The 144,179-nt window shown below is 40.8% G+C and overlaps 2 protein-coding genes, 1 long non-coding RNA gene and 1 pseudogene across 10 annotated transcripts; 3 read left to right on the forward strand and 1 right to left on the reverse strand.

The window, feature by feature from the left end:
• The first annotated feature begins 31,367 nt into the window (after positions 1-31,367).
• LOC127162207 (uncharacterized) lies at positions 31,368-33,495 on the forward strand (annotated as a pseudogene).
• Positions 33,496-54,643: 21,148 nt separating this feature from the next.
• zmp:0000000926 (uncharacterized) lies at positions 54,644-107,434 on the forward strand. 5 transcript variants are annotated; one of them, XM_051104991.1, is made up of 4 exons: positions 54,644-55,042; positions 99,641-99,727; positions 101,844-103,322; positions 106,057-107,434. In XM_051104991.1, exons 3-4 carry the CDS (start codon positions 101,988-101,990, stop codon positions 106,465-106,467), a joined length of 1,746 nt encoding a protein of 581 aa, XP_050960948.1. In that variant the 5' UTR covers positions 54,644-55,042; positions 99,641-99,727; positions 101,844-101,987; the 3' UTR covers positions 106,468-107,434. The 5 variants fall into 5 exon arrangements, with proteins under 5 accessions (XP_050960948.1, XP_050960947.1, XP_050960946.1 ...); XM_051104990.1 differs by having other exon boundaries at positions 99,641-99,713; XM_051104989.1 differs by lacking the exon at positions 99,641-99,727.
• Positions 107,435-108,157: 723 nt separating this feature from the next.
• irf10 (interferon regulatory factor 10) lies at positions 108,158-114,257 on the reverse strand. 4 transcript variants are annotated; one of them, XM_051104997.1, is made up of 9 exons: positions 114,114-114,257; positions 113,821-113,998; positions 113,321-113,510; positions 113,086-113,162; positions 112,908-112,950; positions 112,722-112,823; positions 111,769-112,155; positions 111,563-111,681; positions 108,160-108,596 (listed from the first exon to the last, which is right to left on the reverse strand). In XM_051104997.1, the coding sequence occupies exons 2-9, from the start codon at positions 113,992-113,994 to the stop codon at positions 108,498-108,500; spliced, it is 1,191 nt and encodes a 396-aa protein (XP_050960954.1). In that variant the 5' UTR covers positions 113,995-113,998; positions 114,114-114,257; the 3' UTR covers positions 108,160-108,497. The 4 variants fall into 4 exon arrangements, with proteins under 4 accessions (XP_050960952.1, XP_050960951.1, XP_050960954.1 ...); XM_051104996.1 differs by having other exon boundaries at positions 108,161-108,596; positions 112,908-112,953; XM_051104994.1 differs by having other exon boundaries at positions 108,159-108,596; positions 112,908-113,162.
• An 8-nt stretch (positions 114,258-114,265) lies between these two features.
• On the forward strand, positions 114,266-115,146 carry LOC127162219 (uncharacterized). The gene is made up of 2 exons (XR_007827277.1): positions 114,266-114,618; positions 114,706-115,146. It is a non-coding gene; the product is annotated as an uncharacterized LOC127162219 (long non-coding RNA).
• Positions 115,147-144,179: the final 29,033 nt, after the last annotated feature.

A 144,179-nucleotide genomic window follows, 5' to 3' on the forward strand; every position in this document is an offset into this window, starting at 1 on the left:
TATTCATAATAATTGTAATAACAGCGACAATGTAAAACTCTTTCCCTTAAAACACGTACTGTAGTACTGTTACTACTTAAGATTCATTTACAGTTGCCTAATGTTGCTGACCTTTGTGTTTTTGGGTACATTTAATAGGAGGGTTGCTCAGACCATTTTTCCTGGACATTGGACTGAGTTATCCTATAAAGATCTTCCAGTAAGTTTTTGATTCATCACATATTATTTGGCATATCATTCAATTACATTGTATTTATTTATTTATTGCTTGCCTGCGAACATTACCCAGGGCATTTCAGTGCAGGGGTTCTCCATTAACTGTTGTCTTTGTGCTCATTGTGAGTTTATATGAAATTTACACTGACAATCACATCAGTTCTATTAAATTATATAAACTTAAAGTGATGACATTTAGCACTTTGTAAATCTCTCTCCATCTCTCTCTCTCTCTCTCTCTTTTTTTTTTTTCAGGTCTCCTTCAAATCACAAAAAAAGTTGAAGGTTTGGGCAATCATGGCCTAATTGTTCCAGAATCAGACTTATAACCCAAAGATCACCGGTTTGAGTCTCGGTACCGGCAGGGATAGTAGGTGGAGGGAGTGAATGTACAGTGCTCTCTTCCACCTTCAATACCACGACTGAGGTGAGACCTTTGAGTACTGAACCCCCAACTGCTTCCAGGGCACTGCGGCAAAAAAAAAACAAAAAAAAAAAACATCCAGGATACTGGATACTGTGGCATCAGAAAAAAGGGGGTTTTCACAGCATTTTATTCTGACAGAGTGTTTGATGGCTTCTGTTCTATGGACTGCTACTACAGCATGGATGAATAAATTGATGTATTAATGAATTTGGGTGTGATTATTTATTTATTTATTTAGTGTAGACCAAAAAAAAAAGAAAAAAAATTGTGTAGACAAGATAAAACTGAATAAATATTTTATTAGCTAAAATTGTGTCTGTTTGCCAAATTGGTTAATGCAAATGCGGTTATTAAACAGTACTTATTCTACTGGCTCTTCTTCTTATTATTATTATTGTGTTATATCAACCATATGTTTGTCCTTATCAGGCAAAACATTTTTAGTTTCCATACACTTTTAACAAAAGTACAGAAAAACTGTAAAGCATGGTTTATAACAGTAGAAATTACTGATTCTATAACATTTTTTCTATCCTGTGTAATCAATACAATGGTAATATATCACTAAAAGATATTTCGAACTTATGAACAGTTCCCATATACATAAAATAATAGTTATAATTTGTTTTTGATTAATTATTTTGATTATGGATGCACTATAAGACCTTTGCAAAGACACGGTGGTGAAGACGTCAGTAACCCGCGGCCATTCAGAATGAAATTCCGAAGGTACATTCGAAAGTAATATTTTTTAATATCACGATCACTATTTTTACAGTGAAAAAATGGGATTTGGGTCTCTAGAATTGTATTGGATTTGTTACTTAAACAGATTAACGGAGTTAATAGTGTTTAAGATAACAGCCTGCCTTCATATTAAACGGGAAACTCGCAACCAATTGTAAAGACCTTTCGGCACGCCCATTACCTTTTGGCACACCCCTAGCTTTCGGCACGCCCACTGCTCCAGGTTGCAGATACCCTGTCTCACTAAATTCCGACGGACCAAACAACGACCAATTTTCAACGTCGATTTTTGGGCTAAAAGAAGTCCATGACGGCCGACTTGATTTAGCCCAAAAAAACGACGTCCAAATGACGTCTGGTGTCGGGTGGGTAAACTTCAAATGTCATGAATGTCAGAACACCATCTCTCCACAGTATTTGTGAATGGAAATCTTCCAAAGAGGCAGGAAAGTCAGAAAAAAATTCTTTGAGGAAAGAAATTAAAAACAAAAAAAAAAAATACAGAACAATAGTTATAAAGCATATCCAGTCAAATCAAATCAAATCAAATCACCTTTATTTATATACCGCCTTTAACAATACAGAATTGTGACAAGGCGGCTGTACAGTATTAAATAGGAAATAGTACATCAACAATGCAAAAGGCAACAGTAAACACTCAATTTTCAGGTAGTTAATCAAATACAACAAAATAAAATACAATATTGTGTGAAGATAAAGTGAAGATAAAGTGTCCCCAACTAAGCAAGCCAGAGGCGACAGCGGCAAGGAACCAAAACTCCATCGGTGACAAATGGAGAAAAAAACCTTGGGAGAAACCAGGCTCAGTCGGGGGGGCCAGTTCTCCTCTGGCCAGACACAGACGACTCACCAGGTCCCATGGTTCTGTGCTGACAGCCGTCTAGGTGACGAGGTCTTCACTGGGGATCTGTCTCTGGGGTAATCTAGTCAATATGGTCTCCGCTGACGTTCAGGGCTTTAGAGGTCGTCTCTAGGTGCTGATCCACCGTCTGGGCTGGGTTCGGACTGGATCCGGAGGACTGCAGTGACCATCTGATCTGGATACGGACTGGATCTGGTGGTTAAGTTGACCTCGGAATAAGAGAGAAACAGACTAATATTAGCGTAGATGCCATTCTTCTGACGATGCACTGAGTACATCGGGTGTTATGGGAAGTGTTCCCGGTTCCGGTTGACCTAATTAGTGCAGCCTAACAATCCTTTAACGGATTTGAATTATAGAAATATGTTAATGTGTTATGTGTAAGCCAGGTTAAAGAGATGGGTCTTTAATCTAGATTTAAACTGACAGAGTGTGTCTGCGTCCCGAACAGTGTTGGGCAGATTGTTCCAAAGATTGGGTGCTAGATAAGAAAATAATCTCCCGCCTGCGGTTGATTTTGATATTCTAGGTATTATCAAATTTCCAGAGTTTTGAGAACACAGCGAACGTGAGTAATTAGCAAGATTTTAAAATCTATACGATGTTTAATAGGGAGCCAGTGCAGTGTTGACAGAACCGGGCTAATATGATCATACTTTTTGGTTCTAGTAAGAACTCTAGCTGCTGCATTTTGGACCAGCTGGAGTTTGTTTATTAAGCGAGCAGAACAACCACCCAATAAAGCATTACAATAATCTAATCTTGAGGTCATAAACGCATGAATTAATGTTTCAGCATTTGACATTGAGAGCATAGGTCATAATTTAGATATATTTTTGAGATGGAAAAATGCAGTTTTGCAAATACTAGAGATGTGGTTTTCAAATGAAAGACTGCCATTAAATAGCACACCTAGGTTCCTAACTGATGATGAAGAATTGACAGAACAGCCATCAAGTATTAGACAGTGTTTTAGGTTATTACATGCTGAGGTTTTAGGTCCAATAATTAACACCTCTGTTTTTTCAGAATTTAGCAGTAAGAAATTACTTGTCATCCAATTTTTTAACTCAACTACACAATCCATTAGTTTTTCAAATTGGTATGTTTCGCCGGGGCGCGAAGAAATATAGAGCTGAGTATCATCAGCGTAACAGTGAAAACTAACACCATATTTCCTGATGATATCACCCAAGGGTAACATGTAAAACATAAAAAGTAATGGCCCTAGCACTGAGCCTTGTGGTACTCCATACTGCACTTGTGACCAATATGATATCTCTTTTATTACATGCCATGAATTGATAGCGGTCAGATAAGTACGATTTGAACCATGCCAATGCACTACCCCTAATGCCAACATGTTTCTCTCCCCTTCGCCGGTTTCGACCAATGCTACAGGGGAAACGTGTCTTGTTGGTTGCACCCTACTGGCCCACCCAGACCTGGTTCACAGACAGCCCCTCCCTGGAAGATTCCCCTGAGTAAGGACCTTCTTTTTCAGGGGATGGGCACAATCTGGCACCCATGCCCCGATCTATGGAACCTCCATGTGTGGCTTCTGAACGAGACCTCTCTGGCCTTTCCCAGGCCTTGATAGATACTATCACTCATGCCAAGGCCCCCTCTACAAGGCAGGCCTACGCTCTGAAGTGGGGTATGTTCATAGAATGGTGTTCCTCTCACCAAGAGGACACTCAGAGATGCTTGGTCAGAATAGTGCTTTCCTTCCTTCAGGAAAAGTTGGGGGGGGGAGGCTGTCCCCCTCCACTTTGAAACTCTATGTAGCAGCTATTGCTGCGTACCACGACGCAGTAGATGGTCTGTCCCTAGGGACACGTCACCTGATCGGCAGGTTCCTGAGAGGTGCCAGGAGGCCAAATCCACCTCGTCCTCACCTCATCCCCTCTTGGGATCTCTCCGTGGTCCTTGCAGGCATTAGGAGAGATCCCTTTGAGCTGCTTGGGTCAGTTGAGCTCAAATCTGTCGCTCACTTCAATCAAGAGGCATGCATTCTCAGTCAACGAACTGTGCCTTGAGTTTGGACCGGCTGATTCTCACATAATCCTGGGACCCCGGCCCGGTTATGTGCCCAGGGTTCCCACCACTCCTTTTCTAGATCACGTGGTGAACCTGCAAGCGCTGCATCATTTTCTACAAAATGATTTGAAAATTATCTCGTTCAGTCGTTCACAAAAAACAGTATACTTATTTAAATTTTCTAAGACATGTTTTGTGATCGAAAGGGAATATGCGAGGGAGTGACAATGGCCATTGAATATTTTGTGATTCACACCTGAGAGACAAAAGACCCTCCTCTAATGGCCCATCAATGAGACTGTGACTGTCAGGTAAGAAACAATGTGAGAAGATTTAAAGATTGGGGTTTTAGATTATCTGTATTTTATTTACAACACAGTATAATATAAACATACATTATGAAGGTCAAAGACACATTATTAAGCACACTGATCTAACCACAGAGATGTGAACAGACTTTGTGTAATTCTACTGTAACTGTTTTCTGAATTCAGTTCAACAAGTAAAACAAGTAAATCATACCTGATATTTAAGTGCTTGCAAAACTCATCATCAGTAGTCAAGGAACTTGTTTTACCAATAGAATATCAGTGTAGTTGAAGATCTGATGTTGGTACAGTGCACTCAGGGGAAAAGTTTGCAGGATTCATCTGTTGTGCAGGTGTTACATCACAAACAACTAAAAACAAAAAACATCTGTGATCATGTTAATATCAGGAGCAATTTAAAGCATCCTTGCTAAATAAAAGCATTAGTTCTATAATTTCTATCCCAAAAAAATATTCATATAGTTATCTGGTCACTAAAATAAATAAATAAATAAATGAATAATCAGTGAGCATGTTGATAGGCCAGGATCAACTATATTGTTACATTAGCAATCACTAATATTGCCCATGTGATTTTATAGCTATCATATGCACACATGCTTTGTATTTATTATTATACAGTACAAAAACAACATCTGAGAAACTAAATTATTAAGCACATTATGTACACGTTTGAGCAGATATTTGCAGACAGAGTATTCAACAGTAAAGACTGGTCTAAGCATTCTTAGACATTACTTTTATATCGTCTAAACATTAGCCCTACTTTTATGTCAATTTGTTTATGAAACATAAAACATTCCTGACGCCTTTAAAAGTTTCCTATGATATTTCAAACTGCTGCACTAGATTTCACACATTTTAGTCGGGAATTATAGTTTTGAAAAAGTCTACAACTAGTAAATGCGTTCAAGTTTATGTCTCAACAACACATTATCTAATGCCAATAAGAAACATTACTTACACTGTATAAAAGATCCTCTCGTCAGCTGCTGTAGCCGCGCTCGCGTTCTGTTTGTGAGATAAACAAGCTTAGCCTGTTCCTCTCGGCGCGTCCTCATCTGGAGTAAATACAAGGCTTATTCCTCTCAGTGCCTTCTTCCAAAAACGAAAGTATCTGACACAAACACGTTGCTGCTTTGTTTACGAGTTGATGTGGGCGTTCATGTCGCACGTCTCTCACGTGGATGTTTGTAATAACAATAGCGCCGAACAGCGCGTGGGCGTGAACTAATTAGAGGTAATGAGCTCTGAGGGGAAAAACAGGACATGGTATTGGTTTCATACAGATTACTTAACAACAGAATATGTGTTTTCGATTAAACTTACTTCATTTAAAAGTAGACATTTCAAGCCATCTATAGATCTATCTATCTGTTTGTGTGTCATGTATTCGCTGAGTTTTAGTTCATTTTAGTGATGCATTTCAACTGGATGTTCACAGAGACTGAAAAGACTGAAAGGACACCCTGTATATTTTCTTTAAAAAAACAACAACAACAACAACAACAAAAAAACAGTATTTGTATATATGTATAGCTATAGATTCTATTTAAACTGTAAATAGCAGGATTTTCTGCCTTTTATGCTTATTGCAAATAGTGGCAATTATCTGCACCTCAGTATTGTAGTACATTTTAAAACAGTGTGCAATGATAACATATGAGTGTAAATTATAATTTTAATTCAAATTATTAAATGGATGCCACCTTATTGAGACAATAAAGCTCCCCCTACACCTACCCTAGCCCTACTCCATACTTTATTTTCAACTTTTTTTTATTATTTTCTTAATTTTTATTGATGTGACATGATATTTGAAAAGGGAGGGGAAAAAAAGTTTGGCAAAAGGCGGATCTGAACTTGGGTCGATCTCGTCAAAAAGACTATGGCATATGCTTTACCATCTACGGCACTAGCGCTGATGTTTAAGAGCTGATGGACTCTGCCAACAAGACTTGCTATTTGTACCTATAGACACTTGGCAGTGTCTAGTTTTTTTTATTTTAGTTTTACTTTAATTTATAAGGGTATTCTTAAGGCATTATAATGAATGCATTATTAAAAGAACCTTATTGTATGTGTTGTGAATTTTTTTTCTTAGAGACCAGGAGACATTTTGGATATCTTGAAGCAGAAGTTTCTCTTTATTCAGATACTCGCTGCGTAGCGCTGCAGTCATCAAAGTCAAAATCTCAGCACAGCAGAGTATATAGGTTTGAAGGAGGAGGAGTACATAGAGGTGGAATCAATCTAAACAAAGCATGCAAATGTGGTTCAGGAAAACAGCTCAGTAAAAGATTTTCCCAGCCTTGATCTATTTAGCATACAAGTGTCATTCAAATGCAAAGGTGCTAAACAGCTTAGAATTCACACTTAACTTGGGAAAACCTGCCAGATGTTCAGGAACTGCATAAAGACAAAAGGTTACTGTCTCAGGGCCTGGGCTGCCTGCTCTTAGACTGTCACAATATACATAACTTTTTCAGTTCATGTTGTTATATTGGAACCTATAACAAATATGCATAGGATCAGCATATTTTAAACAGATTCTTAAATTTGGAATCCCACATATGTTATATCATCTTATGAATATTCATAAGAGCAGTTTTAATGTATTATGATATTTACTTATTTGTGGATATAGCTTAAGAGTATGATGATTTATAACACACAATGAACACATTGCATCCACTTTCTCATATTCTCATATTTCTCATAGTTGTAATGTAAAGTGTCATATCTTGCCATCTTTCATATGCTACTTTACGTAAAGCAATCAATGACCACTTATAAGTATAGTAGTAACAATAATAATAATGATAATGATAATATGTATTTTTTCAAGCAGCCATAAGATCAGATGAATGTGTAATATGACACATTTGCTTTGAAATATTTTTACTGTAATATCAGTTTGATTATTTTGATGGTACCCTTTAGTCAGCTGTTGATTAGTAACTCTGCAACTACATGTCAACTAGCAGCCATTGGAGTATTAGTAGTATGTCTGCTAAATATATGCTAACACTTTATTTTGATGGTTTCCCAAAAAGACAAACTGACTATAAATAACTTTGTAAGTACGTCAACATTCTACCTACTCTAACCTTAACATAAGCCTGTTAATACTCAGTTAGTTGACATGTAGTTGACATGTAGTTGCAAAGTTGCTTATAGTCGACTATAGTCAGTAGACTAAGGGGAGCATCAAAATAAAATGTAACCTAACATATAAACAATTTATTCAGTTTAAATTATTAACTAGCTCACACCAAAATTAATATCAGCCTCACAGGGAACACTTAAATAACACTCCACATCCACACCATTTTTTTGTTAACTCACATCATGCTTTGTGTAGCAGGGATATGTTGTTACACCAGATTATTCATTTTATTTATTTATGGTACTTTATTTTATTTTAATTATTTGTTATGGGGTATTTTATTGTGAAAGAAGGTTCTTATCAAAGGTTATAAGCACAGTATGCACATCAGCTGACGTCATGCATAACTGAGAGAAGGAAATCGCAGCGCAATCTAGGCTCGTCCTCTTTCCGGAGATGCCATTAGAGGAGAGGGGGCTATTTCAGTAAGTTTGCTAGGTGCGCCCTCTGCGCTTGAAAATGGACGGTGGGCAAGCTAAATGCGAGACTGACGCTTGGAAGGGGAGACAACTTGAGCAGCAAAAATGTGCATTTCAATTTAATTTATGTATCTCACAGTATTACAGGCTTTATGAAATGAATATTATGTTATCACAAATTGTTAAATAAATGACCTTTTGTTAAATAAATGCTTTGAAATGGGAATATTTAAAGTGCCCCTATTATGCCATTTTAAAGGTTGATAATATTGTTTTAATAGACTCCCAAAACAGGTTTACATGTATGCGAGGTCAAAAAACACTTCAGTTTTCTCCAAAAATAGATTTAATTTTACCCCATTTCTAAATGATTCCTAAACGACTCGTGTGAAGCAGTTCGAAGAATCAGTCTCTCTAAACCCCTCCTTTCCGTGAGCCCTCACTGCTGTGATTGGTCAGATGGTGCAGTCCTTGGTTTGATTGAATGATTGGTTTACCGCGTACAGCGTGTCGGAAAACGAAACGCCCATTGCCATAACTGACTGACAGCCCTGGATACTTGTCAATACATAGAAAAGATGGCATCGATTTTACCATAACAATAGACTCTATGCACGAACGCTGCTGACGTATTTCCGGTAGAATCTCGGCCAGCCCATTTACTTCCGCATAGCGCATTCTATAGCGAAATATACTAGCGGCAAAACTCTTTCATAAGATTAATTTGACAGCGATTTATAATTTAAGTATTACAATATAGTATTATATAGTTATACATTATAGTAATTACCAGAATGGCCCATTAGTGAAAGCTTGGGCAAAGGATTAAAGACAGGAAAACATTTGTTGAAGATTGATGATTTTAGATTTATTTTCGTAATAAATAATATAAACGTATATTTTATACAATGTTGTCTGCACTGCAGGAATGTAAACTTTTAAATGTAATAAATAGTTTCAATACAATACTGTAAACATGTAACTATATATAACTTTGAACAGATGCAATGCAGTAATGTAAACATATAAATATAACTGAACATTTATAATGCAGAAATGCAAATATAAATAACTTTGATGCAGTGTTAAACTTTTCATGTACGGTGATGTTGTGTAAATACAATATTAAATGATTATTTGTGTTTGTTTATTATTATTATTATTATTATTATTATTATTTTGGTGTGTGTGTTTTCTATACCTGTAGGCATTGAAATGAAAATAAATTGAAAACAAACCAGTAGGTGGCAGCAAAAGGCTGTTTAAATACGTGAGTTCAACAGATTCGTTCAAACAGCTGATTCATTCAGAAACGAGGCAACAACTGCCTTTATGAATGGATTACTGTAACGTGGACGCTGAGGCGGCGTTAAAATCCATATGCAGAAGTTTATTGGAAACAACAGCAAACTTACACATGAAACAGGCAGAGGGTCAATAACCAGGAAAGCAGTCCAAAACCATAAACGTAATCCGAGCAGCAAGGTGATAACACAGGCAGTGGGTCAAATACCAAGAAGTCAGTCCAATCAGGCAAATAATCCGACAAGGGTAATCCGTAAACTCAATAAACCAAAAGCAAAGCAAGACGGCAACAGGTAATCCAACAGAGTAAATATAGAAATGTTCGGTAAGGCAGGTGAAACTGGCAATACTTCGCCAGTCAGTGAGCACATGGTGAGTCTTTAAATAGTGACAAACAGGAAGTAACAATAGAAGCAGCAGAGGGAGTGTGCAGGCAGTTCTAGGGTGAGGGCTCCCTCTGCTGGCTTGGCGTTACAATTACTGAATCACTGACTCATTTGATTCGTTAAAAAAGCGTGGATTTATTCAGTAACGAAACGCTGTGTTGCACGGAGACACAAAACAGTTCTGCTGTGGCTGCACAAGCAACATCTGGCACAACACAAGTCGATCGGTGCATCTCTATTTAAAACCTTAACTTTGCTTAGCTAAAGTCTTGATTGTCTTGACTGAAGTCCTCCTACTCCCAAACTATGCGGCTTCTCTGACTTCCTCATCGACCTGAAACATGTCGCCCTCACCCAGATCGCTCCTGTCACCTGAGCCTTACTAAAAACTGAGATATTATTTATAGTTAGTAACGTTCATAAAGTAAAATGTATATTAATAAAAAAAAAAAATCACATAAGATGCAATGTACATAAAATGTAACTAGATAGATATATAAATAAATAAATACATACATACATGCAAAGACATAAACTGTGAGAAACGAAGATGGCTAGAATCGATATTCGTGTAACATTATAGCATGAGAATACTCGCCCTCAAAATTGTCGATGTAACTCTAAATATATCATTTGAAGCCCTTCCCTTTCTCACTGCTGAGCTGATTGCCTCACGATACGATTAACGCCATTTACATTTATGCAGGGAAGCTCTTGTAAACAGCGAGTGAAGTATGTCATCCTCTCCTGCTCCAGTTTCACACAGTTATAACCAATAGCGAAAACGGCTTCCGGTGCTGCACCGGATGTAACTGAGCGGACTGAGACCAAACGCGGAAGTGATCGTGCATAGAGTCAATTCCAGCCAGAGTCTGACGATGAAACGGCTGAAGTGGCTGATCGACATGTTAACACGGTCTAACGTTACCGTGGAAAGTGCTCGCACACCAAACTTTCACACTGAACGCGGAAAGCGCTGGATTCAGTGCAGCCCTTCAGAGCGCAGCGGCAAAAGTTTATTTGAACAGGGAAGAAAAAACAATACTCAAAGGGAACTTTAAAGGAGGCAGTTGAGGAAGTAAAGGCAAGTTTGAGGGAGACAGCAAAAAAATATGGCATTCCCCATACCACTCTTCAGAACTACATATATATATATATATATATATATAGATAGATAGATAGATAGATATAGATATATAGATATATATATGCCCACAATCCTCACCCTAATTCGGCCCTAACACCTGAAGAGGAAGAGGCTCTCGTTTATTTTATTTTTTGGATGGCAGACCTTGGCTTCCCAGTGACAAGATCCCTTGTCAAAGTGCTGGCTACTGGGATTATTAAGGAGGGTGGCAGCACCAAGACCACCACTGTCAATTTGGAAAAGGGCCCAAGTGATGTGTGGTGGTCCAGGTTTAAGGCCCGCCACCCAGAACTGGCCTCACGGACAGCGGATACCCTGGACAGAGCCAGAGGCCATTGAAGCATTCTTCAAATTATACAAGGCCCTATATGTGAAGCACAACTTAGAGGACAAGCCACATCTCGTCTACAGTTGTGACGAGACTGGCTTTGGAGACAAGCCTCGGTCCAGAGAGAAGGCAGAAAACAAGATCGAAATTCTCTGCCTACCTGCCCACACCACACATATTCTTCAGCCCCATGACATTGCAGTCTTTAACCCACTGAAGGCCACTTTCTCAACCATGGCTTTCTCACCGTTGTGGGGAAGAAGCAGTTTTCAGCACTCCTCAAACACCTTTACCCCACTGCTGCCACTGCTGAAAACATCAAGGCTGGGTTCCGCAAGGCTGGCATCTTTCCTCTGTCCAGGGCTGCTGTGGACACAACCCAGGTAATTTTGACATTAATATAATAACAGTTCATCCTCTAAACTACTTGTATTTCTTTTCAAGTGTGCTAATTAGTTTTACATACATTTTATATTCTTAGGTGGTGAGAGTGCTCCCATCTGCAGATGCCACACCATCCAGCGCTCCCACCACACATTCCGCCACACCATCCAGTGCTTACGCCACTTTCACATCCAGCATTTAACCTAACACATTAAGCACCACTCAAACACCTTGCCCCACCTGTAATAGAGTGGTTCCCAAAAATTACCTGGTGGCAGCAGCTGTAATACCAGAGAGTCTGGCTAACGTCCTCATGAGTCCAGCCCTGGAGAGGAAGGAAAAGGTGAGGCGTCGCATTCCTCTGCCAGCCTGTGTCATTACCAGTGACAAGCATTGACCTGCCGGTAGAAAAAGAAGCTGAGGAGAAAGAAAAGGAAGAAAATAAGAGAAAGCGGAAGGAAGAGATGGCAAAGAAGAAGGAGGAAAAAAAGACAAGCTCAAGAGGCCAAAAAGCAAAAAAAGCTGACAAACGTTACTCCTCCTCCAACTGAAGATGATGCCGAACACTGCGCTCTCTGCCGTAGAGTGGTCCCACCTGGCTCAGGAAATGACGCCATTGATGAATGGGTCCAGTGTGACCTGTGCCATTTGTGGTTCCACCTGGAGTGCGCAGAGGTGGAGGAAGTGCCAGACACTGAGTGGCTTTGCCATAAATGTTGTTTGTCCACATAAAACACACACCTACACACACGATGTAAGTAGTACACAGAAAATGAACAGGTTAATTTCTAGTTAGTTTAACCAGTTTAGTGTTAAATGTAAATAGTTGTAAATACACACACACACACACACACACACACACACAAACACACCCACATCCTGTTTATTTGACGTTATGTTCTGATCGTTTTTACAATCATTAAATGTTTTAAATGTCAAATTGTGCAGATTGCAAATTGTTTGCCCTTCTTTGTTGTCTTCAGAAAGATATGGTAACATTATTCACTAAAGTTTAACATGGTTCATGCTTAACACACATGCCATAAATAATATTACGACACAATCAGGCCTAACCCGCATGGTCCTCTAGCTTACTAAAGCAGCAATTAACTTAAATTTTAAACAAATAAAAAGTACTCACGTTAAAGGGTGAAAACATGGTTAGTCTACATTATATATAGAGATATATTCTACTTTATAAAGATAATGGATATTATATTGAAGAAGTGAGATGCTGCGTATTCAGAAATTAACTACCTGGTGCACTTAACATATACTTTGTGGTTAACAGGCATTGCAGAGCAGAGCATCGCAGATAACAGTGCCTGTATGTTTATGTGTTTTACTACGGAGGTATGTTAACTGGTATCTAAGAAACACTGTAATGCTCTTTTGAATTATTTGAAAAATGCTGACAAATTCCACTTATTAGTAGCATCACTGTTAAATATTATTACATATAATGTAAATGTGTTGTGAATTGTGCTTGTGCTCTTTCCGGCGATGCCATTAGAGGAGAGAGGCATTGCAGAGCATCGCAGATAACAGTGCCTGTATGTTTATGTGTTTTACTGCTCAGGCACTACGATTAAATCACCCGTGACAAAACCAGCTTTGTGTGGAAAATAATTTATTAAAATAAAAATCAACACAACGCAGAGGAACAACGTTACATTTGCATACATGGATTTAGGAATGTTCTGCATTTTTTCTACAGATCCTCTCTCCAGGATTGTTCAGTAGGTTCAAGTCTGGGCTCTGGCTGGGCCACTCAAGGACATTCACTTAGGTATTAATAGGAGTCAACCCTGAGCACTCCCCCCTTCCCCCTCTCATTTGATTTCCTCTACAGTGTATAGTGTTATTAGTAACAAAAGTCTTTAGTTATATTACAGATGAGTGTGTATAGCATACAGTAGCACAAACACCACAGTATTTCCTCCATTTGTCATAAATGTAACACTAAGCCTTACACACACACACACACACAAACACTGAATAAAAAATGAAAGAACATGAATGAATCATACAAGCAGAAGAAAAGTTTGCGGTAAGGCAGGAAATATCTTGTGTGTGGGGATTTCACAAGTGCACTGACACAAACAAACACAGCTTAAAAGCATTTCAGTGTGCCCCGACTGCTTGAATTCTTGAATTTGGTAAAGAAGAATTTTGAAAAGAAAAGAATATTAAATATATTTTAAAAAAGTGTTTGAAAAAATTTAGTTTAAATGAATGAATATTGTTGGCAATAACAATTTTCAGTTTGTGCTGAATTTAAAACATTAGAAATTATACTTAGCAATTCAGTATAAATCAATATAACTGTATCAGTTACATGGCAACGTTACATAATGAAGAAAAAAAATACCATGTTCTTTCTGAACCATTTTCATTTCCATCTTGATGTTATATTGAGACTATATACAATTCATTATGAGCTTTTCAGCAGGCTAAAGCCACGTGTGTGGGTGCATTTACTTATATTTCAGTTTTGAAATGTGCAGCATGTGGGGCTGTCCCCTCATTTTTTACATTCACTGACCTTTATGATTGATTTCAGTATGTTACTAATACATTTTGGGCTGCGTGATTTCACTAATACTGACGACACTGCAGTGCACTGGACAGCAGATCTGAATACCCTACTGCCCGACTCTAGTCCTGACAGTTATGATCAGTGTTCTGTTGCTGTGATTTAGTAATTCGATCTGCTTGTGCATTTTAGACTGATGCTGTCTACGAGTTCTCTGGGTTTAGTTGTCTCTTTGTCTGTCTCTTAACCATGTTGACTGCAGTAGTCCATTTAACGGTGTATGTAGGTTCAGTCAGCAGGTGCATGTATCACCGTGAGGTATGTTTTCAGCTTCTTGTGACAGAGAAATGATGACTGTCTTCGCACACATAAACTCACGTTAAATGTCAGATATTAGCTGTTTCTGGAAGCCACTGGGGCTAAAATATTTGCAGCGTGTGCAAATGTGTGGGCAGTGCGTCTGAGTGTGTGTTTGTGTGTGTGTGTGTGTGTGAGTCAGAAGCAGAGCTCAGAGCGGCTCTCACATGTGTGTGGGCAGCTTCCAGATGGCTCCTCCAGCAAGCACACAAATGTCACTCTGATAACAAGCTGAAAGAAATTGAGAAAAACAAGTTGTTGGAAGCATACAGATATTCCTACACATACACAACACTGTATATGAAATATTAGCACAGACATGCACAGGGACAGATAAAGGCGACACTTGTAAACTATACACATAGCAAGTTATAAGCATAACAAGTTCAAACAACTAACCTCTTTGATATTTGACACGATTCTGTAAGAGAGCAACGACATTAAATAAAGAGCAACTGAAGACTGCTTTTCAGATGTTTCTCCTGACAAATGTATTTGCGCGTGCATGCAGAAATAGAAAAAGAGAGGCGATTAACTTAATATGAAGAGTATTTGGGCTTATGTCTTATCATGGTAATATATAATTAAAGGATAATTAGCAGTGTTATATTCAGTGATGTTGTGTTTGAGAAAGGCAAGCGGTGTTGAGTGTGAAACGCACCTGTGCTAGTGCTGACACGGCCACATGGCTCCTAGAGTTGCACAGTGGAAAGAACAAAACAACAACAACAACATAATCCTGTGAAAATAAAGAAAGAGATGATGTGATTCAGCATTAATTGGCTAGAAACATGGCTGTGAGACGTCTGTTATACTGAGCACAGCAGCAGAGCCTGTGCCTGTGCCTGTGCCTGTGCCTGTTTAAAACCAACAACATTCGATTCTTCTGACAAAACTACTTCACACCAAGACAACCCGCTAACCAAAAACTCTAAAATCACAAACTAAAAACAACAGTGTCAAGAGAGCTTTACTGTCACACCAGCCATATACAAGTATGTATAAAGGGGGTGATTTTTAAGGCAACGAGGGCCACAAGGTGCTAAACTATTAGTAAACATCAATGCATGTGCATAAGTGAAATCAAAAGGGAGACGGTGATATGGAAGAGGGCATCTAGGGTGTTAGGGGTTAGCGGAGGCAGTATTTGTCAAAAAGCTCTTTGCAAGGAGGAAGGCAAACTCCAGAGATCTTCTCCACTGACTTCACTACCGACTGCAGGGACTTACAGCTGCAGAGAATACTCTCTATGGGTCTTTAGCAGAAGGTAGTGAGGAAGGCTGGCTGTGAACTCTCTCCACAACAGACCTGTTCATGATCGACCACATCTTTAGTTTTAATCGACATTTAGACACAGGTTGTCGTTGTGGCTGCACCAGTCCAGCAGACGGTTGACCTATGCTCTGTTTGCGGTCTCATCAATGCTGCTGATAAGACCAACCACTGTTGTATCATCCCAAATTTGATGTTCTGATTTGAGATGTGCAGGGCAGCACCGTCGTAAGTGAGAAGGGTGAACAAGAGAGGGCCGGGCACATAGCCCTGTGGGGTGTCAGTGTTCAGTTTGCTGGACCTGTGAGAGTTCTTCCCCATACTGACAGACTTGGACCTGTTGGTCAAAAAGTCCAGCATCCAACTGCAGTGAGGTGTTCATGTCCAGCAGACTCAAATTTTCTACCAGCATCACTAGGATAACTGTACTGAATGCTGATTTATGAACAACATTTTGGCTTAATTGTCTTTTATGTCTAGATGTGTGAGCATGAGATGAAGCACAATAGAGTGGCATCATCAGTTGAGCAGTTGAAACATTTTGTAACAATAATGTTACAGTAAGTTATATCCCATATACAGTGATGGATGAAAACCACACTCAAGTAAAAGTACAGATATCTTGCCAGAAAAATGTCTATTACTTAATTGCTAAATTACTATTAGATACACGTTTATACACAGTTTGAGTAGCAAGATTGTGTTCAGTTATGACTTCCATTTTGTATCTTTGGGTAAGCAAAAGAGGCACATCATCTGGTACTTTCATTCCGACATAAGAAATCATTTCTGGAATCTGAAGTGGCATTTGATTTTGATGTATTTACACAGTTTAAGGTAGCTCAGTGGATATGGTTGACAGGACCTTTGTTGTTTTGTAAGTGCAAATGAAGCAGAGTTTGCAATTTACATCAAGTTTCTTACAGTAGGCCTGTTTCACTAAAAACGGCTGGGTTATTATTATTAATTATTATTATTATTATATTAAAACTCTGGGCTGAGCTTATTGTGTCATTTTTGAGGGGTATTTTTGGTTTCACTTTATTTTGATGGTCCCTTTAACACATTCTGTTGACTATAAGTAACATTGCACCTATATATCTACTAACTCTCACCAGAGTGTTACTAGAGTATTAGTAGACTGGTAGGGTTATGGTTCGATTAAGTTGACTTGTACTTACAGAGTTACTTATGGTCAGTAGATCATCTGTTGGGAGACCATCACAATAAAGAGTTAGCAGATATTAAGCAGACAGTCTACTAATACACTAATGAGAGTTAGTTGACATGTAGGTGCAAAGTTACTTATTGTCAACAAAATGTTCAAAAGGGACCATCAAAATAAAGCGTTACTGTATTTTTTTAGTAATTGGTAATTTTGTTGGGGTTTGTTTGGTCCTGTTTGAAAACATTCATTTTAAAAGCTGGAAACCTGTTAAAACAGTTCAGATAATTTTGCATTAAAGGATAGTAAATAAATAAATAAATAAAGCAATTGTAAGAATAATTTATATATAATGCATTTATATAATAAAATAGAATAAGACAGAGAATAAAACCAAAAAATAAAACTGCATTTGTTAGTTTACATCCAAAAAAAAAAAGAAAAAAAGGTTTACATCGCGTAGTTTAATTCATAATATGGATTAGAGTGTTCATCTTGTAATGTCCTACATATGTATATAACCGACTACCACTGGTGTAGGTGGAGCTTACGCATGGTTATGTTAGTACCAATAAAAATCTCTCAATGCTGAAAAATAAATCTTTTCATTTATTTTAAAATCCCTACATTTACAATAAAAACAAAAAATGATTTTTTTTTATCAAGTATAAATATGCATATGGCTTGTCTGCTGGGCATTTCAGCCTACATTTTAAAGCATTTTACTGCTTTTACTGCTCTTCTCATCTTTATTCATAGGGTGGAGGAGGTGGAAGGTGGTTTGGCCAGTTTACAATGCACACAAACGACCCCCTCTCATTACACAGTTGAGAGGTAGGTCTTGAAATTATAATTATACAAGTATTTTGTAATAAAAAAATAAATAAATAAATAAAAATAAAAGATTGCAAATAAAAAAAAAGTCTTCTCAAAGCTGTTGTAATTACAAAAATTAAGTAACTGATTTCAAACCCCTTTCGAGTGCAAGTAAATCTTTGATTTTCTCAGTGCAGTTTTCATCACGCATGCACACATTTGCTTTCTATTCTGCTGTCATTGTTTGTACGTCTAAAACTTTTGCTTGCGAGTTGAAAAGTGACTAAACTATTGGGTCTTTCATTTTTGCACCTAGCTGTACCTTCCACTGGAATACAGCTCCACTTGAATTCAAAAATGTTTAACTCACAAGAAAATAATGTCAGCAGAACTGACAGAAAATATGTAGGTGTTAAATTAAAAAAAAAAAAAAAAATTACATTATTGGACAGCCCGTGTTTTCGCTTTGCAAAACTGAAAAGATTCATCAGACTGGTTGAAAAAAAAAAAAAAGAATGTTCGTGGTCTATGTGAAAGCAGCCATAGGAATCTGTTGTTCTATTCCAGCGCATCATCCCGTCCGATTTTCGTTTCACTTTTTTGCGCTCAGTGTTGAAAGGCCTTTACTCAAAATGACAGATTTTTGAGAATCAACTTAAAATAAACGAGCACGTTTCACTTAGAATATTAAATTCATTATGTCATAGTTTAAATAATTAAGGAGATTTTACATGATTTATTCAAGTAGAAAAAAAAAATCAAGTCTTAAAAAAAAACCTTAAAAATAATATTGTTACCGTTTTTTTTAAGTAGATAGCTCATACATTTGTTGTTGTTGTTGCTGTTTTTACAGTGTGTTTTTCACGCCCTTTAATGTGAGACATGACAGATCGCTATTTTCACCTCAGTTAAAGCTGCATATGAATCAATCATCTTTTTAAATACAATGAGACATTCGTTTCAATAAATTACACCATTTTTTTCCAAGCTGTCCCTGCTGCAAGAATATGACACATGCTATGATTTCTGCTAATAACCCAACATATATTTTTAATCAGTTGCCAGGCCACCGGAATTTCTCCCGGTGCTCCCAATCCGGGCTATTTGCATGCGTAATACTCTCAAAATACTATAACTTTAATTTACAGTTGGAACTGAACTCTGCAGGTCATCGGCACTCCAGGACCGATGCTGCCTACCCCTGCTCTAGACTTTTTGAAATTGAAAGTGACGACGTATTGTCTAGCATAGTAACCCATACTCAAAATTGGTCCTCTGTTTTTAACCCATCACAAGTGCACACACAGAGAAGTGAACACACACACACACACTGTGAATACACACCTGGAGCAGTGGGCAGCCATTGCTTCAGCGCCCGGGGAGCAATTGGGGGTTCGGTGCTTTGCTTGAGGGCACTTCAGTCATGGTATTGAAGGTGGAAAGAACACTGTTCTTTCACAGTCCCCACCTTCAATTCCTGCTGGTACGGGAATTGAACCAGCGATCTTTGGGTCATAAGCCCAACTCTCCATTAGCCATGACTGGCCATGACTGCCCATCTTACCTGCCATCTGCCATTCACAAACGGCCGTCATACGTAATGCTATGCCTTTATTCTCAAAATAATGATTTTAATAGCATATTGCTATTATTTTTGTTACTTGGCACTAAAACAGCATCTGCAAATGTAAGTCACACATACGTCACATTTTGCATTTAGAAATAAATTTGCAACACTGTAAACAGCTATAGGCTATATTTCCCCTCACTGCTCAAATTGTGTAAAGTTAACAGTATTCAGGCTATATAAAAGTCAAGCCAAAATGAATTAATTTAAATTGAAACTAAAGCCCTCTCTCATTTGGCACAAATCCAAATGTGTCCGTATTTGCCACATAATGGATATACTCACATTTTGGCTTAAAATGTCATTCACATATAACAGCGCAGTAAGGCTGTGGTCTCACTGAACAGATTTGAATGACATTGACATTTATATATTTCAGCTAACCAATGTAACAATGTAATGTGCTTTAAATGTTACATCTCAAAGCGCTTTACACAAACAAATAAAACCTCAAAATGCACCATTAAAGATTATAAAATGAGCAATAAGAGGAGAAATGCATTTGAAACACTTGAAAATAAAATAATATGGAAATAATAAAATAATTTTCAACCAAAAAAAAAGGTAAAAAAAAAATATTCAGAGCAACACATTGACCATGACTATCACAAAAATCCTAAAAATAAATTACAACCACAGTTTTAGTAAAGAATTGTTTATTTATTTGGTATGAAATACTGACTTTTTAAATACTAAACCTTTTTAAATTTGGCACACCTGACTGAGTGGCATTGTTCTAAAATTCTGACAAGATAAATTAGCCTGGGTAGAGTATGCCAGCGTATTCACTTGGTGTTACAGAGCGAACGAAACATGAAGCGGGCGGATCCATCTGCAAGTTTTTATTGTACTGAGACATAGACGTGGTCATATACAGGCATGGGTCGACATCAGCAAACAGATACAAAACAGGACAAGACACAAGAGTAATCCAGGGACAGGTGAGGGTCCAAGGGGCGAGGCAAACTTGAGGGGCGAACAGAGTCCAAAACGCAAGGCAAATTACAGGCGTAAAATGCAGGGCAGACTGAAGGTAGACAAGACGAGATAACTAGGCTAGGATCAAGACACGAATGACGAAACTAGAAAACAAGAAATAAACTAGGAACGCAGCTAGCACTAGACGAGTGCTAAAGGCTGTACAATACTCGGCCCAGAACAGTGGGATGGGCCTCGTATTTATGCCGTTCGTGATTGGCTGCAGCTGTGTGCGTGGTGAGTGAGGTGGAGCGTGGGAAATGTAGTTCAGGGTGTAGTGCAACAGTCTGTGTAATGTGAGAAATTTTAGAGAAAATTTGCTCTTTCAGAGGAGAATCTTCTCTTGTTGATCACCATCGAAGCACTGAGGGGACTCTCACAACACTAACTGTGTTAGAGATGGGAGAAACCAGTGCCCGTGCCATAGATCCAACGACGAAGAGGTGAATGATGCCGCTTCGCACGCAGAGACGCTGCATTCGGCTCCGAAAAACAGAACGAGTGAGCAGATCCCGCGCTGCCCTATTTATACCTGGATGTTCGGGGGCGTGGCCAGCTATGCAAAATCAGCACACCCAATTTCATTGGCCTTTTCTCAAAGTTGTCAGAGGTGTTTGGGCTCCCAAGAGCAACCCCTAGTGTCGTACAGAAGGGGAATGGACATTTTTTCTATAATGGCACAGCTTTATTTATTTATTTATTTATCTATCTATCTATCTATCTATCTATCTATCTATCTGCATCTCCTGCACTGCATCTAGCACCTGCATAAAAGCTGTGATTCACTGTGTGTAATGTGAGTACAGCTCCAATAAAATTGAGATTATTTAATCACAAATGCATCTCTTGACTGAAACTGGTTGTGTCTAATTATTCTAATTATTTTCAAATTAATTTGAAAAAAAAAAAAAAAGTTGTAGTGGATGGAACAGACTTTCAGTATCACCTCTGCTTAACCAAAAGTCTTTAATGTTTTGTTTTGTTTTCCTCCTCGAAAAAAGGAAAGAGAAAAAAAAAGTGTCTTGAAAGATAATCAAAGAAAAGTCCAAATAAAAAGTATCAATGTGCAGCTGGTATATGTGTGACCGCCTGGCCTCTGTCTGGCCCAATGGCTGGAGTACCTAAGTATCTTAGTACTATAAATAACACAATACTGTAATTGATCACTTCCGAGGAAGTCTTTGACTCAGCCACTAATGCTAGACTGAAGAACAAGAGAGAAAAGTAGGATGTGTTTGCCAAGGAGGCAACAGGGAACAGATCAAATAATCTGTACTGTAAAACATTCATTATTCATCACATTATTCAATCATTCATCTTAAAGGCAGACAGTATCTTTTTTGGCCTGATCTTGTCGAGTTCTCTTTGAGCTCTGTAAATGTGGAAGGAGTAAAGGCAATCTATTTGTCTGCGCAGCTTTAAGGGAGAAACATCTGTGCTGTGCTTAGTTTATGTTGTTTCCTGATCTCTTTCATATTACTTACATACGTTTATTAGTTTTCATTGTCTATTATGTGTTCTTTTCATATGTCTATTACTTCTTAATCATTATTATTTTTGCAAGTAAATTAGAGATAAGAGTATGCATCCATTTCAAGGTTTTTAACATGTCGGGACGATGTTGAGAGGCACAAATCTTTCATTGCTTTTGCTTTGGCGTAATTACACTTGTTGAATTTGTGCCGATCAGGCAAAGGTTTGGGCAAAGGCAAAGGACTGAATCATTAAGAAAACTGCAACAAGTTCATAATTTTAACTCCTCAAAAAACTTCTCAGTTTCACTGAACAAATTTATTACCTCAATCAGCTCTTTGAATCAATGACGGCTTGTTGAAATCTGCCCCATGTCTCTCCCACCTACAGTCCAGTGGCAGGTCATTGCAGGTACTGTTCAGCAGCAGGCTATTTAAAGACAGATGAACAAACATGGCAGGAGAAAAGCCACTCTACAGTTTTCAAAAATAATTAATCGACATGCACGCTTACGTACATGATTTTGAAATTATGTTGGGCTACGCAGTACGCATACAGTTAAACGGCCTACACTGCCGTTTAAAGAAGTCACTTATGCTCATCAAGGTTGCATTTATTTGTTTTTCTATTTTTGAAACCCTGAATTTTCATCAGCCATTATTCCAGTCTTTAGTGTCACATTATCCTTCAGAAGTCATTCTATGCTTATTTATTTTCAGTGTTGGAAACAGTGTTGATTTTAATTAATTAATTCATTCATTCATTCATTCATTCATTTATTCATTTATTTATGCATTTATGTATTTATTTATTTATTTATTTAATTAATTAATTTATTTATTTATTTATTGGAACCTCCTATCAAACACAACTACACTGTAAAAGCTTTGTGAAAAGGGTGTGATCATGTTTTTATCCAATGTATTTAGTTTAGCATTGTTTTTGTTTTGTTTTGTTTTGTTTTGTTTTACATTATAAATACATTTTTCAACAACATTGCAGAAATGTTTTAAATGATTATGGCTTCACACGATCACAGATGCAGTTGTAAACGATCCCAGCTGAGAAAGAAGGGTCTTATCTAGCAAAACGATTGGTTATTTTCATTAAAAAAAAAAAAAAAAAACGCAATTTAAATACTTTAACTCAAACACTCGTCTTGTCTTTCTCTCCCTGAACTCTGTGTATTCTGGCTCAAGACAGTTAGGGTATGTCGAAAAACTCGAAAAATGTATTTTCTCCCTCAGCTTCAAAAATCATTTCAAAATCATCCTACATCGCAGCAGAAGTACTGACACAGTCTTTACAAAGTGAACATGCAAAGAAGATCAAACACCCTTAACAAAAAAGGTAAAACATCAGTATAGGCAGGGGCGATTCTAGGATTTTAATTTTAGGGAGGGCTCCACCCCCCAGTGAGGGTATAATGACAAAAAAAAAAAAAAGATAATAATAATAATAATAATAATAATATTATATATTATTATAATTATATAATAATTATATATATATATATATATATAAAATAAATGTTTGACTAATAGGGGTGTACAAGTCTTTCTGATCTCAGACACACACCTGTTTACTGTACAAATACAAAATGTTACTGTTTGCATTATTATAGAAACTATTAAAAGTTAAATTTTCAAATGAAAATGGCAACATGATCGTTTTATAAAGTATGTGTTTATGTGCTTCATTTTCACTGGAGGAAACAGCTGTGGTGTGATGAGGGGTGAACACAGCGAAAACAGACTACAGTAGATGAGGAACCGATTGCTCTCCCCGTGATATTTTATATACTATATTTAAACTCCACAGATGCAGATATTATAACAATTTATCGATAAACACAGACCTTGTCCTTTGCTTTTCACTCTGCGCCACTGCGGTCTGCAAATTGAAGAACGCGCTGAAAGAAAGAGGGCTGTAGCCCCCTATAAATGGCCTAGTGACGCCCATGGATATAGGATGATTTCGAAGTTGAGGGAGAAAATACGATTGGAGTTTTTTGACATACCCTAAGTGTCTTAAGTCAGAATACACAGAGTTCAGGGAGAGCAAGACAAGACAAGTGTTTGAGATTAAAAAGTATATAAATTTTATTATTTTTATAAAAATAACCGATCGTTTCGCTAGATAAGACCTTTCTTCCTCAGCTGGGATCATTTACAACCGCATCTGTGATCATTTGATCTGCATTTAAACTACATTTTGGAAGTTCAAAATCGGGGCACCATATCAGTCCATTATATGGAGAAAAATCCTGAAATGTTTCCCTCAAAAAACATAATTTCTTTATGACTGAAGAAAGAAAGACATGAACATCTTGGATGGCAAGGGGGTGAGTACATTATCTGTAAATTGTTGTTCTGGAAGTGGACTTCTTTAAATAAGGTACTTATTCTTGCATTATTTACATGTTCATGTCCCTGGGTAATATCTGCATGCACCTAAGTCTGAAGAGAACAAATAATATGCTAGTGGACAGAAATCCTTATGAGAGAGAAGTCTGGTGTGGAGGGTGGATCTGGAACTTCTTTCCAGGTTGTCACAACCTCTTCTTTTAAATATCTGTCTTCAAGAACATCCAAATAAAATTCAAACATTCAAAATGATTGCTACCTGTCACACGCACCAGAATGTCCGGTCCCGAGATGGTCTCGGCGGATTTGGAGCAGCTGGTGGGAGTGATCCGGCAGCAGGCCGCGGAGATCATGAATCTGCGGCAGGAGTTGGTGCATTTCCGGACGGAGATCACCGCGCTGCGCACCGAAACCGCGGGTCTTCGGGCGGAGTGCGAGACTCTCCGTTCGGATCTCACCGCCCTGCAGGCGGATCATGACGACCTGGCCGCTGCAACGGTTCCTCCCACCGAACCGATCCGCCAAAACCCCCCCAGTCATCCCAAGATATCGCTTCCGGACAAATGGGATGGGTCCGGCACTAAATGCGATGTATTCCTTACCAACCTTAACCTGGTTTTTGAGTTTCAGCCTTCCAGATACCCCTCTGATCGCAGCAGGATCGCACTCCTCACCTCACTGCTTACTGGGCAGGCAGCCGAGTGGGCTACGGCGGTTCTGAAGGCTGACGGAGACGTTGCACATTCATACCCGGCATTTACCTCCGAGCTCAGAACCGTCTTCCAACATCCTGAGAGCGAGGTGGAGGTTGATTCACGGCTGTACCATCTCAAGCAGGGGAGTCGCAGCGTCAGCAAGTATACCACCGAATTTCGCACCCTCGCCGTCCAAACCACCTGGTCTAACTCCGCTCTCCGCACAGCCTTCTACGAAGGACTTTCCACCCGTCTCCGAGACGAGTTGGCTGTGCGGGAGCTCCCTGACACCCTGGAGGGCATGATACAGCTGGCCCTCCGGGTGGATCAGCGGATGAACCACAACACTAAAACTGTTTTCCGTTCTTTTCCAGGAGCCACCGGTCACCAAAGGATTTCAGAACCATCCACCTCCCATGCTGTCGCTGCGTCTCCATCACCTCCACCGATCGCCTCAGAGGCCCACTCAATTGGAGCCGGGGAACCCATGCAAATAGGGCGCACCTCCCTGTCAGCGGCAGAGAGGGCCAGACGCTACCGCGAGGGCCTGTGTGCCTATTGCGCCTCCCCGGACCACCATCGAGCAATCTGCTGTTGCGATTTTTTAGCTCAAAGGGAAATGTATATAAATAATTACAATTAATTATGATTAATTACAATTACTTATATCAGCTGCCAGTAGTAACTGTAGCAGAATCAATTTTCCATCAACTAATCTGTTCGCTCAGCGAACATTCAGTATAATCTTTATATCAACTCTAAGAAATGATATTTTCTTGGCCACAGAAAATAACTTTCTTAAAGTACCATTGCATTAGAGCATGTAGCTCGAATCGGAATCGTAAAGGGACATTAATTTGCAAGGCAGAATCAGAATCAAAACTCATGTAATTTGTGCACAATAGTTTATTAACGAAGGACTAACACATAACTAATCTAAACAAACAAACATGAAATCACTCATACATGGGGGAATGGTCAGTGAGAAGTAGTTAGAGAGAGACAAGGAAATGAAGCTATGAAAACAGTCAGTTAACCACCTGCTGTGAAACCATCAGTGCTGTCTGCAGCTTATACTAAACCTCTGTTTGTTTAGTTAAGTGTACGATACTTGCATTGCCTTGGTCGTCGAACAAGTGTCCAAATGCAGTCTCTGAAAGTCTTGATGGTTTGGAGCAGTGGTGGTTTTGGAATTGCAATCACGTTCTTCCGGGTCTGGAGAGTGATGAATTCCAAAGATGTCCTGACTCGTTGGTGACTGGGAGTTTCTTCCCATGTGAAAAGTGAAGAAGAACCAAGAGCTGAGAGGGACCCAGCTGACGTCCTGTGATCTTTGGGAAATGGAAAGACAAGGCCGCAAGGCCTGGCGCACACTTAGGGAAGTCCTGAAGAGTTCTAGCTCATCTTCTTAGGTTCTCCAAGAACCACTGACTGACTGAGGTGAGTCATGAAGATGAATTCCAGGGATGAGTGGAACTGTCTGGCTCTTTGTGGTCGAGAGCCACAGCTCTGTATGTTGGGCCTGTCGGGCCCGCCGGGCACGCCCTGTGCCGGCTCCGGCTCCCCGTGGGTTCCTCCACACGGGCAGCAATCGGTAGATGTTGCAGACGAGGGAGAAAGTGAAGAAGAGAGGGAAGAGAGAGGGGTCGATGCCTTTAAACTCTCTGGAGGCTGTGCCTCCTGGAGGTCCATGAACCAATGGTAAATTTCACCTTTGGAGGGAAAGTTTACGACTCTTTGTCTGTGAGCATGGTATTTTGCATATGTAATTCGATTGGGTGTTGATGCAAAAACTACTAAGGTTTCTTAAAACACTAACATGTTGCAAAGGTATCAACATCTAATTTACACCATCTTTTAGATCATTAAAATACGAATTAAAAGAGTCCAATCATGACATAGGTGGTTTATACAACTAGTCATCTATCATAACGCATACATAAAACAGTAGAAAGACAAATACAACAGACAAAATTAAAATACAATGCAGTAATACTGTACACAATGACCTGGGCTATGCGTGATAGGAAGGTCAAGGATGGGTTTGTCTGTGAATGAATGGGAAAGTAGTCATTTCCTATAGCAGTATGTTCCTGTTTTAGAGAGATTTAAGTAAGGGGAGATTCTCTCTACATACTTGCAGGTCGTAAAGTTTATCTGATCTGGCCGAGGTATTCTGGTTGCCATGGTAACCAGGGGCCTGGTGGGCCATTGGAGATGTCCCGGCAGCCAGTGTTGTGGATTGGGCGAGGGGGTTTGTGATTATTTGTTAAATGTAACAAATAACTGTATGTCTGATTGGTCCAGATGCTACACTGCCCTCTCCGGCCGGGAAACGGGCAGACCAGGTGAGGAGGGGGAGGTCCTCATCTGGTCCCAATACTGCGAAACCCTACCCCGAGTCCGTTCCTTCCCGGCTGCTGCTGCAGGTATCAATCCTCGTCACTCATGACCCCCTCATTTCCTGGACGTCACGTCGGATCATTCACTGGGGGGGCGACCTGTCAGGAGCTCTGTCTCCGGGCCAGGGCTGGGACGTGTTCAGGGGAGCCCGGGGCCCTCGACGTCGACCTCGAAGCCATCCCTGTCCAGTACCGCGACCTGGTCGAGGTCTTTAGCAGGCGTAGTGCGGCTCGGCTGCCTCCTCATCGCCCCTACGACCTTGCTATCGATCTCGTGCCGGGCGCGGTACCGCCCCCGCGGTCACCTGTACTCCCTGTCGGCCAAGGAACAACTCGCGATGGAGGAGTACGTAGCGGAGGGTCTTCGCGCAGGTACCATCCGACCCTCCAGCTCTCCGGCGGCCGCGGGGTTCTTCTTTGTCAAAAAGAAGGACGGGGGTCTCCGACCGTGCGTCGACTACCGAGGGCTCAATCAGATAACCGTGAAGAACCGTCACCCACTTCCTCTTACCAACACCGCCCTGGACGCCCTCTCTGGTGCCCACTTCTTTACGAAGTTGGATCTACGGAGCGCCTACAATCTGGTACGCATCAGGGAGGGCGATGAGTGGAAGACGGCCTTCATAACCCCCACCGGACACTACGAGACCCTCGTTATGCCCTTCGGTCTCTGCAACAGTCCGGCAGCTTTTCAGCACTTCATTAATGACGTTCTCCGGGACATGCTGGGTAGATGGTGCTATGCTTACCTGGACGACATCCTCATCTACTCCAAGACTATAGAAGAGCATACCCAGCATGTCCGAGCAGTACTTCAGAGGTTGCTGGCCCACCAGTTGTACTGTAAGTTGGAGAAATGTGCTTTCCACCAGCACTCCACCACGTTCCTGGGCTTCATCATCTCTGCTCAGGGTGTGGCCATGGATCCCCAGAAACTGGAGGCTGTGCGGTCGTGGCCCCTACCCACGTCGCTTAAGCAGCTCCAGCGTTTTCTGGGGTTCGCTAACTTCTATCGGCGATTCATCCGGGGCTTCAGCTCAACTGCAGCACCTCTCACTGCTCTCACCAGACCATCACGCGGAGAATTTCAGCTCACCCCGGAAGCCGTTCAAGCCTTCAACACACTCTGTCACCAGTTCACCACTGCTCCAGTTCTCACCCATCCGGATCCCCTGAAACCCTTCGTTGTCGAGGTGGACGCATCCGATGTGGGCGTAGGAGCGGTCCTCTCGCAACGTGGTCCAGACGAGAAGTTACACCCATGTAGCTTCTTCTCCAGAAAGTTTAATTCCACTCAGCAGCGTTACGGGGTTGGGGACCGTGAGCTGTTGGCCATCAAGTGGGCTCTGGAGGAATGGCGTCACTGGCTCCAGGGCGGCAGTGAGCCGTTCACCGTCTGGACCGATCACCAGAACCTCACTGTCATCAAGCAAACCAAACAACTCAACCCCAGGCAGGCGCGGTGGGCACTCTTCTTTGAACATTTCGACTTTCACCTGTCATACCGTCCCGGATCAAAAAATACCAAAGCCGATGCTCTCTCCCGTCAACACCAGAAAGACACCGTCACCTCCGATCCCGCGCCTGTCCTGCCATCTCAAATCATTCTGGCTCCCATCCGGTGGGGGTTAGAGGAGAGAGTTCGCCAGAGTCACAGCCAAGAACCGCCGCCACCTGAGACACCCGCTGGACGCCTCTTTGTTCCCAACCACCTGCGCCAGGAGGTGCTCCAGTGGGGACACGACTCCACGTTGGCTGGACATCAGGGAGTCCAGAGAACCACCCACTTCATCAGTCGAGCGTTTTGGTGGAGGACGCTGCGGAGGGACGTACAGGAGTACGTCCTGGCCTGTAACATCTGTGCCCGCTCTAAAAACCCCAATGCGCCCTCCACCGGGGAGTTGCAGCCCCTCCCCACCCCCAAACGCCCCTGGACCCACATCTCCGTCGACTTCGTCTCTGGGCTGCCTGAGTCCCAAGGAAAAAACACCATCCTCACCATCGTGGATCGCTTCTCCAAAGCTGTGCACCTGGTGGCTCTCTCCGGGCTCCCCTCTGCCAAAACCACCGCAGAACTCATTCTAGAACACGTAGTCCGCCTGCATGGGTTCCCCCAGGACATCGTCTCGGACAGAGGGCCCCAGTTCACGGCCAAGTTCTGGCAGGCCTTCTGCCGTCTGGTCGGCACCACCTCCAGTCTATCATCAGGGTTCCATCCACAGACTAACGGCCAGACGGAGCGGGCCAACCAACAACTGGAGCGCTTCCTCCGATGCTTTGCCAGTGAACATCAGCGCTCCTGGGCAAGCTACCTCGTCTGGGCCGAACTCTCCAACAACCTCCACACCTCCACCGCCACCGGCCTAAGCCCATTCGAGGTATGCTACGGATTTCAACCTCCCATATTCGAACATCAGGAGCCGGAGGTTGAAGTTCCGTCTGCCCAACAGTTGGTCCGCCGGTGTCGGCGGCTTTGGAACCACGCTCGTGCTGCCATTCAAAAGGCCAACCGACGTTACGTCGTGCAGCACCACCGCCGACACCCTCCGGGACGATTGTTCCATGTAGGTGACAGGGTTTATCTATCCACCAAAAACATCAACCTCAAGACCGACTCAAGAAAACTCACCCCCCGGTACATCGGCCCCTTCAAGATCACCCATCGCCTGAACCCTGTCACCTTTCGGCTCCAGCTGCCTGACTCCCTCCGGGTCCATCCCATATTCCATCAATCACAACTAAAGCCTGTTTTCTTCTCTCCTCTGTCTCCTCAGGCTCCCGCTCCCCCCCCCCACCCCGGATTGTGGACGGTGGTCCTGCGTACACCGTTCGGAGAATCCTTGACTCGCGACCCCGTGGCCGAGGCACCCAGTACCTTGTCGACTGGGAGGGCTACGGCCCGGAGGAGCGGTCATGGGTTCCCGGACGGTTCATTCTGGACCCAGCTCTCATCCAGGACTACCGTCGTCGGGTATCCTCCACTCCGGGACCGTCTGGTGCCGGTCCTGGAGGGGGGGGGGTACTGTCACACGCACCGAATCACGTGAGGTCACGAGGTCCCGGAAGTAATCTCCGCAGGTATATAAACAGGAAGTAAGGTTCAGTTCGGCACCGGACATTGAGTTCATGTTGAACGTCTCTGTAGGTCGCCTCATCTCCAACTCAACTCACGTGAGTACCGCTTGGCGGAACATTTATATACCTTCTGTGTGTGTATGAGAACGCGGGTTTCCTGGTGGAAATCTCTACTCCTTTACCGGAGCGTTCTCAGAATAACTGCGTGGCTAACCTGCTCACTCGTGTGCACCCGCGTTTGAGTTCTCCGTCACGCTACACAGAGACCTATTCTCGTCAGACCACTTCTTGTCTTGCCTCCGTGACACTACCGAGGCTCATTTTGGTCGTTATTATTATTATTATTATTATTATAATCATCATCATCATCATCATTATCATTATTATTATTATTATATATTTTAAATACAATTATACATTTCATAGTGTTTTTATGTATTTTTTAATTTTTTCCAAAATAATAACAAAGAGCAGTTACAATTTCGACAATATTTTGGAAACTCTTTACAATAAGGTTTCATCTGCCTCTGGAATTGCCAGTCAGCTGTCAACAAAGCAGATTTCATTTTGGCTTTTTCCATACAATCTACACTGAGTATCCTGGGCTTGACTGAGACCTGGATTCGTCCAGAAGCCTCAGCAACACCTGCTGCTCTGTCTAATAACTTCTCTTTCTCTTACACTCCTCATCACACTGGGAGGAGTGGGGGTACTGGAATACTCATTTCTAACAAATGGTAATTTTCTAACCACTCTCTGCTATGCAATTATAACTCATTCTAATCGCATGCGATTAATGTAACGGCTCCAATTACACTCCACGATATGGTCATTTACCACCCTCCTGGTCAACTGGGCACCTTCTTAGACGAGCTGGATGGGCTGCTGTCCTTATTCCAAGAGGATGGCAGTCCACTTCTAGTCTTTGGTGGCTTTAACATTCATCTGGACAAGCCTTATGCTGCAGACTTTTATTCACTCCTAGCCTCATTTGATTTCAAACGCCTTGTCACTACAAGCACACACAAATCAGGCAACCAACTTGACCTAATTTACACATGAAATTGCGTTCCAGACAACAGTTCGGTTAAACCCCTACACATCTCCTACCATTTCTTCATTACATGTAACCTACATCTTGCTACCAGTGTGCCTCCAACCCCTCTACCTGTTACTTTCAGATGAAACCTACGCTCTCTTTCACCCTCCCATCTTTCCTCTGTAGTGTCCTTCTCTCTTCCCTCTACAACCCTTTTCTCATCTCTAGAGGTTAATGCAGCTACTGACACCTTATGCTCTACTTTAATTTCTTGCCTAGACGATATATGTGCTCTCTCTTCCAGGCCAGCACGGGCCACCCCTCCTAACCCCTAGTTATCCGATGTTCTTCGCGAGCATCGGTCCAAACTCGGGGCAGCAGAGAGAAAATGGCGCAAATCTAAAGATCCATATGACTTGAGTATGTATCAGTCTTTGCTTTCATCCTTCTCTGCTCAAGTCCATACTGCCAAATATAGACTGATCTCTCTCCTTCCATTCACAGCAAAAACACTTGAATGAGTTGTTTTTAACCAGGTATCACTATTTCTCTCACAGAACAGCAAATTGGATGCTAACCAGTCAGGTTTTAGGAGTGGCCACTCAACTGAGACTGCACTACTGTCAGTCACTGAAGCCTTGCAGATTGCAAAAGCTGATTCCAAATCATCAGTACTCATTTTGCTGGATCTATCTGCTGCTTTTGACACTGTGAATCATCAGATCCTCCTGTCTGCCCTCTCATCACTGGGCATCACAGGCATTCCACTTCGCTGGTTTAAATCTTATCTCGCAGGTAAGTCTTTCAGGGGAGGTATCCAAAGCACATCATCTGGTCACTGGGGTTCCTCAGGGATCAGTTCTTGGACCCCTCCTCTTCTCCATGTACACTACATCACTGGGACCCATCATACAGGCACATGGCTTCTCCTCCCATTGCTATGCTGATGACACACAGCTCTATCTTTCATTTCAACCAGATGATCCAACGGTAGCTGCACGGATCTCAGGCTGCCTGTCGAACATCTCGGTGTGGGTGAAAGAACATCACCTACAGCTCAACCTGGCAAAGACTGATCTCCTTGTCTTCCCTGCCACTCCGAATCTACAGCATGACTTCAACATCCAGTTAGGTTCATTAACAATTACACCATCAAGCTCAGCCAGAAATCTTTGATGACCAGCTGACTTTCAAAGACCATATAGCTAAAACTGCCCGATCTTGCAGGTTTGCATTACACAACATCAGAAAGATTAGGCCCTTTCTAACAGGGCAGGCCACACAACCCAGGCCCAGGTCATTTATAGGCTGGACTACTGCAATGCTCTTTTAGCCGGTCTTCCTTCATGCACAGTCAAACCTCTGCAAATGATTCAGAATGCAGCAGCACGACTGGTCTTCAACAAGCCCAAAAGGGCCCATGTCACACCTCTCTTTACCACCCTGCACTGGCTCCCGGTTGCGGCTCGCATCAAATTCAAGACACTGATGCTTGCATATAGAACAGCCACAGACTCAGCGCCCACCTACCTCCACTCACTGTTACCAATCTACAGTCCCTCCAGAAGTCTGAGATCCACCAGTGAGCGATGCCTTGTTGTACCATCACAAAGAGGCACAAAATCACTTTCCAGAACATGCTCTTTCACCGTTCCTGGCTGGTGGAATGATCTTCCCACCGCTATCCGGAATGCCAACTTCCTAACAACTTTCAAGCGACTGCTGAAAACTCATCTCTTTCGATACTATTTGACTTAAAAATAGTACTATCTAGCTTGTACTTATCTGAACAATGCCTGTTCTACTCTTTTCCTATTCTTCCCTTTCTAGCTTATACTTATCTGAACAATGCCTGTTATATGGTATTATGAGCACTTCCTAAGTCGTTTTGCCTCTTTAGGACTAATTGCTTGATGTATTGCCCACTTGTAAGTCGCTTTGGATAAAAGTGTCTGCTAAATGAATAAATGTAAATGTCATTAGTTAACAACTTTAGTTATGCTATGTGCTGGAGAATGAAGTAAGCAGGCAGGGAACGTGGATCTAAATGCAGGCAGTTTAATATCCAAAACAAGAATGATCAACAAATCAAAACACTGGGAACTAAGGAGCAGAACATACCAACATTTAACAACTGACAAAGCACAAGTAAAACACAAGTGCTATTTATACACAGGAGAACAAAAGGAACCAATGAGTTAATATGAAAACTAACAAGGAGTGGGTGTGGTCTAGTGAGTGTCTATGGCAATAATGAGGGTACCTATGGAAACAAACAAGGCACATAGCAGACAGGGGCAAAACACACACAAAGAAACATGTCACAAGTTAACATGAACTCAGAAGGAACAATACTTCTACAGCATTTATTAATTTTAGTTAATATTATTTTAACATTTACTAATGCAATAAAAACAAAAGAAGTGTTTGCCAACATTAGTTAATGCACTGTGAATTAACATAAACAACTGTATTTGTTTTAAACTAACGTTAACAAAGATTAATAAATACTGTAATAAATATTCATTGCCTGTTAGTTGACACATTAAACAGTTAACAAATGACACCTTATTGTGAAGTGTTACCTTTTTCTTGTGAACTGATGTTCAGCTGTTCTTTTTAATAGTCAACTTATTTTTGGGTCATCACCATAAAAACTCAGTAAACACTGTCACAGACACGAAGACATTTTTTTTGTTGTTGTTGGACGAATACAGTAGCTTAGTGCCTTTGCACCTTAGCCATTGGGATTTCGGGTCAACTGGGAGAAGGGTGAACTCTTAAAAAGAGAATGGAGCTCTTTTTTGTCAGCAAAAAGGGTTGGTGCTGAACTGCCTGGTTCTTTTCAGGCACAGGACAGCGGCCCCTCTAAACTTTTCAGAGACGGTTTGGTCGCTCGTCTGTTTCACATGAGATTGCTTCAGCACTGACTACACGACCAGATATGGGCATGGCCTGAGATGGGCATGACACCATGGCATACCTCGGGTTGGCGTCCCCCTCAGTGTTGCCACCTTCTCAGCCACTCGTCAGACCCGGTGTTCCTACGGGCAGCTGTGCTCTTAGGCCAGGTGTCAAGGCACGAGGCAGTCATCTCGGAAGCCTCCGGCATGAGCTGGGGTGCCATTTGCAACAGGCAGGCATCGGGCTCCTGGAAAGGACCTTGACTGCAGCGACATTAGTCGCTTCAAGTTGCTAGCAGTGCTTTGACCTCCGCTGGCTCCTACCGATGCTGTGGGACAAGTGCACGCTAGTCCATAAGGACACCATAGCCACAGTAGCGTACCCCTGAGGTGGTCTACGTTCCCGTTGCATGTTGCAACTCGCCCGCCATCACCTCCATGCAGCTTAAATCGCTGCATGCCGTTCACTTTTTCGGAGGATTGAGTTGCAACCAAAAACCAAAAACACTCTTCCCGAGAATGGCGACTCTAATCCTGGGTGTCCAGCTCGTCCATCTTGGGAGGCACGCACTGGCACACAGCTGGATCCGGGGTCTACGAACAAGTACGCCTTCCTGCACAGACCCTGTGCTAGATCGAGGGGGACGAGGAGCAGGTTCTGCTGGTGCGTCTTTCTGGCCCACCCGGACCTGGGTTACTGACACTCATGCTCCTCGCAACAGCCCCTTCCTGGAAGATTCGCCTGTAGAAGAACTTTCTTCTCAGGAATGGGCACAGTCTGGCACCCGCATCCCGATCTGTGGACCTGTACGTCTGGCTTCTGGATGTGATGCGATAGACCTCACAGGCCTTTCCTAGGCCTTGGTAGACATTATCACTCAGGCTAGGCCTCCCTCTGTGAGGCAGGCATCTGCTCTGAGGTGAGGTCTTTTCGTTGTATGGTGCTCCTCTTGCCAGCTGGAGCAAAGAATGTTCCTTCTACTTTGAATGTATTCATCGTGGCCATCATGGCATATCACGATGCAGTGTATGGTCGTCCCTAGGATCTCTCCGTGGCCCTCTTAGGTCTATGGAGTGCTCCCTTGAGCCGCTGAATCAGTTGAGCTAAAAATCCGGTCTCTTAGACCTCGCTCCTGATCGCGCTCACTTCCATTAAGAGGGCGGGGAACCGGCGTGCATTTTCAGCCAACGGAACGTGCCTTGAATTTGGTCCGGGTATTCTGACGTGATCTTGAGATCCCAGTCTGGTTATGTGCCTGAGGTTCCCACCATTTACCTTCAGTTTCAGGTGGTGAACCTGCAAGCGCTGCCGCCGGAGGAGGCAGACCCGGCCTTAGCGTTGCCGTGTCCTATTCGTGCCATGCACGGACCGCACCTGGAAGCATATTATATACCCGTTTGTACGGGGGAGTGGCTTGGCATGCAAATTCCAGTCACCAATGTTCATTGGCCTTTTCTTCTTAAGCTCAGAGGTGATTGGGCCCCCAAGTAGGACCCCAAATACATCAGTTAAGACGTAACATCTCCATTCCCTCCTTCAGGGAACGAGGGTTACAGAGACGTAACCAAGACATTCTGTTACATGTTCCATTAAATGCTAATGAGCTCTGCTCACCCCGCCCCTCTCTTCTGTGGGTGATGAGCCATTCTGTTTACTTTAGCCACATTTAGCCGCGAAACTTGCTGACTAATACATTATTAATAAAGGCAATTTTGCAAAGATGCCTTTCTGTGTAGGCAGAGCTGCATCACAAATGATTCGTGCGAACATAGACACATTTATGTAGAATGCCAGGTGCATTCCCTTCAAAAACAAAAGTAATGTTAATCCTCTGCATCTTCAGCATTTCAGATGTCAGAAGTACATGATGACTGCTATGATCATTATTACATCCAACAACAAAACACCTCAGTCGTTCAATGTTTCGACGCCGGTGCAGGGGAAGACAAGAATGTCCTTGATTCTTGACATCCCCTGCACCGGTGTCGAAACTGCACCGGAGTCGGACTGTTCACAGCTCACACAGGACGAGTCTAAGGTAAGACGAACGTGTCATTCAACTATCGTGGGAGCGGGCTTTGTCGGTGTGACGTTACAGCAAGAAGCTGAGAATGGCTTGATTTTAAAAAGGGGGTATTTCTTATAAAGATTACAAAAATACCACTGGATGGATTTTTATCATAATAGGGTGGTTGTGTACACACACTGCCAACATGCATTTATGTTCAAACAATATAAAAGTGAGTTTTGGATCCCATGACCCCTCCAAAGATCACTTGATCTAGAAAGCATCTGCTGGGTATAAATATCTGACAGACATCGGTAAGATGTCAGTTTTGCATACATTCTAAATCATAAACATCTTAAAGACATCAAACAGAGTGTGACAGTTCACCCTCCTCCCGAAAGGCATAACCTCGTGCCGCAGAAACAAAGGGAGGGATGGTGAGGGACTAAGGAGGACGACTAAGGAGTGGATTTGGGATGGTAACAAGGGATGGCAAAGGGCTGGCAGCAAGGCAGGCTGACAATACTTGTGGAGTATTGTCACAGAGGCAGGGATCCGGAAGGCCGCGGTGGAGCCGGAGCGACTGAGGACCAAGGTGGAGTTGGAGGGAAGGAGAAGCCTGACAGATGAGGGAGCTAGGAGCCATGGTAGATGGGCCGAGGCAGAGTCTGGGACTCAGGGGCTGGAGGCGGAGACAAGGGATCCCCCTTCAAACCCACTTCACAGATGGTGGGCTTAGGGTGAGCAGAGAAGCTGACAGGATGCAGCGGTGGTGGTGATGAGAATGATGGGTGGGAGAGAGAGGCTGGGTGGGAGTTCAAGTTCATTAGGGGGTTCACGCACACCAGATAGCAATTCCCAGCGCTGGGAGGATCACGTACAGGGTAATGACCTCCGTGGTAGTTTCAGGTCTGACAGATGAATTCAGGGAAGACACATAATTCCAGGCAGACAGGCAGTTCAAGACAGAAAGACAGTTCAAACACTGGCTCTGGGGCAATCCTCCGCCCTTTCGCTCCTTCCTGCCACAGCTCATAGATCGCTCATAGATCGCTCTGGGCTCTGGCTCTCTATTTGCGGTGGGTGCGGGCTGATGCTCCGCAAAGCAGGGTGATGGCTAGCTGAGCTCTGGGTTGAACATAAATAAAAACCAAAAGAAAACTTTCAAAACCAAAACCAAAATGCAGCATACTTGTAGGTCCAGTTTTCTGTCACAGGTGTGGTCTATAATAAACGCACGAAGAAGAAGAATGGAAAACAGTCTTAAATGAATCCACACAGAGGTAATCCACAGAAGACAGGCAGGGTACACACGCACAACAAAACGTTAACACTGGACAAGGGAACAAAGAACAGACTAGCACTAAATACACAGGCAAACAAGGATAATAAACAAGACACAGGTGAACTGAATGACACAATCAGAAGCAAGGGAAAACTAGATTACAGAGCTCATAGGGAATGAAAACAACAAAACAGTCCATAAGTGTGACAGTTAATTTCTTAATTTTATGTGTAAATTTTTTACGTGTAAAATTTCAGCTTAGTTCAGTTCAAATAGTATCTGTGCAATCAAGTCGACGATATAGCTGGAAATGAAGTGTCCCCAACTAAGCAAGCCGAGGCGGCAGCGGCAAAGAACTAGCCTCTGCGGCGACTGAGTCCTAGTCGGTGGCGGATGCTGAAATGGCCGCCGTGCTTGAATGGGCAGCCAAAGAGATCGGGCTGGAGTGGAATTCTCCACCTCGCCCCGAACACTCTAAGCTGGACGACTGGTATCTGGGTGACAACCAGGCCATGCTCAACCCCGGTGCCATTCTTCCTGAAAGTGCATGAGCTGACGAAATCGTGGAAGGCCCCTTTCTCAGCCAGAATGCAGTACACCAACTCACCACCCTCGATGGGGGTCCAGCGAGGGGGTATAAGGAGATTCCCCAGGTGAGAGAGATTTCACCCCGAAGCAGCAACCCCCACCTGCTCATCATTGAGGAAGGCCCCCTGCCAGAACAGCTCAAGCCCCGCAGCAAGCCAGTCCTGCCGTCAGACCCGCCCAACGGTCCAGTTCTCACAGGAAGGTGGCACCGCCAGCCCGTCCACAGGCTACAAGGAACCCTCGTCAGGCTTCAAAGTGTTCCTGAGACGGGCAGCCCAGAGGAAAGGGACCAGCTGACCTGCCAGGATCCACTCTTCACGAAGGGACGAGTGGTGGATTCAGCTCCATTCCGGCTGTCTGCCACCCAGCAGATGGCTACCACATGGTCAATAAAAGAACAATTTCCTTTATTCCCTCCACAAGATGGCCAGATGCTGATTTCTTCAACCAGAGCATGTATCGACACACATCTGGTGTTCTGAAGCATCAAATTCATCATCCCACCAGTTCTTGTTTGAGATTCTCATCCACAGGCAACCCGTTTTGGGCACAGGGAGGGGCATTTTTACTGCGTAATACTGATAATTATGAGCAGCACAACACAGCGGTTTATGTATTTATCCAGAAATGGATAAATATTAATTCTGCTGTTAAAAACAAATAAAGAAAAAGTGTAGGAGAGAGGTTATTATGTGCAAACAGTGGGAAACTCTATATCTGTGCAGTGTGCGCATGTAAAAAAAAATCTATTCCGAATTGAAGCTTGTGACATTTAATTGTATGCTTTGTATGGGAAAGCCCTTCCTGTAAACGGCTATAAATGTACAAATAGTGTTGTGTGTTCCACAATTATTGTCAAGTGTCAATAAGATTGATTGCCTGAGGGAATAAACTGTTTCTGTGCCTGGCTGTTCTGGTGCTTAGTGCTCTGTGACCAGACGGCAACAGTTCAAAGAGGCAGTGTGCTGGATGTAAGAGGTCTAGAGTGGTCTAGCCCTTTTGCTCACTCTGGATAAGTACAGTTCTTGGAAAGTATCCACAGATATGTGGATAATATGGATATATTTTGTAAGAATGTTGAGAGTTATGGGTTGTCTCTCATCTGGACTTGAGTGCTGGGAATGTTAAATTCCTTTGATCAGGAGAAAGGTTTGAGATGTATTTATTTAGGGGAAGGAGGAGCCACAGATTAGTTGAAAACTAATTATTAATTAAAAACTAATACTGTTATAAAAAAAAACCTTTTAACCCACTATTACTAATGCTATTATTAATCAGTGTTGGGAGTAAAGCATTACAAAAGTAATAATATTACAGTAGTATATTACTTTTTGCTGTAACGCAGTAATATAACGCATTACTAATCAAATTTGGGTAATATTATTACTCGTTACAATCTCAGTAACGCAAGTTACAACAACATATTTTAACTCAAAATGAAGTGTTGAAAATGAAAAAGTTCTACTGTTCGATCGTGCCGGCACCTAATGCACACACATACAGCATTGCAAACGTTGCAGCCTGTTCATTATCAGAATAAAATACAGTCAACCAAACATATACACTGATTAATTAAAATAGTGCGTACTGCGTAGTACAATCCATGCAGTTCAGCCTGAGGTCGGGCCAAACACATATTTGCTGATGTGAAGATGTTTTTACGCGCATTGAGAACAAAGCCTGGTTTACTAATAAATAACAGTTTAGCAAATACATCACGAATATGGACACATTTAATTGGATTCATGCCGAATGAGAGAGGCAGGCTGTGTGAGAACAATGCGTATTGCTTTCAGTTTCCCTTTAAATTAGCCTAATTCGTTTTGGCATGTTTAGAAACTTAAATATTTAATTCTTGTTTTGTTCTGAAAACCATTCAAAATAGTCTATAGGCTAGGGATTGTGTTTATTGTTTGTACATTATAACATTTCACTTTATTTACTGGCGTTATTTATAAACTTAATAATTTTGTGCTCATCTGTGTTTAACCTAAACTATCTAATACCTATCTAAATATGATTTTATAATTTTATGCTATATAGACCTACCTCGTTACCCTCCACTGGATGTATAATGAGCAGCAATAAACTACATTTTGGTATTTATAATGCCTAGTCATACTTCTGTGGATATTTTGGTGAAAGTAACTCAAAAGTAGTGTAACGCATTACAATTCAGAGACAGTAATGTTGTAATGTAACTAATTACTTTTAAAAGACAGTAACTAGTACTATATAATGTATTCAATTTTGGAAGTAACTTCCCCAACACTGTTATTAATACTTCTAATACTATTAATTGAAAACGGCTTTTATTAAAGCACTGAGCGGTTGCTTTATTGTCGCAATAAACTAAGATATGACCAGAGGGTAAAGTTCACACAGTGCTGACCATGGAGACCCAAACCAATGGCCTTGACAAAATCCCCTGAAACCGACAGAGGGGGCTGCATTAGTGAACAATATTATTGGGGAGAGAACACGGAAAGGCCCATTCATTTAAGGAAAGTAATTCATAAGTTAATTCTGCCATGAGTGATGCCTGAGTTATGATAATTTGATCCTCTAGAGCAGGCATGGGCAAACTTGGCCCTAGAGGGCCAGTGTCCCTGCAGAGTTTAGCTCCAACCCTGATCAAACACACCTGAACACCTGAACTACTATTCAGACACTACTAACATTATTCAGGTTGTCATTTCTGATTATTGTCACTGCTGTTCTATTGATGTTTTTGTGTTTTGTGTTTACCGTATGTTGTATGTTTTGCACTAATACTAATAAAAAAATAAATAAAAAATACACCTGAACACACTAATCAGTGTCTTCAGGATTACTAGAAGGCTACAAGCAGGTGAGTTTAATCAGGGTTGGAGCTAAACTCTGCACGGACGCCAGCCTTCCAGGACCGAGTTTACCCATGCCTGCTCCAGAGCCTGGACCGAAGATGCGAGTGAAAGGAGATGTCAGAAGAAGGGGCATGCTTGCAGGATTATGCACATTACAAATCTAAGGTGACTGAGCCGGGATGGAAGATCACATTTAGAACAATGCGGGCTAGCTATGAGGGAAAAGGCAACTAGGATTATTCTGTTGATTTTCCCTTTGGCAGAGAAGCCTGGAAATTTACTAAATCGAAACTGATGCCCATGAATTTTGATGGATTTGGCTGGGCATAATTTTTCTGTGTGATGGGAATTCCGAGCTCAGCAAAAACTTTTTGGACTGTTAGGATATTTGTGGCTGGGATAGTGTGGGGCTGATTCATCAATTATCAAGTGTTACTTTTCTGAGAACTTCCTGATGGCAACTATGATAATAATAATCCCAATTCAGGAAGGTAATTGTCAATTTTGGAGCAAGAAACCCAAGATTAATGATCAAAGAGAAAACATATCATGACAAAGACCAGGTCAAAGACCTCTTGACCTTTTTATTGCTCACAGAACATGTCCTCACATTTGGAGAGCAACGCAGCGACTGTATTTTACAAATGTGGTTGCGCCAAAATGATCTCAAAAGGACTTATTAATGAATATCAGTCCATTGCATAACTCTTGCATATCATGTATGTAACCCACACATTTGATCATGTTCTAATCCTTAAATAACAATTTCCTAATAAAAAGCCTTAATATTCTTAAAATGTCTTAAATTCAGATTCGATGGGTTTTAAATATTTTTGATAACATTACCGCTAAAATACCTTCAGTCTGACAGACCCCTAATGACTGTTTACAATCATTGGACAGACCGAAGATTTATTTTATTTATTTTATATTAAGGATCACAGAAGTATAGCACATTCTCCAACCTCCAAGCAACACTAGGTAGTGTTTTGTTACTGAATGATTCAGCATTTTGAACAAATCAGCTAAATGAATGACTCACTTATTAAGTAACTTACCCCCACCTACTGGTAGTTTTGTATGTTTAAAAGTATTTCCCCCCAACATTTCTTATTTGTATATTCATAAATCTATTTAAAACATTAATCTCATAACATTATTTATTGCAGTTGTAATTTTGCACTGTAAATGATTTCATCTGACTGGTAACAGCCCTATAGAATATATTGATATATTGTAATAATTTGACATGAAAGGTTGTGTATACATTTAAAAAGTTAAAAAAGGGCTTTATAAAGGTAAATAAAAATTAAAAACTTTGTGGCAACTGATTGTTTCAAACATACTGAGTACAACTAACTCAAATAACTTGAGTAATGTCTTTTATTGAACAATTTTCTTCTTTAAATCATTTAAGCTTTAAAACTAATATTTGTAAGTACTCTGAACTTATTTCAGTTCCAAATATATACATTGCAATTAAGTGATTAATTAGGTTGCAAGTAAGCATTAGTGATGAACACCTGCTGTTAACCAACAGAATCACTGAATGAAAAAGAAACACAAGAACTACAACTGACTTCAGCCACAACCGTAGATGAAATCAACTCAAATAAAAGACATTAAATCTCTCAAGATCTGATTAAACAACTGTACAAACAGTATTACCAGATCCACTTATTAATAATCAGACTGACTTTATTTCTGTCAGACGTCTACAGAAGATCTTATTGAGAATTAATAGAGGTGTCAGGCATTCACCACAGCCACCTCCACCGGCCACATCACCAGCAGCACCGCCTACTCGTTCATCTTCACCTGAGTTCTAATCACCTGCACCTGATCCCCATCAGCCACGCCCTATATAAGGACACTCTTCCAGTTCCCCCTTGTCAGGTCTACTGTTCACACCCCTGACGACAGCTCCTGACCTCAGGCCTTTTTCCTCATCGAACTCTCCTGTGCTCACTGGTTTCATCGTGGCCTTCCCAGCTGGACTATCATCTCTACATTCTCACAAGGACAGTCAGCTAAGATTTGCCAATTACCGTTTTGTCTTAACTTCTGTGATCTCATCCTTTGTCAATAAAACCTCTCGTCTCCTCCGTGTGTGTGTGTGACAGAAGACCCGACCGACAACAAAGATGAGCACCGAGACACCAGCTGCATCCGATCCTCTCGTTGAGCTGGTGAATGCCTTTAAAGCGGCGTTAAGACCAACACCATCGCTGCCATCTGCCTCAGGATGTACCATGGCCATGTCAGCCACATTTGCTGGCGAGGCGGCTGAGTGTAGCGGTTTTCTTCTACAAGTCAACCTGTATATCCAGATGCACCCACAACAGTTCCCCTCAGAGAACGCCAAAGTCGCATTCCTCATATTCCTCTTTACCGGTAAGGTCCTACAATGGGCAAAGGCAATTTGGAATTCCAATAATCCCATCATTAACTCCTATGAACAGTTTACCAGTCATCTCTCCGAGGTGTTCAGCACAGCGACCAGCACTCTCACTACTTTTCTCAGCGTCTAGCCGCCTGCCAGCCACCAGTAACCGCTCCTCAGCCCGCCTCGGTGGCTGCTTGCTTCCCAGTACCAGAACCCATGCAAGTTGATACCACTCGGCTCTCACGCACTGAACGGAATCGCCGCATCACATTAGGCTTATGCCTTTATTGTGGACAACAAGGACATCACATCCGTACCTCCCCCGTCAGACCCCCACGCCTGGTGGTGAGTACCATTAATCAGAAGTTGAAACTGCCAGTCTCACTCTGTCTTACTCTGCATACTTCTGATTGCTTTCTCTCTGTTTCTGCCTTGGTTGACTCAGGCGCCTCCGGCAACTTCATCTCCCAGGAATGTCTAAACCAACTCCAGCTCTCCCATCGTCGACATTTTCAAGTCTACTCAGTGACAACTATTCAGGGAAAACCACTCAGGCGTGGGAAAGTATGTCATTCAACACCCTACATCACTCTGCAGGTCGGATTATTTAATAAGGAGGAAATACAGTTTCTGGTACTGGAAAAGCATCATCCTGGGATGCCCTTGGCTTCGTCGTCATCGTCCCGAACTCCGCTGGGATCCCTGTGATGTCACTCGTTGGAGCCAACAGTGTCACACTCAATGTCTATCCAACTTTCCTCACCCTCGACCCGTTCCAACTCTGGTGGCATCTACTCACGTGGAGAGTCCTGAACCAGCTTTCACTCCCGAAATCCCAGCGGAGTACGCGGCGTTCCAGGATGTGTTCAGTAAGCAAGCAGCCACCCACCTTCCACCTCATCGGCCATGGGACTGTGCCATCGATTTGCTGCCTGGAGCTCAACTACCCAAGGGAAGGGTCTATCCTCTGTCCATCCTGGAGCGCCAGGCGATGGAGGAATACATCACAGAGGCTCTTAATCAGGGATTTATTCGACCATCTACCTCACCTGCCGCTTCGAGCTTCTTCTTCGTGGGTAAGAAGGATGGAGGTTTACGTCACTGCATTGATTACCGGCAACTCAACTCTCAGATCCTCCAACAACCCTATCCTCTCTCCCTGGTCCCCGCCGCCCACGAAGAGCTTCGTGGAGCCAAGGCTTTCACGAAGCTGGACCTGCGGAGTGCTTACAACCTCATAAGCACGTATTCGTGCGGGAGATGAATGGAAGACCGCCTTTGTAACACCTATGGGGCACTACGAATACCGGGTCATGCCGTACGGCTTATCCATCAGTCCTTCTGTCTTCCAAACGTTTATGAACAAGGTGTTCCGGGAGTTCCTCCATTGTTTCGTCGTTGTCTACATTGATGGTATTCTGATTTACTCCCGGAATATGGCCGAACATCACCAGCACATCCAGCAGGTCCTTCACAAACTCCGCCAGCACAGCCTATATCTCAAACTGAGAAGTGCGAGTTCCACAAACCATCTGTACGTTTCCTGGGTTATGTCATCAGTGCCGAGGGTGTGCAAATGGATCAGGGGAAAGTCCACGCCATTCAAGACTGGCCTCAACCATGCAGTATAAAGGAACTCCAACGTTTTCTGGGTTTTTCCCATTTCTACCATTGCTTCATTAAGGACTACAGCTCCATTACAGCTCCATTAACCTCCCTCCTGAGGGGCAAACCTAAACACCTCACCTGGAGCCCCGCTGCCCACGAAGCGTTCCAACGACTCAAGTACATCTTCAGCACCGCACCACTGTTACATCATCCAGATCCAGAACTCCCGTTTACGGTTGAGGTCGACGCTTGCACCACTGGAGTGGGTGCGGTGCTCTCTCAAGCAGGCGGTGAGCCTCCTATCCTCCATCCCTGTGCATTCTACTCCCGTAAGCTGTCTCCAGGCGGAGCAAAACTATGACATGGGAAACCGAGAACTGCTAGCCATCAAGTTGGCCCTGGAAGAGTGGCGCCATTGGCTAGAGGGGGCTATCCATCAATTCACCATCATCACGGACCACAAAAACCTCCAGTACCTACGGGAAGCAAAACAACTCAATCCCAGACAAACCCGATGGGCACTTTTCTTCACACGGTTCAACTTCAAGATAACATACAGACCTGGTTCCAAGAAAGGGCGTCGGCGGTGACAATCTCGTCAATTCTCCTCCGACTCCCCCTCTGAGCCCGAACACGTAATTCCACCTAACCTCATCGTCTGCCCCATCATCTGGGACCAAGAGCAAGACATCTAGCATGCCACTCTCCAGGAGCCTGCTCCGCTGGAATGCCCAGAAGGGAAAATCTACGCTCCCAATGTCAAACCCTTCTGGGCACAGCTCACCAGTCTCCGGGCTCTGGACATCCAGGCAGCAAGCGGACCCTCTCGCTCCTTCAGACTCTTTACTGGTGGCCCAGTATGCGCCGAGATACCACCAGGTACGTCCAGAGCTGCTCTGTCTGTGCTATGTCTAACTCTCCACGTCAGTTACCCACAGAAAAACTGGTACCATTACCCATCGTGGATAGGCTCTGGTCCCAACTAGGAATCGACTTTGTGACCTCCCCAGCTCGGAAGGTAACACGTGTGCTGGTTATCGTTGATCAGTTCTCTAAAGCATGCAAGTTTCCCCCCCTAAAAGGATTACCAACAGCGCTGGAGACTGCAGAACATCTCTTCCAGCAGGTGTTTCGTCACTTTGGTATCCCGGAGGAGATCGTCATCTCTCATGTCTGGAAAGCTTTCTTTAAGCTACTTGGTGTTTCTGTTAACCTCTCATCTGGATATCATCCACAGACCAATGGCCAGACAGAGAGAAAGATCCAAGAGCTAGGACGTTACCTCCGGGCATACTGTCACGAGGACCAACACAGCTGGAGCAGGTTCCTCCTGTGGCAGAGTACGCACAGAACTCCCTTCGCCAAGGTACCACCGGCTTAACACCTTTCCAGTGCGTACTCTGGTATCAGCCTCCGCTGTTTCCCTGGACAGAGGAACCCTGAAATGTTCCAGCTGTAGACCACTGGTTTTGAGAGAGCGAGAGAGTGTGGGACTCAGCTCATCACCATCTCCAGTGGGCAGTACGCCGACACAAGCACTTCGCAGATGCCAGACGTAGGATCGCTCCCACCTACCAACCAGGGGATCAGGTCTGGCTGTCCACCCGTGACCTCCGTCTGCGGCTGCCCTGTCGCAAGCTGAGTCCCCGCTACATAGGTCCCTTCAAAATCCTGAGGCAGATCAATGACGTCACCTTCCAGCTTCAGCTCCCACCCAGGTACCGCATTCACCCCACATTCCACGTTTCACTCTTAAAACCATTCTTTCCCTCTGCCACAGAAACTCCGGGAGCTAAAGCGGAACCTCCTCCTCCAGAAGTCCTGGACCAAACGTCCATCTACACGGTCCACGATATCTTGGACTCACGACGTCGGGGAGGCCACCTGGAATACCTCATCGACTGGGAAGGGTATGGACCCAAAGTTGATGTGCTTGATGTGCTTGACCCCACTCTCTTACTGTACTTCCATCGCGACCACCCAGATCGTCCTGCGCCTCGCAGTCATGGCCATCCTCAGCGTCGTGTTAGGGCTTCGGGAGCCGTCCCTGGAGGAGGGGGTAGTGTCAGGCATTCACCACAGCCACCTCCACCGGCCACATCACCAGTAGCACTGCCTACTCGTTCATCTTCACCTGAGTTCTATTCACCTGCACCTAATCCCCATCAGCCACGCCCTATATAAGGACACTCTTCCAGTTCCCCCTTGTTGGGTCTACCGTTCACACCCCTGACAACAGCTCCTGACCTCAGGCCTTTTCCCTCATCGAACTCTCCTGTGCTCACTGGTTTCATTGTGGCCTTCCCAGCTGGACTATCATCTCTACATTCTCACATGGACAGTCAGCTAAGATTTGCCAATTACCGTTTTGTCTTAACTTCTGTGATCTCATCCTTTGTCAATAAAACTCTGGTCTGGTTTGCCACTCACCTCTCATTTCCTCCGTGTGTGTGTGTGTGACAAGAGGTTTAGATGTTGATGATTTATTGTTCCATTTGAAGTAACCATGATAGTGATCAGTGTTTGCTTTACTGTTTGCTCTTGACCCTTGAAGTCATCACTTCAGTTCTGTAACTGTGTGTTCATAAAACAGATTTTTATGATACAAATGCCTAAAAAGCAGGTGCCAATAGTTATGTATTAATAACAAAAATCATCATTCAGTTGTTTAATTCACTGATCTTTTCCAGAGCCTAATCTTTGGTTAAACAGGAAATGTATTATTTTGGGAAATGAACAATTATTTTGTGTTCATAATAATAGAAGGGAGAGTCTACAGTGTATAAACCATTGTTGTGACAATCAAATTTTAAAAGGCTTTACAGTATCATGCTGACTCACACAGACATAAATAATCAGCATGTGAACCTCAACAATGGTAAGCTTCAGATAAACCTCTGAACATCACAAAACAAGCAACTAAAGTCATAACAAAAACACCAAACATAAACAAAAATAGACAATTCACATTTTTATTCATGCAGCAATGCATGCTGGGAGCCATGGATGGTTTACATGTCCATTTTATTATAGTCAATAAAACTAATAATACAACATCCATGTAAGTTTAGACTCTGAATGAGATCAACTCACTAACTGATGATTGTTATTATCACTATTTCTGATCATATTTTCTCTGGGTTTTTGTGTGATAACAAATGTGTTTCATGAACACACCATCACAACAGCCAGAGAAAAAAGACTGACATACAAAAGTCAAGAGTCAGGAGCCCAACTAAAGCAAACACTGATCTCTAACATGGTTACTTCAAATCAAAATAAATCATCGACATCTTAACCTCAGTTAATTCACAATAAGATCTTCTGTAGAGATTTGACAGAAATAAAGTCAATTTGGTTATTAATAAGTGGAGCTGGTAATGCTGTTTGTGGAGTTGTTTAATCAGATCTTGAGAGGTTTAATGTATGTCTTTAATGTTTTGTGCTTCTCTACTGAAGTGTTCATCACTAATGCTCAATCATCACTTAATTAATCACTTAATTGCATTGTGTATCTTTTTTTTAGCAATCTCAGCTGTAATAAGTTCAGAATACTCATAACTATTAGTTTTAAAACTTACACCTGAGACAACACAGACCTTAAGATCAGTGGAGACCACGTCAACTAGATGAGCCCCAGAGATGGATCCCCAGTGAAGACCTCATCACCTAGACGGTTATCGGCACAAGACCAAAGGAACATGACGAGTCCTCAGAAAAATCTGACTTTGCTGCAACATGGAACAAACTGCTGGTTCGTCTGGCCAGAGGAGAAATGACCCCAGCCTAGTTTCTCCCAAGATTTTCTTCATTTCTGTCACAGATTAAGTTTTGGTTCCTTGCTGCTGTCGCCTCTGACTTGCTTATTTGGGGACACTTAATTTCCAGCGATATCATATACTAGGGGTCTTCAACTAAAACGGCTCGATGTCCAATAATGAACCCTCCTCACCAGCTGAGGTCCGAGCAATTATATATAGAAACAATTGATGGTTTTTGCGAGACCAGTGTATCTAATATTTAATATTTAAACTAAAATTTTAGACTTTGAAGACCTTTAAGACCTGCACAAAATAAATAAATATTTAAAATGACTGTAAATGCATGATTTGCAGTTCAGATGCAGGTTTTATTAAATTATAAATTTCACATTTCAACCTTTAAGAGTCAAAAGTATTGATTCTTATATTAATTTAAATGAATATTATCAATCCAGTATCACATTAATTAAATAACATATAAATATATTTTACTGCCTTAATTGTTTAAATTTTCTTTAACGAATTCTTGTCAATCCACCAGTTCGCATTTACAACTCTGTGTGTTTGCTGCTTAAAAACATGGATTAATTTTCACGTCAGCAGACGTTCGGACTGATTGAAAATGGAAAATCATTCTCTTCCAGCAGGTGGCGCTTTCGGAATGGCAGTACACAAAGCAGAGCAGCAGCTGACTCTGAAACGTGCAGTGCTCATATTTATTCAATGGATAGCCTTTTGAAGTTTCACCGCAATGCTTGCCTTTAGTCCCCACATTTAATATCACCTGAAATCATAATTAAGACTCTCTTAACCCTTATTAAACCCTTATTAACACTGCAGTCATCAATGAAAATTAAGAGTTTTATTTCAATGCCTTTCAAAAACAGCCTAACACGAAATATATTTCTTCTCATTTTTTCCCCACTATGTTCGGGCCACAAGAAAAATATTAGGGGAGTAAATTAATATCAGCATATGAAGTAGATTTGTCTCTCATTGTCTCTGAGAGAATATTTGCCATTAATGCAGCGTCAGATGCTGAAAGCGCCATCAGTTTTTACTTTCATTTTCTGGCGCGCTGCTCTCATCACTGCACACATGACTGCACCCAAACACTGACCTTTATGTGCTAAAAATATATATATATATTTATTAGAAAACAGAGTTTGGTATTTTTTTATTTCATTATGTCAAAAGCCTTCACGGTCTGCATGGACGCATCTCGCAGTCCGGATCTGGAGCGGAGTCTGCCAGTTGACAACCCCGGTCTTATGCTATTTGAACTGAACTGAGCTGGATGATGACATCACTGAATTCAATGATGAACTACCTTTAACTGAAAATTGAGTGTTTACTGTTGTCCTTTTGCATTGTTGACACACTATTTCCTATTTAATACTGTAAAGCTGCTTTGACACAATTTTTATTGTTAAAAGTGCTATATAAATAAAGGTGACTTGACTTGACAATGCCCCCTATAACCTCTGTCAAAAGGAGGGGAAGACAAAGAGTTTAGCATTAAGTAATGGCTCCAGTCCCAGAGCTCTGCCTAGAGATTTCTTCTGTCTTTGAGATCAGCCCATAAATGGCTCCAGCAACCAAACAAAGCCCAGTTAGAGCTTCATCGCCCCATTTTAGCCCATAGAGGGCTTTAGTATCACTATACAGACTAGTAAAAACCCCAGTCCTTGATTTCAGCCCAAAAATGACTCCACTGCCCGAGTTTAGTCCAGAAATGGATCTGGCCCCAGAGTTAATCCTTAATAGAGCTACAGCTACGGATCACTGCCTGGTTAGAGCTCCAATCTCAGACTTCAATCCTAAGTCTATTCCAGCTTCTGACTACAGCCCAATGTCTGTTCCAGTCCTTGATTACAGCCCAGTGTCTGTAATACCACAGCCAGAACACAGCCCTGTGTTTATTTTAGCCACTGATCACAGCCCAATGACTGTTTCAACTCCTGATCTCAGTCTAGCATCTGCTTCAGCGCCAGAACAAAGCTCAGTGTTTGTTCCAGCCCCTGACAGCAGTCTAGTGATGGTTCCAGTTCCTCAGTACAGTACAGAGATGTTTCCAGTCCCTAAGCTCTAGAGTACAATCACAAGTTCAATCCAGCCCTAGCATTCAGTAATGAGTCTGTTCCATCCTCAGAATTCTGCATCGAGCCTATTCTGGCCCCAGAATCAGCCACAGAGGAAATTCTCCATTCACTTTCAGTCCTTTGAGTCCATACGAGAATTCCCCCCAGACCAAGTATCTGCTTCAGACCAGAGCTGAGTGAGGGCTTCAGCCCTTGACCAGAGTTGAGTGATAGCTCCAGCCCGCGAATGCAGCCTAGAGATGACCCCGATACCCATTTTGATCCCAGAGATCTGTACAGAGAACCCTCTTCTACTGATTTCTCTCCCTGTTATGGCGGTGACCATAATGTTTGTTTGGGCAGCACCCTGCTCTCAGAAGGATACTGAACCTGAAGCCATTCCCCAGTCTTCTGTCTGTCTAGATATTATCAAGAAGGCTGTCCCCGAGTTTCCTGTCTGCCCTACTGTGGCCATGGAGGCCGATATTATCCCCTATTCTCAAAGTTCCCATTTGAAGGCCATGGAGGCCAATATTAATTCCTGCTCCCTGATTACCTATGATGGCTATGGAATCCAAGCTGATCGCTTGTTCTCAGAGTTTTCCTGTAATGGCCACAGAAGCCTACCTGTTTTCCTGTTCAAGTGATCACGAAATAGCCAAGTTTTCTGTCTGTCTGAATGCAACCAAGGAGATCGCTCCCAAGTCTCCTGTCTGTCAGAAGGTGACCAAGGAGGTTGTTCGTTAATCGTCTGTCTGAATACAACAAAGGAGGTCGGTTCTAAGTCTCAGCCGACACTCCAGATGCTCGTCTCTCAGTCGGCACTCCAGTCGATCTCAAACCTGCCGGCACTCCTGTCAGTCTCAAAGTGATGGTCATCTGCTCCACCGTGGATCAGGCCTTTGGCAAGCAGGGAGTACTTTCACAGTTCACCAGCTCCTTTCACCATGCCTGTCACCCTGAGCACTACACTTCCCATGATCCCTTCTGTCTACCACCTGCACTCACTCCCCAATCACCTGCACCAGCTCATCAGGACATATTTAAGCAGTTCACACACATCTCAGGGTCTTGTCTCGTTAATCCCTATGGAGAAATGTATTTGGCTACTCACCTGGTTCATGTCCTGCAGCCATTCCTGAATACCACAATCCGCAAACCAGCATCCACCTGCAACAAACAAGAACTGTTACCAGCAAGTTAGGTCCATTGACTTCAACTCTGTTTCTGATACTCACCCGTATGCATTGTCACTTTGAAATGTGCAGCACAACTTCAGTGGGTCAGAGGAACAACCTTAAAGGGTTAGTTTACACAAAAATGAGAATTCATTGTATTATTAATTACTCACTCTCATGTCTTTCCAAACCTGTAAGGCCTTTATTTATCTTTGGAACACATATTAAGATATTTTGATGAAACCCAAAAACTTTCTGACTGTGCATAGACGGCAACACGATTGAAATGTTCCCAGGCTCAGAAATGTAGTAAGAATATCAGGTAAAATAGTGTATGTGACATCAGTGGTTCAACCATAATGTTATGAAACTACAAGAATACTTTTTGTCCCCAAAATAAACCTTGCAATTTTACGCACACTGTACATAAAACAGTCTTTGTTAATATGTCTGAAGATTTCGACAGGGAGGATGACTTGCAATGTTTTGGGGGGTGAACTATTCCTTTAAACAGTCTTGTTTGAGCTGCCATAAAATAATGTTGCCAGTTCTTGTTAGCATTATAAACTGTAAAAGCATACTAAGCAAATCACAAATCCCTGGTAGCTCTGTAATGTCACTAATGGAAACATCATGAAAACAGTCTGTGAAGCAATGTGAACAATCTCCCTTGAAGAATGCCCAAAGCATAATGGATAATATTATGTAATTAATAGTAATACTGTACTGGGAGAATAGATAGATTAATTAGATTCCACTAATTAACACAAACCATGGCTATTAGTGTGGTTTATGAGTTGCTGCCCAAATCAAGCAAATCACCTTTTCCATTTTGGTTAGGGTGCTACCTTTGAGTGCACAGTAGCTGTCTTTTGTAGTCGGACAGTGAGCAGTTCTCTAGGGAAACAGATCTTTTCTCATGCTTTCTCAATTAATTGACCAGAGAACGTCCTTAAGGAACATCTATTGATGGGTCAGAGACACAGCAGTCATGTCCTCTGTTCTGCTTGCATTGACCACTTCCTCAGGAAGTGTGTGTATGCATAAATACAAGCTGGAAGCCTTCATGATTGTCTGGCTGCTGACAAGGAGTGTGTGCGGGGTGTGAGCGGTCAGATAATGTCACAGTATGACAGAAGTGAGAGTGTTAGAGACAGAGAGGAAATGAGAATAGGCCTCAGTCTTTACTCCAATGCTCAGAAGAGAACACACACACACAAACAGCATGTGACTTGGTGACCATGTTCTTGTCACACTGAACATGACACTGTAACACAATGACGTTGCATAAATCACTTAAAACTATGTTATTGTCAATGTGTGCGTGTTTTGTGATTTTCACAAAACTGTATTTTCTTGGAGACTACAAAACTACACCAAAGAACCAAATGAGTCCATATAATTGATACATTTATGCACACTAAAGCACACATTCAAAAAAATGTATTGTATATGTACGGTGCAGCAGCAATAAGCTTGATTACATTTTGGACAAGTCAGTGTTTACTGTACGATTCCTTACCTACGTACATGATTGCAATCTTCATCCGTCAAAACTGTGTGTGTACAGTGTGTACACTGGTGGAACTACTCACATCACATCTTTTCATTTCATAACAAATACTTTAAAATGTTTGTTGGATTCACCATACTCCAATATAAATAAATAAATAAATAAATATTCAGACCCCTAACTCAGTACGTAGTTGGAGCACCTTTGACATTGATTCTACTATTCTACTTTGGGCAGTAATTTTTTCAGTTTTCTTCAATGCTACCACAACACTGCTTGAAACCAGCATACCTATAACTTGCTATAACTTGTGGTGGCAACACAACTCACACTAAAAAAAAATTAATTAATAAAAAAAAAAATCTTGATTGTTATGATTTTCAACATGATTATAAATTATAGCAAATACAGCCTGAGGGAACCTTTATGCACAGTAAACTTTTCCTTTAAAACCTTAAACTTGAAATCAGCATCAGTCACGTGAGGGATAAAATGCTTTTTAAACCTAACTGCATTCTAGCATAGTAGTTCGTAGTACTATTCACAAGACCAGTTGATGAGTCTTACCTGCACTTCACCATGAGCAACCACATTAAACAAAGCTTTGAATAGTGGTTCACAATGAAACTAAACTAAATGCCTTTTACTACCAAGCATAGTTAAGTATTTTAAAAAAGTTGCTGGTTAAATGTAAAGCAGAGCATGTGAACAAGCTGCATGTGGCACTTTTAGCCAATGGTATGAGCTGCTGTAAGGAAACATGTAGTGCAGCAGCCAATCAAAGCAGCCCTTGACTAGGCTGGGAGGAGAAAGTGTCCAATGGGGGGCAGGCAGTGCCGGTACATTCCCCAGCTCTTAAGAGGTTAATGAGCAAAGCTGCTCGGCTTCCTGCCAGCACGTCCAGCAACTCAGAGACGTTCCCACAATGAGTGAAAGCTGTATCACGACAGGACTGAGTCTAATTATACACCCACAGAGACAGGGAGAAATAGGAGGGGGTCACAAAGGGTGAGCGAGCCGAAGCGTGCGAGTCTCTCTGTGTGTGTGTGTGTGTGTGTGTGTGCATGAAACCAAAAGAGAGCAGAGCGAGCTTTAGAGAGAGAGAGAGAGAAAGAGAGAGAGGAGCGAGCGCTCGCAGTGGGTGAGAATACAGAAGATACAGCAAAAGAGTGACTAGGTGAAGACAAGATAAGGAAAAAGACATAATTTACAGCATCATGCTGGATATTTCCGTCTGCTGCGCTACTGCTGCTTTCCCATGATCACTCAGTGTATTTCTCACCATAAAAAGACACCCAAAGAGGTAGGACACTTTTGAATGCGTGTGCTCATGTTGACAAGTGTGACAGATTAAGCGTTACTGAGTGTCTTCGAGACATATGGGAGTGTGTGAGGTATGTTGTGTGGGTGTTGTGTGGGTATTCAAACAATGACAAGACAATGTCTGAGTCAAAGTGTGTGCGAGTGTGTTTTTCAAAGTCACCAGCTTTATATAAAAAGTGCAAAGACAGGGTTACCACATTTAGAGGATAGCTCTGAAACGGCTGGAAACAAGCAAATCAAGGAAGCTGATGGGGCCTCAGCTGCTCTCAGACAGTTCTGTCTTGTTTTACAGTTCTGCACTGTCAAAGTGAAACGCACTTGTTTTCTTACAAAGCTATTTCTAACTGCTCTGATCCTTTAAATGACTATTCCTGGTGTAACTTCATGTAGTAGGCATATTTTGGATTCATAATCCAGATCCGACCTTCGTCAGGAATTCAAGAAAAATGCATGGACAATCAGAATGTATCAGTGGCTATGTTGTTGTTGTAATTATTCATTTTTCATTTCTTTACACTTGGTACACTTTTATTTTATGTTGTTCAAGTGCATGGTATATAATGTGAATGCTGTTTTTGCTATATATATATATATATATATTTATTCTATTATTTTTTTCATCAGAACTTCTAATCAGATGTTTTATTAAGTATTTTTATATTGAGCTATGTTATATATTGTTTTCAAAATATAACATACCTTAGCTGTCAGTTTACTGTCAGTGATTCTCAGGCAGCTGCTGCCTCTTTAAGATGTCTATTTTTACAGTAGCATTCACACACGTGTGTGTGTGTGTGTGTGTGTGTGTGTGTGTGTGTGAGAGAGAGAGAGAGAGAGGTGGAGGCAAGGAGCAGGAGTGAGTCTGTGGGTGTGTGAATAGAGTAATTCTTCTGGTTTGTGCCTCTCTATTACAGACTAGGCTGTCAAGTGTCTGCTGGTTAGTTAATCACTCATTCTGCAGATTAGTTCAGTCTCACTGACTCATGGCTCACTCCTAAAAGACTAAATAATATTATTTTAATCAGTGAAAACAAGATTGCTTTTAATATTTGTTGGCAGAAAATTTATTTTTAGTTTAAGTCAAAATTGAATTAAATCTATGCTTAGAAAAACAAAACAGGAGAGAGAAAGAAAGAATTTTTTTTTTTTTTTTTTTTTTTTTTTTTTTTTGGAGTTCACAATATAACATTGCATAATATTATGAATATTTTTACCTAATAGTCCTAGAGCAAGGCACTTTAATTTTAAAAGATAAATAGTTTGTTTTAGAATAATGACTCATTTATCCCTGATGCAGATCCTCCATCTTGTTTCATTACTTTTTATTCCATTCATTTCACACAATAATTAGTTATTTCACTTATTTGTTTACTCAGCCGTTCATTCATTGCACACACATTATTAAATCTCTACTTAAAAAGCAATTTAATCACAAAATATGTTAAAACAATTTTTATGTATGAAAAAAAAAATACGGATGAAACTAAAAGAAACATATGTTGGACTATCATGTCGTCACAGTGGATAAAAACAAATTTAAAACCTAAAAACCAGATTAAAGAACTAATGAACTGCGTGAACTGTAATCATTTGTTTCAGCTGTGTGTGGTGTTCGTTATAGCAGTAAGGTCACAATGGCATCATGTTCCCATCAAACATATTAATTAATTAATTAATTAATTTAGGAATAATCAAGGTGTGTTTGTGTGTGTGTGTGTGTGTGAGAGAGAGAGATTTTAAGGCACGTGGTGACCTCAACGATGAAGATCTACAGAGATCAGGATTTCTGTAAGAGTGTCGCTGATCTGATACAGCACATAAGAGCACTACCTCATAATCCTGTCTGACCTTATCTACCGGAGATTTACATACTAAAACACTATTCAATAATCTCAGCTAGTTTTTCTTTGTTGATGCTGCCATTACAGAGACTGTTGTCTTAACAGTTTTTGCAATTTCAGCAAAAACTCTTACATACTAATAAGCAAAATGCTCAGCATCACACTTATTAGAGCCTATTCAATACCTTTTGCAATAAAAGTTGTCAAATTATTGTCAATTGTTCCATGCAAAATAATTGTAAAAGTTTTCCATATGCTCTCTTACAAATCTTCAAGCAATGAGATGCTTGTTGCACATCTTCAGCCATTCACACTCAGTCCTACTATCATCAGCTAATCAGATGCTGTATTACTCATCTCCAGCCAATACGCTGCTTTCTTACCTATGTATAGCAAATCAGATGCTTGTTACTCATCTTCAGCTGCTGACATGCTGTCTCACCAGACTCTGTTTTACTGTCATCAGCCAATCGATCAGCTGTTTCACTACATGTCTTCAGCTAGTTGGATGATGTTTTACCCATCCTCTGCCAATCAGATGACCTGTCCTGAGCCAATTTATTCGCATATAAATCAAAATGTTAAATGGACACACACACTTGATTGTGTCCCATACATCTGCTTGTGATTACCCTGCTGTTTGTTTGCCTTAAAAATCATAGTAATCTCTGACAGTCTCTAATAAGTGGATGTTGTGAGTGCTGAGCACTGAAAGTGTGAGCTTAAAAGCTTGGCCAGCCATGCGTGTGACTCCACTCATGTGTGTAATCATTTCTCAGCACATACTATGTATCACACACTTTTGAAGCCATCAGCAGTAACCACCTATACGCATGCATAATCGCCCGCGTCAGAAACCGTTCCCTGTATCCCTTACATACAGTAGTGCACTATATACTAGGGGTGTAATGGCACACACAGATGTCACGGTTCAGTACGTACCTCGGTTCGAGGGTCACCGTTTGATACGATTTCGCTACAGCAGGAAAAAAACAACAAATCTACTATGCTTGCTATGCTAAAGTTTTGTTTTGTTTTTTGTTTTTTTTTTGTTTTTCATTTATTTTGAACAGACAGTAGTACCAATTACATTTTTTTTTCACCTAGATGTGAAAATACTAAATATTATATCAAATTATAATGTTGTATATATAATCTGCAGTACATATATACATACAAGGAGTAAATACTTAAAATATATTTGATTTAGTTAACAGATAAACAGGGTAAAAAAACAAACAAACAGTGCGACACGTAACGTAGCCTATATATGCTAAGTTTCAGTTCATTTTTATGACAGAAAGGAAACAAATGGCAGAAAGTGACACCCTATTTTTTTCTTTAATTTGCAAAAGACCTTTTACAGTGATGCGTTATTAATAAGACAATAAATGACAGTGTTTCAAGTTGATTTTGCTGGTATAAGCAAACAGTTGAAGTAATCACGCCAGCGCACACAAACACAAAACATAGATTTCAGGCTGAAGTACAAAGCCTATAATTTAATAATTTTGGATACTTCGCAAATATGGAAATATTATGGCATATTTGTATTTGTGCGGAATGAGAAAGGTAGGATACACGAGCACAAAGCTCCATTTCGCAAACAGTTGAATACACAAGTCTTTAAAGTAACGTTACACTCTTTTGTCAGTGAGAGACGCGTTCAGAATCAGCACATGATCACTGCACTGTAAAATCTAATTAGTTGGGCTTACTTAAAAAAAGCATGCAAACCGATTGCCTTAAAAAAACTAAGTAAAGTGAAATAAGAATAGTATGCTGTAGTGACAAATGCTTAGTTAGTATAGTTTACTTACACGGGAGCTCTAGTAACTAAAAAAGAACTGTAGGGGGTACTTGATCATTTACTTTAGGCTTACACTTGACTTAGTATAGCTACTCACTGACTCCCAGAGTGCATTGCGGCATGAATAAATTATGCAATTGGTTTGTTTTACTGTTGTTGTCTTTATTTGCTAATTTTATATACTGACTTGTGTCAGCAGTAACACAACAAAAAGAGAAAATAAAATAATATAATGGTTATTGTCACAATTAATAAAAATAAATAAAATTGAATTGTTACCATCGTTGTGATTCACATGCTGAATGTTGAAGTTTGTGACTTGAGCACATTATCACAAATATTAAAGTACTATCTCAACCCAATAAAGTTTCTCAAGGTGTTTATGAAGAACAATAAAATTGTAAAAGATCATTAATAAATATAAAAAATACATTAGCTAAAGAATTGGAAAAATTTAGCTAATTGAAATAACAGAACGTGAAGGTTACCTTCTAAAAGCAACCTCCTTATTACTTTTCTTCCCTTGAAATCAAAAATTATGACTTCATGTTGCATTGCTGCATCAATAGGAAGAAAATTATAATAAGAAAAGCAAAGTTCCAAGTGCCCAACCAAACAGAACATTAATCACTATAATGGTAAGTAAAAAAAAAAAAAAAAAAAAATAATAATAATAATAAAAAAAAAAAAAATAAAAAATAAAATAAGACACACCAACAACATTTTACGAAAATCAACATCAATTTATGAAGTCAGTTTATGTGATGTTCTCTCAAATATATAGTTGTACTGAAACAACATTCAAGATGACTTTGGGAAATGAGTGAATGTAACTAGTGAAAAATAACTGCAGATTAACAATTGCCACCTCAAAAAAAAATTGCTTTTCTTCTTCTTCTGTTGTTATTTTGCAAATTAGCAACATATTAGTGCACTGCTGCCTCTCACTGGTTTATTAATGTCATTGGTTTCTTTGTGGCTACTTGAATATTTTAAGTAAGCGTCACTCAAAGTAGTAAGTAAACTGTTTTACTCGCTTGAAAGTAGCTGTAACTTAATAAAACCTAGTAAGTATAGCAACTAAGTAAAGATAACTAATTATATCTAAGAAAGGTAAACTATTGGATTTTACAGTGTGTCTAGTGGGCTTTGTTTTCAAGTGCGCAACTCACGGCATTCGCTGTTCTTCTGCTGCTGGTTATCAAACAGAGTTGCATTACTGCGACGAATTGCCTGTATTCGTTGTAAGGCCTCATGCACCGAACCGACATGTCCGTACCGTGACAGTTCGGTACGAATACATGTGTCGTTACACCCCTACTATATACAGTGGTGTGGAGAAAAGAAATAAACAAACAAACAAAAAAAGCTTTTTGGAGTGGCCTAGTCAAAGTCCTGACTTGAACCCAAGTTGGGTTAATGCTCAAAAACTCTCCAGTGTTACCGAACTAAAGCAGTACTGCAAAAAAAGAGTAGGCAAAAATTGCACAGCAATCCTGCGAAACACTGATCTCCAGCTATTAGAAGCGTTCGGTTGTAGCTATTGCTGCTAAAGATGGCACAACCAGATTTTAATTCATTTATTTTTGTGCTTTAATAAATGAAACAACTGTACATATTTTATACATACTGCTCAGTATTAAATATACACAAGAAATCGGGATGGAACAAATACATTTTCACAGCACTGTAGGGTGTCAGCTATTTTGTAGTGTTGTCTGAATTCTGAGCTAACAGCTTTGTTCACCACATTTATACCCACAATGACCTCGGATTCTGAGCATATATCAGCTGTATGCTTGCCAAAGCACCCTTTCCCACAAACCAGTGAGGAGAAGACTGACAATTTGGAGGACAGAGTGAGTTTGGAGAAAAGAGAAGATGTTTGGAGCATTCTTATTTCTGCATTTAACATTCATTTCATGCTGGTTCCAGTTTACCTTCTCATGAATCTTTGCTTGATTAAAAAACATTGAAATAAATAAGACTTTTGTCTTAAAATGTCACTCCTCAACATCAAACTTTATTTAGCAGCAGTCCAAACTTGTGAAAGATGGCTTAGATGCTGCAGCCCTATTTATACCATCAGGGCTCACCCAGTGCTTTACACCCAGAACTCATCTAATCCCGCTTTGGCCTTTCAACAATCAGAGGATTAGCAATGCTATCTCTTTTGCTATCTCTTCTCCTCTCAATGGATCATTGATTGTTTCAGTGCAGTTGGCACTAAAGTCAGTTCATTTAATTCCTTACTTGTTCAAACATACTAGCAATACATCAAAATACTCTTTCTATGAAGCCCATGTTTATAATACATTAGTAGGGTATTCTTAAGGCATTTATAATGAATGCATAATGCATTATAAAAAAATAATAATAAAAAAAACAAACACCTTATAATATGTTTTATCATCTCATGAATAATCATAACAACAATTCTAATATAATAATATAATACTTACATATTTAACTTTTAAGAGTCTGATTGTTTATAACACACAATGAACGGCGTATTAAATCTACATCTTGAGTGGTTAGGTGTGGAGTGTTATTTGCGTGTTTCCTGTGAGGCTAATGTTAATTTTGATGTGAGCCAGTTAATACTTTCAACATACATAAGGTTACATTTGACATTTTGACCGTTCCCATAAGTCTGTTGACTATAAGCAACTTTGCAACTGCATGTCAACTAACCCTCCTTACAGTCAGACTTACAATCTTACTTACAAAGTTACAATATATATATATATATATTTTATATATAAATATTTTTTTATTTATTAATATATATATATATATATATATATATATATATATATATATATATATATATATATACATACATAGCAAAATATGAGACTTAATAATCTGTTATAACTATGAGAAATATAATCCATGGTAACTTACGTGGAGGCGATGTTCCACAAATAAGTAAAGACAACACACCACATGACGACATCCCATGTCCCCTGTCTAAAAAACAAGCAATAATTACAATTAATCAAACGTTCAAAAACGCATGACATGATCAAATCAAATACAGTAATATTCTTAGTAGAGTGACCTTTGGCCAAATGTCAACAGTAAAACTCTAGATATAAGAGTACAACCCTTAAAAACCCATCCTCACAGGAAAAAAAAAATGTTCCCATAGTGCATTCTGCTGCCATGTCTTAAAAGACAGGCTCCAAATGGGGTTTTTGTAGCAGTGCCATAGAAGAACCATTTATGGTTTCCTCAAAGAACTTTTCAGTGATCAGTTCTTAAAAGAACACTTTTTTTCTTAGTGTAAAAAAACAGTTTCATTATCTAAAGAAACTTTTGTTACAACAAAAAGGTTCCATGGATGTTACAAAGTTTTAATAACAATATACAATATTATATATATAAAATATAATTTCAATAACACGACTACCGAAAACATACTACAACCAAAAGGACAAGGAGAACCACTAGGGGGAAATCGTCTCAGTTTTGAACATACCAGGTGACTGTTTGAATAACAGTGGAAATGAAGTGTCATAATTACTAACATTATATATCATTATATATAACAAAATATACCATTATATATATGTTTTTATTATTATTATTATTACATCAAATTTTGACATGCATGTTTTTACCTGCCCTGTTGTGTAAAGGGAGGAGAGTAATGGGAAGAGGACACCAGTGCTCATTTTGTAGGTTTTGAATGTGATTTTTCCAAGTCTTACTACTTGCTGCCTGCCTGTCACTGACAGTTGGAGGTGGACACAGAGAGTTTGGTCGGTTTGGACAGGACAAGGTTTAGAAATGATGGTGTTGAAGCCTGAACTCTGAATTTTGCGAGATGTTGCGCATTCCCATGTTGACTGCATCATACACTGACGAGGCGGTCTAGCAACATTCCATTGGTTCCCCTTTTGGTGGCCAACACCAGTCTCTCAAATGGCTTTATGACCACAGATGTTAAAGCAACAGGTCGTTATATTTCTCACATATTTTTAAATTAGATACAGATAAAGTAGCATTTTAAAGATTACATTTATATAAATGCATTAGTGAGAGAGCGACTGCGTTTGTGAATTAATTCTGGCAGCGACTCTCTACTAATAGTCAAGCTGTGTGTTTTAGTTACTAAGAATTTTCAGTTTCTAAGCTATATTACTGAGAAATCATAAAACAGTGTTGGCAATACATTTCCGCGATCTGCATGTGATGCACGAGCTTCTGTCTGTAGCCTATGTGTGTGCGTTACAATGCAACAGCGCTGCGAGTCCTGATAAATGCAGTTTCAATTCTGAAGTGCTTCTTGTTGGAAAGCACTCTTACCAGAATGTTTTTTTCTGTTGGAGTTGTGTATGTATGTATGTTTTTTTTTTTTTTTTTTTTTTTTTTGCTCTTTGTTAAAAGCTGTTCAATTATTAAACAGTGTTTCATGTAGGTTTGTTTCCCCTTGTATCTTATGTGGTGACCACTGGGCTGTGCTCAGGGCATATATTTTTCTTTCTTGGTTTTCTTCCCTGACGTGATGTATGTTGCAAAGATAAAGTAAAAGTTTTGCGTTGCATTCTAACAGGAAAGAGTGTCGTGACTTTATTTAAAATCAACATTTATTTTATAAAGAACACATTCTCACATAACACATAATCCATATTTTGAGCCATCGATATCAAACAATTCAGCACCACAGCCATGGACAGCACCGGTAACGTTGCACGTAAGAAGGTATATCTTAACCAGCCTCCTAAGATATAGTTCAGGAAACACACCTAGAAAAGGTACCTGTAGTTAAGATATACCTTTGTATCTTCGTAGCATGCTAAGAGACAACATTATAGGGAAATGCAGTCCAAATCACAAACTATCATCCCTGCTGAAAAAAAAAAAAAAAAACACAATAGAAACCATCACAGAAATTCAAATAGATTTCACTACAAATACCATTACAAACAATACAAACAGTCAACTTTTAACCATTACAAATGGTTTTCTGTAGTGTGTTTTGTTCCATGATGATTTAGAGGTTTTAACAAGCCACCAATAGAAGACAACCAAATACCAGTAGAGACCAACAGGTAAGTAAAACCATTACAAATTCAGTGATGGTTTCTATTGTTTATTTCAGCAGGGCTAAAATGGCTGTTGCCAGCAATCTGCCTCGGAACACAAACATTTTAGAAACATGCTGCATTTCTTTGCACACATTTTGGTTTTGTAAGTTATCCCAACCCAAATTTTCCTTCAGTTATATTCTTGTTTTTATTAACAAGAAGTAACAGATGAAAGAAGTAACGGTTTTCTTTTACATTTGCATGTCTTACTACCGGCCGTTATTATTCTACTCTGTTTATTTAAAGGCAGCTAATATGCATAATGGTTGACAACTTGCTCTGCACAGACTTTGAGATAGTCCTCACTTCAGAGCACAAGATCCAGGGGGCAAGGTTAGATCCAGATCCAACTCCTCCCACCTTGCATAAACCTAAACCTATCCATCTCTACCCCCTAGATGTGGATCCAACCCTGCCCCCTGGATCTTTTGTTCTGCAGTGAGGGGCTCGTGCAGACTTTTAGACAGGTGGGTGATACATTGTCTGGGCCTGGCGCTTTCCCTCATGCACATCTTTTGGAGCATCTTTATAGGACTGCAGCTCCTCAGACTATAATATCAGGTAAAATATCTGAATGTTCAAAAATTGGCAAAAGATTGGCAAGTGTGCATTGTCTAATGTCCAGCAGTTTGTCCCTAGTAACAGTTGACTAAAAACTGTTGAGCTTTAAAAGAAGGCAGCCATCCATGGCACCATCCTGACCCTGCAATAGAAGTAGGTTGGCCAGATGGAAGCCGCTCAAAAAAACACCAAATCCATGAGGCAAGAACTGATTAAACCAAATTGAGATCAGAAATCGTACGTTTGGCACAATCACAAGACTAAATATCTATGATGAAGCATGGTGGTGCAAGGAATCACGGATAGTGCCAGATGCCAGACCATTTTGGCACAAAACCTGTGGGCCTCCATTAAAATTTCAACATGATAATGACTTCAAACAAAGATATGCAATATAATCAAACTAGAGCTCTTTTGCAAGGAAGAGTGGAAAAGGCCTATCGGATAAATCTGATCACCTCCTGTCTGAGGCCAGAAGACTACAAAACCTATAATTTATACTCCACAAATCTAAAAACATAAGAGATAGTTCAAACAAAATGAAAATTTGGTCATCATTTACTTAAAATTGATTTCACACTACAACACACACGCCTTATACTTATTCAGAGAAATAAGTATTCTTGGTGACAGCTATGTGTAGTGCAACATCTTACACAAACTCAGTTGTTAATGGACAAATAAATGCATGCAAGACAGTTCAATATTTTCCCATCATGTTTGGACTTGATGTGTTCGTAACATTGCCTAACGTATTCTGGTTAAGGTTTGGAAGGTGAGAAATGCACCTGTAAAACTTTAGTGACACTTTTATAACTTTGTGGTTGGACTATGCAAATAAATTCCACATAAGAAAAGAAGGGCGGGCCACCAAGTGTCCCGACACTCTGATGGAACCAGCCAATCATAGCACGGAAATGGAGAAGCACCAAATTTCAATCTCCTCCTCATCGGAAAGGGATAAAGGTATTCCTTATTCTGAGTCTGAGTCCTGTCAAGGAAAGGACTGTAACAGATCACCAAAGTTCTGAGTGCCTGTTACAGGGAAGACAACAACAGAAACAACCATTTCTGAGTCTCTGGCCTGCAAGGGTGAGACAGTAACAGAAACATCTCGTTCTGAGTCTCCGGCACGTCCAGGAGATGCTAACAGATCAACTCCTTCTGAGTCTTTCATCCAGACAGACTAACAGATACCTGTACTGAGTCTGAGTCCCGTAAAGGAAGAGGCAACAACAGATACTAAGTCCGAGTCTCCAGATTTTGAGGCAGCAACAGATACGACCACGTTCTGAGCCTTCAGCCTGTGAGGAAAGAAACACTCTAAGTTCAGAGTCTTCATCCAGCTAGACAACAACAGATGCAGCACGTCCTTTGTCTCCATCCTAGAGAGACAAAGCGAACTGACCAAGTTCTGAGTCTCTAGCCCAGAGAAGCTGAAGGCATTTGCAACAAGCTTAAGCTCAGGCAAGCAAACCACACTTTAAGGTACTTTTGCTTGCATGTTCCAGATCTTAGGACCCTTTGGTGTTCTAAGAGATCAGCGCTTCATGTTCAAGGCTGTCGAACCGGATTCCTGCTCCTTTCCCCACTGTACACTGTACTTCCACCAGTGCAACCAGTGGAAGAAGTCACCGCCACCGGACTGCTCACTCAACCACAGCGAATGTAAATATCACTTCCATCTCTTCCAGAGACCTTGGCATTGTTGTATATTATCAGTATATGATTTTCTAATTTACACTTTATTACACTTTATATATACTTTATTACTCTTTATCTCTTTATGTCTATCTTTTGTTAATAAAATTTATCTTATTACACTTGTGTCTTCCTTGTGTTGATAATACAGTAAGAGGTTCTACAAGTTAGAGATGCTGCCAATCTTCTTAATATGTAATGAACTCATAACCACACATTAACCGACACGTGATCCAAGAATCATAACGTCATGTGTGATGTGAGTACCCATCCAAGGGCCAATCCCCAGGCAAATAAGGGTTATGCGCCAGGGGCTTCGTACCCTTTCTATGTGGTTCAGACCCCGGTTTCTGACTTCTCCCACTTTAGGTCCGTGTTGTCGTTGCAAGATGCTAACGACAGATGCTTCCCTCACGGGCTGGGGTGCGGTCTTAAATGGCCGTCCAGCCCAAGGGATCTGGAGAGGTCATCATCTCAACTGGCACATCAATTGCCTCAAAATTATGGCTGTATTTCGGGCCCTGAAATACTTCCTCCAGCAGTTAAGAGGCTACCATGTCCTAGTGCGGGTGGACAACACAGCGGTGGTCTCTTACATAAATCGCCAGGGCGGACTGCGGTCGTGCCGCCTGAACAGGCTAGCACAGCAGATTCTGCTTTGGGCACAGGACAAGTTCCTGTCCCTCAGAGCGATTTATATTCCGGGGTATATGAATATGGGAGCAGACTTTCTGTCCAGACAAGCTGTGACACACGGGGAATGGAAACTCCACCCTGAAGTAGTCAGTCAAATCTGAGAAAGATTTTACGAAGCAGAGGTGGACTTCTTTGCTTCACAGGAGACAGCACAATGTCCCCTCTACTTCTCTCTGACTCCTCCAGCTCCCCTGGGTCTGGACGCGATGGCCCATATGTGGCCCAGACTGCGTATGTACGCATTTCCCCCGATTGCTCTGCTCCTGGGAGTCCTAGCCTAGGTCCGTCAACAGAGGTCTCGCCTCTTATTGATAGAGCCCCATTGGCGACCAGAGTATGGTTCTCAGATCTAATATCCATCCTCGACGGCTCGCCGTGGGCGATTCCGGTCAGGAGAGATCTCTTATCTCAGTCACAGGGGACAATATTTTATCCCCGGCCCGAGCTCTGTAACCTTCATGTCTGGGCCCTGAGGGGGACCAACTAAGAGATGCTGGGCTTCCAGCTGATGTTGTAGAGACTATTCTAAATGCTAGGGTTCCCTCCACTAGAAGAAGTTATGCCCTCAAATGGCGTGTCTTTGAAAGTTGGTGTGTGACACACCATGCAGACCCAGTTCACTGCCAAGTTGTTTCAGTGCTGGAGTTCCTGCAAGAGAAATTGTCCTCAGGCACATCTCCTGGTACTCTCAGAGTCTATGTGGCCGCCATTTCAGCTTGCCACACTCTGATTGACGGGGTCTCGGTGGGGAAGCACCCACTAGTCATTCGCTTCATTCGTGGAGCCAGGCGGTTAAGGCCACCCACCAGAGCAACAGTCCCTTCTTGGGACTTAGCGGTAGGGAACGTCTCGGGTTACTTGACTGTAACCCTGTTCCCTCAAAAAGCGGGAACGAGATACTGCGCCTCAATGCCGCACTGCAGGCGTGCCTGGACGTCCTTTCAGACAAAGGCATAACCTGCTGGTGTGTTCGATTCACATCTATTTATAACCCGCAGGTGCACGTAATCAAATACGTCACCTACTGAGGTTATTTAAGCCAATTCTTGGCGTGTTTGACACACAATCTTCACAACCGGTCGAACAAAGAATGTTCTCATTAGCGTATTGATACGCAGCATCTCGTTCCTGCTTTTTGAGGGAACAGGGTTACAGTCAAGTAACCCGAGACGTTCCCGCTATTAACAAACCATTAACTATGGCTTTTGCCTCAACAAACTTCTAATTTGCTGCTTATTAATAGTCAGTAAGGTAGTTGTTAAGTTCAGGTATTGGATAGGATTTGGGATGTACAATATGGTCATGCAGAATAGGTGCTTTATAAGTACTACTAAACAGCCAATATGTTAATAATAGGCATGCTAATAAGTAACTAGTTAATAGTGAGAACTGTTCCTTATACAAAAGTGTTACCCAGATTTTAGATAAACAAATAAAAGAAGAATACGCAAGAGCTGGTGATACAATTAAATCTCACAGCTCTATATTATTCCATGACCCTGCGAGGTTCCACAGTGTAAGTCATGTCTATTATTTCCACTACTTGGTACATGATCTGGTTCCAGGCATCTTGAATCTTGCTCCTGCCTGAAAGCCGCTGACTCAGATAGACCAACTCGCCCACACCGACCTGGGTGCTTTCTCCTCAGAGTACTCCCTAGCTTTTTTTCATGGGCGTACCTCAACCTCTCTTGGTGAACAGATAACCAGTATTGTTTCCCCTCAGAGACTTCCTCACCACTCAACAATGCATCAATGGGCAGATACGGCTGTACCCCAAAAAGGAGATAATAAGGGAAAAAACCTGTAGTAGCATACAGATTCACATTATATGCGTTAACTAACTCTGGCAAGTACTCAGGCCAATGTTGTTGTCGATCTGGCGGTAGCGCGCTTTACAGGCTATGAAGTGTTCAGCTGTACTGTTTGCATTGGGCATTTCCTTGTGGCCTATAAGGGGTCATATGCAGGGTCTAAATTGGGCCCCGGCACATAGACTACAGGGCTCGACATTAACACTTTATTAACGCTACACAGGAAACCAGATTAAAATATCAATAACCAAAAATAACCAGGCAATCACTAAAACGCAAGTATTATTCGTATTATTTAGACCAGTGGTGTACTGCAGGGTGTACGCGGGTATAAGGCATGCAGTGGGTACGGAAAGTACTCAGACCCCCTTAAATTTTTCACTCTTTGCTTTATTGCAGCCATTTGCTAAAATCATTTAAGTTCAATTTTTTCCTCATTAGTGTACACACAGCACCCCATATTGACAGAAAAACACAGAATTGTTGACATTTTTGCAGATTTATTAAAAAAAAAAAAATTAAATATCACATGGTCCTAAGTATTCAGACCCTTTGCTCAGTATTTAGTAGAAGCACCCTTTTGATCTAATACAGCCATGAGTCTTTTTGGGAAAGATGCAACAAGTTTTTCACACCTGGATTTGGGGATCATCTGCCATTCCTCCTTGCAGATCCTCTTCTGTCAGGTTGGATGGTAAACGTTGGTGGACAGCCATGTTTAGGTCTCTCCAAAGATGCTCAATTGGGTTTAAGTCAGGGCTCTGGCTGGGCCATTCAAGAACAGTCACAGAGTTGTTGTGAAGCCACTCCTTCGTTATTTTAGCTGTGTGCTTAGGGTCATTGTTTTGTTGGAAGGCAAACCTTCGGCCCAGTCTGAGGTCCTGAGCACTCTGGAGAAGGTTTTCGTCCAGGATATCCCTGTACTTGGCCGCATTCATCTTTCCCTCGACTGCAACCAGTCGTCCTGTCCCTACAGCTGAAAAACACCCCCACAGCATGATGCTGCCACCTCCATGCTTCACTGTTGGGACTGTATTGGACAGGTGATGAGCAGTGCCTGGTTTTCTCCACACATACCGCTTAGAATTAAGGCCAAAAAGTTCTATCTTGGTCTCATCAGACCAGAGAATCTTATTTCTCACCATCTTGGAGTCCTTCAGGTGTTTTTTAGCAAACTCCATGTGGGCTTTCATGTGTCTTGCACTGAGGAGAGGCTTCCGTCGGGCCACTCTGCCATAAAGCCCCGACTGGTGGAGGGCTGCAGTGATGGTTGACTTTCTTCAACTTTCTCCCATCTCCCGACTGCATCTCTGGAGCTCAGCCACAGTGATTTTTGGGTTCTTCTTTACCTCTCTCACCAAGGCTCTTCTCCCCCGATTGCTCAGTGTGGCCGGACGGCCAGCTCTAGGAAGGGTTCTGGTTGTACCAGACGTCTTCCATTTAAGGATTATGGAGGCCACTGTGCTCTTAGGAACCTTAAGTGCAGCAGAAATTTTTTTTGTAACCTTGGCCAGACGTGTGCCTTGCCACAATTCTGTCTCTGAGCTCTTCAGGCAGTTCCTTTGACCTCATGATTCTCATTTGCTCTGACATGCACTGTGAGCTGCAAGGTCTTATATAGACAGGTGTGTGGCTTTCCTAATCAAGTCCAATCAGTATAATCAAACATAGCTGGACTCAAATGAAGGTGTAGAACCATCTCAAGGATGATCCGAAGAAATGGACAGCACCTGAGTTAAATATATAAGTGTCACAGCAAAGGGTCTGAATACTTAGGACCATGTGATATTTCAGTTTTTCTTTTTTAATAAATCTGCAAAAATGTCAACAATTCTGTGTTTTTCTGTCAATATGGGGTGCTGTGTGTACATTAATAAGGGAAAAAAATGAACTTAAATGATTTTAGCAAATGGCTGCAATATAACAAAGAGTGAAAAATTTAAGGGGGTCTGAATACTTTCCGTACCCACTGTAGGCCTATACCCACTTCTTTATCAGTCGGCTTTGCGTATACTCACTTCTAAATCCCCTCTGATGCGCATTATTCAGTAGTTTCCTGCAGTAGCCAAAATCACAACAGTCCACCACAGGAAGAGCTAATTCAATCACATGTGAATAAATGCAAATATTCCCTAAGAACACCCAGTAAAGACACAGTGATGCGGTCAGGACCGCGGTGCCGGCTTCCTTTGAAATTTTTTATTTTACCATAGTAAAAGTACATTTCTGGCTGACGTAAATTTTTCATCTCAGTTTTCAGTATTCATTTAAAATTAGACAAATTTATTTAATCTCCAAGATTATTAATGCTTCGCAAACCAGCAGAAGACACTAACCAGTTTTATATTCCAGTCGCGCTGATGGGGAACGTTGTAACACTGCGTTACAATCTGCCCCGCTATTATTAAACTATGCTATTCTATGACATTAGCCATGTAATTTTCACTATGTACTTTTATGGATTTTAATAAGAAACAAACTGATTACGCAAAATGCCCTGAGCGTTAGCCAGGCCACCTGGGGACTGTTTTGTGACAGAGCTTAATAGGCGAGAGAGAGTATGAGATTGGTTTCAAAGATCTTCCTCCTCCAGTTGTTTGCAGTTGTAAAACATCTGCAACACTTGAGCCCTGCTTCGCCGTTCCCAGCAGATCGTTTTATTGGACTACACCAGGGGAATCGTCCCATTGAAGATTATGTAGAGGACTTTTGTGGACTTTGTCATAAGGTAAACTTCAGCGATACATTTCTAAAAGACATTTTCCGTTATGGTTTAAGTAAGGATATATCACAGCTCATGCCACGTAATACCCCATACTGGACACTTGAAAAATATATCAACTTTGCACTCCATTTAAGTGGCTTTCCTTTTACTGGGGGATTGCAAATAAGGGACCCCGCAATCCTGCAGTTACCCCCATGCCACACTCTGCTCACCTCACGTCATGTCTGCCAAGCCACAGCCTCCTCACATCATGTCTGCTCAACCCAAGCCTGCCAAGCCAGAGGCCGCTCACGCCACGCTTGTCAAGCCAGAGTCTGCAAACATCACGTCGGCTAATTCAAAGTCTGCTCACGTCACGTCTGCTAATCGTGCTGATGCAGAGCTTGGGCCAAGACTAAAAGGACTGATTGCTAGTGTGATGGACCCACCACTGATGTGGGTGCGGGCTGCAGGCATCCCAGTGACATCAGCGCCCTCAAGCCCAACCATTCTAGAGGTCCTACCACCCTCTGCTGCTCTTCCTCTAATGGCGGTCACCATTTTGTGCGTGTGGGCTGCACACTGCACTCCGGAGGCCTCGTCTTTCCACGATTTTGCACCAGTGCCTCCAGAGGTGGCGGCTCCTGCTGCAGAACCTCCTGAGGAGGCGGCGTCCATTGCAGAACCCCCAGAGGTGGCAGCTTTTGCTGCAGAACCTCCAAAGATGGTACCCATCTATGAACTCACTGCCTCTCCTGTCACAGCCATGGAGGCCATTAATGTGCCCGGTCTGTCCATGTTCCTGCTCTGCCTGCGCTGCCATGGATCCCTGCTACACCATGGCTACAGGCACTTCTGGATCTGACATTGCGGACTTCTGCTGTATTGTCCCACTGTCTGCCTCTGTTCCATGGTCCAGGACCGCCATTGTTCCAAGGTCTGCCACTGCTCCATGATCCAGGCCTGCCATTGCTCCATGTTCCAGGTCCACCATTGTCCCTGGATCAGTAGTACTCCTGTAATGAAGTAGTAGTGGTTGGGACAGATTTTATGTGTCAATTCTGCTTGAAAATATGCAATCTAATCCTGTTTACATGAAATAAGCCTGCTCCTAAGCAAGTTTAAGCTTACAGAACTGTTGCTATGACTGCAACTCTAGGATGAGCTTCAAAGAACCGAACAATCCAAGATCATGCCAAATCATCAACAATTAAATCCAGCTAACTGGAATGCCAGACTCTGGCCCTACAAAAAATACAAAAAAAAGTACTGAAATACAAAAAAATAATAACAAGGAAATGCTGTGATATACTACAAGAAAACTACTATACAAAACAATACAATGTAATATGGGACAATTCAAGTGGAAAAATTGTAGAAAGGAAACAAAGCATCATTAGTGCATTATTACCCACTTATACATCACTTGTGAAAAATAAAAGAAAATGACAATGAGCTCCTACTTTACACCTCATATTCACTTTATGAGGGCTGGAATTAGTTAGATGGTCTTAAATATTTCACTGTTTACAGAGAGTGCACGTCTCCCTCGCACTGCTCCTTCCACATCACACAACATGCCCAAGAGTGCATGCATATTTCCCATACATCATGCACACAACACCACTTACTGACGACTCAAGGAAAACACTGGTATTCACTGTTTCTTTTGTCTTTGTAATTACGGAATGCAGAAAAAAAAATGGTTCAACCATGCAAAGAGAGAAGCAAACTTGTGTACTATTTACCACCCGGTTACACAAATATTGTATGTTTATGGTTTTACAAACAACTAACAAGGCACAAGAGAAACACAAGGGCTATATCAGGCGTGACAAACTCCGGTCCTGGAGAGCCGCAGTCCTGCAGAGTTCAGCTCCAACCCTAATAAAAACTCACCTACCAGTAGCCTCCTAGTTACCCTTCAGACCTTGATTAGCTTGTTCAGGTGCGTTGTTCAGGAGGGTTGAAACAAAACTCTGCAGTGCTGTGGCTCTCCAGGACAGACGTTCGCCACGCTTGGTATGGGAACAAACGAAGTATGGGTGTGGTCAAGTGGCTATGGCAACCAATGAAGGAAACTATGGAGATAAACAAGGAAAACAGCAAACAGGGGCAGAGCACACAAAGGAAACATGTAACATAGCCCTCCACCTTGGAAGTGGATACCAGACGTGCCAAAACAAGAAAAACAAAACAAAGGTCCAGGAGGGTGAAAGAAAGGAGGCAGAACAGAGGGAGGGATTATGGGCCAGGTCCATGGAGTGGAAGAGCAGTGGTAGAACAAGAGACCAGGAAGGAGCAGTCAGAGTGGGTGACCAGGGTGAAGCCAGTGGGGCAGGAATCCAGGAGATCCCCACAGCAGAGAAGAAGACCACCACAGCAGAGCAGATGGGACTGAAGATCCCCACGGTGAATGAGATGACCACCACGGTGTCCGTGACAGGACAGGCAAGGGGTTGGTCATACGAGAACAGACAGAGTGTTCACAAGTAGGGTTGGGAATCATCTGGGGTATTTACCGATACCCGGTGCCAAATCGATATTTTTAAAAATGGTACCAGTGCCTAAATAGTGTCTGATGTGATGTAAAAAAAAAAAAAAAAAAAGGACAGTGGATAACATTAAAGCATTACGTTTTTATTTAAAAATACAAAAATAAATAAATAAATAAATGTAACAATATATTAAAAGTCTAAGGGAAAATGGAAATATCTAAATATAAGTAAATACAAAACACAACAAATTTACATAAATTCACAATAAAAACCAAGTCACCTAACCCAACTAAAGTCATTTAACACTAAAAAACATTATTGGTAGGCAACAATACAGTTAGGTTCGATACATGTCTTGATTTTTATTTTTTATTTATTTATTTTTTTCAACCATGGTTTTTGGTTTGGTTCTGGTGGCTTGGGACATTTTTTTGCAATTTGCAATTTAAAACATGGATTATCATACATCTGCTTAAAATATATTTTGACAGAAGCATTACTTCTCCTATTTGTACCCAAAATAGGATTATTTGGCCATTACTGAGTGTCACAAACATCTAAAGCATTAGATGACTTCCAGAATAAAAATTTCCTGTAAATTTAGTCACCGCTGGGCTTGAGAGCATTGAGGCCACTTGGATGACAGCCACACATACTCAACTCATCCTGGTTGCTGGGTCAAAACTCTTCCCTGCTGTTCTTGAATGGTTTCCTTGGCTGCTGTCTCTTTGTGGAGTATACCTTTTTCTATTTTTTGCTTGGAATACTTTCCCTGGAGGACTTTGAACAGTTGGACTAAGTGAAAAGATTCTGCTATTGGACTTGATACTCCGGTGAGACGGATCTTTTAATCGCTCACAGCGCTGGACTGTTTACATAACACACACTTACACATCCGCATACATTTCTTTTGCTGTATTTGAAATTGTTCCCTAAATGTTTGTTATTGATGTTGGTTTAACACAATACTTTCTTGTAAATACACTTTGGGTTTATTGACGCTTTGTTGGTTATGGGTTATTTGTATGTGTAGCTTGAGAGGGATAGAAGGTCCCTTTGATCTTTCATGTACTACCGCTATAATATTTAGTGGATTGTTACATGCTTAGGGACTGCCTTCAGGTGCAATGTACATAACATACGGAAACACTGTCGAGGCGGCCATGATGGCTGAGTACTTCAGTGTGGCAAGCATGATGGGACAATACTCTGGAATGGTGGCCACTGGTGTTAGAAAAACTGGGTTTGTGACCACCAAACTTGCTGATGGAATCCTTGGTGTAACTAGTTCCGTGACCACCGGAGCTAGACGCACTCTCCCCTATGCCCCAATAGGGGATCCACTCATGAGGTCCCTCAAGGAACGACAAAGGATAGTTGTGTACGTAGAGGTTCATTCAGTCCATGATGATAAAAGGTTGTAAGAGAATTGTCTGGAAAGTGAGTGAGTTAGGCTAGGTCCAAAAACTCACGGGTGTGGTCCTCAAAGGAATGCTCGCCCTGGCAAAGAATGATCAGGCGAACTCCTGCTAGATCCATAATAATGGTCAGTTGTTCTGTAATGTAGTTGGCAAAAAAGGCAAACAGTGATGTGGATCTGAGTGCAGGAATTAAATAAATAAAACTGCAAGTTAAGTCCTCTCTCACTACCATATAGGCATATAGTTTAGTCAAGCCAAGTTGAGCTTTATTGTCTGATGCTCCTGTAGCGTCTTCTTGATGGCAGGAGCTGGAAGAGATGATGGGAGGGATGGGTGGGGTCCTTCACGATACTGGTGGCTTTACCGGAGCATTGTGCAAGGAAAATGTGTGTTCACTGTCCGTTGTAGGGTGTTGCGGTCAGCGGCACACTCACATGTGGCTCTTTCGAGGGCGGAGTGCCATCTGGAGTACTGGGAGATTTCCCAGTGAGCTGTTTCTATGTAAATATATTTCTGTCATGACTCTCGGAGGAACTGGCATGGTAATGTACTTGACAATGTTAATGTGTTTGGTTTTGGTGGAATAGATCTGCTATGCTGCTGCTGTACCGATCCACAACATGCTGCTGTGAGCACGTAAGAAATACTGCTGCTACACATATAACATACATGAAATAACCCCCCCACAAAGCAGGAGATGTAGAATAGACAATACAAGCCAAAAGCAAGAACAAAATATCCCCCAACAAGCAGATCTATCACCAAGACATATGTACTGCTGCTGCTCTGAAGAACCATGTGAACAGCATGAATTACTATCTATGTCTGCCTGGGCTACCACAGCGACTGGCTTAACTCTAATTAGAAACACACTATGTGTAATGTTAATTAACAAATGGATATACATTGCAATTGATCAATAAGACCCCAGCACCCACCTGAGCAAATATCATTAAGTCATTTAAAAAAGCTTCTTAATTTATCTTTGTGTAATGATTAGATAGACAAAGTTAGCCAACACATGCCATTTTATTCTCTCGTGCAGATTAAAGTTGTCAGGGTTACAATGCACAAAAATTCCTGGATGGACTGACTTGAATGAACTGAATTAAAAGCAGAATATAAACGTTCTTCCTCCGTTTCGGAACTATAGGGTGACCAGACGTACCACTTCCCGTGGACACGGTCAGCACAAAATTTCTAAATTGCCTAAAATAAGCTGAGCTGATCAATTTTTATATTTTTTTTTTCCGTACAACGAGAGCTAGAGAGCAAAGCAGACGGCTCCATGCTTTCGAATCGCTCTCATTGTACTTTGATTTCTTACAATGATTGATCGGTGCAGCGCAAACAGCCAACACTTGGTTATTTTAAGCAGTTTAGAAATCCTGTGCTGAACGTGTCCATGGGAAGTGGCACGTCTAACACTACCCATAATGCATTTCATTGGAGACTACAACAACCACAGATAGTGATCTTAAGCGATGACTCTATACCTCTCGCAAAACTGTCGTTGATTGAATCACTGGGATAAGTGTGTGATTCTGACACTGCGTACAGCTAAAATCAACCACACACTCATCACAGCAAATGAAAACATCAACCTTAGAAATAACGAATGTGAACACTGAGAATACGCCGCTGAGAATAAACCCTGTTTAAAATGCATACACAAGAATGCTTATTTCTTTTAACCTGTTTTCGTGTCCGTTACTGTTGGCGTGTCCTAAATGCTGCTGCTAATATGCTTAATATTTCTCTCCTGCAAACGATGCAAACTGCTAATATAACGCTTAGTTTAAACTTGTTTATGGTTGTTTATTTTTCAATTCAATTAGGCAGATCATGCAATATACACAGCAATATGGATTAACAGAGCATTCATTTATCTTAGATGTTGATTTCAGCAGTTTCTGAAGCACGCTGCAACTACTACAGCAAAAGCACTAGTCATATGCTGCGTTCACGCCATGTCGTAGTTCTGACATGAGAACACGTGACATTCTACCCGAGCTGAATTATGTGTTTCTATGGCAAAACTATCAACGGCGAAGCCCTCACATGCTCCTGAACTCGCAATTATAACCTGTAAACTCGGAAAGTTCTTAGAATGACGACCTGGACCAGTGACAGCTGGTGACTGCCGCCAAGTTCATTTTGGCGCTACCTCCGACTCTATCCGAGAATATGGAAAGCTATAAGTAAAATGTCAAGTGTTGTGATCTCGGAATTACAGTAATTATGACATGGCGTGAATGCAGCAATATATTTGAATGTTGAGCAGTGAGCTCACTGGCTACCGATACAGGAAAGAGCCAGTCAGCTGTGCCATGTGATGATGTCATTATGTCAGATTGAGTTAGACCTATCGGACTGCGTCATCTAGAGTTTCATGCCAGAACTGTGTATAAAGAATGAATGATGTTACATTTACATATCATTTCTTTGGCCCAAGTGAATTATTCGAACCTGTTTTTCATGCTTAGGCTCAGTGCAGTATTTTACCAGCTGCCTACCTATGGCGAATTTCTCTGATTTGAATGTTATAATTCATTCATATTTACCACATTTATCCATGTGTGTGTAAGGAGAAACTAGCTTGTTGATTTTCAGCATATCAGACAAGATTGAATGATTGCATATTGTGAATGTAACTCTGGCATAAAACAAGAACTTTCACACTCTGTTTCCACAGTTAAAGCTACATTTTAAAACAGGAGATAGTGAGCAGGACCTATCAATATATATAGACTGTTTTTACGGTAGGCTATAGTTCAGATTTATTGAAATAAAAAAAAAAGTTTTAATAAATTGTATTTGCCAAGTGCACCAGAAAAGAAAAATCATAACTTAGAGAAGTATGCCAGTTATTTTTAACTGTTAATAAAAAGCCTGAAAAGATTTATATTCTTCTTACTATTATTTTAAAAAAAAAAGTATTTCTGTTGTATTGTTTAATTTTATTTCTAAGTTAGTAAGTGGTATTAAAAATTGCTCTGCACATAATGATCCAGTGTGTTATGTGTCGAGTGTTGTGAACCTGATACAGTCGGCCGCTTTGTGTCAGAAAGTACAGGGCCATGTTTTTAGTCCCAGTCTGTCCCTGACCTCTTCCATACTCGCTTCTCACCTTATCTGCAATCCCGCTCTCTTCTGCTCACCTTCACCTCCTCCGGTCTTCCGGAGCGTTCTGCTGTATCATAAAGATTTCAGAGCTCAGAAACCTGATCAGCCCAAAGAAGTGCTGCACACAGGAAAAATGATTCACACACCACACAGAAATGTACTGGACCACTAAACATTTGAGTTAATAAGACATGTCTTTAGTTATTAATAATACACTATTTGTTGAATTTTATTTATCTATATGTTATGTGGTGCACATATACAAGAGTATACAAGAGTTATTCAAAAACTGCCTTCAAAACAACCCATTACTATGTTTTAAAATAATGATGTCACACAGAAAATCACAAACGCTTCCCTAACAACATTAAACCTTTTTTTTTTAAACCTAGGTTACTACATTACAACGATTTATTTGTTTATTTAACAATACATATGCTGCCTAATAGGTCATAAATGATTCATTCTATGTCACATCACCTGTCTAAAACGTATGAAACTAAAACTTTCAAATTCCATAATTCGAATTAAAAGCAACACAGCAGTTCTGTTTCAGTGATTTGCAATTCAATCTATTCCCATCCAGACAAGTATCTATTTAAAGAGTGTGCCAGTATTCTCCTTCAGATACATGTCTTCAAAGAGAACGCTGACACTGCATCTGCTGGACAGGAGCGGGGTGTGTGTGTGTGTGTGTGTGTGTGTGTGTGGTGAGAAACAGAGATGTAGTGTACAGTTTTGGTTTGACTCAGAGGTTTCTGTGACACCACAGGCTCTCAGAGATAGAGGGTTTGTGTAGGATGAGTTTTCTTTAACATTTTCTCTCCTACTCCCGTCTCTTTCTTATTCTGCCCTTTTGACACAACCTTTTTATTCTATCTTCAAACTCTAACACTCTTTATCACTCAGCTTCATATCTCAGTTTCTCCCACTCGTGTGTTACCACTGTAAAAAAACATTTGTGTGAATTTAGTTGATTCCTGGCTGCTAGCTCTACAATACTCTACAATTACTCATTTTTACTCAACACTACTGTGGTGTTGTAGAATTACCATGATTAGCTGTGATTGCATTACAGTAGGCTATTCGTTTGTATATTTATGGATCATTGCAGACCTGTTTGTGCCTTTTTCTTCTTTTACTATTAGGTCAGCTCACCAAAATAGTATTTCAAAGTCCTTTGTTTGTCTTGCAGATTACACAGTTTTTGTAATATATCATGCGACATTCTCACATACAGGGGACTATTTTATTCTCAGGGCTGTGCGTTATGACCATGTGCTAATGCTCAATTTTCACGACAGGGCAATTCGCAACTGGGTGTGACTATCTGTGAGAATATATGCACAAACTGTGGTTGAATTCATAAAAATATATGAGGTTCTTGTAAATTTCATCTCTCTTTCTTTATAATTCTACCTTAAAAGGGGTCCTGTTGTGCTCTTTTACAAAGTCTTGATTTTGTTTTGGGGGTGTATAAGAATATGCTTTCACGCTTGGCGGTTCAAAAACACATTATTTTTCACATAATTTCCATTATTACAACACCTTTCTCCCAGCCTGGCACAAATGGTTTGATTAGTTCAGGGTTTGATGAAGGCCAGCCTTCTGAAAAACAAAATGTGTTGTGATTGGTTAGCTGTCCCACTGCTTTGCGATTGACGAACAGCTTAGACTGTGTTTCAGTACTGCCACACCTCTTGACAAAGAAACAAGTTCCATGTACAACTGTTAGGGCAAGCTAGATTAAAGTGATCCTTCCATTTAAAATATTGATATTTTTGTCACAAAAACGCATCATTTTGCTACAGGAGGCCTTTATTAACCCCCCAGAGCCGTGTGAGGCACTTTTTATTATGGACGGATGCATATTATTAGACTTGTTTTGGACTGATGAGGAGAAACACCCGTCTATGCCGTTCTAAAGCTTGGGAGTGCCAGGATAAATTTGTAATATAACTCCGATTGCATTCGTCTGAAAGAAGGAAGTCATATACACCTAGGATGCATAGAAGGTGAGTAACATAATACGCTACAGGAGTGTTGGGTCCTATCGTCAGCCTGCCAGATCACCAATACATGATATTATCATGCTAATTTATTTAATTATTTACATATCTAGTTTCATTGCCTGAAACCAGCTCCAGCAGAAGACTAAAAGCAGCCTAACATTAACATTATCAAAGAACATCATTACTTCTTCGCCTTGCCTAGTCTAGTGCAAGTTTATGCATTTTTAAAAACACTTATAAGTGAAGCTATCTACACTGTATGATGAATAAATCCCTTACCACACAATGCACACGTCTGCGGCGCTTTACGGCTCCAACGCGGCCATTCTAGTCAATGCTTGCTGCGGCTCGTCGAAGTGTCTCAGAAGCTACTCTCCGCGCTGCATCGCTAAAGTTAGGCTAATCCCCCACCCCGTACCTGCCCACCCCCCAAACATTCGAATTTCTGTAGGCGGGATTTTAATTTAATGATATTCTAATGGGCCGCGTTGTGACATCATAACATTTGGAAAACAAATGCTGTAGTCCAAAGGAGCCTTTCGTTGTAGTTCTTAAAAACGAAATATCTCCCTTAGGAGTGGACTTTGAGATTTGTAACTTTGTAGATCTTTTTTATGCCACTGTGAAAAAGAATGTGGGTACAACTTCCGGTGAGGCGGCAGTAGTAGTATACAATGGTATTTTGTGTATTTTTTTAAGATCATTGTTTACATTGTAAAGTTGCAAACCTTTACGTTACGGTGCTCAGGGACGTGCTGTTCGAAGCTATGCGCTCACATTGTTAGCAAGTTTGGATCGCTAAATCTTGAATGACGGTTAACTAGTGATGTGACATTTGAACCGAGGCATCGGAGCTTAATTGTGTTAAGGGGTGTGCCAGATGCAGCCGATTCAAGGCTTGTGTTGTTAACATAGAAATCACGAATCCAGTCCCATGCGTGATTCACTTTGTGTGTCGGTTCGAACCCCCAGATCTTACTTATTCATTTATATTTTTAACTACCCAGTCATACAAGTAATAATGAAAAATACAAATTATTTCAGGAAAATTAAATATTTGCCACATGCACTTCATGTGTACATTTTTCTTCTATTGCATCATATAGATATGTACTAGCATGCAATGGCACAGTTTAATGGGTAAATGAATTTATCATAGAGACAGAAATTCAACAAACAAACACGCACACTGTTAGACTTATATTTGTGCATGTAACATGAGTCGATCTGTGGAATGTGTTGTGAATGTTTCTTTCACAGGCTTTCACAGGTTTACATTGTCAAACTGTCAAATAATTTTCAATAATGCAAAATGGCATTAAGAGTCAATTTTTCAGTTCAAGTCAGCTCATTGTTGAGTCTGTGATGTCATCATCCGGCTTAGCTCTTTTCCAATAATATGTGAAATCAGGTCGACAATATTGCCAGAAATTACACATCCCCATCTAAGCAAAAAACCAAAACTCCATCGATGACAGAATTGGGGAAAAAACCTTGGGAGAAATCAGGCTCAGTCTGAGGGCCAGTTCTCCTCTGGTCAGATGAAACCAGCATGGTGTGGTTTAGTTCCAGGCTACAATACAAGTCAGAGAACTTGTTCAGTTCTCATGGTCTTGTCCCGAAGGCCGTCTGGCTGACAAAGGTCTTTGCAGGGGACGCATCTCTGTTGACATGGTCTCCGCTGACATATGATAGTGTATTATGTGTATGCCAGGTTAAAGAGATGCGTCTTTAATCTAGATGTACGCTGACAGGGTGTGTCTGCCTCCCAAACAATGGCCAGAGTTTTGAGATTGCAGCGGATATGAAGGACTATAATGTGATATGAGCTCACTCAAATACTGAGAAGCTAAACCATTCAGGACTTTGAAAATAATTAGTAAGATTTTTAAATGTATACGATGTTTGATAGGGAGCCAGTGCAAAGTTGACAGAACTGAGCTAATATGATCATACTTTCTGGCTCTAGCAAGAACTCTAGCTGCTGCATTTGAACCAGCTGGAGTTTGTTTATTAAACACACAGAGCAACCACCAATAAAGCATTAAAATAATCTAACCTTGAGGTCATGAACGCATGAATTAACATTTTTGCATTTGACATTGAGAGCATAGGTCATAATTTAGATATATTTTTAAGATGGAAAAAATGTGGTTTTACAAATACTAGAAAATGGTTTTCAATGGCAAGATTGCTATCAAATAGCACACTTACTGTAGGTTCCTAACTGATGATGAAGAATTGAGTTCTAGGTTATTACATGCGGAGGTATTTGGTCCAATAATTAACACCTATTGTTGTTGTTGTTGTTGTTGTTGTTGTTGTTTTATTTTATTTTATTTTATTTTATTTTATTTATTTATTTATTTTCAGAATTTAGCAGTAGAAAATCAACTATGCATTCTGTTGGTTTTGTAAACTGGTATGTTTTGTTGGGCCGTGAAGAAATATAGAGCTGAGTATCACCAGCATAACAATGAAAGTGTTGTCGTACTCCATACTGTACCTGTCAGAATCAGAATGAGCTTTATTGCCAGGTATGTTTACACATACAATCAATTTGTTTTAGTGACAGAAGCTCCACAGTGCAACAGAATGACAATGGAAAGACAAGACACAGATAATAAAAAGAATAATATACAAAATAGACAATGTACTAAATGGCAAAAACACAATATACACAATAGACAATTTAGTTTGTACAGGTATGTTTGAAGGAAATTTGAAGTGTAAATAAGTGTGTGAGTTAAATAAGTAAATTTATGTATAATGGTGTTGTGTGTTCCACGTTTATTATCAAGTGTTCATGAGATGGATTGCCTGAGAGATCAACATGATACCTTTTCATTCACTGCTACAAATTGATGACAGTCAGATAAGTAAGATTTGAACCATGCCAACATAATTTTGTGGTCTACTGAACTACAACATAGCTGAGAGGATTTTTTATTTTTTTAATTAATTAATTAATTTATTTTTTTAGTATTTTTAGTATTTTAACACAGATTTGAGATTGGTCCGTAATTAACTAATTATCTAGGATCAAGTTGTGTTTTTTAGCAAGAGGCGTAATAAAAGCCAGTTTGAAGGATTTTGGGACATATCATAATGACACTGATGAATTAATAATTTTCAGAAGAGGATCTATGATTTCTGGACGCACCCCTTTTAGTAGCTTAGATGCAATAGGGTCCACTGCTGTGCTGTTGGGGAAATGTCTTCGTCTGTTAATGCTTTATTTTTCGCTAATTTAGCTGCTGTATTGAATAAATGTCTGGGGTTGTGTTTGTTATCTTATAAAAGAGACAAAAAGTAAGCAGATCGTCTCAGGTTACGTATGTAACCTTGGTTCCCTGAGAAGGGAACGAGACACTGCGTCCTCTAGGGGGCGCTATGGGGAACGCCGTCTGCGTGACCCGTGTCTGAAGCCTACATACAAAAACATCAACAGAGTTGGCCGGCGACAGCCTATGACGTCACTTCCGGCGCGACTCGTCGCTGCCGGCGCGTCACTACCGGTGCGACCATAGTATAAAAGGACGCCGGTAGAACAGGACGGTCACTTCTTCGTCTGAAGTTCACATCCGAAGCATGGCAAAGAGCCTAGAGGACGCAGTGTCTCGTTCCCTTCTCAGGGAACCAAGGTTACATACGTAACCTGAGACGTTCCCTTTCGAGGAACTCAAACTGCGTCCTCTAGGAGGCGCTATGGGGAACGGTTATACCCACGCCGCCATGCTGAGGGGAGTGCCTGTCATCATAGAGGCGAGCACTAAGTACCAACTTCCTAAGCTTTAAGGGAGTTGCCCCTGAGATATAGTGACGGCTGTCAGTGACATATTCCTTACGGCCAGAGCCTGGGCTGCATACCCCAACTTACCTGCAAGGGTCAGAACACTGGACCCGGGGTAGAGCCTCAGGTTTGGAAACCGAGGTATTCCTTTTAGGGGATACATCCAAGTGCCTAGGATTACCTAGGTTGGCCTGTCACCCAGGAGCTACTGTAGCTCTGCAAGGTTCCCTCAGGAGCCATACTACAGAACGCAGGTGTAACTCCCTGCTCAAGAAAAGTTGAGCGTAAATAAAGAGCGCGCTGGGACTAGCGCATGTAATACCGTTACTTTAGCCTGGCAGATGCTCTGGATGGGACCCAAGGTGGCTGGGGTTCTAACCATCTCGAGAAAGGGTACGGGCAATAGCGCGTGAATCCCTTACCATAAAGGATTTTAGAATGGACGCAGAACTCTGGTGCATTCCATACCACAGTGTGGATTTTAGAAAAGTGCCCAAAGGTTCGTGTGCGCACTTACCATATACATGGATTTGAGAAAGCGCCCAAAGGTTCGTGTGGGCCTTACCATACGAATGGATTTTTAGACGTACTGTTGAGAAACGGTGAAATAAGAAGACCCTCAGAGTGAGGGGAGCATTGCCGGCATAACAAGGCTCTAAGGGGAAGGGAGAAAGGGGCGAATCTTAGTTGCCCGATAGGGCAGTGCTCGAAGCAAACCCTCGATAGGAGGGGAGCATACTGCGCCAAACAGACAGTAGCCACCGTTATCTGTCTAATAAAACTGCCATAGAGCCGATACACTTAACCAAAGGAGAGGGCAGTGTATCGGGACAGGCTTCTACTCCCGAGACAGGAGGAGCCTCTGAACCCCCCCAAAGGGGACGAGCTCTCAGCAAACCCTTTCCGTAGAGAGGGGAGCATCGTCACACCCTGTGAAGGAGCCTTGGACGAGATCTGATCCCAGTGATCAGTTCCTTTGGCCTGAGGGGAAGGCAGTAAGGGCGAACCTTAGTTGCCTGATAGGGCAGTGCTCAAAGCAAACCCTCGATAGGAGGGGAGCAAACTGCGCCAAGCAGACAGTAGCCGCCGCTATCTGTCTAATAATACTGCCATAGGACCGATACATTCAACCGAAATAGAAGGTAATGTATCGGGACAGGCTTCTACTCCCAGTGACGGGAGGAACGCCTGATCCCCTCAGGGGGAACGAGCTCTCAGCAAACCCTTTCCATAGAAAGGGGAGCATCGTCACGCCCTGTAAAGGAGGCCCTGGAAGAGATCTGACCACGGTGATCTTTCTCTAGATTTGATCCCAGCGATCAGTTCCTTTGGCCTAGGGGGGAAGGCTGTAAGGGCGAACCGTAGTTGCCCGATAGGGCAGTGCTCAAAGCAAACCCTCAATGGGAGGGGAGCATACTGCGCCAAGCAGACAGTAGCCACGCTATCTGTCTAATAATACTGCCAAAGAGCCGATACATTCAACCAAAATAGAAGGTCGTGCATCGGGACAGGCTTCTCCTCCCGAGGGACGGGAGGAACACCTGATCCCCCCCAGGGGGGACGAGCTCTCAGCAAACCCTTTCCATAGAAAGGGGAGCATCGTCGCACCCTGTAAGGGAGGCCTTGGGAGAGATCTGATCACGGAGATCTTTTAGATCTGATCCCGGCATCGGTTCCATTGTTGGCCTGAGGGGAAGGCAGTAAGGGCGAACCTTTCCATAGAAAGGGGAGCATCGTCACGCCCTGTAAAGGAGGCCTAGGAAGAGATCCGGATCAGATATGACAGGGAGCCACCTCTATAAGACTGCACAGAGAGCAGTAGCGTCCCCAGCCCTTGGGCTGTGTTTCGAGTATTCTCTTAAGGAGGCATAAGCCCTTCTCACCCCACACAGACCTGTGCTTCCCATCTCAATGGAAAGCATGGGCCCAGCTCTATCAAGGCCCGCAGAACCTCGAGAACAAGGGCCAGGAATGTAGCCAAAGGCTCCTCTGAGCACCCAGAGAGTTTCCACAGAGACGACTCTGACTCGTAAGATGGTGAAACATAGCGTGCTCAAGCCCACTCCTCGGAGAGGCGACTCGCTGGATCACCCAAATAGCATGAGAATAGGTCTGTATGAAAAGGGTGGAAACCCAGAAACAGAAGGCCCCTCAGGGCGGGACGCAGATAGAGGGTCTCAGCCTGGTGGCCTCAGGTCCATGTGTCTATCCAAGGATGTCCAGGAGCTTCCTGCGAGAAAAAGATTTCCGAAGAGCTTACCTGGAGGTAGGACCATAGCCCTAGATGTAGTGCTGTATTGGGGACCTGAAAATTTCCCAATTGATATGCCAAAAGGCAGATCCAGGCAAGCAGACCATAACCATGGTCGAAGACCAGAGGGGGGTGCTCGAAGAGGACCTACCAAAGGAAACACACAAGACAGGTCCCAGAAATACAGCATGGTTAGACACATATTAAGGGATCGTACTCACCCACCGTGGTTCCCACGCCTGACTCCAGTTACTGGAAAGACCTTCTTGAGAAACTGCCCAGACCATCATAGTGGGTCACCTACTTATAACCCTAATAGGGGAGATAACACCGTCTAGGCAGGGGCTCAGGGAGACCACTGCTTAAAAAGCATATAAAGGGGAGCAATCACAAAGTCAACAGAAAAGGGAAATAAACCAAGATTGACCTGACCACAAAGAATGGGCTGTCTCCGAGGCCGGGGTGACAGCACTTACCTGGCTAAGAGCTCAAAGAGACCGCTACTTAGAAACCCAGGAAGGGGAGCGATCACAGAGCTAACACCTGGCTATCCTCGGATAGACAGCTCTATGAAAAGGGAAATGCGAACCCAGCAGTGGGCTGTCAAACTATAAACCTAAAAGGGAGGACAGCACCATGTTGGCACCAGAAAGCTGCTATTAAGAACGCCAAACAAGGGTCTTAAAAGCACTAGGGCTGCGCAAACAATCAGACAAGACAAATGTGTGCATTCCGGCAGCAACGTCGGTCCCGCGACCAGTCACAAACACCCCCACACACTGAGCCAGATGGCGCGGCACCCACCACACAGGGCCATAGCCCGCCGACAAGCCGCGCAACATTGCACAGCCCACCAGCGAGGCATGGCACCGTGCAGCACATGCAGCCACACCCGACAGCAGGTGACGGAGTCCCATGACTAACGATGGAACCGGCAATCACATCCGACCATTCGCACAGCCCCAGCCAGCACATTGCTAAGCTTTCCATGCAAAAACTATAAACATCCTCAGATGGCTATACTATCCTCTTTATTTTCTGTCCATACCTCCGAGTATGGCAGAAAACTAACACCACAATCATAACGCGCAGCATATGTTCAACCCCCTCGGTAGCTGAACACGCTCCGCCCATGCGCCAGACTCCCCCGGGAATCAGTCGGAAAGGAGCTGCCGCCGCGAATGCGTTGTTAATGCCCGAGAGGCGAACACACTCATGCAAATTCGGGTAAAGAGAAGACTCACCTCTCTCCTCTGCGAATGCGAGCTGGACGCGCCGCTCCCGACCACACACACACAGCTCGCGAGCTTCGTGCAAGCGGCTACGAGAGCACGCCAGTCCATCACAAGAAATAAGCACTGAATGCGACGATCGCATTCAACTCCCTCGAGAGCTGAAAGCGCAGCTGGCTACCGCACACATGGCCCGCGAGCCCTGTGTAAGCGAGTATGAGAGCGTGTGTGCCTCTCGCAACAAGCAATAATGCGAAGATCTCCTTCAACTCCTTGATCTCCTTCAACCCGCAAGAGAGAAGCAAAGAGCGCAATAAACTCCACGGGAGCAAAGAGCGCTTGCTCCTTACCACGCATCGTCACACGCGAGCCGTAATAAAACATTTGGTGAGAGACATGCACTCAATACGAGCTTTTGGTTACAGACAAAAGGTCAGTGAAGACAAAGAAGAGACTGTCCTGTTCTACCGGCGTCCTTTTATACTATGGTCGCACCGGTAGTGACGCGCCGGCAGCGACGAGTCGCGTCGGAAGTGACGTCGTAGGCTGTCGCCGGCCAACTCTGTTGATGTTTTTGTATGTAGGCTTCAGACACGGGTCACGCAGACGGCGTTCCCCATAGCGCCCCCTAGAGGACGCAGTTCGAGTTCCTTGAAAGGGAACTAGCAGTTTTTAGAGCTTTTCTGTAAGCAGAAGTACTTTCCCTCCATACAATACGAAATACCTCTAGTTTTTGTTTTCTTCCAGCTGCACTCCATTTTCCAGGCTGCTGTCAAGTCTGAAAGATTATTTGCAAAGCAATCTTTTGTTGTAGAAGTGATCTACCATATTAGTAACAAGGAGTTGAGTTTGCAGCTTTAGGTATATGGAGTATACACAAGACTAGATAATGAACTGAGATGTCAGCGCTTTGCTGCAGAATTTCAACACCATTAACATCAATTCCATGTGACAGTATTAAATCTAATGTATGGTTACGACAATGAGTGGGTGCTGTATATGTGTTGTCTTCAGAATGTCTATAAATGCTGATCCCAATACATCATTTTCATTATTCGCATGGATATTAAAATCACCTACAATTAAGACTTTATCTGCAGCCAGCACTAACTCAGATAGAAAATCTGCAAATTCTTTAATAAAATCTGTATGGTGTTTAGATGAGTTGCTTTTTACTTGGTGTATATTTAGCCCGGTGTTTCATTAGTTCATAGTCGGTTGTTGTTCTAGATCAAGGGTGCCCAATCTGGTTCCTGGAGGTCTACGTTTGGTACTTTTGGTTGTAACCCTTTTTTAGTTGAAGGGGGTTTTTTGGTTACTAGGCAGGGGTGCATTTCCCAATAACGTTGTCTCTTTGTGCTACGAAGACTTGATTAAAGGTATACCTTTTCTAGGCACGTTCCCTGAACTATACCTTAGGAGGCTGCTTCTTCATATTTCTTTAAATATGTAATATTGGCTTTTTAAGTTCCTGACCAATAGAAACAATTTATTATTAAAGTTATATTATTGATTAAAATAAGATAATCTACTGGAAATCAGACAAACATTATACTTTTATTTAACACTTAGCATTATTACTTAGCATTATTGTTTTACAACAGCCATATCCAAGATCAAATCCCAGAAAGCTCCTGGTATAGATGGCATCGAAGGTGAGCTAATTAAAGGCGGCGGTGAAGCTGTAGTCCATATTACGTACAAGATTTGCAATAAAATTTGGGCCACTGTAGAGTTCCCTACATTATGGACGAAGTCTCTCGTGGTCACCATCCCAAAGAAAGGGGATACAACTAAATGTGAAAATCAACGTACAATTAGTCTCATCTGCCACTCAAGCAAGATCATCCTTGAGATTATCAGGAGTAGGATGAAGAATGATATTGAACTGCAGATGGCGGAGGAACAAGCCGGGTTCAGACCAGGCAGAGGCACTATCGAACAGATTTCTCACTCAGACTGATAACAGAGTAGTACTTTGCACTGCAAGACAAAGAACTTTACTTGATCTTTATTGATTTCAAGAAAGCCTTTGACCGAGTGTGGCATCAAGGCCTTTGGAAAGTGCTACACCACTATGGAATACACCCCAAGCTGATCAATCTGACTGAGAATCTTTATCAGAAAACACAAAGCGCTATAAAAGTTGGGAACGATATGACCGATTGGTTCCAGCAAACGGTCGGTGTCTGTCAAGGCTGCATTTTGTCTTCAGATCTCCTCAACATATATCTGGAGCACATTATGCGAGAGGCTCTTGATGGTCTGGAGAGCCACGGAGCATGCGTAAGTGGCAGAACTATTAACAACTGACATTTTGCCGATGATATTGTTCTTTTGACCCAAGTACGAAGACATGCGTCTTCAAAGTTTGAGCGAATAGTGGAAAACAGAATAAAAGATGGACTGCTGCTCAGAGGAAAGGGACTGCAACATGTGGAAAGATTCAAGTATCTTGGAACGACTTTCACTGCAAACTGTGACTGCTCCACAGACATCAGAATAAGAACAGCCACTGCCTTGAAAGTGATGAGCGACCTGAATAACATCTGGCAAAACAAAAACATCAAGAATGAGACCAAAATGAGACTGTACAGTTCCCTAATACTCCCGATTGCCTTGTACGGTTGTGAAGTATGGACACATCAGAAAGGCTCTTAATCAGAAAGAAACGATCATGCAAAAAGTACATGAAAGACAACATCAGTGGCTTGGTCATGTACTTCGTATGGATAAAAACAGGATTGCCAACATCACATTGCATGGAAGAGTAGAAGGTACCACAAAAAGAGGACATCCAAGAACAACATGGATGTCATCAGTGCTGGCGAGATACGATGTCGGACCACAAGCTCTAATGAGAATTGTGCAATACAGAGGCAGGTGGTATTTAGCGTCGACTCATGCGAGAGCCTACGGTGAAGTGCAATAAACTGCATGGAGATATGGCAAAGAAGAAGAATTGTTTTACAAGTTATATGAACACAAAAACAAATGCAAATATTCAAAATACATAGCAGACATGTCTCTTTTTGGGATAAACAACAGGAGGGTGGTTTTCCATATCAATCCACCAAGGAGGGGTGTGTTTGCTAGCCACATGGCCACATATTAACCCGTCATACCTTTTTGCGGAAACAATGTATGGCGTTTGAAGGCTTTATATGTTCCAGGTTCCAGAAAATAGGGGCAGACCTCCTGTCCAGACCTCCAATGTCTATGTTAGATCTTCCAGCTGCCAGTGCCCTTGTATGCTAACAGAGGGCACTTTTTCTGTTTACTCTACCACCATCACAGACTTCATTTCTCATAATTCATTGCCCAGGTTCATCAGCCATGACTGTTTTCAGGTGTTTGTCATTTGCATTGTTAAATCTATCCATTTTATGTCTGGTTTACATGATGATTATGGATGGTTTACCATCCATAAGTCTACTCCAGAACTTGTTACAGTCCATGAGTCCGCTCCAGAGCTCACTCAGGTCCCAGAGCTCAGCCTTGTGTTTGCGTTAGGGCTGCTCAATTATAGAAAAAATCATTATCATGATTATTTTGGTCATTATTGTAATCACGATTACTTTACTCATTGACTTTGGAAATATGTTGCATTTATTTAACAAAACAGTGAATTCTCTTTAAAACAAATAATATATGTCCAAATGTATAAAAATAGTCTAAAAATAAACACAAATAAGATCAACAATGTAGTGCACTTCCACAATCTCTTAAAAACAAGTAACAAATAAAATACAAATAGATAAAAAAAATCTCATGGCTAAGGCTCATGTATGTGCCTTAACAAACTGAAAATTTCTAAACAACAGTTTACAACATTCTACATTTAAAACATCAGATCAGATTCCTGTCTGTAACTCAATCAAATAATATTTAAGGCTGGCCCAGCATCATCGCTTAGAACTAACAGAAAATAAGTTTAACTTAAGACTAACTAAAATTAATTCAAGCTAACATGGACAAAATGCTGATAGGGTTACACATCTAAACCTTAAAGGCCTTAGCCAGAAACACCAGCCTATTCACATGATCTGGTTTCAGTGATGAACCACCAGTGCTAAAGACTCTCTCTGATGAAGAATTTGTGACTGGCATACACATATGTTTCCTTGCCAGATTGGAAAGCCGGGGGTAGGGCCTCTGCTATTTCCTCCACCACTTCAGTGGGTCTTCCTCAGCATCCAGTGTCTCTGTCTGTAAGTACGACTGTAGCTCAAGAGCTATGGCCTGGTCCTGTTGCAGAGGAGGTCTTGCACCTTTGTCTGTGGTGACCTTGAAGAAGCCCTTCTTCTTATTCCTCTTTGGAGCTGAAGCATCCTCTGTAACATCAGCAGGCATTGCTGCTGTCTCAAGAGGGGCATTCTCCTTGGAGGGAACATATTATAAAAAAATATATAAGAATTGAGGTTATGGTATCAAATGCTCTAATTATTTTGTCAACACATTAACCCACCTAACTTATCATTATCATTATGATCATCATCTTTATCATCATCAGTCACAAGAAAATTAACTGGCCAGACGAACCAGCAGTTTGTTCATGCTGCAACAAAGTCAGATTGTGCAGAGGACTCATCTTGTTCCCGTGGTCTTGTCCCGATGGCCATCTAGGTGACGAGGTCTTCACTTGTCTTCAAGTTGTCCTGGTCTCCGCTGACATTCAGGGCTGTAGAGGTCACGTCTATGTCCTGATCCACCATCTGATCTGATACAGACTGGATCTGGGTGGCTATAGTGACCTCGGAATCAGAATATTAGTGTAGATGCCATTCCTCTTATGATGTAGCAAGTACATTGAGTGTTAAGGGAAGTGACCAAATTAATCCAGCTTAATAATCCTTCAACAAATTTGAATAATAGAAATGTGTTATATATAAACCAGGTTAAAGAGATGGGTCTTTAATGTAGATTTAAACTGACAGAGTGTGTCTGCCTCCTGAACAATGTTAGGTAGATTGTTCTAGGTAGAGAGTTTGGGCACTAAATAAGAAAAGAATCTCTGCCCACAGTTGATTTTGAAATTCTAGATATTATCAATTTGCCAGAGTTTTGAGAAGGCTGCGGACACGAGGGACTATAATGTGATAAGAGCACGAGGTGCTGAACCATTCAGGGCTTTATAAGTAATTAGCCAGATTCATAAAATCTATATGGCTAATATGGCCATACTCATGGTTCTAGTAAGAACTCTAGCTGCTGCATTTTGGACCAGCTGGAGTTTGTTTATTAAGCGAGCAGAACAACCACCCAATAAAGCATTACAATAATCTAACGCATGAATTATTTTTTTCTGCATTGGACATTGACAACATTGGTCGTAATTTAGATATATTTAGATATAGCTAGATAATTTATTTAGAACTAATTTAGAGAATATATTTCAGAAAAGGCACACTTATATATTTCTCTCCAGCAAGTGCATCAGTGAATTCAACCAAAGGGCTAATAGACTTATTGGTGGCCTCCAGTACATCAATGTCCTTCAAATTGAGGGTGAGATGTCTTCAGTTGATATAAAGGACCTGGGCAATGGCTTTATGCTGCCTAAGAATTCTGTCTATCATGGCCCGCCTAGATCCCCATCTGGTTGAGCATTCTGTTTTAAAGGAGTGTTAAGGTAGCTTCAATCCTACTCCCCTATGGCCAAGTGGAGTCTGTTGCCGAAACACAGAGGCCTCATCTATCCATTTACCTCAGCTGCCAGCTTTATACTTGAGGCGTTGTCTGTAGTGATGCTGGTGAGCAGGTTTTCTCATTTAAACCCCATGCAGCCATAGCTTTCCTTAATCCATGGGCTATGTTTTACCTGGGATAGTCTTCACTAATAAACACAGTTTGGAGAAATTTTGTATTCAAATTGAAATTAGCGTTAATGTAGTTTATTGTTATGCTAATGTATGGCTCCATTGTGTGGCTAGACCGTAGGTCTGCTGTGATGGTGAAGTACTCCGCTTTTGACACTTCATTAGCCACTTCTGCACTACATTTTTCATATAAAACAGGCAGAGCAACTCTTGTGAAATGTTGTCCAGATTGCAAAGCATAACACTTGTTCGGAGTATTTATCTTTTTTTTAATCCTTCATTCTCAACCATGCTAATGGGGCTAAGAAGTATGCAGCGGCATCTGTTTTTGTGTGTGTGTGCCTTTTCGAGCCAGATGGATAAGGAGTTGCACTTAAGAGTGTGTCTTTAGGAGAGTTGGTGACCTCTAGGCCCTTTCCCCTTCCTCTAGGGACCTGGACCAGAAAAATCTTAATCTTGTTTGTGCAGTCAGAGCACTGGACACTTATGTCCAGTGGAAATCTGACCAGTTAACCAGTCCAGTTACTATCTGACCAGTGTCACTGCATTCTGGCACTACATCTGTATCGCTGCAGGCTGGTTCACCTTATTTACGTTTGTCAAGTTTTAAAATCTTGATATGGAAGCCACTCCTGGCTCCTCTGTTCTCTCATCCTCGTTGTGTAGTGTTCCACACTAGGCAGGGATTTGTAAGCATGGCAGAGTGGGTATTCTTGTTCCCAAAGCGTTCTGCTGCGGCACAAGGAAAACTTGTCTAGGTTACGTGTAACCATGGTTGCCCGAAGAGAATGAGACGCTGCATACGTAACCTAGAGACATTCTCTATTAATGGAGAAATGCACACAAAATGATATTACATTGTCCGTTTTGACAGGTATTCACATAAGCACATTTCTTCACTCACTGCTAATAAGGATTACTCTAAATTTAAATTATATAAATAAAATGTCTGCTTAAAAGAATGAATGATGTTGTAAGCAAGTTGTTATAAAGAGTGCATATTATATAACCATTGGCATTTCATGGAAAAGAGGACCATGTTCTTTATGAGAAGTGGTTTTATTTCATTTTAAAATAAAGGCATGCTGTGTGTCACAGCAGTTAAATCTGCCTATACTGCATGTTGAAACATTAATATCATTCATATTATCAGGTTAATAGATGTTTTCTCCAGAAATATATAATGAGAATCACAATTTAGAGAAATGCTTTATAAATGCATTACACCATTAGATTTTAGTCCACTAAATCTACTGTAGATTTAAAAGCATATGATATTTAGTCAACCAAAACTAAAACAATTCAGATGACTAAATAAAACTAAATGGCATTTTAGTCAAAAGACTATGACTAAATCAACATTTCAAAATGACCACTAGTGTGTCTAAAGACTTGTACTTTGTATTACTGTAGAGCTACTCCCCTAATAGTCTACTAAATGTTTGTCTGAGTGCAGAGCGCGGAGGCTTGTAGCGTGCTACTGCATGACATGGAGGTGCCAGCACGATCACTTGCATTTTAACTGATGACACCAGAAACGATGCCATTCTTGCTCAAACAGATAAAAGTAAGACATCGTTCAAAACTGTCAAGGGTCTACTTTTATTTGTGTGCACTCACAATAACAACAAAACATTGTGCTGTTGTAAAGTAAAGAAAACAAACAGCACGGCCTCCGTGAATTGGAGCGCGGCACAATGATGAACAGAAACTCACAGACTTGAGAAATATATCCATAGAAAGCTTGAAATGTCTACAAATTCAAATTGAAAACAAAAACTCTCTGATTATATAAATCACATGAAAGGTGCATTTTTTTCAGAAAGTGAGTCTACTGTACTGCGTTAGATGGCAAGTCAGCGTCAACCTCATCTTTGCAGCTGACGCTGACTCCAAAAACACTAGTTGTGCAGGGCAGGGGGGGCCTCCAGCACAGGTTTGAAAGCCTCGGCTTTAAGCGATCAAAAACTGTGTGGTACATGATGAGTTGCTTGCATGCAAATGTATGTAGCACCACACTTTCCTCTGAAATGTGAAATTTAACGTGGTTGAAATTTTACTTCAATTAATCGCTCAGCTTGATTCTGTCTCTGAAACACAGATGAGGTATTACAAGTACACACACTACACTTCTTATTTACCAGAATATAATCAAAAGCCAGTGATGGGGACTCGAGTTTGAGACTCGGACTCGAGTGCGACTTAAGTCGCACACACAGTGACTTCAGACTCGACTTGAGACTCGTCCTCGAAAGACTTCAGACTCGACTCGGACTCGAGCTGCGGGACTCGTGAACAATGTTTATTTTTAGGAAACAACTGATGAGCTCGCTGTTATTCCCCTCCCTCCGTTACCTATAACCTGCCCATGTAACACGTGACGTGTATCTGCTGCGCAGATTTAGCTCAGCATTGACCATCTACCGTTAGCTTGCTTCTTGCTTTAGCTACGACCTAACATTACGGGAGGTTAACTCCGACTGTCTGTCTACTGTCTTCCTTATGAAATATGAACGTTGAGCGTTTGTTTAACCCTTGTATTGTGTTCTGTAGGACCCGTTTTCAAAAAGGGGGAAAAAAAAAGTTTTTAGAAGTGTGGGAATTTTAGGTCCAGTGTACCTTTACTCTGTCTTCCTCCTGTCAGGGCCTGTGTGTGTGTGTATGTGTGTGTCTGTCCTTGTATATGGTTTATGAGGATACAAATGTGTACAGTGACATGGGTATTACAATGTAAACATGGTTTATGAGGACACAGACGGCTTAAAAAAACATACTAAATGGTAGAGCTGGGCAAAAAAATTGATTTTTCGATATATTGTTTTTCAAAATGAGTCCATTCAAAATCGATCCTCAAAGGCCACGTATCGATTTTTTCAATATTTATTTACACAAGCATTACACATAAGATTTATGTTAATTACTAGTCTAATCCACTAGGTGTCATCCCCTTATTTACCTTGCGCTATGTTACAACGGAGAGTCCGTTATTCATTCATTGCTTAAAATGGCGGATTCAGGTGGGTTCCCGATATCAACCACACCTTCACATAAAAACTCAGAGGTATGGAAGCATTTCACATTTTGCAAGCAAGATAAAGATACAGTGGACAAGAACACAGCTATATGCCAGATTTGTAACTCTGAGGTGAAATGCTGTAGTCATACTCAGGGCTCTACAGTGCGACCATTTCACTCGCATTTGCGACTACAAATTACTGCATGCGACTGTGAAATAATATTTAGGAGCATCATGCGCGACTGACCCGATCAGCATATTTGTGTTTGCGCTCAGGGGAGATATAAAGGTTTCTGCGTGTTTTTGCAACGTTCAGTAATGTATCACATACATTTTACGAATCCTGGTCTTTCTTAATTTTTGGTCTGTACTGTACTGTGTGTTCATGCTACAAGGCAAAATACAGATATTAACTTAAAAGTAAAGCATTCTTGGTGTTTTTGTCATGTTGCACTGTTTACACTGATTATATACCAAAATCAAAGCTGATACTGTATGCTAATAGATAAAGGAGTCATTATAACATATTACATGCTTTGAATTCCTTATATATAGCTATGCAGTGTTGGATGGGTCGCTGTACGTGATGCAACACTTATTATAACCAGAGACTTAATATAATAAAGAGACTTGAGACTTGACTTGGATTCTAGCTCAGAGACTTGAGATTTGACTTGGACGCTAGCTCAAAGACTTGAGACTTGACTTGGACTCTAGCTCAGAGACTTGAGACTTGACTTGGACTCTAGCTCAGAGACTTGTGAGCATCTCTGTCAAAAGCTTTACCCACACCTTTTTGCGTCTGCTCCCTGCACATTGTGGTTTGATGGTCGTTATGTGGTCTCCAAGCAGAGGACGTCTCATCGGCTTGCCATGGCCTTTAGTGCCTATAGGCCGTGAAGCCCGCCAGCAGTAGTTGAGCTTATTCTACGAGGAGTCTGGCTTCTTTGTGGGCGCTGGTTAAAGGTGTTTCTGTGGAAGACATTTGGATGTCATGAAGCTTGGTCCTTTCCGAATACTTTTTGTTCTCATTTGTTTCCGTGCGACGGGAGTAATTCAGATGTATATATACATGGTTGTTCATTTTTTTGTTTTTGGCTTGTTGTTCTGTGGCATGATGTTATATTGTTCCCATTGTGTCAAGTTAATATGAAAGGGAACGTCCAGAGTACTACGTTACTCTGTTTCCCTGAGTGGGAACGAAATGCTGCAAAGCAAACAATACTCTCTGTTGCTGCATGGTCTCATGTTCTCAAAATTGGAGGTTGGATGGTGCAAAGCAGAAAGTTATCACATAGCACCTTGGTGGCATTGATTTAACACCAGCAACCAATGAATTGGTGTGATCATATAGGCCTTCCAACCATCTGATGTGGGTTACATAATATTTCTCAAATTCCACTTCCAATTCTTTTTTCCTACTCATCCTCTTTTTTAATGTTTGATCCAGTGGGTTTTCAGTGTATCTGAGGCTACCCAGCAAGCACAACAAAATGTCTCTCATTGCTTGTTGTGGCTGGATTAGACTCAAACTCTGATTAACATGGTTTGATGAGATGCTTTATCGTCGCACACCTGGTTAGAGACGATCATTAAACAATGTAACTTAATACAACAAACTGTGTGTTATAATCATATGCATATATGCATAACAAAAAAAGAAAAGTAAATATGTCCAAATGCAACTGATCACCATAATATTTTGTTGTTCTTCAGTTGTAGAAAAATGAATAAACATCCTGAATATTCTATTTCTACATATGGCTGGAAATTGAATGGTTCGTGTTTGTGACGTGTGCCAGAAAGACGTTCAAGGAGACCAAGACGCAGAGCAAAGCAGCACTTTCAGTTGATTTTGTAGTCAATTTGAATGTACACAAATAAAAATATACTTTTACCATACGACTATAAATGACAGAGAATTAAGTTATTTCCCCTGCTGAGGAAAAAATAATTTCAAATGAACATCAATTAATACTCAATATTATTTAAATCAACTGCTGTTATGACTGCTGCGTATTTCCTGTACAATTCAGCACTGGTCTGCGCTTGACTGTAGTCACGTTTGTCTGCATATTTAGTTCATTGAGTTTATTTAACCCATCGCAACTTATTGGAACTGTGCAAACTAAAGTAATTACTCACCTGAAGGCTTATTACCTTCTTTTTTTTAAACACACACATACACACAAAAAATGTCCTGCTCGCATTTGCCCGTTTAATGGCAGACAATGATAACTTTCACTGTAAAAAAAACAAACAAAAAAAGTGAATCTGTTGTAAAATAATCCTCTGCAACTCGTTACATATATTCTAAGCTTTCTGAAGGTATACTGTATGGTTTGGTACGGTTTCTATTTCTGAAAATATGCCATTGCATTCCTGTTTGCGAGTGCGTAGCAGCTCGCGCCGTACACAAGTGCATATCCTTTCACAAGAGATATCAATTCTTTTTCATTTTAATAAAACACAAGACTACATTATAAAACTCAGAAGAGTATGTATTTTGATATCTCTGTTGTTCTCCGATTGTCAGAGAGAACTTTATAGACCTATTATATACCCAAGTCAATGCATTATTCTTTTTATTAACGAAAAAGGAGCCGTTTTCTCATTTTCTCACTTTCAATATCAAAAAAATCAAAAAACAACTGAACTAATGATACATGGATTTCAGAAAATGGCCTTTTTTTGATTTCATGGCATTTTTTTAATGGTCAGAAAAACATCTCTAATCGTGGAAATTGTTTACAGTGTAATTATGTGTTTGAAACTGGAGTATATATATATCACTATCTATCTACATGCTTATCACGTATGTAAATGCATATGCTCAGAGCTGAGAGTGTGTGTTTGAGAGCGATAGCATGAGTGGGAGTGTGTGTAATTACCCGTCTGTTACTGCATGTGTGTGTGTGTGTGTGTTTATCCCTTTCACAGTGAGTAAGGCGAGTGGGCGACAGCAGCAACTGGTCTGCCTGTGTGTTGTTGCACAGCAGACATGCCTCACACTGCACGATATTACTCATTTCCTCAGCCTTGTGTACATGCACACACACGCACAAACTCTCACACTTTTTCACAGTCAGCCTCGCAGCCTTTCGACATGGTGTGACACCACATTTTGCCCGTAGATTTGCACACACCATTGCCTTACTGGTGTGTCTGCGTGTCTGTGTGTGTGTAGAAGAGCTGCAGGTGTGATGGACTGCAGGAGTAAGTGGCGTCACATGGATATCTGCTCAGCACACCCCATCAAGGTTAGTCGCATCAGGTCAGCAGTGCTTTTCATTTTGATCTCAATCAGATTCATTAAAGCCATTTACTGCATGTGCTTGACATGTGCCTAGACGTTAGAAAACAAATCTTATTCTTCTGTAATCTGTGCTTTTCATTCTGTTATTTTTGCTTTCACTGAAAGTACAGTTTACTCTGCAGTTATGTAGCATTTCCTTTTCTTTTTTTTGTGAGAATCATCGAAGATCACTGGTTTAGTTTTTGTTTTTCCACTAGTGTGTGTGGCACAAAATATTAGATGCACTAAAACTTGAGCTAACATAAAAAGAAACTGGTGAGAATTAACAGATTTGACACTTTAAAGATAATTAAATGAATCTGAAGTCACCTCTTAAAGACTCTTCTGTCTGTTTGTCCGTCAGTTCACTCTGTGATTTTTATTTTTTATTTTTTTTTTATTTTTTCCTGACAGAATGCCTAAGCTTTCCAAAGATCATATCTAAACACATTTGCAGAGCATTGTACATAATCCAAAAAACCAAAAAAAAACAAATCTAAATCACATAGGTGGTTCTGGTGTAAGGTGTAGAATATATTTGCACACAAAAACAAAATGTACAGAGATAATCATTTTAGGCATGTTCGCAGCGGTCAGAAAGTATGTAATATTTAACTTTTATGTATGAATTCTTCACCTAATGACAACTCAAGACAGAAAATATGTTAGTTTATGGAATTGAAGCTGTGTTCTATGTATAGCTTTTCTATTTTGCAACATTTTTTGTTCAGAATAAAAATAAAATGACCTTGTTTGTTTGTGTATGTATACATGAAGTAACATGATAATATTATTCCAGGATTTCCCTACTTGGGTCATGTATTGCATAATGAAAATGTGTTTATATATGCAGCACTGAGAGATAAACTTTACGTGCAGTTGAATTACTTTACATAGTACAACATTTTGATATGCAAAACAAGGTGTAAGCATTTGTAAGCACTTGACAACTCATATTGTGTCTTACAAAGAATTATTGCTAATTCTCAGCTCCCTACATATTTTTAAGTAAATGTGTTTGCACTAGAACTTCAGTTCACATAAATAGAAGGAACTTGTAAGAACACACAGAAAAGTCTCCTTTGCGTTCAACTTTGCTTAAAGTTGTTTTAGCAGCCTGCTCTTATGTGATGAGAAAGAACAGTTTGTCAGCCTACATTTCCTGATAAAATCCCTGTATATAACCCTCTCAGCCTTCTTTGGTCACTGTAGATGTATGGACTCAGTTTCCATGGAGACAACAGCAGGGTATTGGGTTCAATCCATGCAGACAGTGTGGTAGACAGAGGCGTTGAGAAAGAGACCAGATGTGCTGGCTGTGTATTGCAGTCAAATGTAAGTGTCTAATTTAGAGTGCTGGATTGACATTAGAGAAACTCCCCCACAAGATGGTGTGAATGAAACAAGCAAGTTTCGCTGTTCTAAGCCTTTGTGTGTGTGGGTGTGTGTGTGTGTGTGTGTGTGTGGGTGTGTGTGTGTGTGTTCTAAATGCCTCTGTATACCCCTTAGTGATCTTTAATTGTTAGGTAACTTTCCCAGTCACTTACAGTAACAGTGAACTGAAAAATTCTGGAATCAGTCCGGAGATTCCCATCACAGCTTAGTAAACAGAAGCAACCTATTTAAGAACTGGAATGTAGTTGCCATACCTGAATGTGTGTGGGTGAGAATATGCATCTTGAGTGTTTGTCTATCAGTATATGTTTTTGTGTGTTTGTTGGTAGCACAACCGCAATATGGTTATAATCGTATGGACGTTATATTTAGAACAGATCAGAATTTCAGTTGGACGATTTATTTCTCCCAATGCACACAAATGTTGCAATCTGCAACTAAATAACTTTTAAACAGTTTAAGTAATAATAATAATAAAATAACCAATAACAGAACCGAAGGCAAAGGCCCCAGGAAGTGTATGAACACTCTTTAAAATGTATGATGAACTTTAAAATGTGGTGAATCTGCTGAGGTACTGCAGTGACATTCAGAAATGAGTTTTGTCTGTGACTCAAATATTTAAATTCTGTTTAGGACTAGTGCAAAACGGTCAGTAATATTTGTATTTGTTTATTAATTTTGCCCTTTCTTCTCTCAGGTGAGTGGGAGTTCCGAACGTGGCCGTGTGTGACACGTGGTGTGCGTGATGCTGATCAACAGAAGAACGTGTCTTTCTCCTAGCCCCTCGTTCTTCCCGGCCCATGTAACCTAGAGTGGCCCAGAAGGCCCGGGGGATTGTCCCATGAATCCAAGCCCAGAGCGCAGCAAGGAGTGTCTCCCCCCGGAAAAGCGGGACTCCCGACAGGGCTCGTCAGATCAGCCTGCCCCAGAGGATGACTTCAAACCCCCTGCCCCTTTTCGAAGCCGAAGGCAGCACTACTCCACAGAGGGTCACAGAGAGAGTGGGGACCTTCTACCACCCCCTCTGCCCACTCTGCCACCCCTTCCTCTGTCGTTGCCTTGGCAGGTGTCCTACGCTCCCTCCATGCATCACTCATACCTGCCGGTCCAGGTGGGAGAGAGGCGAGGGGCCGCTTCAGCGCCCTGGAGAGAGACGCTGTGCGGACGGGGTATGGATGGAGGACTGGAGAACGCCGTTCCCCACCACTCTCGCTGGCTGAGCAGTGACATCCCCCCGATCAGCGTGCAACCGCTCATTTCTGTGCCCATGTTCAAAAGTGTCTACGCAGCCGAGTCCAGAGAAATGTGGTCCTACGGCCCCGGTCGACAAGACTATAGCTCATCTCTCTTCCCCCCTCACCTCTTTGCACAGCCTCCGGTTTATCCCCATGACGCCCTCCCTGACAGCAGACTCAGGTACCAAGGCAGGAGGCCCAACGGTGTTGAGGGCACCAATAGCGGGTCTGGGCCTAGCAGAAGGATGCCCCCTTGCGACGACTGCGAGAACGACAGCGCGACCAGGTTAGATGGTCCGCATGCCAATGGCAGGAGAAGACAGGAGAGCACAAGAGGACAGACCACCGGAAAAGGCCTTCTGCCACGAGAGAGCACAGGTGCACATTCCTCACCGTGGGACAGGGACCCTCGGGGAACGCCCAAAACTCCAACACCCCCCTCATCGGACACAAAGACGGGGAAGGCAGTCACTTCTCAGGACCATTTTGGTGGTAGTGCCTCTCAGGCTGGAGCTCAGATCTACTATGCTGTGGGGTCCCTTTGCCAATCTGCTCACCATAACTCTCAGAAGTACCCACAACTTAGTCCTTCTGTGTCCTGCTCCCCGAGGAAGTCCCAGCACTTCCTACAAAGCCAACACAACAGCCACGGGGTTGAATGGGATCCCTCAGCAGGCTCCTACCGCCCTCCCGTGGCTGTGCTTACTGGCCCTGACCCACCCCCTTCAGCAGTCCTACCTCATTTTGCCAAAGGTTCCCTGATCGAGCTGGCCGGCGGCCATCTGAAGAGGGTGGAGGAGCTGAAGACAGAGGATTTCTTGCGCAGTGCCGACACCCTGCCTGAATTTCACCTGAGCACCTGCACTATTCTGTTAATCTCACCTGGACCCACGTACGGCTTCAACCACTTGCAGGTCTTACTCACAGACCGCAACACTCAGGTGAGTCTAGCGCAAGAAGTATGTACAGAAATCAAAATGTACCGCAAAGTCAAGTCAAGGGAAGGGAAATGTTACTAAAGCATGCTTTTATTAACGCTGTACTACACAAAAAGAAGGACATTTTAAAAACAACTAATAAATTAAAACTAGTTACACAAACACAAGTAAGCCATGACAGTTGACTTCGAAACTTATTATACAACCAACACACTATCGCTATAAAAATAAGATCTTTGTGATCTTTGTTGAAGTGCACGCTGTGGAGGTTCGCAAGACACTGGCAAACCCCTCAGATTTCATTCCCCCTAATGGAAAGCATGAATTGCTCCCTATCCCCTAAAAGTGAAGGGTTTCAGACAAAGCCTCCATTTCTGCTTATAAATGTAGGGAATGGCCGCTTCTGAATGATGTCATTAAATCCTTACTGGTCGGTAGAGAGAAAGCCTATAACTTGTGATTTTTTTTCCAATTGTTTTGGATTACATAGCCTTAAGATTAACATATTCATACTAACAAAACTTCTGTCTGGTTGGGAAGTTGGGTATCATCAGAATAAAAGTGATACGCAATAGAACTGAGAACAGTTGTGCTAAAGGAAATCTTGGCAATGGGTATTCATGTAAATCAAAACAAACTGATTTTTTAAATTTTTTTATTATTATTTTTTTTTACTACAACTTACAGGTTACAAAGTTTATTGTAGCTTTGTGAGCACTCAGTTTTTCATACTGTTAAATACATTTGAACAAAATCTCGTGTTATAAAAGGTTGCTATTTAAAACTGTTTGGCTATGACCTGACAGCAAATGCTAGACCTGTGGTTTGCAAACTTGTCCATGAAGTCCCCCCAGCACTGCACATTTTGTATATCTCCCTATATCCGACACACTTACCTCAGGTCTCGCAGTCCCCACTAATGAGCTGATGAATCAGCTGTGATAGATGAGGGAGACATACAAAATGTGCAGGTCTGGTGGTACTTCAGGACCGGTTGGAGAACCACTGTGCTAGACTAAGGCGCTTTTCCTGCTCCACAAAAGCATTACATTAGCCTTTATAGACATAGGACCAGATTTACTAACAGCTTGCACCAGCACAAACGCTCTTCTGCTGTCAGGACTTACTAAAGACCTTAATGAATATGCAATATGTTGAGAACACTCATATTAATTTAATTTGGAATGCCAGAGGATGACATTATCTGAACAGTGCATCCTTACGCTAATTTGCCCAGCTCTTGGTAGATTGCGTTGGTCACTATTGAAATGAGATGTCTGTGTCACATTGTCAGTAGATCAACTGCTGAACTTTCCAGTCCTATCCGTGCTTTCTTTGTTTAGTAAATCTGGCCCTTTGTATATAATGAGTAAAAAAAAAAAAAAAAAAAAAAAAAACATTGATCTTAAAAAGATGAAGCTAAAAGCCTAAAAGCGCTTCCTTCATGTTTGAAACCCATTTGCAGCAGTACCTTGGCTTTCTCAGATGGTCTCCCATTCGGGCGATAAACAGGCTAGAGTCTGCTTAAGTTAATCAGATAACTGCTTGTGAGCTTCATACAGATTGCCAGCTGATGCAATCATGTGATCACCACCGCAAAGAAAGTTGACAAAAGTTCATGTAAATTTATAGAGAGTTAATTACAAAGTTCATTACACTCAAAACAGTAAACCAGTAAAATCTGGTTGCTTAAAATGTGTCAGTTTCGTTCTCAATAGGCATCAAAGGAGACAGCGACCTTTATGCCGGGGTATAATTTTGACATTATGGTATGATTGTTATTTATTTATTTTTATTTGATTTTTAATTTTTGGATGCCTTGGAAGTGAGAACAGATTAGCTTTTTCAAATGGAAGCTGCCTTTTGAGAGGAATAAGAAAGGTCACTTTATGAACTGACAGCCAACGTATTAACATATTCTTTTTGGAGCAAGCTGTATTTGGAGTTCACGACAAAATAAGAGTTGTTTAATATGAGAAATCACAACAATGTTGTTTTGTCAGAGAGTTTTTTTGACAGACAACGATTGGCTGAAAGTAATTCAATGCTTCGTATTTTATATTATACGTTTTTCAGTTGAAGTTGTGAATTTTATGTTTTGGTTTATTTCTAATATTATTTCTGTAGTAGAAGTAGACCTTGAAGTAAGATATTATTTTAGGTTTAAAATAGGATAAGATTTTAGGTTCAAAGTGACTACATTGCTTGAGTTTGTTTGAAAACTGGTATGATACAAAACTAGATGGAATCAAAATCAGGCCTCCTGGGAACTCATGAAACATGCAACTCAAGCATCATCTGCTTTTACCAGTTGACTTGATGAAAATGTTAACTGCAATGCAGTTGTTGAACAGAAAAACTGCGTGTAGTTGACTTGAAGTGGGAAAAAGAAATTTACGAGGTCCATTGGCGTTGTTATTATTAAATGAAGCTTGATAGTAAGAAAAAAATGTTTTTTTTTTAACGACTTGTTTGTAGTTAATGTTGCTATTTGGAGCATATGATAAGTTAGCATCATGGTTAAAAGTAAAGCGTTTGCTGAAAACTGATGGTGAATTATTGAGCTAATCGTGTACTGGGAAGTCCTGCCGATGAAAAATGGTCCGTTTGAAATGTTTTTCAGAAACCGTGTGCGTTTAAAATCTTGATGAATTTCTGTCTCCGAGTATGACGTCGCTTTCCTGTCATCACTGGTGACCTTGCAACCTGACATTCTTGTACATTCTTGTTCCGGCAGGAGCTGCTCACAGTCTTAGCAGAATATCCGTTTTTCGTCCGGGACCGCGGCTGGTCGTCTTGCAGTCCCCAGCGAAGCGCCCAGCTGTATGGCCTGCAGTGCCGTCAGCTCAGCACCGGCGACGTGTGTCTGGCACTGACTCCCACACCTGCTTCACCTCATTCGGCGGCCCCTCCGGCACAGCGTCCACACGTGCGTCCGGGGGACGCGGCGGAGAGGACGTTCCCTGTCCCTGCCCCCGCACCCGCACCCGCACCCCCGTCTCCGGCGGCCGTCCAGCCTCCTCCTTCTAGTCCGCTGAGCGAGCGGCCCCGCGCCCGCAAGAGACGCTGGTCCGCCCCTGAGCTCGAGCCAGGAATCGAGACTAGCACCCATTTACCTCAAGGCTCCAAGCACGAGAGACAGCAGTAATGTTTTTTGAATCGACACCACAGGAAGGGTTAGCAACCGATTGCTTGTAACCTCACAGATACCATGGAATAGCTAGTAAAATTGTTCCCCTTCTGGCCTGTCCTGTTAAATGTGATTTCAGAATGTAGAACAACACACGCTAGCCTGGTCCAAAATGCACAACGAGACAATCAAAGATCACTTCTTTGTGATGCCACGCACCTTTTAGTTATGCTAATTTCTAGCCTTTTTCTGCAGGGTATGTCTTTTTAATCCGTATTATAAGAAACCAATACTACCGGAGGAGAAAAAGACAAAGCACACAAATATGTGAGAATATATCATATTACGAGTGTTCTGTGAATATGCTAAAGGAAGTAGTGTACTGTTATATTCGTAATGCAGTCTTGTTTCATGCTTACGAACTGCGTACGTTCCTTCAGTCTAGCAGGCGAGCTGAATGTATTAGCAGGCTTCGGCCAGGCTTTCAGTGCGGGGTCAATGTGCTAGTTCACTTTAGCATTACGCTCCAGCCTGTTTTTACCAAGGGAAGAGACACTAACGATGGAATGATACCAAACACGCACGCGACCCTGGGCCTGGCGTTTTTAAAGAGTGATGGTGCTAATGACACATCAGAAAAGTCCTCTGGGGATTTGTGGGATTCCCTTTGACATTTCCTCATGAGAAAGGACAGAAATCTAGTGTTTTGAACTCAAATACGGGTATATCTACTCTTGATTAAGCACACTCTATCACTTTATTTTTCTCTCTCTCTTGTTTTTCTTTTGTGGTTTCTCAAGTAACGTTCGCTGTTAGTTTTTTGTTTTTATTTTCTTTATAAATGTTCTAATTGCTCTGAAAATGTATATTTTTAAAGTTGTGAGACTGTAATACAATGTTCGCTAGAAATAAAAGAACAGCTTTCTAGATTTAAAAAGACCTAATTCCATATTTAGCATCTTTGTGAAACAAATGAGAACAATATTGACACAGTATTATTTATCGAATACAAAACCTTAAGATGTTACTATGGCTACGTTCACACTGTTCGTCTGATGTTACCGACGTCTTGCGATTGACACGACAGAAATTCAATAGAGGCGCCATTTTTATCTGTTGAATCTTGAATAAATGAATGTACCTCAGTAAAGAGCGCTGGAGAACAGTGACTGGATCTAAACCTTCAGATGCCACATAGCTCATGTCTGCATCTCTGTAGGTTACTGAAACCACAATCGTCATTGATTTGGTTGTCACCCCATAAGCAACCGAAATGTGTGCAAGCGTTTTAATGACCCGAATATGAGACCGTACTCTGCAGCTGTGTGAACGTGGCCTATAAGCAGTGTGGCAATATTGCAGACGTATGGAAAAGAAATCATGCGGTCGTTACATAGGGGCAAGGTTAAATGTTATATAAGCTTGTAACGCTGGACATGCAGAAATCATGCCAATGCCATCATTACTCTCTATCAAATGCATTGCACTTGGATTTGTTTTTAAAGAATTCAGTGCCAGAATTAAGGCTAATCCACTTAATCTGCAACTTGGAAAGTAATATATTCCACTGTGTGATGTGCTACAACATCGTTCACTGCATTAAACAATGCCTACATGTAACGACTGCATTGAGTGTGACATGAATTCTCTTCGGGACAAGCTGTATTTTCTACCATGAGTCATACAGTATTTTCCTTCTAAAATAATCAAGTAATACAAAAGACTAGCCAAACTCTTTATTTTAATTTAACTTTGCAAGCATAGTTTTACAAAAAGATAAGAAATCATAATCTAATTGTATCAGTATCATGATTAGTAACATTAGTAAGATTATAAAGGACACAAAGCTCGATACAGAAAATGACAACAAAAGTTAACAAAAGTAACAAAAGTTAACATTGTAGATGTCTTCTTTTTACTGAAGTTAGATATAGACATTTTTGTATTATTATTTATTATTACCATTATTATTACAATTATTATTACCATTGTTAGGTGAATTCCTACACAAGGGTGTTGAAACACGTGCTGTTCTGATTACGGTGTGTCTATTCATTGGTTTTCCTGTGTGGCGGTGATTGCTTCATCTCCACATTATTAGGTGCATTATGCCTGCGGAGACACTCTACAGCAAACAGAGGAATCACCTACACACAGAGATAGAGTGAGAGAAAGAAAGAAAAGATTTATTGACTCTATGATTATTCCACAGTGCCCTCTACTGGTAGTCAACTGCTGCTTAAAAAAAAATAGCACAAGTAGCACAAAGTAGCACAAATCCCTGAATCAAAATACTTCTGTGGCCTGGAACAACAATTTAAGACTACAATACAAAGGTTTTTGTGAATAGAAAAGCATGGGGGGGCCTTGCGGTATTGATTCGGAGAGGAGGAAGGCTTGGATTAAAAAAGGGTGAGAACCACTAGACCGTGTTATTTTCGAAGGTGGCGACTGCATCATTTAACAGAACACAGAGTTGGAGACCATGCGATTGGCAGTTTCTTGAGGCAATGCACGATGGAAACCAGTGTTGCCAGATTGGGTTGTGTTGAATTTAATGATGTGGCATCGGGAGGGTGGACAAAATTTGGGCTGGTTTGGAGCTTTTCAAACATTTTATGGGCTAACTGGTTAACAAACTAAACCCATGCACTCCATCCAATCAGTCATCATGACATTACATGCTGTTGGCAGCTGCTGGTGTTGATGCCAATCAAGAGCAAAAACAGGCTGACTCCTAAGTGATGGGGTTTAGTCAATAAGGGATTGAATTTTGAACTTGTAGCTGAGTGAGCCAGTTTTGGAGAGCTTTTGGGATGGAAATCGTCAACACTAATAGAAACATGAAAGCACACTTGGCTGCTAGATACCTCGTCAGCCCATCCCCTACAAATGCCATTTTCTCGTGGTTGCAAGTGTGTTTTTTTTTTTTTTTTTCATTTTCAGCTGTTAGCCACACTGCAAATAACGCTTTTCTTACTTCGATTTTTTTGTCTTGTTTCCAGCCAAAATATCAAAAAATTCTTAAATCAAGAAGAATTGTCTTGTTTTCAGAAAAAAGAAAAGAAAAATTAAGTGAGTTTTTGCTTGAAACAAGCAAAATAATCTGCCGATGGGGTAAGCTAAATGATCGAAATAATCCTTGGCCTCCAAATTCAATAGATTTTACTCCGACTGAGCATGCGTGGCAGTCCCGGTCCTTCCTATACGCAAAGCAAGCAAGTTGCGTAGTTTGAAAACCACCAGGGGGCCTCCTTGCTCTCAAAGATGATTTAAAGGGGTCACAGATTACAATTTCAACATTTTAACTTTAGTTAGTGTCCAATGTGGCTGTTTGAGCATAAACGCAAAGTTACATTACTCAAAGTTCAATGCAAAGGGAGAAACAGCTTGTAAGGACTACAGTGACATCACAAACCCTGAATTTGACATAAAGTCCTGCCCCCAGTTAGCGAACCACAACACGCTGGGCCAGCTAACCAATCTGAGCCCACTGCGAATTTCTGAGGGAGGAACCAGAAAGTCAACAGACCGGAAAAGCGGTGTGGAATAAAGGTAAAATATGTGAAAAATAATGTGATTTTTTTTTTTTTTTCAATGAAGCATGAAGACGTTACCGTGCAGCCCATAAACACAATCAAGCCTTCGAGAAAAGCCGGCACACCACCCCTTTAATGACTAGGACTGTGCGATTAACAGAATTTTAGTTTCATTTTTGATCTTGGCTTCCAACAATTGTGAAAGCACGATGCCACATTCCATTCCGTTCCTTTTACTTTAAAGCAGTGCGCTGCCACCCTTTCTATATAACATCCAAACCAGTCAAATCGATTAACATGACTGTCCTAGTGTATGACTGTCTCAAGAAAAGGATGTGGTCAAGAAAAGAGTTGAAAGCATATTGATCTGCGAAAGAGATGCTGTTTCCAAGGACAAATACACCGAAAAAATGATGTCAAATAGTTTTTACTTAAACTGTGTCAGATATGTCTTCAGTGAACATAAAAAGTGAGGAAAGTAATCGAATGCTTGTCAGTATATTAGGTGTGAGCAGCTGTTATTGTAATAAGGCTGAATTGTAGGGTACAACGGGGCTAAAGGCACATCCTAAGAAAAAATGTGCTTTTCACTGCGTCCAGTGTATGATTGCAGAAAAATATATACGTCTGTATTGAACATCTATGGAGCAACAGATTATGTGAGAAAATAAATCATACAAGTCGTTTATTTTGTTTAAAAATCGTATAAATGTATGAGCCTTTTACCCCCCACATCAATCACTAACAATCACTTTAGTAAAGTTTGTACCATTTTCTGCTTATTCTGAAAAAATAAAATAATTATTTTTGTTCAATAAATATACTGTCGTTAAAATATGTTAAAATACAGAAACAAAATCTTTTTAAAATGTAAATATTCTGAAAGGGGATCTCCTAGTAATTAAATCTAGATTTACAGTAGTGACAACAATTTATATTTTATTATATTATATGATTAATATCATGTTTTTAAATATGATGTTTTCATTCTAAACATGGTGCTTATCTCCAAGTTGGACACCCAACATAACAGATTATATTTACCATCTGAATCTAACCTTGTCATGTCCACAAATGGAAAAGTCAGCCTTCCATTAATTATCATGTCATTTATTGTGCCTTTTAGCCTCAACAGCAAAAGGTCAAAAGTTAGGTAAGAATTTGACAAAAAAAAAAAAAAAAAAAAGAAATGAATATGAAAAATGTAAAGCACCGCAGCTGTCAGCCGAAGCGCAAAAGCAGATTTGAATGTAGCGGTCGATCACGTGATTGCGCACGTCTCACACTGGGGTTCAATAAGGAGGGTTTTAGCTTTTCATTGTGATGTCATTCGTTGCCGCCATAGCTGTTATTAGCCAGCCTTTTCTTGTGCTGCCTTTGACAAACAAGTTGTGAGGTTCTGTATTAGTCAAATAAACTGAACTAAACCAGGCAAAATCGTGGTCGTTGTATACGTTCAGCACAGGCGTTTGTGAAGGGCAGCACAGACACTGAAAGTCACGGCTCATCTCTAATTGTTGCAGTAGAACTGCTGAGTTTACAAACACAACGGTCCAATGCCATTGAACACTCACTTGTGCAGTGATGAGCTTCTTGGTCTTTGGCTGGCTGGGGTCAGGGAACTCCTCTCCGAAGCACAGGTCCACTGTGTACTGTGGCTCGGGACCAGCGCCCTGCCGGTGGTTTTGTAACTCTGCCGAGAACACAGGCGACAGCGTGAGGACGTGCTTACAGAAATGTAAAAAGTATTGGTCCCCCCATCATCCTCCCCCTTCTTCACCTTGCATGAAGATGGTCATATCCAGGAGTTTGCAGGTCCTCTCTCTCTCTAGTTTGTTTGGTTTATGTCTGTGCTCTGCCAAAGGGCCGTCCCAGTACACGCGGCCCTGGCAGAAGCGCTTGATGAACACACCATCTGGGGCCACCCACACCAGCACACCCTTCTCCAGGTGGGGCAGAAGACGGGTCATGGCTTCCGCGATGCCCGGGGGCAGGTGCACGACTTCTGGACGGGGGAAGAAGACCTTTTTGGCTTCGCAAGGCCCGTAGATGCGCTCGTTCCCGACCGGAGCGCAGCCGTGCAGAATGAAGCAGCCATCTGGAGACGTGGTTATCAGATTCTGCACCACGTTACCGTGATAGAACAAACGCACCTCCAGGCGGCAGTCTACACACACACACGTGCCAAAAATATCATTACTTCTATAAAAACATATGTGACCCTGGACCACAAAAGCACTCATAAGGGTGATTTTTTCAAAATTATGATTTATACATCATATATAAGCTTTCCATTGATGTATAGTTCGTTAGGATAGGACAATATTTGGCCGAGATACAACTATTTAAAAATCAGGATTCTGAGGGTGCAAAAAAAAATCAAAATATTGAGAAAATTGCCTTTAAAGTTCTTCAGATAATGCATATGACTAATCAAAAATTAAGTTTTCATACATTTACAGTAGGAATTTTACAAAATATCTTCATGGAACATGATCTTTACTTAATATCCTAATTATTTGCCGTAAAAGAAAAATCAATAATTTTGACCCATACAATGTATTTTTGGCTATTGCTACAAATAAACCCCAGCGACTTAAGACTGGTTTTGTGCTCCAGGGTCACATATGTTATATAGCGTCTTATTCCCAGCAAGCAATTCATTCTTTCAGTCATAAAATGGTACTAAACTAAAGAAACATTAGAATTTGAGCTCGCTACAATTTCTCTCACCTGTTATGGGGACCTGAGATGGATATAGAGGAACAGACTGAAGATCGGCGTTAGCGCAGGCTTTAGTGCCTGTACCGGGACACGCGTACGCCCTGCCGTTCACTGCAAACACACACGTGCACACACAATGAAAGTGAAAAACTGTTTTTGTTAGTTAGTTATTGTTATCTGAACTAAAACACTAACCACTCCATCCAGCACTTTTGCTTGAGTCACCGAATGAACTGTCCTGCTGAATGTGAAAATAAACTCTTATTACATTGCACAAAACATACTCCATTTGTCCAGTAGGGGGCAGAAAAAATGTCACCCAGTCGGTGTAGTGAGTGTGGGGATTTCCACAAGAGTTGTCACTGAACAGTACCTGAATGGGCAGATGTGTCTCTCTCAAGGCTTTGCTACAGTCAGTGTCCTGTGATATCAGTGGATTCCCAGCAGATTCTGGAAGACACAAGGAGTAGGCTAGCTTATATCTGAAGCTAGTTTGGACTAGTCATGACTGCCTATGTATGTGTATATCTTTATATAGCTGAGGAAGTGAGATTTGGGTGATGGGTGGCTGAGGTTTGAGGAACACAAGCTCAGATCTGTCATAATACCTGCAGCTCTTCCTGTGTCATCCAGAATACGGTAGACTTTGTAGGGCTCGGAGATGTCCAGCTGACTGCGCTCAGGAACCTCCTGGAAGTCTGTGCTCTTGTTGAGGGCACAACGCAGACGCGTTTTCCACGTAGAGGGGTCTGCTTTGTCCCTGCCCTCTTGAAATTTACCCTTGTACATGGCCCATGCCTGAGACGAACGGTGACACAGTTTTGCGAGTGTGTGTTTAATCACTTCTCTGCCTGATTGTATTGACGCAAAGCAGCTATATTGGTTATTTTTGCACACTGTGTAAACTGGATTTAAATGGGCAATTCCATTAAATAAAGTTCGAATGATACCAATTAAAAGCTACGTGTGGATAGAAGCGAAAGCGTGTGACTTAGAGGTTTACTCGCCAGCACGAGCCAGTTCGGTCCGTTCGCACAGGTATTTAAACCCATGTCGAATCGCCTTAATTGAACGCGGGCTTGACGGTTAAAGCGTAGCCTGTGTTTACCTTAAAAAGCGCGGCGTCCTGGTTCTGTCTGTAGTCCTGTTTGGCGGCGTGTTTCCAGGGAATTCTGAACATGGTTTTCTCCTCATTTTCCCAGCTTAGTCCAGCGTATTTACCGCTGTCTATCTGCGCTATGAGCCATTCTCTCAGTCGCATGTGCCTCGACCTGTCTTCCATCAATCTAAAACATAACACCAGTCACATTTACAAACAGCCGTTCTAACACACCAAGACTTTGTTTACTCTACAAAGCTTGCGCTAAGGTCATAAAGAAATGAAATTTTACATGAACTCACAGTTAAACAATTGCATGCATTCAGACATGTGAGTGAGCTTTAAAAGCGAAAGTAAAAGTATGAAGTGAAACACTTTCGGTTTCCCATGTAATGAATGTTCCCTGTTAACAATGACATGTTCGCGTAAGACTGAAGCGAGCAGCACAACCTGGCCCTTAATACGCGCACTGAGGAACGCATCACCTCTGCCTGTAGACACAAGACGAACGCGTGAAGCTTTCGTTTTTGTCGTTGAAACGCGGTTGAAACTTCTGCCGCTTTGCAGTGTGTAAGCGGCCGATGCGGTTTTCTTAGCAAGCGTGAAAAACTAAAAGAATTCTTGTAGCCTCGTAACATTACGGCTGAACCACTTATGGCACAGGGACTGTTTTACCCGATGTCCTTACTGCGTTTCCCTTGCTGTCTGCTGTCTGTCTGTCAGAAAGCTCTCAGATTTCATAAAAAAAGATCTTAATTTGTGTTCAGAAGATGAACGAAGGTCTTACGGGGTTGGAACGACATGAGAGTGAGTAATTCATGACAGAATTTTCATTTAGATGATCTACCCCTTAACCGCTATTGGCAGTAAATATACATGTCTACTTTCACCCAGTTTCACCCAGACACCACTGACACAAACACCACTCCTGCTGATTTTGTCATCACAAAACCACTACGAGTCCTGTCCTGCAACAGTGTGTTTGACACTCAGAAAATACAGTCACAAGGCTGTACAGTGCACTTCAACAACAGGTAAAAACAAATTTAAGCTTTTCAATTTGCCTTAACTGTTATTTATAATTATTCTTAACTTTTAAAAAGTCGCTTAAATGTTTCAAGGTGATCGGTTTCCACAGAAAAATGTGAGTATTCTGAATTTATTGGGTTTTATGTGCAGCGGCCGTATTTTTGACATCACCTCCTAGAGTGATAAAACTTAGACAACATAGGAAGATGAATTTAGAGTAAATATTTAATGGGCCCCACTTTATATGAGGTATAATGGTATTATATGAACACAATAAGATCATTGAACTTTTTTTTTTTTTTTTTTTTTCATGTGAGTACACAAGGCCACTTAAGATAACGTGGGCCCTTTTTCATATTCAAAGTTTACTCGACTGCTTGATAAACATGCTCCTTGGAAAATGACAGAGGTCAAGGGGGAACTCCTACCCTGGATAAATGCAGAACGTATAGGTCACTTTAGACAGAGAGAATCTTATAGGAGTTTAAGAAATGTATCAAAGACTATGATTCACAATGCCAAATCTAATTATTATAAAGATTGTTTCTCTAATAACTTTAAAAATCCTAAACAATTTTGGAGTGATATAAACGTTTTATTAAACACCTTAGATAAATGCATTATTAAGCACAAAAGAGATGAAAATACAATAGTTCATGATTCCCTTTCTGTCGCTCATGTATTTGGAAACTTTTTTTCCAGTGTTTGTTCTAATTTAACACCTAATTACTCTTGCGTGAATCGTTTCGGTAAGTTAGACAGAACTTTTACTTTTACCAAAATAGCAAACCTGTAGAAGTCCTGAAGGTTATTGAGCAGCTTAGCTCTAATCAGAATCAGAAAGAGCTTGCGCATACAAGGAATTTGTTTTAGTGTCACAGGCTTTCAGTGCACAGAGTCAACAACAACACACAGATTATAAAAATAAGATGAGAATTAAAAAATATAAATAGACAAAAAAATATGTATAAATAATACAAATAAATAAATAAGGGTGCCTGGACCTGATGGAATTGAGCCTAGATTTATTAAACTTACCTCTGGCTGATCTCTTTAAAATGTCATGACGGTCTGAGTTACTAGCTATTTGGAAATACTACAGTATTACTCCAGTTTATAAAGGAGATTAGAAATGACTAATCCACAAAATTATAGACCAATATCAATCATCTGTGTTATTGCAAAAGTATTTGAAAAATGTAACTATAAGTATCTTGAAAATATTCATATTCAGGGCTCAATATTGGGTACGCTTCTTTTGTTCTATTTTTTTATTAATGATCTCCTCTTTCTCTTTATGCAGACAATACTGTCATTAATATTTCAAATCCTCATTTTACTCAAAAACAAAAATATGTTCTACTCAGACTGTAATGCTTTGCAAGAGTGGTTCCATTCTAATAATAATAATAATAATAATAATATAATGTGTAATGATAGCACATACTTGCACAGAGTGGATCAAAATAAATATTTGGGCTTATGGCTGAATCCTAAACTTTCTTTTAAACCTCACATTGACTATATAGTTCATAAGATTATTTCCAGAATCAGTGTACTGTATCGAGCAAAAAAAAAAAATGTAAGTACACAGACATTAGCTACTTAAAATAAAGTGTATTAAGATTGTACTTAAGTGTACTTCATGTGTATCTATACTGTACACCATATCCAGCCGCACCTTAGTTTGATTTAACCCACCAGTACACAGATTAAATACATGTAATCTGTTACAGACATCTACATAATTACAAACTGTAACTACAGGCTGTTCCATAAAGTAGTTACATGGTAAGTACATTTTGTTTCATGTAAGTACAACAGCTACTACTAAGTACTTAATTAGGTAGTTACTACTTATTTGAACACTGGCTGGTTGTGTACTTGCTCAGAAACTGATGGATCATTCTGGATCATTTTTAACAAAAAAAGGTTATGGACTGTAGCTTTAACAACCTGGAGAATTCACCAGTCAGTACACCAGCACTGCTTCAGTGTTCATATTCAACACCAGTGGGTGAGACTCATAAAGTGTATACACCTGTATGTATGTATGTATATTCTGCTTGCAGTTATATTTTGCAATTTTTTGCCAGTGTGCCATTATTCCAAAATGTTTGTGGTTAGGTTAGGTGAAGTTTGTAGCCTTGTTGCTGCTATCCTTGTTGCGTGAGAGAGGGTTCGAACGCCCTGTCAGTGACATCTGAGCCCTGCGTGTAGTCGCCAATGAACAAGAAGACGCACTGAATTCAGTGCTGGCTAAGCTGTCTTTTATTTTTAAACTTCTAATGCATAAATCTGTGGTGCTGCTAAGTAGATACAGTACTTGTATATTAGTAAATGTTTAACCCCACGTCATTATTAATTAATTGCTTGTTCAAACTAGATAATGCCGAACATACTGGAACATAATATTTTATCAACAGTTGCCACCCCACGTGTCTTTGGGTCTTTGCTTCACGAGAAATTACGGAGTGTGTTTGTCACAAAATGCAGTGATTTTTTTTAAATGCGACCAATAGCTCATCCTTGATATCTGGCGTGACACAGACACTTCCTTTCCACGGGTTGAAGCTGGTCTGAGAAGCTGGACTTCTTTCCCAGTTCAGTACTCAGGGAAACTGAACCCTCTGTCGGCCATCACAGTGCCTCCCTAAAAAACAGGTGACAACATCCAGATCAGATTTCAGTTGTTTCCTCTGGCAGGTGAGTATTTGTACCTTTGATTCCAGTCATCAGTATCTGTTCCAACACAACTTCTGTTACATCTACAGTATGCTCATGCCGTCTACTTCCTCTGTAGGCTGAACTGGTATTGCTCTTCTCAGAGACTCCTGATATTTGTCCATTATTCTGGAGGGCTCAGGTCTGTGGGGAAGCTTTTGGATTTTTAATTATGCTCAATCAGTAAGCTGCAGTTGATTAACTAGGTACCAGCAGGAGCACTGCATGCTACCGTGTAACGCTTTAAAACAGGGCCTTCAATCAGTAATATTTTAGGTAGCATGAACAAACAATGAACATCTTACAGTGTTTATTAATATTCATTAATACATGTACAATTGTTCACAAGTTCATTAAGCACATTGTCGTTTGTTTGTGGTTTATACGAGCTTATGGCAAAATTGGGTTAAAACGTTAAAACGTACAGTACTTAAATACGTTTTAATCGAAGGATTTAGTAGACTTTAATTTTGAATTCACAATTAACTTAATCAGGTTTGTGCGCAATGTTAAAATAATAATGATACTGTTATTGTGTAACGTATTAGTGAAGGTTGAAATTAACATTAACCGAGCCTAATAAGTGTTGAAAAAAATGGTTGATCATCAGTCTTCTTGGTCTGTTTAAGCCCCATTGTTTGTTTTTCCTGGTGATATTTTTATTTATTTTCCCTGTTGAGATACAGCGTGTTATTTAACACTGTGGTCAAGACGTGAGTCTGACTCACCTGACAGAAGACCAGACCAGTACAACACGAACCCAGCAGGAGCAGAATCTCCTGATCCCATCCAGGAATCAGTCAGTTCCCTCCACTGTGCACTCACCACCACCTTTATTACTACACACTGAAAGTCCACACGCAAGCTGCTGCGAGTCAGTGGAACGGGGAGAATTATGAAATGAAGGGGAAAATGAAATGATGTGAATATGAAACTAATACAATTTACAACTCAAACTTTTTAAAGCATTATGACGTTCTGTAAAGCTGCTTGGAAACCATAAGTATCCTGAATGACTACACAAATACATTTTGACCTGACATTTGTCTACAAGATGATTTCAAGTGACAATCGGTAACACTTTACTTGAAGGGGTGTGCATAAGACTGACATAACACCTTCATAATCGTGACATGACACATGTCATGAATATGAAGGAGGTTTTATGCATGTTTATGACAACTGTCATTAAGTGTCATTTGCTCAGTTATGTCATTTTTAATGCAAAGATGACATTGTTCGAGATGCCTTTGTTATGACAACTTGACATGAACCAATACATCATAACCCGTTGGTGTCTTTGTCATGACAACTTGACATTACCAAGACAATGTTGTACTTCACGACAGCTATATATGTTTTATACTATATATGTTGTACTATATGACAACATTTATACAGAAAAATATGAAAGTGAACTAATATTTTGTTGTAAGGAAATTAATAAAAAAATGGGAAAAAATGTAAGAAATAAATAATGCATGTGCACCTGTTGGGCAATTATTTGTTATCAAGCCAGATAAGAAGGATCAGTCTATTAACTGTCCAAGGGAACTGGATACCAGTGATTGAAAACAATAAAAAAATAAAATACAGCACAGTCCAGATGAATGGCGTGCCTACAGAGACAGCTTACCCAGTACAGATATCGTCAGTATTCTGTCTGCCATAAAAGTTGATCCAGGGACTGTTGCTCATACTCAGCATATTGAGCGTGCATGGCAGAATTACAAGTTGGAAATAAGTGACCCTGGACCACAAAACCAGTCTTAAGTGGCACGGGTATATTTTCACAATAGCCAACAATGCATTGTATGGGTCAAAATTATCGATTCCATGAAGATATTTTGTAAATTCCCTACCGTAAATATATATCAAAAACTTATTTTTGATTAGTGATATGCATTGCTAAGAACTTTATTTGGACAAATTTAAAGCCGATTTTCTTAATATTTTGATTTTTTTGCACACTCAGATTCCAGATTTTCAAAATGTTGTGTCTAACAAACCATATATCAATGGAAAGCTTATTTATTCAGCTTTCAGATGATGCATAAGTGTCAATTTAAAAAAAAATAAAATAAATTGACCCTTTGATTGGTTTTGTGGTCCAAGGTCACATATGGCATCATAGAGGAAATCGTTTTTCTCACAATGATAGAGTGGCACCGCTGGTTAGGTGTACGCCATTATGGTGGTGTCTTGGGTAGACTTTTCCATGATGTAGAAAAGCATGTCAAGAAAATAGAAATGTGTGGGATGCTGTACTTAACTGTTTTTGCAGTGATATGGACCAAACTCTGCATGACTTAACCCACTGTTTTCATTTTAATTTTTGGGTGAATCGCTCTCCAAATGCAATAAAATACAATTTGATAAATTTTATTCATTATTATTATTATTATTATTATTATATTTGGATGATTAAATTTACTTCTATAACAACAGTTAATCTCTTTTTTACAACATTTGAAATGGTCTATTATCTGACCTTCTGTTGGAGGAAACTTAAAAAAAAAAAAACAACATTATGAATTAAAAAAATATTCATGATGCAGTTATAAAATAATTTGACAGAGTATTAGCACTTAATGACATTTTAATGACAAATTCAACTTGTACCACTGTAGTTCAGGTCAAGAAAAATATTTATGACACTGGTATAAAATTATTTGACAGAGTATTAGCCTTAATGACATTCTAAGGATAAATTCAATTTGTACCACTGAAAAAAAGTGGTCGGAAAAAAATTCATGACTGTCAAAACCAACCAAATGGCAGTTTAGTGTAATGTTAACCCATAAAGCTAAGTATTTTATTAAGTTTGATAATGAATCTTCTATGCCATGTTTATGACAGATTTATGAATAAAGACACTGACAGGTTATGATGTATTGGTTTATGTCAAGTTGTCATAACAAAGGCATCACTAACAATGTCATCTTTGCATTAAAAATGACATAAATGAGCGAATGACACTTAATGACAGTTGTCATAAACATGCATAAAACCTTCGTATTCATGACATTGTCACGGGCGTCGTGTGTGGGGAATGAGGAGTAGGGACGAGGAGATCAGGAACGAGAACATTTATTAGATAATCCACAAATGGAACTGGAACGAACAGGAACAGCAGGGAATCACACGCAAACAGTACACAAGAGACTTTAAGAACCGACAAAGACACGGGGAACAGAACCAAACTTATATACACAGACTAATCAGAGGGAGACAGGTGTGAACGATTAAACAATGACGTAATAATTGAAGACGGAACAGGAAAGACCAAATAAGGGCATACGTGGGGAAAACCAAAGAAAACAGTCCACAGGGGTGTGACAGACATGTGTCATGTCACGATTATGAAGGTGTCATGTCAGTCTTATGCACGCCCCTTCAAGTAAAGTGTTACCAACTGGGGTGTGACAAGATCTCGTGCAGTATTAAAATATTCAGTGTATAATCAAGATCGTGCAGTATTAAAATGTGACTTTAGGTGTGTTTGACTTAATGCAGCGCTGCACAGACCGACATGACTTTAACTCTACATTCCAGGAACGCGCGGCTCTCTGTGGATCACAGGCGAAAGCACGTGCTGGAGCGCCACATGCAGATCGGAGGTGCACAGTAAATGAAGATGAAACAAACACACTAATTTATGATTTCTGTTATCCCTTTATGCTTATCCGTTCTGGGAATGTTATTTTATGATTGAAAAAAAACATAACAATAACCATTAGGGAACATCTCTTAGGATTTTGATCAGCTATGACGGGGATGTCCAAACCTGCTTGAGGGCCAGTGTCCCGCAGCGTTTAGCTCCAACCGGCTCCAACACACTTGTCTGCAAGCTTTTCATTTTTTGATGACAGCAGCCCTCCAGGAACAGGGTTTGGACTCCCCTGCTCTACAAGAAGTCAGAAGTGTCCATCTTGTACATTACTCCTCTCCTCAGCCGTCTGCTCACAGAAGCACTCATATGAATGAGTGACTTACTTACTGGTGTTTTTTGTTTTAATATTCAGTGTATAATCTCATTTTTTAAAAGGGTCATATGATGATGATATATGATTTCATATGTTTTCCTTTGTCTTTATAGTGTTACACGCTGTTTGTGCATATATAAGATCTGTAAAGTAGCAAAGATTAAAGTCTCAAACCCAAAGTTAATACTCAGCCAGGCCTTCCTAAAACAGCTCATTCAAACACGCCCCGTCTACGTCACGATGTGGGAAGATTTGCGTAACACCACCCAAATGTACACGCAAAGAAATGTAACTTTTATTCTCGCTGTAGTATTGTTGCAGCCGCTGCCATGTTGTGAAGACACTGTGTTTTACTGCGAAAGCAAAAGTACTTTGTTTGGCCTTTCAAATGAGTAGACAACTAGAAATCTGTGGCTAAACACTGTTCCAGAACAGTACAATGCAAATATTTAAGTGGGTGCAGCGCATTTTACTGAGGACTGTTTCCTGAACCTGGGAGAGTAGCTGTGCCCACTATAAAGTGGGGCAATTCCAACTTTGCTAGGACAGTCTGGCGCTTCTGACTCACAGCCTATAAGTACATATTCATATTGAAAGAATTTGCTGCTGACTGTTCAAACGCAAGTTTTGAGCAGTGTATAGTAGTGCCTGTTTTTCTCATTTCTGCAATCATGAATTCAGACTTGGTGTTATGTTTACGCTGCGCAGCGTGATGCAACGCAACGCAACACGATGCGTAAGAAGACAGTATGAGTCATTATAATCAGTAGTTATGTCCCCACTGGATGCAACAAATTCCTCATTCATAATAGATTTTATTGTTATTGTCTCGTCGCGCCGGGACGCGGCATCACAACATGGTAAGGGGCGTAACATTTCCATCACACACTTGAGGTTTTTAGCCATTCACAACACACCTGACATGTTTCAGAAAGGCGGGCAGAGAGGAGCAACAGTAATGTACAGTATGTGGAGCTTTATTGTACAGATCGTAGTCAAGACAGGCAAGGTCAATCTCCAACAAACAGTAATATCCAGGGCAAGGCAAAAGCGTAATCCAATAAACAGGCAGAACGTCAAAATAACCGAGAGCAGTAACAAATAAACAAGGCAATGAAACAAGAGAAAACTATTGCAATGAAACAAGGTATAACTACAACTATGAAACAAAACAAAAACTGTGGAAATAACAAAAAACAAGGCAATGAAACAGGGAAAACACTTGGTAGAGTCCGCACAGGCAAAACAACACTTTGCCACACCTGTTTGGCATGGCCCTCCTTATATGGCCACCAAACAGGAAGTCACCAAAGAGGCAGCAGAGGGAGCGGTAACAGACAGTCCATGGGCAAGGGCTTCCTCTGCTGGCGTGGCGTTACAGCATTACACCAAATACACAAAATAATGTCCTTTCTAGCAACATCATACGACCCCTTTAAAAAAATCATTTCATATTTCAATATTAATTTAAAAAATACATTAACACCCAGTTATTATCATTATTGCAATATCGAATAAAAATGTTTATTTTTAAAGCCACCTTTTGTAATGTCTATTCAATGTGTTTTTCATTTAAAACAATAATGACTTCAAATGATGTACAGAGGGTAATTTCTCAGGCAAAACTGATGAGCAATTAATTTGTGATTGATTCATTAATTAATCTGAATTTATTAAATTAAAAATTTAAATGTGTTTTTATTAACAAATTATGTTCAATTTGTGTTACTTAAACCCCTACTACATCCCCCTCTGTATGTAAATACAGTCAAACATGCTACCAATAGCTCGTGGCATGATTGGAGGTAGTTCGCCAAGACATACCTGACATTCTGTTATTTAAATTGGTCTGTTTCATATTTTAATTATCATTAAACTCGTATTTGACTATCGCAATTAGAAAATCTCACAGTAAATACTGCTCAGCTTAAGGCAAAGTTAGTAGGTGTCGCACACAGGCGCAACACGCAGAGTAGGTTTCGTTTTGTGAAAACATGACTAGAAGCAGCAGCTGAGGGAAATGATATGCTATAAAGAATGGGATAAATGATATAATGCATGATTACCGTTATAAAGCCTGTTTTAGTTGCTCAGGGCGTTCCACAGGGGTCAGTGTTGGGTCCGCTCTTATTTATTATTTATACTCGCTAAAAACCGAACTCACTAAATGTTTGCTGGATTATAACATATGGATGACTGATAACTTTTTAAAGCTAAATACCAAGAAAACTGAGGTCCTTGTTGTTGGGTCTAGATCTGTTTTATCCAAAACTCAACCTTTCAACCTGCTTATCAGTAACTCCCTGGTTAATGCTTCCACCCAGGTGAACAGTCTTGGAGTTATATTCGATGGTTTGCTTTCTTTTGGTTCCAGTATTGATAATATTTCACGTACCGTATTTACCTAACATTGCCCGACTCCGCCCATCACTTTCTCAGTGTAGCACTGAATGGCTTGGTTATATCACAGATTGATTATTGCAATTCTCTTTTATTTGGTCTTCCTGAAAAACAGCTTCATAGATGGGTCATTCAGAACGGCGCTGCTAGGATTGTCACCCACTCATGTATCTCTGATTCTTGTCCAACTACATTGGCTTCCTGAACGCTATTGAAGGGACTTTGTTTTCGGTCTCGTGTTTGTATAAAGTCTCCCCGTTCTTCTCTTTGAGTTGCTGTTTTTTGCATTGACATACACCACATTGGATTACCTTGCCTTGCCTTTTCTGTTTTTTCTGTTGCTGGACTTTCTGCTTGTTACCCTGTGGATTTGTGTTTTGGTTATCCCTGCGTCGTGCCTCCATATGCAAGTGTGACAGTTATTGCATACAATATAAAATTTTGCTGCTTACTCGTTAGGCACTTCATAATCAGACTCCTTTTTATCTTTCAAATCTTCGTCAACTGTACACATTCCTACACGTTCTTTGAGATCATCCTCCAAAGACAAGTTGAGAGTTCCAGACTTCAAGTCGAGTTTCTTTGATGGTAGGGTTGCGCAGAAATCTTTGCCACTGCACATTCTCCAGCTGGATTCTATTTCTCTCTTTAAAGCTCAGATTAAAACGTATCTGTTTAGAATAGCTTTACGTGATTTGATTGTTTGATTTTGTATGTCTGTGTGTTTTGTATAGCTTTGTATTTTGTATTGTTTTGTATTTTATTGCTTCCCTTTTATGATGTTCCATGTCCTTGAGTGTCTTAAAGGGGTTGTGGGATTACAAATTTAAGAATCTGTTTAAAATATGCTGATCCTATGCTAGGTTCCAATATAACAACATGAACTGAAAAAGTTATGTATATTGTGACAGTCTAAGAGCAGGCAGCCCAGGCCCTGAGACAGTAACCTTTTGTCTTTATGCAGTTCCTGAACATCTGGCAGGTTTTCCCAAGTTAAGTGTGAATTCTAAGCTCAAGGTACAGCTGTGCCTTTTGTTTAAGCACCTATGCATTTGAATGACACTTGTATGCTAAATAGATCAAGGCTGGGAAAAATCTTTTACTGAGCTGATTTCCTATACTGTATTTGCATGCTTTGTTTAGATTAATTCCACCTCTATGTACTCCTCCCCCTCGAAACCTATATACTCTGCTGTGCTGAGCTTTTTGTCAGACGCCTTTGTGATGACTGCAGCGCTACGCAGCGAGTATCTGAATAAAGAGAAACTTCTGCTTCAAGATATCCAAAACGTCTCCTGGTCTCTAAGAAAAGAATTCACAACAGGGTCATCGGATGCCCATTTTCCACAAGTTCTCAATTCTCAATGGTTTAGTAAAACAACTGCCTTTTTACCTTGTCAAAATCAGCTCAGCAAGAATCATCTCATTCTAAGTGTAATGTGACTCATCAAAAGCGTGTATAGATCCACTTGCGAGCTTTATTGAACAGAGCGTGGTCAGACAGGCAAGATCGATCTCCAACAAACAGTGATATTCAGGGCAAGACAAGAGCGTAATCCAATAAACAGGCAGAACGTCAAAATACCAGTGAGCAGTCCAAAGTAACAAATAAACAAGGCAATGAAACTAGATAAAAACTATGGCAATGAAAACAAGGCAAAGCTATGACTATGAAACAAAACAATAACCATGGAAATAACAAAACAAGGCAAGGCAATGAAACAGGGAAAACGCTTGGTAGAGTCCGCACTGGCAAAAACGCAGCCATATAAGGAGGGCCATGCCAAACAGGAGGTTGCGAAGTATTGTTTTGCCTGTGCGGACTCTACCAAGCGTTTTCCCTGTTTCATTGCCTTGCCTTGCCTTGCCTTGTTTTGTTCTAGTATACTTATAGTATTGTAGTAACCATAGAAGCAGCAGGCATTACACTAAGGGGTTTGTCCTTTAATTGCAAATTAGCTTTGCTCGCCCCGCCCCTCTCTTCTCTCTGTGGAATAACAGATCTTGTTTACTTTAGCCGCATTTAGTCGCTAAACGTCCTAACTACCACGTTATAAGGAAAGGCGATCGCAAAGATTCATTAAAAAACGCTTATACTCACTTCTGCTGTAAGTGAAGCTGGATCATGAATGATTTGCGCGAACATAGACGGATATATGTAGATCGGGAGGTGCATTCCCTTCACAAACAAACGTAATCTACTGCATCTTCAGCGGCTCAGATGTCGGGAGTAAATGACGACCACTATGTTCATTATTACATCCAGCAACACAACACCTCAATCGCTCAATCGGAGATATTCTTGTCTAACTTACATCCCTGCTTCGGCATCGAAACAAGGAAAGTTACTGGACTGTTACAGCTGATCTGAGGTAAGAGCTCATGTCAATCAACTATTGTGGGCGTGTCCTCTGTGGGTGTGACGGCACAACGACAGGCATCTGAGAACGGCTCGATTTGAAAAAGGGGATATTATTTTTACAGATTAATTAAAAACCACTGCATGGATTTTTATCATTATAGGGTCGATTTGTACATACACTGACAACACACATTAATGTTCAAACAACATGAAAAAGTGGAGTTCGCATCCGATGACCCCTTTAAAAGGCGCATAAAAATTCAAAGTTAAAGGTATTACTATGATTGAATGAATTGTATAATGCATGAGGGGAACTGACTGCCTTCAGGAGAGATTCGACAGCATTTGCTTTTGCATGGCTCTGCCTTGTTAACAGACATTTTGCTGTAAATCTCAACCGGTTGATGGAAAATAGATTAAATGTGTGGTTTATCATTTTATAAAACTTCTTTCTTTTTTTTTTTTTTTTTTTTTTTTTGGTCGAAACTTTAACATGTAGTACATGTCAGTAGATAACATGTTGTGAATATTTTTTTGTCTAAAATCTGGCAACCATTTTAACATTTTTATTACAATCTGTATGCAAACAAAAAGTGCATAGTGCTGCTAATTTTATTTGTTGGTTTTTGACATAAAACTTTGTAAAATTATTTTAGTGTGTGTATTAGCAATTGTCTTTTTACATGTCCAGCACATTTTAACAGTACAATATGTGTAGAACAGTTTGGATTGATACCTTAAGTCAAGTATTGTATAACATGGGTGGTTCTTAGACACTTTCATTTTTAAAAAGTAGCTCTTAAAAGAGGCCAGGGGTTTCCAACCTTATCTAAGTTATGATTCAACAATTCACATTCAACATACATGGCATAAAATGGCATCTACAAATCAACATCTGGGTGTCTGGACTCCAGTTGTTTCTGCAGATTGTTGCGATCCATTTCAGCGATTTTTCAGCGGTTATTTGTACAGTCAATCACACAACGGCTCTTCCACATTTTGGATGTGTTTTTGTGGCATTCAAGCTCAACACTAATGCTGCCACTCAGTCTTTTGTCACTTCAGCCGGCTGAAATTTGACTGACAGCTGGCGGTGATGTTTTTTTTATGTTGCTGTGAGCGTGCCAGTTTCACTATTAGGCTTTAGGAAAGCACAAAGGCCTTTCAAATAAAAGTAAAAGAAAAGTTGAAACAAACATGCAGAACAGGTTTGAACTGCTCTCGTGGATAAGGAGGATGATCTTTAAACCTGAAGATGAAATACTGAAGTGTGGTATGAAGCAGTCTTTGGACCTGGGGTCTCACGGCACTTTTTTTCTTAGTTGAGTTCGTGGAGCTCCGTCATGAGCCGATGATAAATCAAGTGTGTTAAATTAGGAAGACATAGAAAATGTGCAGAGGATGTGGATCCCCAAGAGCAGGATTGGAAACCACTGATGTAAAGCACATTTCTATTCTCAGCTCTCAGCTTTCCATTTCTGTTCATCACACTGATTTGAACACACTCTCTAAAAATGTCTGGGTAAAAAATATCCCTACTGACAACCCAACGCTTGGTAAACTGGGCAAAGCACGTATTGGGTTAAGCTTACCCAGCATGTTGGGTTATGCAATTTCACCCATCAAACTGTGTTGTTTATTAAACACAAACGTCAGGTAGCGTTAACTAAATTCTGGACTCATTTGACCGCACAAATAGAAAAAAAAAAAAAAAAAAAAACATTTCCCTGTTTATGTTTCTATGAATTTTATCTGAACATCCATTTGTGAGAGCTTTTAACTACTTAGGCACTTTATTTTATTTATTTATATAAGGCACTTTTTTAATTCATTGAATTGCATATCACCCTATAAACCAAGACTGAGTGCCCACTAAAGCTAAGCAGGTTTAAGCCTGATCAGTTTCCGGTGGAAGAGGTGCTAGTGAGGCCAGCAGGGGGTGCTGCTGCTGCTCACCCTGTGCTCTGTGCTTGATGCCCCGGTACAGTGACGGGATGCAATAATGAGACGCTAAACCGAGGTCCTGACTCTCTGTGGTCAATAAAAATCCCATAGCACTTCTTGTAAAGAGTAGGGGGTGTATCCCCAGTGCTTTAGTCAGATTTCCTCAACTGACCCTTGTCAGTCATGGACTCCTAATAAACTGCATCCACTAAACTGGCTCTGTCAGTCTCCTCTCCACCTGTAGCCGGCTGTGGCTGCCGTCGCTTCATTCAGGTGGATGAGGAAAGACCCCGATATGATTCTAAAACGCTTTGGAGCACAGGTGTATATAAGAAAAGGGCTATATTAATGCTTCATTCGTTCATATAGTGTAATCCATATGTATCCATTTGACTGATACTGCTATTTGATTTATCTGTCATGCCATTCATCATTGCTAAATTTATTCTCATAGTAATATACTGTATGCATCAAAATCGTGCACGTCCTAAACTAAGATTTAGCAACACATGCGCACCGTGTCTTGGTCGGAGGACGGACCGGAAGCCCTGTTTAACTAAGATCTGCCAGCAGATGGAGCCATTTGTTGGATATGCTGAATCAAGCCTAAATGACACATTCGATCATCACTATATCTTCATGTTAAACCATACTTATCTATACAAATGTTATATGTCCGCTGGCAAATGTTGTTGTTGTTGTTGTTGTTGTTGTTTTTTATATGATTAAGGCAGATATTACAAAGAAAAAATATGTTAGAATTGATTAGTATATCAATTAATTGCTAAGATCAGTGGGCACGTTCTGTAAATCTGTTATGTGTATATATATGTATTTTTAATCAATACATGCATATTTGCATCTATTTATATGTATTATCCTGTATCTCACACATGAGATATAATTGCATTATTAAAGTGAATGATACACCACAACTGGAGAAATGCTTTTGAAATGCTGTTTGCTTTTGAAATGTAACTTTTAAATCTGTAGCGTGATCATTTCGACTACAGGCATCCTTTTCAACTTTAAGGGGGAAACTGCAGTTCAGATTACATAAAAAATAAATTAATGAATTTAATTGAATTTAAAAAACACAGATTTGCTAGGATCTGGACCTTCCTGCATAGAGCACTTCATCACGTGACTTATAACAAAAAGATAATTACCAAAACACAACAGAATGAGCTCCTTTGAAGTTAGTCGATAAGAAACAATGCATGGTGAGTGTCACAGATTGTCATTTTAGATGCCACAATCAAATTTTACAGTACATTTGAGATTTTACAGGGTTTGTATAATCATATCAGTTTTCACCCTTTAGCACATGGTGGAGAAAACCCATGAATGTCAGTGATATTATTGATCATAGATTATTCCAGTGTGTATATGCTGAGTCATTTTAACTGTAAAGTGATGGATGACAGGAAGGGGACGGACCGAGAACAGAGCCGGAGATGGAGGAGAACGTGCGCGCAGGCAAGAATGGCATTCAAACGCAGATCAAGGAGATGCGCATGGGACACAGTCATATTGGGGGACAGAAAAGCACACATAACACGTGTGTTAAAGTAGGAATAAACGACAGAATGAAGAACAGAAAAATGACTTCTACACTACACAAAACAAACTGGTTCTCTCAAGTACATTTCTCTTGTGGTTTTACGGATGTTTTTTAGTAGAAACCAAGACCTAAATACTGATCAAATAAACGATATAAAGGATACTTTATAAAAGAAGACATTTCAGTTCTGTTTCAGTGGAACCTGATTGCGTTATCATCTAGGTGAACTGGAGGGCCGGAGCCAGACAGATCCCGTCATGCTAAAGTTCAGTCAAATACAGAGAGTTATTGATGTAGAGAGAGTAGAAACGACGTATTCCTTATCAGATGATCAAATACCCCCAAAAAAACTCTGAATCAATTCAAACCTCCTAGAAACAAATGAGCGTTGCTCAATAATTTGATCTTCATGTGCATGCGCACACACAGACGTCTGACAGATGTCTTTAAACCTGGGCCCCGCTCAGTCTAGTGTTGAGGTCTGTCTGTCTGTGTGACAAAGGCTGAAAGCATCACCCCACACCCACACCCACACCCACAGCCGCTCCATCTGCTCCTCACGGCCAGCGCTGCTCCCGGGGAGCAGGCAGGGGGTTGAGAGAGGAGGCCGACTGGCTGCTTCGCTCATATTGAGTTCTTACGAGCATATTCGTGTTCTAGGGAATAATACGCTTGGCTTTTTAGACAAGCCGTAGATGTCTAGAAATAGATGGATGAAATTTCAGCCTAAAAGCAATAATCATCATTTTAACTCGAAGCCAGCTCCTTCATAGTGCACAAGAGCCAATCTCGCATCTCAAACGGAAAGAAAAATACATTTTGTTTTAAAATCGACCCGTTTGTTAAGATTCTTTGCAATATTAGATTGTTTTCATGATGACAATTTGAGTATTATTAGGCCTACTGATACATGTTTTGAATTAACATTTCAAGAAAACTTTATATATATATATATAAATTCCTAAAATAAAGACACTGCAACCACCATTGTGTATACATATATTTCTGTACTATTTGGGTATAACAGTAACGAGACTGAGGTTGTTACGTCTTACAGGAATGGGAAAATCTAACGAATGGGCGGAGTGAGGTTGCACTAAACCAGTTGTAATTACTGGACTCTTCTCTTGAAAAGACCTTGGAGAGTTGACCGTGTTTCTGCCGGAGCGCTCAGAGGGGCATGTGGAGGTAAGGACAGGAAAAGCCCAAAGCTCCCTCCATTGTGGCTCAGACAGGAGCAGAAAGAGGAAGAGAGAAAGAAAGGGAGGGGATGGGTGGTACAGAAAGAATAGAGAAAGAGATGATGTCACCTCTACTCCTCGGCCAATCAGGGGTGGGTGGGAGGAACACACGGTGGGGAGGGGAGGAGGGTCGGGCTGCTGGGGAGAGAAGCAGAAAGGGTGTGTTTTTCCCTCACTGCAGCATCCGAACAGGCTTCACCCACCGGATGGGATGAACAGAGAGAAAGACACAGAAGAAACGGAGAACAAGGCGTGTCACCGGACCTCCAGCTAGGAGCGTGCGTTCTGTCCAAACCTTATACCCTACCTGTAAAGGTAAGACTCTTTGATCATTTCACAGATGTGTCTTTTGGGTGTGTGTGTGTGTGTGTGTTTGATGGCAGTACCTTAGCGATAAGGTGTCGAACACAGCTCGAACACACCTTGGCCTTGTGTGTGTGTGTGTGTGATTAAAAACAGATGGAATCGTTATCAGAAATAAAAGGCTGTTTTCTTTATTACAGTGTGTTGTTATTATGGCCAATAATTAAGAATAATTTGAAAGCATTTTGATTGAACCATTTCAAATATTTCACCATTTTAAATGTTGTTGCATAACTATTAATGTAAAAGCAGGACCATTTCTATTCCATTCAATTCTTGTGACAAATTTGTGGAAAAGTAAGACATTCGAGCTTATTTGTTTTGTAAATCTGGCGTTTGTTAGTCTGACTCGACTCCGGCTGCTGCATAACGGCCCTCTTGAAGAACAGAAAATAAATAACATCAATTTACTGTGAGTGAAAGATATGCTATCTGTATTTTAAAATATCTGTGTCCTTTTAGCAATCCCCTCTGCTTTTTAGCTGTCCCCGCCTATCTGTGTGTGTGTGTGTGTGTGTCACTGGCAGATGAACGGACTCAGCCATTGTTTCTTAATGTGGTGTGGTTGTTGTGATGTAGAGCTATGTAAGTAATTGATAATAATGTTTCTAAATTCAATGCTCCAGGATTAACTAAATGTATCCTTAACTTCACTGTGCTCAATTATAATATGGTAAAATGCTGAATCATAAGCATGACATCACATACAGTAATACTGCACAATAAATAGGCCACTATGCTTTGCTAAATTACCCATTATACTGTTTAAAATAACATTAAAATTCTACAACAACAGCTACTACTGCTATGACACCAGCTGAGGGCATCTTTTGCTACTGGAGCAAATGGGATTGTAAACGTATTTCTTTCTGTAGTTTATCATTCATCACTATAGAAGTTCACTTCTGCTTCTGACAGCTCTGGAAATCTGAAACGGGTCCATATTAGGGCTGTGCAACGCAGGAGCCATTATGCAAATATGTATAATATAACTGTAATGACAAGATCATCTGTATCATGCTTAAACTGAAAGAGTCTCTAAAGTAAATGAAAAGTCTTTTTAGATTAGATTAGTTTAATATTACCCTTTACAAATTTCTAAGAAAAGCACATTAAAGGGAGACTGCATACTTAAAATAATGTGTATTTTCATTGATAAAGTCAACACTTTTAGTCATATTGCCATCACATACTCACCGTTGCATTAATTTTAGATAGTCATTGAAATATTATTTTATCTTTTTGATGTGATGTGTGTGTGTGTGTGTGTGTGTGTACTTGTTTTTGCTACATTGTGGGGACCAAATGTCCCCACAAGGATAGTAAAACCTGAAATTTTTGACATTGTGGGGACCAGCTTGAGGTCCCCATGGGTACAAAAGCTTATAAATCATACAGAATGAGATTTTTTGAGAAAGTAAAAATGCAGAAAGTTTTCTGTAAGGGTTAGGTTTAGGGGTAGGGTTAGAGTAAGGGGATAGAAAATACAGTGTGGAGAGTATAAAAACCATTGCACCTATGGAGAGTCCCCACAAAGATAATAAACCAGACGTGTGTGTTTGTGTGTGGTGCTCTTTAAAGAATCATATCTGATAATAATGGATGGTCTTGGATTGTTGTGACAACAGAAGGGCCATAGATTCCTCTCTTGGCCATAGATGGCACAAAATCTCATCTCAGCACTTTTGATGAATGACTACACTGTTTCTATTTTTGTTGACATTTGTGAGATTTACTCAGTCAAAACAGCTTTGAGGTTAATTGATCTGATTTTTTTGCGCCCCTGGAAAATACTGATCTATGACATTGATATATTTAATATTTAAATATTTAGCATATATAATGTTTTTGTGTTTTGTGTTTGTTAATGACGGATTTGTGGACACATTCCTGTTGTTAGATTTGTTTTTATTTTGAAGTAAAAAATAAAAATTTGACTCTTGAGGTGAGGTGAGCCACTCATAGTGTTAAACATTCAAAGTGTTGCTGTCATGACATCTTCAGTTAAAGCATGGCCAATTCATATATACCCAGACCTTAGACCAACGAAATATTTCTATTTATTTCCTATAATAACACATTGGTCGACGCACCATATCTGATATCATGCACATGCCAAATGTATGTCTAAATATGTTACAAATTAGGGGGTAAACAATAAGCAAAAGGTTTGATCTCTGTGATCAAGCAGGTTCAAAAACTGGACACAGTGAGGTGACATTATTCTACTCACCCTACTCTTGTTCTTCAACCTTCAAACAATAAAAAGAAATGTAATAGTACACGAGCATAAAAAAATGACTTTAAACATACCAAATATCCCCAAAAGCTCAATTATTTCTGCAACAATAATACAGACATGTTAAATATCACTGTAGTTATACATGACTATATTATGCAGCATCCTTGATCAAAAATGGCCATTAACTGGAACATTGAGTGATAATATTTCAAATATGACAAATATGCTTCAGAAGTGAAAAAGGAAACAATTACATTTTAACACATCCAACCTGGAAAGAGACGTGAGGATTTGGTAAGAAAGAAACCAGAGATTCTTATGACATTCCGGTGAATTTGTCATGGGATACAGACAGCGGACCAGCAATGCACAGTATGTTTTTATTATTATTATTATAATTATTATTATTATTATTATTCATATTGTTACAGCAGAAAACAAAAGAAAGGAAAAAAGAATAAGAATGCAGCAGACTGAGTAGAGCTCTTCCAGACATATTCTTGTAATGCCACATCACATTCAAATACCAAGCGTCACATTAGTCTGTCTATTTTTGGTGCAACATTATGGTTCAAAATTCTTTGTTTCAGACTTTTTGAGTGGAACTTTCACAAACTGGAAGTACTTCCCATAAGATAGAGGATAGAGCAAATACTGTGTCTAAAATGTAAGTTGCTATTTGTTTTTGAATTGTATCAAATCAGTATCACATTTTTGATGAGAACAATTTAAGTTATAACAATTTAATGATACAGCAAGTTTTGTATAAACATATATACACACATATAAAATAGCTGCCCCGAGTTAAAAGAGGAAGCTGCAGAATTTAAGAGTTTAATCATTGCATTCACTCATTACAGAATTACAGGCAAGTGTTGTTTAAGGAATAGAGCACGTCGACAAACCGCTGCAACATTCTTCATAATTTCTTCCCTAATGTTCTGCAGAAGAAAGAAACATGATGGAACATGAGGACAGGTAAATACTTAAAAAAAAAAAAAAAAAAAAAAAAAACTGTTCTTTTAAGGTGATGTCAGTTTTTATCTAAGAAAAAAAATGTTTTGAAAAAAAAAATGTTTCCGATGAGTGCTGTTTTCGTTCACTAAATTTCATTGGCTCATTCTTTATCAATGTCTGCCTCTGATTCTGACCTTTCTCTTTCCACACATCCACTCTTTCACGTCATCAAATAGAATACAGTCTTTGTTTTGTTCATTGACTCATTTACTCTGAATAACAGTGAGCATATAAGTTTCCTTCTGCACCCCCCCCCCCCTTCAGAGTTGTAAGAGTCAGAAACAGAACTGTTAATGTGTGTTGTCAGTGTATGTACAAATCTACCCAATAATGATAAAAATCCACGCAGTGGTTTTTAATTAATCTGTAAAAATAATATCCCCTTTTTCAAATCGAGCCATTCTCAGATGCCTGTCGTTGTGCCGTCACACCCACAGAGGACACGCCCACAATAGCTGATTGACATGAGCTCTTACCTCAGATCAGCTGTAACAGTCAGACCTCTTTGTTTTGATGCTGGAGCAGGGATGTAAGTTAGACAAGAATATCTCTGATTGAGCGATTGAGGTGTTGTGTTGCTGGATGTAATAATGAACATCATTTTCACGTCATTTTCTCCCAACATCTGAGCCGCTGAAGATGCAGTAGATTACGTTTGTTTGTGAAGGGAATGCGCCTCCCGATCTACATATATCCGTCTATGTTCACGCGAATCATTCATGATCCAGCTTCACCTACAGTAGAAGTTAGTATAAGGGTTTTTTTATGAATCTTTGCGATCGCCTTTCCTAATAAAGTGCTAGTTAGCAAATTTAGAGGTTAACACGGCTAAATGTGGCTAAAGTAAACAGGCTTGTCACTCCACAGAGAGAAAAGACGGGCGGGGCGAGCAGAGCTCATTAACATTTAAAGCAGCCTCGACCAGAATGAGATGATTTTTGCAGAGCTGATTTTGACAAGGTAAAAAGGGTGTTGTTTTACAAAACCATTAAGAATTTTTAACCAAAGTATATAATAGACTTGTTTAATTAGAACATTAAAACATTAGTGAAAAAGTACACATCAATACATAATTTAACATTGTCAGTTAAAATAAAAAAAAAAGCCAAAGTGACACAATCTTTTTTTTTTTTTTTTTTTTTTTTTTTTTTTTTGTAAATGAAGTGTCAGTTCAATGCTGTGTCAATGACACTTCATCAGTTCCTGCTTTTAGGTTTGTAGTTTGTCCCACACTAGATAGAATGTTGTCATTACACTGAATACATTAGTAAAGGTGATTTAACTTTCAAACTTTTCCAAATCATTGCAATCAAAATGCGAAGTTTCTCTCCCACTGACGACTACTTCGCTCATTACAGGAGACTTTTGCTAAAAAAAAGACTTTTGTCTCCCAAAGTCTGCATTTCTTTTCATCTCCATCAAAGCAGAGTCTGTTCCATTGGTCCCCTGCTTCTCACTTGGGCTCTTAACCGTTTGGCAGCATAATATACCAGCAAAGAACCTACTATAAAAACTTACTGTAATGATGTGCTCACCAGGCCTCTCAAGTTTTGAAGACAGGCAAGAGTGACATCCAGAACCAGGAATCGGAATCGGACTCGATTCCAAAATTTTCGGAATCGAACAGCCCTAGCTCCAGTGGTTTCCTCTGTGGATGAACGAGGAAGATGGTGAACAATTTCAGGATGCTTTTTTTCATTGGTTGTTGCGTTAAATCTTACCCAGATACAATAGTGCTATTTTCTGATTGGCTATTGTGTAGCCTATTTCTTTTGATTGGGTGATAAGTGGCAGGCTCGACTAAGAACTCCAGGGGAGACGCGCTTGAATCCTGCCGGTTCCATAGCGAGAGCGGCGCGGCCAGAGAAATGTTGGGCGCTGCGGTATATTAAATATATTATAAATAGTTTTTTTCTGCGTGAGAAATACAATGTGTGGCGGGAGTGCGTGACAATAGACCGAAATGAGTGACTGTCACGCTCAATGCGTGACACTTGAGAGCCCTGCTGAATACTTAGGACCATGTGATATTTCAGTTTTACTTTTTTAATAAATCTGCAAAAATGTCAACAATTCTGTGTTTTTCTGTCAATATGGGGTGCTGTGTGCGCAGTAATGAGGAAAAAAATGAATTTAAATGATTTTAGCAAATGGCTGCAATATAACAAAGAGTGAAAAATTTAAGGGGGTCTGAATACTTTCTGTACCCACTGTATGTATATATATATATATATATAGTATATTTAACTCAAAATGTTGTGTCAGCTGGAAAATAGCTTTGTTTTGTTTTTCTCATCTTTGTCATTAGTAATCTACAGAATGGTGTTTTAAATTAATTTACTTAATATGTATGCACTTTTCTATTTACATCGGAAGTAAAAAGCACGTGTGTAAAATGAATAAAATGAGTGTGTATATTCTCTCTTCTCCCAGTGTCTCAGGCTGTACGATAGCTAGTGGTTTACTGACATTTATTCCCAAATTCTCTGCATGTGAACCATGCTGTTTTACTGTAATGTGTGTGTGTGTGTGTGTGTGTGTATGAGTCTGTGAACTGAATGGGGCTCTTATAAATGAACAATTCCAGAAGTCTTCCAGGAAATGCTTTGGCGAAGCTCTAATGTGTGATAAAGGAGTTCTTGAGAAAAGCAGCCTCACATCCTAGCTCTATAATGCAGCTCTAATATCATTAAATAGTCATGCATATTCTGTTAATGAAACAGTAATATATAGTAATGCACTCAGAGTAATTTTGTCCAGTGACGTATATGAATGTTATGAATTTTGAATTTGCATTGCTACTTCAAGTCAAGTCAAGTCACCTTTATTTATATACCGCCTTTAACAATACAGAATTGTGACAAGGCGACTGTACAGTATTAAATAGGAAACAGTACATCAACAATGCCAAAGGCAACATTAAACACTCACATTATAGGTAAAGGTAGTTAATCAAAAACAATAAAATAAAATGCAATATTGTGTTAAGAGAAAGTGTCCCCAACTAAGCAAGCCAGAGGCGACAGCGGCAAGGAACCAAAACTCCATCGGTGACAAATGGAGAAAAAAACCTTGGGAGAAACCAGGCTCAGTCGGGGGGCCAGTTCTCCTCTGGCCAAAGTTCCCGTGGTCTTGTGCCGACAGCCGTCTAGGTGATGTGGTCTTTAATGTGGATCCGTCTCTGGGGCTCATCTAGTTGATGTGGTCTCCGCTGACATTCAGGGCTGTAGAGGTCGTCTCTAGGTGCTGATCCACCGTCTGGGCTGGGTTCGGACTGGATCTGGTGGTTAATGTGACCTCGGAATAAGAGAGAAACAGACTAATATTAGCGTAGATGCCATTCTTCTGACGATGCACCGAGTACATTGGGTGTTATGGGAAGTGTTCCCGGTTCCGGTTGACCTAATTAGTGCAGCCTAACAATCCTTTAACGGATTTGAATTATAAGAATGTGGATTTGTTATGTGTAAGCAAGGTTAAAGAGATGGGTCTTTAATCTAGATTTAAACTGACAGAGTGTGTCTGCGTCCCGAACATTGTAGGGTAGATGGTTCCAGAGTTTGGGCGCTAGATAAGAAAATGATCTGCCGCCCGCGGTTGATTTTGATATTCTCGGTATTATCAAATTGCCAGAGTTTTGAGAACGCAGCGGATGTGAGGGACTATAATGCGATAAGAGCTCACTCAGGTACTGAGGAGCTAAACCATTCAGGGCTTTATAAGTAATTAGCAAGATTTTAAAATCTATACGATGTTTAATAGGGAGCCAGTGCAGTGTAGACAGAACCGGGCTAATATGATCATACTTTTTGGTTCTAGTAAGAACTCTAGCTGCTGCATTTTGGACCAGCTGGAGTTTGTTTATTAAGCGAGCAGAACAACCACCCAATAAAGCATTACAATAATCTAACCGTGAGGTCATAAACGCATGAATTAATGTTTCAGCATTTGACATTGATAGCATAGGTCGTAGTTTAGATATATTTTTGAGATGGAAAAATGCAGTTTTGCAAATACTAGAGATGTGGTTTTCAAAGGAAAGATTACCATCAAATAGCACACCTAGGTTCCTAACTGATGGCGAAGAATTGACAGAACAGCCATCAAGTATTAGACAGTGTTTTAGGTTATTACACGCTGAGGTTTTAGGCCCAATAACTAACACCTCTGTTTTTTCAGAATTTAGCAGTAAGAAATTACTTGTCATCCAATTTTTTAACTCAACTACACAATCAGTTAGTTTATCAAATTGGTACGTTTCGCCAGGCCGCGAAGAAATATAGAGCTGGGTATCATCAGCATAGCAGTGAAAGCTAACACCATATTTCCTGATGATATCACCCAAGGGTAACATGTAAAGCGTAAAGAGTAACGGCCCTAGTACTGAGCCTTGTGGTACTCCATACTGCACTTGAGATCGATATGATACCTCATCATTTACTGCCACGAATTGATGGCGGTCAGATAGATACGATTTGAACCATGCCAATGCACTACCACTAATGCCAACATAATTCTCAAGTCTATTCAAGAGAATGTTGTGGTCAACAGTATCAAACGCAGCACTAAGATCCAGTAGCACTAACAGAGAGATACAACCACGATCGGATGATAAGAGTAGATCATTTGTAACTCTAATAAGAGCAGTCTCAGTACTATGGTACGGTCTAAAACCTGACTGGAAATCCTCACAGATATCATTTTTCTGTAGGAAGGAAGATAACTGTGAGGATACAACCTTTTCTAATATCTTCGACAGAAATGGGAGATTCGAGATAGGTCTGTAATTAGTTAATTCGTTGGGGTCAAGTTGTGGTTTTTTAATTAGAGGCTTAATAGCAGCCAGTTTGAAGGTTTTGGGGACATATCCTAATGACAGTGATGAATTAATAATATTTAGCAGAGGATCTATGAGATCTGGAAGCATCTCTTTTAGTAGCCTAGATGGAATAGGGTCTAGCATACAAGTTGTTGGTTTAGATGATTTAACAAGTTTATACAATTCTTCCTGACCTATAGTAGAGAATGAGTTGAATTGTTCCCCAGGAGATCTATAGCGCACTATCTGATGCGACACTGTAATTGACGGCTGCATAGTGACAATTTTGTCTCTAATTGTATCAATCTTAGAAGTAAAGTAGTTCATAAAGTCATTACTGCTATGCTGATGGGCATAGTCAGTGCCTGTTGGTTCTTTATTTTTTGTTAACTTAGCCACTGTATTGAATAAATACCTAGGGTTATGTTTGTTTTCTTCTAAAAGAGTCGAAAAGTAGTCAGATCTGGCCGATTTTAACGCTTTTCTGTACGATAGGGTACATTCCTGCCAAGCAGTACGAAAAACCTCTAATTTTGTTTTCCTCCAGCTGCGCTCCATTTTCTGGGCTGCTCTCTTTAGGGCGCGAGTGTGCTCGTTATACCACGGGGTTGGACTATTTTCCTTAATCTTCCTTAGGCGCAGAGGAGCGACCGTATCTAGAGTCCTGGAAAAGAGAGAGTCAATAGTTTCTGTTACATCATCAAGTTTTTCTGAGCTATTGGACATGCTGAGGAATTCAGATAAGTCAGGAAGATTACTCAGAAAGCAGTCTTTTGTAGTAGAAGTGATGGTTCTACCATACTTGTAATAAGGAGTTGAATTTACAGTTTTAGTCATCTGGAGAATACACGAGACTAGATAATGATCAGAGATATCATCACTTTGCTGCAGAATCTCAACGGCATTGACATCAATTCCATGTGACAGTATTAAGTCTAGAGTATGATTTCGACAATGAGTGGGACCTGACACGTGTTGTCTAACTCCAATAGAATTTAGAATGTCTGTAAATGCAGCTGCCAGCGCATCATTTTCAATATCAACATGGATGTTAAAGTCACCTACTATTAAGACCTTATCTGTAGCCAACACCAGCTCAGATATAAAATCAGCAAATTCTTGAAGAAAATCTGTATGGTGCCCTGGTGGCCTGTATACAGTAGCAAGTACAAACGTCATAGGGGATTTATCATTAACAATTGTTTCTCTGGATAATGTTATATGAAGCACCATTACTTCAAATGAGTTATACTTGAAATCTGCTCTCTGTGAAACACTAAAAATATTGCTCTAAATTGTAGAAACACCTCCCCCTTTACCTTTTAGACGTGGCTCATGTTTATAACAGTAATCATGAGGAGTAGACTCGTTTAAGATAATGTAATCATCTGATTTTAGCCAGGTTTCTGTCAAACATAGCACATCTAGATTATGATCAATGATCATATCATTTACAAAAAGCGCTTTTGTAGAGAGGGACCTGATATTCAAAAGGCCAAGTTTTATCATTTGTTTCTCTGTATTATGTAAGTTTTTTATTTGTTGAACGTTGATTAGATTGTTACTCTTAAATTGGTTTGGACGTCTTTTGTATTGTCTAGCTCGGGGAACAGACACAGTCTCTATAGCATGATATCTAGGTGAAAGGGTCTCTATGTGCTGAGAATTAACTGATTTTGGTGACGTGAGGCGGCTAGCAGACGGTCGGATTAGCCAGTCTGTCTGCTTCCTGACCTGGGCCCCAGTTAGTCAAGTGCAAACTCTAAGACTATATGCTATATTACTAGAGAGAAGAGCAGCACCACCCCTGGAGGGATGAAGACCATCTCTTTTCAACAGGTCAGGTCTGCCCCAAAAACTTGTCCAATTGTCTATGAAACCTATGTTATTCTGCGGGCACCACTTAGACATCCAGCCATTTAGTGACGACAGTCTGCTATGTATCTCGTCACCACGATACGCAGGGAGGGGGCCAGAGCAAATTACAGTGTCTGACATCTTACTTGCAAGTTCACACACCTCTTTAACATTATTTTTAGTGATCTCCGACTGGCGGAGTCGAACATCATTTGTGGACATCATTGGACTATGATGGCTGGTGTCTCTATTTTCACGTTCCGTACAATAGAATAGCCAATAACTAGAGCACTTTGATCAGGTTTCTCAGTGGGTGCGTCACTGAGTGGGGAGAACCTGTTTGATGTTCTGATCGGAACGGAAGAGCGGTGTTTTGACCCGCGACTATGCCGTCTCACAGTCACCCAGTTGCCCTGCTGCAAAGGCGAAGTTACCAAAACCGAACAATGTACGGGACTTCCTAAGCTAGTCGCATCCAAAGCCGTATCTAATGCCCTCACATTCTTACCATCCTCGATTAAAGTTTGGATGCGTGTCTCTAGTTCTGAAATCTTCTCTGTCAGCCTAACTATTTCCCTGCATTTATCACATGTGAATCCCTCGCTGCCGACAGAGATTGATAAACTATAGATATGACAGGTGATGCAGGTTACCAGGAAAGGAGAAGAAGCCATTACTCACCGTAGATGTAGAATGATTTCAACTCACCACTGTTGTCTGATGAACTTGTGTAGAAAAAGGCGTAGAGAAAAATTAAAAGTGAATGGCAAGCTAACCGGCTAACACACTACAAACACGCTGCACTCGCGGTTGTAGAATAAAAACGAGCGATCAACGAGAGCGAGGGAAGAAAGGAAAGCGGTAGTAGACGTGAATAGAGACGTGAGTGGGATCGCAAATGGCAGGCTAACCGGCAAACGGAATGCTAACGCACAGCGCGGCGTTGCACTGGCGGTTATAGATTAAAAGCGAGCGATCGGATTAGTTTGATGGATAATAACAGAAATCTGGTGGGGAAAAAAGCTATATTTTATCACTTTAAACAACAGAAAGTAATAGTAAAATAGAGATTTCCTCAGAAGAATAAAACTCTAGGGAGCTACAAACGCACACCACTCTGCAGCCTAAAATTATATTACTAAAATAACCTCTGATTATTGTTTCAGATAGATAGATAGATAGAGCTTGTGCTGTAGAAGACTTTGTCATAACAATAGGTGCATTCGTGCTTTGTATAATTAATTATTAAAACATTTGTGCTCACCTTCTCTTGCCTGTGCTCTGATATCATTATTACTGTGTGGAGTGTTTTGTCCTGAATTGCTCATATCTGTTGCTGTTAGGAAAATGAGAAAAGAAGTTAAAATACAATACTGCAAGAAATAAAACTCTGGTGCACAATACAGCACATAACAATATGCATTGCATACATTAGCTGCAAAGTGGGAATTGATTATTGAATGAGGAAAAGTTATTTTTAAATTATTTTTAATTATTGAATCATTTCAGTAGCATTATCTCAATTCTCAGTCTGACTTCATCTGAGCAGCACAAATTCAACAAAACAAATGCAATATATGTTTTAATGTTTTTTTAATTATTCTGCCCCAGCATCCTGTCTTTGGTCTGGGACAGGCCAAACAACTTCCTCAACATCACAGACTAAATTGGCCCTGGACAGGCAGCGGCAGTAAAATCCTCTAGAATGCCTGATCCAACCCTGGCATGCATCAACTAAAATATGAGACTGCTTGTTTTCTCTCCCTTGCCCTTCCTATTTCTCTTCCATGTTGTTGTCGTCGTCCTCCTCCTCCTTCTCCTCCTCAGCCTCTTTCACCTCCTACTCTTCCTCTTCGAAATGACACATTATTGTACGCGGGATATTGATTGAAAAAGACCGGATAGGATTCACAGTTACACTTTTACTAGTGGTCTGACCAAAAAAAAAAAAAAAAAAATCAAGATATAAAAAAAAAAAAAATACAATGAAAATACATTACAAAGTCATTGTGAAATAGAAAAGCAAGGGCAGAAATCTAAATTAGAAAGTCCACTGTCAGAATTTGTAACTCTTGTGTTGTCCTCTGTATATATATGTTTCCAACTGAAGGTTCATGAGATGTTGAGATGTACCTTAGAGAACCTTTAGAGAACTGCTTTATCATTGGTTGATCTGTAGTCTCTACATTAGTGAAAGTCAATATTTACTTGAACAATTCGTGGCAAAATTACAAAAAGTCTAATAGAAATGTGTAGAATATGTTTGACAGTTCATGGCAACTATTACTGTAAAGACACATATGATGAGCTAATGACTTGATGTTTTGAGGGGTAAGACTATAGCACAGAGAACTATATACAAGTAATACATTTTGAGCAACATGACAATAGGAACTGATAAAGTAGGAAACCGCAGACAAATCAGTTGCATAATCAGTTGCATGAACATGCCAAAGCAAATGTAATTTGTTAAAAAACTTTTATGATGTTTTTAAAAAAGTTTGCACAAGTGACTAGATGATGTGGAGATTTCATTTCTGATCTGACAAATGCACCAAACTGTAAACTGACTTTGGCCCTTTCATCTCCATCAAAGGTTCTGATTGGTGTGTGATAAATTTTGACTCCTAGTGTTTCCACTTGGGTAACTGTGTGCTAACTGAGCTCCAACTTTGCAGACTTGAGTGAACAATATTGAATGCTAGTGATTTCTAAACGATCACATGGTGTAAGCACTGAGAAATGTAGGGATTTGTGTGTGGAGTTTTGCAGTAACAGTTCAACAAATCTGACTCATGTGTTAAAGCAGGGGAATAGTGT

This window comes from Labeo rohita, unplaced genomic scaffold, assembly GCF_022985175.1.
Source record: "Labeo rohita strain BAU-BD-2019 unplaced genomic scaffold, IGBB_LRoh.1.0 scaffold_86, whole genome shotgun sequence".
Lineage (NCBI taxonomy): Eukaryota > Metazoa > Chordata > Actinopteri > Cypriniformes > Cyprinidae > Labeo > Labeo rohita.

Excerpts from the sequence above, each read along its gene's own strand:
- zmp:0000000926 (XM_051104991.1), top strand. The coding sequence starts at position 101,988 with ATGAATCCAAGCCCAGAGCGCAGCAAGGAGTGTCTCCCCCCGGAAAAG. Across the intron at positions 103,323-106,056 it reads TCACAGACCGCAACACTCAG|GAGCTGCTCACAGTCTTAGC; the intron begins GTGAGTCTAGCG and ends TTGTTCCGGCAG.
- irf10 (XM_051104995.1), bottom strand. The coding sequence starts at position 113,994 with ATGGAAGACAGGTCGAGGCACATGCGACTGAGAGAATGGCTCATAGCG. Across the intron at positions 112,156-112,721 it reads ATCTCAGGTCCCCATAACAG|ACTGCCGCCTGGAGGTGCGT; the intron begins GTGAGAGAAATT and ends GTGTGTGTGTAG. Across the intron at positions 108,597-111,562 it reads AGAAGCTCATCACTGCACAA|GTGATTCCTCTGTTTGCTGT; the intron begins GTGAGTGTTCAA and ends CTCTGTGTGTAG.